Genomic DNA, 144,179 nt, shown 5'->3' on the forward strand with positions numbered 1-144,179 from the left:
GCATGATGCTGGAAACAGAAATCTCTCACTCTTCACCACCCACCCACGCCAGACAGACAACACAAAACAAAACCTATATTTCAATAGAAATCCTCATCTTTACATAGCTGGACATCTAAAATGTCCTCAGAACCATCCTCATCCAATATCCATTCACAATCTGTCCATTCTCCCTCTTTTATATAAATTACCACTGACCAATAACCAGAAGAACTATTGGAAAATACAACTTCAAAGAGTGAGGAACCTTCAAAGTACAACTCATCAACATCTGGACCTAATTCTCGGACTAGATACATGCCGGTAAAACTACACTCCAGCAAAATATATATGTATATCCCAGTAATCACCTTTGCCCTGTAGCCTTCTCTTCAGCAGCAAAGACTGCCACACCACCTCAAAAGCGGCAGCTCCTCTCTTTGGCGGCTTCCTTGTCCAGCTAGAACCAATCAGTCACACCATAGCAGCCTACCAAAACCAAGGCAACTCCTTCCTCTGAAGCTGCAGCGACAGTCTCCTTCACTACCAGCTCCTCTTCGCTGCAAACCCACCAGTTGTACCAGCCCCTGCCGCCGGCCGCCGGCTTCACAGCAACCTAATTCTCTATCACCAGCACAACAGCCAACCCGTAACACAACACCAAGGCGGCTCCTCTGCACGCCTTCGCCCGCTCAACACCAAGAAAAAAAAACGACCAGCTTGCCTACAGCTTACCAGCCCGTCCTCTCTTCACGCCAGTACCTGCAGCAGCAGCAGCTTCCATGTTGCTGCTCTTCACAAGGGAGGCCCCTGGCTCCACTCTGCCCAACGCCCAGCCAGCTCTACCTGCGCCGCCTGGTACTCACACGCCTTGCGACCTCAACTCCTCACGCCGGCCCACATGTCGACGTTGCCAAGGCCATCGCACTCACCAACTAGCTTCTACGCCTGCAGCAGCTGACAAAGGAAGTTCCCGGCTCTAGCTGACGGCCACACCACCTCTACAGCTCTCTCTTACCAACACGGCGTTGGCTCTGTCCGCTCACAAGAGCGCTTCCGGCTCTCTACAAGGTCACCTCAGCAGCTCTGCACCGGCTTAAGTTCCCTTCGTCTTCGCTGCTGTGATTGACCCCCAGGATGACCTCCATTGCACCAGAGCTGGCTCTGCGCGAGCCTTCCACCTGTGTTTCTGAGGTCGTTTTTTAACCAAAAAGGCGTCCTTCTCCTCTTCTACTCGGCGGCACCCACTTCCCCGTCTTCTCACATCTTCTGGAGCTCCTCGCTAGCGACTTCTTGGCAACCACACAAGCAGTCATGTGGCCTTTCACATTGGCCACATTAATATTATTTCATTTTTTTAAAAGATGGCCACCAATTATATTTCTTTTCACACCAATTCTCAAGGCTACCTGGTCCTCTTTCAACTTTAATTGCCCATGTCTCCACATACTTCTCAATTGCAACCTCGAGTGCCCATGGATACTTGGGACGCCCACACATTCAGAGCAGCCAAACAGCTAACATCATCCCCAGCTGACCACATTCCGGACAAGCCTGTACAAAGCCTACAGCCAAACCATTCTCCCTGTACAACTGCCAAGGCGTTCCTCGCGAGCGAAACTCTCACACATGCCATGCATCCTGTATGTACACAAGCCCAAAATATCTCTCAGAAAAACGCCTGACATACTTTGCCAACCACCTAGCCTGCAGGACATTCATGTCCTAGCAGTTAGTATCCATAAACTGTCAGCCTCCAAGGTCAAAAGGCCACTGTTGCATGTCTCTTCCAATTATACATGCCTGCCCATCTAGTTCATCCAGGTGATATACCAATTGAGAGTTCCTTTTATTCAAAACTAATGGCATCTCACCATTCTGACTATCCTCTTCATGCACACTGTTAGTATCACCAAAAACTGGGTCTGCATAACCCTCATCCACATCTTTTTCTCCTTGGGTCAATCCCAAACATACTTGGGCCTTACTTGCCCAGTGCATAGCCACAGTTAAAAGCATATGCATTAACATTTTATAACCCCAAATCCTTGGGCTTTTGATTACCTTGCTCATAAGCATTCACTGTTGTGGAAAAATTTTCATCTTTTTCCAGCATAGCATTCCTAGACCTCATAATCCCAAATTCACCCGACTCTGGCTCCCACATACCGGATTGGTCAAGCATTAGTTCTTCTTCAACCGGTTCAATAAGAAAATTCCCAGAATCCAGCAGATAAGCATTGCTCTCACTCACCAGATCATCCGTGACCAGCTTTCCACTTCCACTGTCCTCTTCGGAAGAGAGACTCATTTCCGAAGGTGCTTCAAGCATCATCTTGTCCTCTACTTCCTCATTGCCAACCACCTTTGGTTCTTCTTCAAGCTCTAGATTTTCCCTTGTCTCACCCCTCGTGTCAAATCCTGCTAGATCCTCCATTGCAGTCCATCCCCTTCAATCTCTTCGTCTACTTGCTCTTCCACTCCATCCTCTTCTTGTAGACCATCTTCTGTCTCTCCCCTGTCCACCTTAGGTTCCTGAACAGGCTCTTTAAGCCAAGAGAAGCATTTGTTGACATCTAAATCCCTGCCTATGATTGGCAAAACCTTATTCTCTGCAAGAATCTTTTCTGCTTGAACTTTAGAAGCATAAATAACATCACTTAACACACCCTGACTAGTGGAAACATTATCAGAAATCTGGTAATTCTCATAACCATAAGCTGGCATAACATCCACCGCTATAGACTTCACAGTGCTCTCATTAAACTGCCCAAAATCCTTGGCGACTACCTTAGGATTTACTTGGTACATTCCCCTGCCAATTTGTTGGTACATAGTAGGTGTTTGTTCCACAAAATCAACCTGGACCATATTCACATCAAGACAACCATTCTTGACCACTTCGTCTTCCTTGATCATCCCATAATCCGCCATTTTCTTCAGCTTCCATTCTTTCTCTTCCGCAATCCTCACTGCCTCTTCATAAGTAGAAGGTTGCTTCAAGTCCACTTTTACCAACAAACTTTGCTTCAAACCTGCTATGAATTGCTTCTTCTTCACAAACATGGGGGGAGCTTCTGTTTCAAGAGCTAAACACCATCTTGTCCATAGCTCACTGAAAATTGTAACATAACTTGCCACACTCTGGCTTTCACCTTGCTTCAGCTTCTGCTGGAGCTCCTGCCAAACGTCATTGGGATCTTCTCTTCTCTGAAACTCCTTTGTAAGGGCTTCTCTCAGGTTTTCCACCATCGTCATTCGAGATGGGCTACCAATCGTTCTTTTTGCTTCAAACCCTCGAAGCCATGTACCTGCTGTGCCCTTCAAAAAGATCTGGAAGAGCCTTAAAATTTGTTCCGGATTATCCACATGGTTGGTAATACATGCCACCTCCATTTGCTCCAAGAAATCCTCTACATCCTCATTCTTATCACCGTGAAATTTAGGATAAGCAAACGCCATGGTTGCAACCTGTAAACTGAAGGAACCTAAAGAAAGATCCTCAGTGGGGGCACCAAAAAACTATTGGGAGGCTGGGAAAAGGAGAAATGCCTCTATAGCTACCTACCCAGCAGCCTTGGAAGACACAACAAACACAAGGGGCACCACCAGCATGATGCTGGAAACAGAAATCTCTCACTCTTCACCACCCACCCACGCCAGATAGACAACACAAAACAAAACCTATATTTCAATAGAAATCCTCATCTTTACATAGCTGGACATCTAAAATTCCTCAGAACCGTCCTCACCCAATATCCATTCACAATCTGCCCATTCCCCCTCTTTTATATAAATTACCACTGACCAATAACCAGAAGAACTATTGGAAAATACAACTTCAAAGAGAGGAATCTTCAAAGTACAACTCATCAACATCTGGACCTAATTCTAGGACTAGATACATGACGGTAAAACTGCACTCCAGCAAAATATATACGTATAACCCAGTAATCACCTTTGCCCTGTAGCCTTCTCTTCAGCAGCATCCAGTTATCAAAGACTGCCACACCACCTCAAAAGCGGCAGCTCCTCTCTTTGGCGGCTTCCCTGTCCAGCTGGAACCAATCAGTCACACCATAGCAGCCTACCAAAACCAAGGCAACTCCTTCCTCTGAAGCTGCAGCGACGACAGTCTCCTTCGCTACCAGCTCCTCTTCGCTGCAAACCCACCAGTTGTACCAGCCCCTGCCGACTTCACAGCAACCTAATTCTCTGTCCTCACCGGCACAACAGCCAGCCCGTAACACAACACCAAGGTGGCTCCTCTGCACGCCTTCGCCCGCTCAACACCAAGGAAAAAAAAACGGCCGCCTTCCCTACAGCTTACTAGCCCGTCCTCTCTTCACGCCAGTACCTGCAGAGCAGCTTCCACGTTGCTGCTCTTCACAAGGGAGGCCCTCGGCTCCACTCTGCCCAGCGCCTAGCCAGCTCTACCTGCGCCTGGTACTCACACACCTTGCGACCTCAACTCCTCGCACCGGCCCACATGTCGGCGTTGCCAAGGCCACCGCACTCACCAGCTAGCTTCTACGCCTGCAGCAGCTGACAAAGGAAGTTCCCGGCTCTAGCTGACGGCCACACCACCTCTACAGCTCTCTCTTACCGACACGGCATTGGCTCTGTCCGCTCACAAGAGCACTTCCGGCTCTCTACAAGGTCACCTCAGCAGCTCTCCACCGGCTTAAGTTCCCTTCACCTTCGCTCCCCCAGGGTGACCTCCACTGCATATGTGCTTTCGGCTGCACCAGAGCTGGCTCTGCGCCAGCCTTCCACCTGTGTTTCTGAGGCCGTTTTTTAAACCAAAAAGGAGTCCTTCTCCTCTTCTACTCGGCGGCACCCACTTCCCCGTCTTCTCACATCTTCTGGAGCTCCTCACTGGCGACTTCTTGGCAACCATACAAGCAGCCATGTGGCCTTTCACATATTGGCCACGTTAATATCATTTCATTTTTTAAAAAGATGGCCACCAATTATATTTCTTTTCACACCAATTCTCAAGGCTACCTGGTCCTCTTTCAACTTTAATTGCCCATGTCTCCACATACTTCTCAATTGCAACCTCGAGTGCCCATGGATACTTGGGACGCCCACACATTCAGAGCAGCCAAACAGCTAACATCATCCCCAACCGACCACATTCCGGACAAGCCTGTACAAAGCCTATAGCCAAACCATTCTGTTGAAATTTGAGCAAAATGATGAGCTATGGTGGATCAAACACTAGAATCAACATAATTAACAAAGTGATTAGTAAGTGATTAAGATGTAATTAGTGAATAATTAGCACATAGATTAAAGTAGGCATGGATACTCAAAAACCAGCAAATTCTCATTAGGGCTATGCCTCAATTTATAGAGTTTACATCAAGCATCAAATCCCTTTGATTTCTCCATGATTCACTCCCTGAATATCTCCACCTCTTGCTTGATTCTCTCCACCTCTTCTCTTTTCCCTGAATATCTCCCATAATATCTCCACACTCCTAAATTCCCTCATGCTACCCATTATTCTCTCCCAGTAGATTCTTCTAACCTTTTCACAGGTTCTTTCACAATTACATCTCCTCTTTTACAGTCTTTATCCAAGAGCTAGTTCCCACACACACCCTATTCACTTGTATATTTCAACACCTCCCCTCAAGTGAATAATCCTAGCACACCTGGACCCTGTATCAAGTTTCCCTCTTACTTGATAGCCCGCGACCAGTGCCTCAAGTCCCTAAACTCCATAGTCCTTGACACTCTCTCTCTCTATGTGTCCAAGGCTACTATAAGTGCCCGCGACCTTGACTAAAGTGCTCACACATACATCTACCGCTTGGCCTACATCATCGGTGGCTCAGAGGTGGTTTTACTTTATTGGGGCAGGTTACATTGGGTTGTGGGGTCTCTCTCTCTCTCTCTCTCTCAGAAAAGATGATCCGACTCCACTTCCCTTGGAGCCTCCATGAAGTTTGCCGATGTCGTTCCTTCTTCACTGGGTTTGCTGTAGCAGTCTCTCGCCATGTGTCCTGGCTTTCCACATTTGTGGCAAGTGAAGGTCCTCCCTCCTACTCTGCCTCTTCCTCGTCCTCGTCCTCGAGAGAATCCTCCTCGGGTGAAGAATGCTTTTTCCTCTCCTGCTGTTGAGTCGAGCTCTTTCTTCTCTTTGCCTCTGCTCTCTTGCTCTAGTAGAGCTGCTTCTATCTCGTGTATCTTCAGTTCAGGTACATTCTTTAGTGTTGCTACAATGTTTTCATAATCTCCTTTGTCCACACTCTTCAAAAGTACAGCTAATGCTTCATCATCTTCTACCTTTTTGCCAATAGCTGCCAACTGTTGCTTAATGCTTTTATATTTGTTCAAGTGTGTGATTAAGGGTTCACTTTCCTTCATGTCCAATTTGTAGAATTGCATTAATAGACTTATCTTGGAATTTTTTGCTTGTGTACCAAATAATTTATTGAGTTCATCCCATGCATCTTTTGCCCACTGTATCCCTGTGATATGATGAATGATTTCATCATTTAAACTGAGTGCAATAAGTCCAAATAATTTATTGAGTTCATCCCATGCATCTTTTGCCCACTGTATCCCTGTGATATGATGAATGATTTCATCATTTAAACTGAGTGCAATAAGTCCCAATGCTTTTTCATTCCTACTCTTCCACTCATTTTCTCCTCTCTCTGGGCATTCATCTCTCCCTTCAACTAATCCCCACAGATTTTTCCTCATCAGCAAATACATGGTTTTTGTTTGCCATGTATAAAACTGTTCCCCATTATTAAATTTGGCTATTTCCTGTGCTGAATTCATGGTGATGTGAAGGGGGTCTTACCTCTTGATCCAAATTCAAGATTCAAGGGCAGTGTCTACCCTTTTACAACTCAATCTGGTGTTTAATAGATGATTACAACAATTTTATCAGCATAAAATCACCAAAAATTACATTAAATTGAGAGTAACCAATTTGTACGGGATGGTTGGAGTATCAAACCAACTCCGATTTGCAATCTGAAGCTTTAGGGATCTGTATCAGATACCTAATGGTTAATTTGAACCCTCAATTGTACCAAAGTACAGTGATTAGCACTGATTAATCACTGATTAGCAAATTAATGCTCTGGTTTGTGTGCAGAAAACAGAGTATGCGGGGAGCCCAGATCTGGTGCCTTCCACTTCAAATGAGCTCAAATGCTTTCAAAGGCATCAATAGCAATGAGTCTAGTAGAGGATTAAGCCAAGAAACACAAGATTTGACCAAATAATGAAAGCTTAATCTCTGTTTTACCAAAGTCACCTGCAGATTTGATGAAGAGCTTGGATCTCACTGTAGACTTGATGAAATTGATTTCTGTCTTCACCAGCTTGTAGAGCATGCTTGATTACCCCTTGGGCTAAGAGGAATTAGAAAGATTTGAACTGATGAGCTCAAGATCTGCAGTTTCCTTCAGAAAAACGGCGCCTGCTAATTAGCGAAAATTCGCTGCTTCCGCCGACGGTTTGCTGCGTGGAGTAGATGGGCTTGAAGCTAGGGATGTTAGCTAGCTTGTGTATAAAGCTTGTGCCCTAATTTTATGTGTGCAAGGTGCTAGAGACCCTCCACTGGCTGGGGGTGAAGGGGAGAAGTGAAAACTCACTAAAAAATTGATTTTTTGCTAATTACCTACTAATCCTGATTAATTCACTAATGGGCTCATAAATCTGGTTGATTCTAGGCATGGCTCTGATACCATGTTGAAATTTGAGCAAAATGATGAGCTATGGTGGATCAAACACTAGAATCAACATAATTAACAAAGTGATTAGCAAGTGATTAAGACGTAATTAGTGAATAATTAGCACATAGATTAAAGTAGGCATGGATACTCAAAAACCAGCAAATTCTCATTAGGGCTATGCCTCAATTTATAGAGTTTACATCAAGCATCAAATCCCTTTGATTTCTCCATGATTCACTCCCTGAATATCTCCACCTCTTGCCTGATTCTCTCCACCTCTTCTCTTTTCCTTGAATATCTCCCAGAATATCTCCACACTCCTAAATTCCCTCATGCTACCCATTATTCTCTCCCAGTAGATTCTTCTAACCTTTTCATAGGTTCTTTCACAATTACATCTCCTCTTTTACAGTCTCTATCCAAGAGCTTGTTCCCACACACATCCTATTCACTTGTATATTTCAACACATTCTCCCTGTACAACTGCCAAGGCGTTCCCGAGCGAAACTCTCACACATGCCATGCATCCTGTATGTACACAAGCCCAAAATATCTCTCAGAAAAACGCCTGACATCTGGCCTATAACCTGTAAGCCGCTTCTCTGGCGTGCTTCCATGAATGGCTGCTGTAGGTGTTTTGTTAAGTATATACACTGCAGTAGCACATGCTTCTGCCCAATAATAATCTGGCATGCTCTTTTCATTAAGCATTACCCTTGCCACTTCACATATGACTCTATTCTTTCTCTCAGCCACACCATTCTACTGAGGTGTATACCTGCAAGTCAATTGTCTTCTTATTCCATGCTTCCTCAAGAAATGCTCAAAAGCCTTTGAGGTGTATTCACCACCTCCATCTGTTCTCAAACATTTAATCCAACAGCCATATTGCTTTTCTTTGAAATCCATAAACTTTTCCAACACTTCACTCTTCTCTCTGAGAAAGTATATACATGTCATCCTGCTGAAATCATCTATGAATGGCACATAGTATAAACTGCCTTTGATAGATGGGTTTTGTGCACGACCCCATACATCACTGTGTACTATCTCAAGTGGTCTGCTACTCATATTTCCTTCTCTAGGAAACCGCAACCTTGCCTGCTTTCCAAACTGACAGGCTTCACAAACATGCATATTCCCATCATATTTGAATCTAGGCAATCCACTGACAATGCCTCTTGTTTGCATGTTCTTTAATCTCTGTATATTGACATGTCCAATCCTCTTATGCCACATATCAATGTCATGTACCACATTTCTGCTTTTAGAAAACATGGCTGATTTTAACTCAGGAATTCCAGCATCCAGCTTAAACAATTTGCCTTCTTTCTTGCCTTTGGCAATGACTCTACATCCATGTTTGAAGTCCTCAAAACGAAGCAACCATGCTCGTTGAAACGAACTTGTAATCCCTGTTCCACCATTTGACCAACTAAGGCCAAGCTCTTTGTGATAGAAGTCACATACAATACATCAGACAGATTTTGTTTGACCATTGTGCATGACCAATGGTACACTTCCAACATGTATAATGGCATGCTGAGTATCATCTCCTGTTTCCACATAGCCTTTCACATCCATAGGCTTCATATGCTCAAACCATTCACCATGACAAGTCATATGGTTTGATGCTCCAGAGTCCATATACCAAGTATCATCATTCTCAGCATTTGTCATCATTGATCCAACAACATGTTTCATGGCGAACAAATGATTTGCTGTGCCATCATTATTGCTTGATGCATAATTTCCACCACCATGTTGTGCATAATTTCCACCATAATGACCACCACGTTGTGCTCTACCCCCTCTCAAATCATTCTGTTTGCAGAAACAATCTCTCGCCATATGACCATATTTCCCACAATAATAGCATTCCACATCTTGCATAGATGTTTGTTGGCCTTGCCAACGTCCTCTACCACGAGGGTTACCTCTGCCTCTCTGAGGTGTATATCCACGACCACCTCTAGCACCATATGAAGGCTGAAAATTCTGTTGTGATGACCTGTCCTGCCATCCACGACCATTACCACCACGTCCATGTGATGTGAATCTCCCCCTGCCTTTAAAACCTCTTTGCAAGTAGAAAGCCTGATTTCTGCCATTGTCATCATGGCTAGTAGATGCATCCAAAAATGAATCACTGAGTTTGATTTCCTCAACAAGTAAGAGTGAAACCAACTCATCAAAGTCTGGTAAACCTGTACTCTGAACCGAGATAGATGTATCAAAACATTTATATTCCTTGCCAAGACCACGCAAGGTAATATCCACCAAATCATCATCAGGCATGGGGGCATTTATTGTTGCCAATGCATCTGCAAACTTCTTTATTTCTTGCACATAATCATGTATGCTCCTTCTATTCCGCTTCACATTATGTATTTATTATCGCACAACTGAGACTTACGAGCACTCGTGTCTGTATCAAACATCTTTACCAAAGTATCCCATGCATCTTTGGGATTCTCAGCATCCTGTACGTGTATGAGCATAGCATCACAAATACATATAGACAGATAATGCAGCACTTTGAATGCTCTTTCTGACCATTGTTTATGAGCAATAACCTGCTGCTATGTAGGTTGTCAAGGTAGTTCAGGCTCTGGCTCAGCACCTGTAATGAGATTCCAAAAACCTTTTCCTTTCAGGAAACTCTTGATCCTATACTTCCATGCCTGGAAGTTCTTCCTATCTAGCTTTTCACCAACAATCTGTACTGGATTATCCGACATGTTTGCTCAATGCAAAAACACCTTGCGTACACTTCCAAATCTGTAACCAAGCCTTCCTCAGCTCAACCACACTCCAATGAGTGTTTTAGATACTCCAAAGTAGCCAACAATCTTCAAATTTAATGTAGAAAAACAACCTATATGCATCCAAAATGAACTGGCTCATGTAGTCCGAGATACCCTGTTTTGATGCGCCTTCCAAGGCTCCAAGTCACAATGTAGTGGTGTAATCAAGTATGGGAAACTTTCATTGACACCTAAACAACCTCAATGTTGAATATCAACACCATCTGACATGTGTACAGATCAATTTTTGAAAATCCCTTTCTCTGTTTTGGGGAAAACCAGAAAAACCAGTAGTAATTTGGCTCTAATTTCTTCAATATTTGTCCAAATTGAGCAACCAAGCATTCATTAGCTTAGCAATAGTGTCCATCAACTCCATGTAAGAGGAATTTGTCCAATTGTATAAGACCAAAGATTAATTTTTAATTAAAATGACTCTGTTTCTCTGCAACCAGTGGACAGGCTTTTTAATCAGCTCATTCCCAGCTTAATTAAGCATAATTGATCAAACCAACCATGTAGCCCTCTTCTCCAATGTGTATAGCAACCAATTGCTAAAGCAATTGTGAAATATACCAAGCAACCAAGTAGAAATCGACCTCCTCGCTTCAATTATATCAAAAATCTGCTCTGTTTTCTCTGTGCAGTCTGCGCCGCCTGCATTTGAGGGACTTGGGAGTTGTTTAAGTGTTAATTGAAGATGGATATAGGTACCCAACACACTTGGGTATGTGTGCAACCAATCAATGGTTGGATTTTAGCCAAAACCACGCTCCAAATGCATCAAATCTTGACTCCTTTTTCTCTATTTTGTGAGAGCTCAAAAACCAGTAAATTCCACTCATTCAAATGCATTCAAATTGCTCCAAAATCAGTATAGGGCTTGCATAGGAGTTGCCAATATATCTCTCCTTGTTAGATAAATATTTCTTTTGCCAGATTCACATGTATTTCCACCATACATCAGTGTTTCCAAGCTTTAATGGAAAGCTTCCAAAAACCAAAAATTTGCTTTGCTTTGAGTTGCTCTAAATTGCTTTGTTTTTGCCTGTATGACCTGCAATCCACTCAAGGATGTTTAGAAGACCTTACCCGGTAGGCCAAGCTCTCATATCTGATAAGAATCGGTGTGCTCCAAGCTTCACAACTCCAATGGCAAGCTTCACAGCTTCTTCTCCCTCTTCTCTCACTCACTCATAAACCCTAATAAACAGCACAAGGCTCTGATACCATGTTGAAAGAGCGGTAGAGGGAGAGGAGACACACACAGGAGCAAACCCTAACCATAGAGGGAAGCCATCTCCACTCACACACAATGCACAATGCCATAATCCATAATACACACAACACTATGAGTTGTGTCCACACACATCTAACCCTAGCTAATGTCCACACACTATGACCAGCTGGACACGCGGTCATTTATGTCTCACACATGTTCCTACCTAACATGCCAGCACATAGCATAGCTGGCTCACACTGACATCGAGCTTGAATCTCAACAGCCCCTCTCAAGCTCATGATGTACTGTCGATGAAGATATAGATGAGCTTGGGATATCAAAGCTCTCAACACCCACAAGCTGTCTTGTATCTAAACGAAGGCTGTTTCTCCTCGACTTCACTTTAGACCTACATACTCCTCTTTCTGCTACCATGAATACTTTAATTTGGTGCCCTCCTTCACTTCTTTACAAAATGTGCTGGCCACTTCTGTTGCTATCTATAGCTTCCATGATGTCTTCTTGATCGCCTTAAACCCTTGTCACACACTTGTTGCTGCTGCTATCAACCTGATTTAGCAGTCTGTCTACTTTCTTCCACTTGCCTTTGCTCCTTGTTCCAATTGTTGAAAGCTTGCCATAGCTCCATAAATTATTCAATTCCTTCTATTGCACTTTGAAACTTGGCTATGCTAGGCCTTCACCTGCTTTGTGCCCAAGTTTCCCATTTGTTGTAGCCCTTCTCTTTGACTATAATACTTTACTAGTGAGCTCCATTTGCAGCTACTTCATTGTAGCTTCTTTGCCTCTGCAATGAACCTTCTTCCAAGGTTCCATAGCCATTAGTATGGCCATTCACAAGCTCACCATTGAGCTCCTCACAAGCATACATCCATTGTTGCATGCTCCAAAGGGTGCTTCTCCAAACATAGGTTTCCCCCCATTAAGAAACCACAAGGTGCCAAGCCAAAAAAATGAATGCTCCAATAGCATCCACTACCGGCTCATTTTTTATGAGAAAATCAACGAGCACAATCAGCTCCAATTGGGCTCCAACCAGCCTTACCAATGCTTTGATCTTGAGTCCCTTGAGGCCTCCAAGCTCGCTTTGTTAAGCTCTAAACTCCAAGCTCCACCTCCATGCTATCACCATGGAGTCGCTCACACCGTTGCATATGACAATCACTCACTCTCTCACTCTCTCACTCTCTCATACAAGCATAAGGGAGGAACAATGCTAGAATGCTCTCACTTTGAATAGCACAAAGGGGATTGTGTCTCTTCATTATGAGAAAATGGCAAATGCCTTCATGACACTCATTAATGTCCTCAATTGAGGATCATGTTTGTTAATCCAAAATGGGATTAACATCCCCCCCTTCCTGACGTAGGTTCTGTCCTCAGAACCTGTTACCTAGGTCGGAAGACTTGGTCACCAAACTCATGTCGGTAAAAATTACTTATAGATTGGAGTTTTTTAAGTGTTCGTCTCTGAAGGCTGAATGGGATCTCCAAAATCCAGTATCCACCATATCTTCAAATGTGATGTGCATGTAGCCTGGAAGACAACAAAGACGGTGGTAATAAAGCATGATCCCTTGATCTGATGGGCCTTGGTTCATGTCGAACCTTAAGTGGTCTGCTTCATGACCATCATAATGTTCCTTTGGTTGGTCTTTGAGGACCACCACCGGCTTCAAAAATCTTACACTGGCTACAATGGTGGGGTCGGGAATGCTACGCCATGCCCAGATTCCTAAACCCTTTCTCTTTTGCAAGCTGTTTCTATTATTTTAAGAGATGTTCTTGCAAGAGCATCTCTTGAATCAGTGGTCCAAAATATTTTTTTAGTTTACTTCCATTGACATAACCCTCCATTTGGATGCCATCAATTGTTTCAATTCGGACAGATACCTGAGGTGTGATTTTCGACACGCGGAACGGTCCCAGACCTCAGTATTTAAGTTTCTTTTTCCTAGTGCTACCGCGACACCATACATGAGGACAAGATCCCCCGTTTCCAGTTCTTTTTGCTTGAGTTTTTTGTCAAACTAACGTTTCCTGCGTAGTTTTTCAACCATGAGTCCATGTGTTGCCATCAACCTGGTCTCATCCAGCTTTTCCAGGTCAACTAGTCTTTCAGCTAAAGCATTCTCCGTTAGACGCTCTTGTACAACAATCCTTAAGCTTGGGACTATGTATTCCATGGGCATAACTTCTTCAACCCCAGACGAAAGGGAGTATATCCCATCGCCACCTTATATGATGTGCGATAGGCCTAGAGGGCTACTGTTAGTTTATGCTCCCAGACTGTTTGATTTGCTTCCAATGTTTTTGTCAAGATAGTACGCAAAATCTTATTTTTACTCTCTGCTTGACCATTGGCTTGTGGGTAATAAGGTGATGATTTTCGATGGATTACTAGGAACCCTGCAAGTAAATGATCAATCACCTTATTTGATAAAGTGTGAGCCGTGATCACTGACTAATTCTAATGGACATCCGAACCTCGAGATGATTTGCTCGTATATGGAACAAGAGCAAAAGGTATGGCATTGCCACCTATTAACAACACACATGTTACATGACAGGAACGCCACCCTTTGGAAGCAGCTGAAAGATGCAAATACACAAGTGCAAAGCATAAAAGCAAATCTTGAGGCAGCAGAGTCAACTCACAAGGAGGTTATCATGAAGAGCTTAAAGGCTGCAGAGGAACAGGAACAGAGGTACAATTCCTTGGAAAAAGCAATAACCTTGCCTTAAGACAGACAATTGTATAGAAGATTAACGAAAATTGTGACTTGAAACGCAAAGCTGGAGCAAGCAAAGAATCAACTTCAAAAAGAGATCGCCCACACACAGAACCTCACAACTCTGCATGCCCGACAAATTAAGGAGTGCCAAGACAGTGCAAAGGGTAATGAAGATGTGCTTCACCAAAAAATTGAGCTCCTACCAACCCAGAGCAAGAAAGAGTGCAAAGTCTGCAATAGGAAAGAGAACAAGTAAACAAAGCACATGCAAAAAAGATTAAGGCCCTCAACGAAACCATCAGTGCAAACTAAGCAGAAATGTAAAAGAATGAATTGGAGTATCAAGAAGCCATATCACAGCTTATAGTGCAACTACAAGACACTCAAAGATTGGTGGCACAAAGGATCAATCAGATTACTGAAGCACAATAAAGGGAAGCCACTGCTGCCCGGCGAGCACAAGAAGATGCAATAAGGAGATTTGAAGAGATGGATGCTAAAAGAATGATCCGAGAAATGACCATCCCAAATCACCTCAGCAATGCCGACTCTCGCCTGCAGGATCTGGCACATCAGCTAGTGGCACAAGAAAGAAGTCTACGCCCGAAGCCGACAGATGATCTGTGTATCCTCCTTAAGCACGCCTCGGAGTTGGACCAGCTGTGCCAGTAACTCCTCAGGCCCCTCCTCACACTCTTACTTTGTTTTTATCTACACTAACACTCTTATTACTTCAGTATGATATAAACTTAGCTGAAGATATAGGCCTAGGTGAATTAACCCTAATTAAATAAAATACTGATAGAGATGCTGACCCAACCATCATCATGGGCATTTTGAGGGGGGACCTTGTATTAACTAACCCTCAAGACATATTCTTCTACCCCTTGCATCCTATAGTGCTAAACCTCTGTAGTTGGTGTCGCGTGCTCCAAAATTTTGAAATCCTAGACAACAGTATCGACAAACTTGACCTGTTTGTTCCAGATGGCATACTAGAGACACCAACCAACTACGAGGTGGTTGCAAATACTTATCAATGGGTAATTAGTCATGGGTGGCTGGAAGTGTACAATACTCACTAACATTTGAATCTCTGTGAGTCCACATTATATCACCCTGTCAGCATCCTTAAACTCTATACTAATATCCATAAGCATTTAGAAGCTATGCTCACCAATGTAAAATATAATTTTGATGTCACTCACATCAACTACTCGGATATTGATAATGAAGAAATTCCTAAAATACAAAACTTTTTTAAAGCTCATAAGCCTAGCCACCCACCCCCTAGCACTGGTCAAGGTCAAGAAGAACGTCCCTCTTCAGTTTCAAAATCCACTTACCCTGTATATTCTAATATAGCCAGTAAGCTTCTCAATCCCTATCTTAGCACGCCACCTACTAACTCTTTCCCAGCTGACTGTATCTACTCTTCTTTCTCTCCTCCAGAGTTAGATTTTCCCACATACTCTCACCCCCCCCCCCCCGAGAGGAGGTATTGGCGCCTAACCCATCTCCACCACAGCAAGCTCAGGAGGTACACGATCTCACTCCACATGATAATATTGCACCGTACACTGCACAAAATGTCTTGGATTCTTTGACAGCTATAGAGTACGAGGAGTTTATTCGAGCAGGCAATCCACTTTTAAAGCCAAAACTCATGTTCAAAGTACTCATGCAGATTGCTCCATTCGACCCTACCCTCCAGATTATGCCAAAAGCATACTTTGCAGTCACACCAACAAGGCAACCTTATGTACCACACCCTCTCCATGCCCCACATCCCGACTTAGAAGAATTACTCCCTTTGGCTGGAGAGGGTACATTGTGGGCAAATGTCGCAAAATACACAAGGCTCGCCAACCCTCATTTAGCTACACATGTGGTCGCCACATCACACATGTTTGGCCAGGAGGGCGAAACGAGAAGAGCCCTCATCTAATGTGGCCCCTCTATACATGCACCCCGGTGTGGATAGACACCCTGAGCACATTCACGTACCCTCTTCTCTATCCACCATGGATCTATTGAGGCAGGGCAACAAGAAGAGCGGCCTCTAAGCACTCCTCAAGGCTCCCGTGTTGCTCAATGGGCTTGGGGCACAACGCAACACAAACATAAGAACCCCAAAACCACACACCCAACAAGAAAAGGGGCACCACCTAGTTATGTGTGTGAACTAGGACACCAAAGATCTTTCCTTGTAGCCAATCAATACAAGCTAACCATATACATCAATCAAAAGACACACACACTCTCAACAAACACTCATAACATATGGTATTATGTGTGGAGGAGACTAGCATAACACAAATAGATGCACACCAAACTTGGAGAAGAACTTAGAGAGACAATATAAGCTTGATTTTGTTGTCGCTATGCACTTGGTCTTAAGGTTACGGGAGCCCTCTCACCATACAACCCTCTTACCATGAATTGAAAAGCAACGATTCAAAAACAAGCCCTCAAGCCTCCAAGCATAAAACCACGCCACAAAATACAAGGATTGAATTTACCTTAAATCAAACATCGGACCGCTTTGCTAAATCAACTTTGGAGATGTAGGAGTCCAAGATTTGTACACAATTGCACACAAACTACTAATCTTATTGATGCACAAAGGCAAGATACAATTATGATAGGGAGTATGGCATCACTCAAGCCCTCACAATGACATAACTAGCTTCAAGCTTCACTATCACTAGAGTTAGGAGTGGTGTACAATGTGTGTAATCTCCCCTTTACAAGGAATGGAAGGGGCTCTATTTATAGGTTTGAGAAGCCCCAATTAGGATTAAGCCTAATCAATCTTATTATGAGAAATCATAAATTATGGATTTTTTATTTTGAAATGAGAGTGGGCCTCTTCTTATCCCTTGAGTCACAAGGATGTGGGCTCAAGGTGAGAGAATTATTGAAGATGAGAGGAGAGTGTGATGTAGAGGTTTGAGCAAATAACTTGTAATAATGCCTACTCCAAAAGTAGTAGAGTGGGTGCTTATTTACAAATGTTAGTGGTTAGTAGTTAGTAATCACTATAAAAGGTTAGTAATACAATGTACAAAATGAGTGTGAGGAGTAAAGATTTGGAAAGATCCTTTGTGTGGTTGAAAGCTCGAAGAAGCTTGGATTCTCCCATGTGTAGATCTTTAAGTTAACTGCCGGTCTTCTTCTTGCATTTGACGCCACAAAAGTTGATTGAGGTGAAGAACATGGGGATTTTTGTAGATGGAAACCCCATATTTGCAGAGGCTAATATGATACATTCATGCTGAATTTTTATGTATTTTTTGAGATTGGGAAAATAATTTAGTAATATGGGAGTAGTAGGGAGAGAAATAATCATGTATTTTCTGAATTTTTAAAATCTTTGTATGGGTCCCCATTGGTGGAATTTCTTGATAGCTCCAAGAGTGAGCCCCCTAATACATCATACCCTGACCTTAGAGACTCAAGTGTATGTGGACACTTGCATGGAGGAGATTTTTTCTATTTTATAAAGGATTTACATAATAAGAAAAAACAAGCTAGTATTTAACTAGTCAACATATATGACAATATGGTTATTATGATAGGAAAATAAAATAAACAAAGAGATCTAATTGTGAATAAAATACTAAAATAAAATATACAAAAATAATTGATATATGAAAAAGTATTTAATGAAAATATATAAAATATTTAATAGTAAAAAATATATACAAAAATACTAAACTATGGAAGTCAAAAGGGAGGGAGACCCTCATTATTTTAGGGTAGATGAGAGAATAAAAGATGAAATAGTCTAAGGGAAAAAGTGATTTGGGTAGTAGGCTTTCTACATGGTGTGGGTAGAAATGTGAGGGCATAGGATTTACTTATGCATGGTGAAGTTGAAGCATATGTATAATGATGGTCCAAAAGTATTATGAAGAATAATAATAATAGTAATAAAAATATATTTAGGTTTTGTAATACACACACCTAATGAAGTATTTACATAACTAGAGAAAATAGAGACCCCCATATTTAGACCCTTATATGAAATGAAATATTTACACAAAATGGGCCGTAATAATTTTATTTAATTTTGGTGAGCAGCTAGCAAAAACTTTTTTTTTAGTAATATAAAATATATAGAAGATATGGGTAAAATCCCTAACGCACACACGCCTATTTACAGTGAAAAGGTATTTATGACAAAGAGTTTATGTGATTTTCCTTGGCCGATGTAGCTCCTTGTGGTAATGTGGATAGCCGAAAAAATGGCTATCACTATTCCCACCCTTGCACCACCTCCCCTTGCTCCACAACTAGATATTCCAAGCTTAGCACAAGCTCTAAGAAGGGGAGTGTCACAACACTTGCACCCACAAACATCACATACAAAACCTATGTGGGCAAAAAATCTTTTAAACTTCTACCAAAATTCCACGGAGTTGGAGACCTCGTATTCCACATCGAGGTCTTTAACCAAATGTGTCAGGCATTTGAAATTTTCAATGATGCAACGAAAGTCCATCTCCTTGGACTCAGCCTTGTAGGCAAGGCCATGCAATGGTTCCAATCCTTGGACCCTTGGCACAAAAGCGCTTTCAAAGCGGTGAGAGAGGCCTTCATTCTCGGATTTGCACCCTACAGGCCCAAATGGAGCCATGTTATCCAACTGTTCTAATTGGGACAAAAAAACCCAAGGAAACGTTACGCGACTACATCGCTCACATCAAGTACCTTGATTCGCGTTGCAAAGAGAGGGAAAATTTGAGAGATAATTAATTAATGGACCGTTTCCTCTTAGGCTTGCATAATATAAGGCTTCACGACCACCTGTTGGTTAAGGACCCCTCCACCTTTGATCAGGCGTGTAAATGGGTGATCTTTCTCGATGACAATATGCAAGAAAGCTATTCCACGCAATTGGCCACCGTGCCAATAACAACCCAAAGCTCATTTGTAACGTTACCTTCCTCTCCTACTGGGCCCCAAGCCTTGCTGGTGGCACCACCCCAAACTTACTACTCACATAACGCACCACCATGCCCCTCTCCACTGCCAATCTTTCCATTCCAACCGTTGCCTCTCCAAGCACACCCTATTGCTCATGGAAAGATTCCAACCATGTCTATTGCTAAACCTGTGGAGCCCATGCACTCCACCATCCTCAAGGCACCCCTAACACCTCATCTCCCTTTTTTGGTGCCTCACATGGACCCCAAACCACTTGTGCACACTATAGGTGCACCCGCATGGAAACCACCTCTTTTGTGTTTCCTCTGCCATGGACCCCATAGAGCGGCAAAATGCCCTCAAAAGAAACATCTGCCAATGCAACCACAATGTCATGGCTGTGGAACTGACCATTACTAGAGGGATTTCCCTTTGCAATTAGTTTCTCATTCCACAGTCAAAGGCATGCCATCCCTCAACGTGTTGAGCGTTCAACATGGGAAGATATCCACTGTCCCATTGAATGTTGTCACATGGTTGTAGGCCAAGCTAAAGAAGGCCACATCCCAAAAGAAACAATGCTCTAAGCATGTTGGTCACAGAGACGATCGGGCTAGCATCCACACGGGCTCAACAAAGACCACATCATCCTCCTCCGGGAGCGATGATCCGACCAAACGGCCACTCCCTCATGTAGCCCACCAAAAACTCAGCAAATGGGAAAAATGGCTAGCCACATATCCCAATGCCATCCTTGAGAAGCAACGTCTTCAGGAGGCCCAAGCACTGGTAGAGTAATACCAGGCTCAACTTGAACCGCCACACCCATTTTTGTAACCTTTGATCCTGTACTTGAGTGCGCGTCATCCCCCACCATTGAACCTAAACTTCCACACTAGGTAAGGCAGGAGCCCCCATAAATGCTCAAGGTCGAGGATTATCTATTCGCCAACATGATGTTGACAAATGACAATTTTGCCGCTCCTGCACCTCCTCATCCTCCAATGCCTATTCCACAAACGGCCAGCCCAAATCCCACGTTCACATCGAACAGCTCGATGCGAACACTGACAGAGAGTATGACAGAGACTCACGAGGTCCGCATACCAAATTTATTGAGGTATTTTATCCTCCTACTACAATCACCTCTAGACCTCCACAGCTGTCTTTCATATCAATAGATTGAAAGGGACACTGGGAGGTGAGGATAACATAATTACTCCTCAAGAACTTGTTGAAGTCGAAGAATTATCCTATGTTTCACATGAACCTGATAAGGTACTTGAATTCAGGGAAAGGAAACTTTGTAGTTAACTAATCCCTGAGGTTAAAATTAGTTGGAAAGATAGGGAAATAGAGGATTCGACTTGGGAGTCAGTTGATATTGTTCAGTGCAGTTCTCTTTCTTTTTATTGCAAGAGTGCAATGTTTTGAGAGAGTGTTATATGCACATTATGTGTGCATATACTAGGAGGCTAACCCACATTAAGCTTGTGAGCATGGGAGCATGGGAACAAGCTCTAGTGGAGCATGGGTTAGGACTAACCTTTAGGGTTAAGGCTAGGGTCAGGCATCCAAGGGTTACACATGGGAAATGGAGAGTCAAGAGTCACTTGAGGGCCTTCCTATATAATAGGGGCATGGGGCACACTCAAGGGAGGCTTAAGGGCTTGGAGGCCAAGGCTATGTTAGCTTGAGGCTAGGTTATGTTATGCTCTCTTGTGTAGAGGATCATAACTACTCACCTACCATTTCACACTATAGCTACATGCTATTGGATTGGAGTTATACCTCTTGATGGTATGGGACATCAAGGTAGAGGTATGATGTATTTCATTATATTTCATGTGTGCATCCCTTGGGCTCGGGGGTGGTTGAGTGGATGAGTTTATGCCTGATTTATGCATGTTTATGCATAACAATTATCTAGAGAGATCTTAGGGTTTTAACAACATCCTTGGGAAACCCTACCCTTATGTGTCGTGGGAAGTTACCTATCCGCTGAGCTCGAGCATTGCTCAAGAGCTCCACCGTAGTAGCCGCTCGTCACACCGCCGTCCTCTCGCACTCATTGTCACGCCGAGGGCGGTTACTCTAATCCTACAGGTGATGTAAGCTCTCTTGCGAAGATCATGTGGGATCTCCGTGGTGGAAGAGGATCGCGTTGGTTAGTCTAATCATGAGAGAGAGAGAGAGAGAGAGAGAGAGAGAGGAAGCAAGAGGGAACAAGTGATTAGCACTCCCAAACACTAACCCTAAGCACACCACACATGTTAGATTAGAGTTGCAAGAGAGAGGAGAGAACACTCCACTCTATTGCACAAATGGGAGAATAAGTTACAAACAAGAGAAATTGGCTTTTATAGTTCCAAGCCTTTTCCCAGTAAGCCGCTCGGGATTAAGTGACCCGGGGCACCCAAAACATAGTTACAAGGCTTTTCTCTATGGTTTGGCCAACTGACCAAGATCCTCTTATCTGTCCTTTGAAGCTCATTACTTGGAAGTGTCTTTAGGGCGTTTCCCTCATCAAATGACGAGATTTATAATATAGCACGGGCGCCCATTACATAAGTGTCCGAACATAGGAATGTGTTAAACCAATATGTGGTTGAGAGAGAGAAAGAGAGAGAGAGAGCTTCTATGTGTGGGAGAGTGTGAGAAGAGAGAGTGAGTGTGTCCATGCATGCGTGCGTGCGTGCGTGCGTGTGTGTGAGAGAGAGAGAGAGAGAGAGAGAGAGAGAGAGAGAGAGAGGGTGTGTACATGTGTGTTGTCATAGGAATGTGTTAACCAATATGTGGTTAAGAGAGAGAGAGAGAGAGAGAGAGAGCTTCTATGTGTGGGAGAGTGTGAGAAGAGAGAGGGAGTGTGTCCATGCATGCGTGCGTGTGTGTGTGTGTGTGAGAGAGAGAGAGAGAGAGAGAGAGGGTGTGTACATGTGTGTGTGTGTGTGAGAGAGAGAGAGAGAGAGAGAGAGAGAGAGAGAGAGAGGGTGTATACATGTGTGTGTGTGCGTGAGAGAGAGAGAGAGAGGGAGAGGGTCATCTGCATGTGTGTGTGTGTGAGAGAGAGAGAGAGAGAGAGAGAGAGAGATGGAGGGAACGGTTCTTTTCTGGAACCTTGGTCGGCCGCAACAACAACGTGCGAGTCCAATACTACCACACTAACTCTCCACCCAAATGAAAGTTTAGTTATAAACATATACACATACATACATATACATACGTATACATACGTATACATACGTATACATACGTATACATACGTATGTATGTATGTATGCGAGGCGAAACTTGAAGTCTTAAAATTGTGAAGGTATTTTAGAGCTAAAATATAATCTTTTGCAAAATTGAGAAAATAAATTTACATGAAAATTTGGAAATATTGCCATCAAAGTGGATAACGTGCAAGAGGCTAGGTTGAGCAGCTGAGGCGCGGCTATGGCGATATCGTGTGTCCCCTGCCTCTCCATCTACTACGGTAACCCTAGCCCCAGAACTAGGCTTAATTATGCTGCACTACAGTTTCTCCCGGTTTGTTCTCATCAAGTCGCGTCGCCCACCCCTACCCCCAGGTAATTATCAGTTGATCCCAACCTTCCTCTCTCTCTCTCTCTCTCTCTCTCTCTCTCTCTCTCTGTGTGTGTGTGTGTGTGTGTGTGTGTGTGTGTGTGTGTGTGTGTGTGTCTGTCTGTCTTTCTGTGTTTTTGGTCTGCTGATTTCACCCGCACTTTCTTTGCTACCAAAATGACAGAACTTTTGCTGGATGAAGGCTTGTTGGCTTGGAAACCACACGAAGGCAACTTGCAGGGCACCTCCTCATGTCGCTGATTGCCATCCATGCACCCCCCTCCATCGCTTCTGATGAAAACCAAGGTTTCATATACGTCAATTCAACTTCTATTTTCTTCAACCAATTTATTTCTGTACTTTTTCCATACGGATTTCTTTAATCAATACATTTTTGTAGTTTTACCACACCTTTTTCTCATGTAATATAATTATTTATATTATATTCAATCCCCCCTCGATATGGGGTTTTTAAATCACTTAATTCTTGTATTTTCTCAATATGGCGTTTCTTCAATTAATCAATTCATTTTCCTTTAGTTCATTTCTGCAGTTTTACTTTAGGTTTTCTTCGTCAATCAATTTACTTCCTATATCTTTGAATTTGGGCTTTTTTCGATCAATTTGTTTTTCAAAATTTTGCAATATATTTGCTAATACTTTTTTTTTGAAAATGATTTTACAAAGTGTTTTTATTTTTTCCAGAAAAAGTGTAGTTTTCTCCATTTTTGGTTTTCATATAACTGCATATGATTTTTTTTGGCTGCAGAATACAAGCAATATGCCGATGATGACGACAAATATTCGCTTCTTGTTCCACCAGGTGAGAAAAAACCACATTTTGAGTTATTTGGTAGTAAATAACAGCGTGCACACACACACACACACACACACACACACACACAAAAACATGCAGACATGCATGTTTCTTTTTAAGTCTTTGTCCAAGTTGCGACCAGCTAGTTCGTGCTAAATCTTTTTATCCAAAGCGGTGCAACTGCGTGGCCATATGCATGCGCACAGTGGGTGTGTGTTCATCATGGCCGTCTGCCCTTCACCTCTAGCGAGATGATAGAAACTCTGTATGGTGGAGATATCTTTATGTATGAATTTGCCCCTACTCTTGGTTGCTGGTGACATGAGTGGGGATTTCATTGCAAGTAGTCTATGCATTGCATGATGGAGTTGATGATTGACGTGCTCCTGAGTTAAGCCCCTGTGGAGACGCCTCTCGTGCTCTCTGAACCTGGTGAGTGTGTTCTGAGTTGAGCTCTGTAAAAGGGTGTTGATCTTTTGCAGTTCTGAGTCCAGCACTGTTGCCACCTCTCCTGGCCCAAAAGTGAGGGTCTCCCAAATCTCCTTGATTCTTATGGCGATCTCTGGGTCCTGGATCAAGCAGTAAGGGATGCGGATACTGCTGATGCTCTGGTCTCCATGTGTTCTTCAAGAGAAGGACAATTGGCGAATGATCTGACAGCGTGGTGCGTGCAAGAGTACCAATCAAAACACCTTTGCTGCAAGCCCACTCATCCAAATTAAGTTTGTCAATGCGCGAGACATTTTGTAGCATGCAATAGGTTGACCGTCATAACACACAACAAATGTGAGTTTATGCAATCCACTTTACTTTGAGAGAGAAGAGGAGAGAGAGAAGATAGATATTTGACACCAGATTGGGTCCCAATTGACCCACTTAAGGGCCCCCTTCTACAAGCAGGAGTATTTGCTTTACTATGGAGAACCTTCGAACAATGCTGAATATGATGACTTTGGACAGCCAAACACAAGGACGAAGTAGACCTAACACGAGCTGAACCATATGCTGTTCTGTGAACACAGAAGAGCATCCAATGAAGCCACATATGCAACTCTGAACTTTCAAGTCGGTTAACTGACCTGACATCTAAGATTGGGAGACTAACCTACCTAGCTCGTGCTTGACATATCCCGGATTGGGGCTCACAATGGGGTCACGTTATCCGACAAATGTTCCTGAATGGGTACTAATGATGTACAATGTTACATTGAATGATGAGCCAATGTGTCGCATAGCACCTCAGTGCAAGGTGCATGTGCTGTTTCAATTTATCCTGCTTAGATATCCCCAATTGCTGTGCTGACGTGATAACTCTATTAGAGTATGTTAGTACTGGAGACCCATTTTGGGAGAGTTTATAGGGAAAAATGCAAACAAAAATGGAGCCCATTGCCATGTTATCATGCCACGTTAAAGAGGGGCTATTTGTCGAAACTAGTGACAAAAGCATTTGCTTTTGGAGTTTAATGGACACCTCTGTGTCAAGTTGTCCGGACTTCAAAAAAAAAAAACCATGTTATATGGTTATTTGGATTTTGTGGACGAGCTAATAGGCGTGGGCAAGATCAAGTTGATTGAACACGCAATGTTACAATGTAAAGAAGTGTAGGTATGAACGCTAAATTGACAACTAAGCTTATAGGTTTGTGGTGGACAAATATATGACAAAAAAAGAGTTGCATTTTCTGGCAAACACCACATGGAGTAGCTTTGTCAAGTCCCCAAAGGATCTCCTCGTAGAACGCTCTTGCAAACAAACGAACAATGTGAAGGGGGTGCAGGCCTGACTCACCTCCCAACCTTGACAGCCGTGGGCAAGCGACTTGGCTGTCCCCACTGAGCCACGAGCTGAGCTAACTAGATGGACGTACCGACCAATCTCTACCTCATGACGTCCCATACCGCCACGAAGCTACCCTCGCGGGCCTCGAGACTGCTGCCGGCCTCAGCTGCATGAAGCAGGTGCACGTCTGTACTAGATACAGGCTTCTGACCATAGAGCTCTCACAAAGACACGCGAGACTCTATATCACTAATGGCTAACCTTGGCCACCCTTTTATAGGCTCTTGGCTGGTCATTGGGCGTCCACACCATTCTTGGGCCCGTTAGTCTATCCCTAACTCAGCTCGCCAATCAGCCTGCTAGCTCCAAGCTTCCCCAAACCTCGAAGCTAGTCTTGTGTGCGTGTAGCACACGGTAGATACACACTGTGTACATGACATACTCCCCTTCTCCAAGAGTTCACTCTTGAGCTCACTAAAAAGCCAGGGTAATCTCTCTGAAGAGTAGTCAATGTCTCCCATGTAGCGTCCTTCTCAACACGATCCTTCCACTTGGTCTTGTATTCCGTGATAAGCGTATTACGTAATCTTCTTTCACAAAATCCAAGAATTTTTTTAGGTTCGTGTGGAACAAATGTCATGTCCTCGACATCTATGATTTCTTGAGGAGTAACTAATTGGTCAGTTCCACCCAGTATTTTCTTAAGTCTACTGACATGAAATACAGGATGAACTTTCACATGAGAAGGCAAATCCAATTCATATGCAATTGAACCAATTCGTCGTGTAATACGAAATGGTCCACAGTATCTAGGAGATAATTTCGGAGATCGACCTGTCCATAAAGTCTCGGAATCTTTCGGAACTCGCAAATACAACATAGTTCCTTCAGAGAACTCTCTGGGTGAACGATGTCTATTAGAATAAAATCTGTCTCGGTCTTGAGCACTTCTAATAGATTCCTTCGCAACTTGTAACATTTCTTGCATATCTTGCAAAAAATTACGTGCTGCATCATGCTGAAGTCCTGAGAATCCCATTGTAACAGGTGATCTAGGTTGAAAACCATGCATAAGCATGAAAGGACTAAAACCTGTACTCGTATGCTTAGTACTGTTATATGCAAATTCTAACATAGGAAGATAATCCTCCCATGAACTCTGTCTTTTGGATACATATGCTTGAAGCATATCCTCCAAAATCTGATTCACTCTTTCAGTCTGGCCATCAGATTGAGGATGATTTGAGGAACTCAAATTCAAAGTTGTTTCCAACTTCTCAAAATCAAGTTTTTAAAAATCACTCGTAAACTTAGAGTCCCTATCACTGACTATGTCCTGTGTGGTAACCCGTACAGTCTAAACAATTGCTCGATAAACCGGCTTGCTAATTGCGTAGCTGTAATGGTCTTTCGGGTTGGTAAAAATACAGCCATTTTTTTCAAGCGATCTATCACAACCCAAATAGAATCGTGGCCTTGATGTGTTCTTGGCAATCGGGTAATAAAATCCATGGAAATACTTTCCCATTTATTACCTGGGATTTGCAAAGGATGCAACAACCCAGCCTGTCTAAAGTGTTCAGCTTTATTTGCTTGACAAACTTGACACTTGAGGACATAATCTTCTACATACCCTTTCATTTTTGGCAATCCGGTAATAAAATCCATGGAAATACTTTCCCATTTATTACCTGGGATTTGCAAAGGATGCAACAACCCAGCCTGTCTAAAGCGTTTAGCTTTATTTGCTTGACAAACTTGACACTTGAGAACATAATCTTCTACATACTCTTTCATTTTTGGCCAATAAAAAGTGTGTTTCACTAACGATAATGTCCTGTGTACCCCAAGGTGTCCAGCAGAAGGTGCGTCGTGACACTCCTTAAGAATCTTGGACCTAATGTCCGGAATCTGTGGTACACAAATTTTGTCATTACGGAATATCATAGTCATCCTCTTTCTTGAGGAATTCTTTCTTGAAGACGTCTTCGAACTATGCCCAAGTCGTTGGTTTAGGGTTGAGTTCCTTCCACCAAAGCAAAGCTTTGCCTCAGAGGAAACCTGCTGCTAATTGGATCTTTTTCCCATCGTCTTATGGATGGAATTGAAAATGGACTTGCCACTTATGTAGCCAAGTCTCCACTATCTTCTTGGTACGCTGCTTTTGCTTGCCCCCAAATTGTTCTGGAGTAATATTGGGACCTAAAGCAGATGCCAAGGTATCCACACCCGAAAGAGTAGATAGGGTAGTGGTCAACAAAGAGACGGAGTTCTGTAAAGCCTGCATCTGCGCGGCGATTTGTGCTTGACGTTCCGAGAAAGAAGCTTCGAGAGCAACTTTAAATTCTTGGAAATTTGATTTTGACACATAATCGTCGAAAAGATCGGCATCGGTGTCTTCCGTAGCCGGTAGGTCTTCACGTTTGATAAGGGGCTCCAACTCGGATTCTTGGGTCGACATCTTGAAGAGGGCAAGGTGAGAGAAAAGATATTTATCTTGCACAAGGAGAGTGCTAGAGGACTTGAGAGCTTGAGGACTTGAGAGATGTGTGACTAGAAGCCCGCTTAAGGAGAATTTATAGGCTTCCCCAAAAGCTTACTTAGCTTTTGCTTTTTTTTTTTTTTTTTTTTGGACAAAGTTTATATATATATATATATTCTGTTTTCGTTAAAAAAGAAAAAAAACACTTATAAAGCAATAAGTGGGTTTTTAAAACCCTTTCTAAGGTTCAGCAAAAAAAACAAAAAGCAAGGTAGCGTAGGTTTTTTTTACATATATAACCCACCATTGTGTCCTTGCTGCCTTGTAGACTCTGACAAATGGATCCTCTTGATCTTTGAATGATGATCGTAATGAATGCCTAATTATCCTATTTATAGGGAAAAGGATGAATTCGTAATCAAGTCGGTTTTGCCTATTTTTACAACAAAACATTGTCCAAAAAGTCATATTTTGTGTCTAAACTATGCCCAAAAGGTGTCCTATGTCTTGGATGCTTCCGAGAGCTTGTAGGGCTGCCGCTCTAAATCTGCCCCTTAGTCTGCCCATATATTTGCTAATGAGAATATATATGTCTGAGCATCAGGATTAACGGATGCACATGACACGTCAGCCTTCTTTTCCCCTTCGTTCTTCTTCAACCTTTTTGGCTGCTTCTTTTTGCTTTTGTTGCTCCGTGATGAGGAACAATCTTTCAAGTTCTGAGAGTTCTCTTGGCTTTTCAATTGCTTCCTTGACTTTCTTAGCCTCCTTTTATTTCTTTGGCTTTTTCTGCTTCTTCTTCTTTAGCCTCAAATTTATTCCCTAAGCAATCTGTTTTGTTTTAAGATTGCTTTGACAAAATCTTCACTAAATTGCAGAAGCGTTTCTGTGGTGATGTCTTCTTTGTTAATCTCTCCTTCCATGTCTTCTTTGTAGCTTTTTGAAGAAGTCTCTCCTGACATTGTGGAGGCCTGGGTGGTTTTTCCTGACTGTAGTTTTACCATCCACGGAATGCTCTTACTTTTGGGTAGCTAAGTTGGGTCACAACTTGTAGCTCTGATACCAATGTAGCATGAAATAGGTTGACCGTCGTAACGCACAACAAAGCCTTCTTTAAACCTGTGAGTTTATGCAATCCACTTTAGAGTAGAGAGAGAGAAAAGATAGATAGTTGACACTAGATTGGGTCCCAATCAACCCGTTGAAGGATCCCCTCCTGCAAGCAGGAGTATTTGCTTTATTACTTTGGAGAACCTTCGAACAATGCTGAATATGATGACTTCGGACAATCAAACGCAAGGACGAAGTAGACCTAACACAAGCTGAACCATATGCTGTCCTAAGAACACAGGAGCACCTAATGAAGCCACGTATGCAACTCCGAATTTGCTGAGGAGAAGCACATATGCTGGCTGAAAATGAGGATGAACTTCTATGCCTTATGATTGTAGCAAAAGACTCAATGCTTGATGCTTGATGACTCTTGGTGAATGAGTTGATTCTAGCGATGGATGGTGGAATCCCTTATATATGTGCTGGTCGGTTTGCTAATGCCTTGTACACCTGGTATTTTGCTGTCCACAACCTGAAAATGCTGCATTTAATGCTTGCGCATGTCAAATCCCAAGATCTCTCCGAGAAGGAAACCTGCAATACAAACCATGAAAAGCAAGACAAAGCAACAAACCCTAGAAGGCAAACCAAAAGAAACATATCTCGGTGTAGGCATACTCGCCACCCAACCATGACAGCCATGAGCGAGGCTCACAATCTTGGCCGTCTCCACCGAGCCATGAGCTAGAGCGTCATGCTCTCATGAGTGCCCTGCCATCATCCTCATCCGGTGTACTCTACCACCCAGGGTTGTCCCCCAAGGACGATAGCCTCCTGCGCGATAGTGCTCCTGCTCCACGCGCTCTGCACTCCTGTGCTCCATCCGTCGGTGTGTGCCCAATTGGTACCCCTCCCCCCCCAATAAATAGGGAAGGAACCCCCAAAAAGCACATGCTATCAATAGAGGACCAAAAAGCACATGTCCGCCCACAACATATTACACTCTAGCTCGCCAATCTGCCTGCCCCTAGCATGCACATGACATACTCCCCTTCCTCAAAAGAGCTCACTCTTGAGCTCAAGAAAAAGAACTCAAGGAGAAGCTGTCACACTCGCAACACTAAAGAAACACCCTCTATTGGTCGAAACCAATAGTCTCAAGGACAATCCGACTAAGAGGTCGACCTGCTCAAGTAATATGACATGAGCGTCAATTCCTAGTCACAAAAGCCGAATCCAGAGAAAATGGATCATCTAGGTAACTCGAAGCTGACAATGCTACCAGTACCAGAGGTAAGCAACCATTGTCCTAAAGAGTTATCCCAAAACCAAAAGTATCTTCCATTGGACTACCATGCTTTCATCTTGATGTCCTCTATAAATTTGGTCTAGAAAGAACCACAAAACTGGGAAAACCTAGAACCTACTACTAAAGCGTGAACCAAGTGGAACACAACAGTAGTCTCTTCCCAAACAAGAGAAGAACCGATCTTCTAGAAAAGATTATCAATCTGCCTCGGAAAGTCTTGGACATGAAAGGAACAACTGCTCCAATAGACCTGGTTATGACGTAACCTAGCATTTATCATAACTATCTGTATCAAAAGTAAAGTATCTATCCCTCAAAAATGTTGAGATAGCCTTGTGTTTGTAGGCGCAGAGTCCGAATGAAGTCTTGACAATCTGGTGTAGCCCCGTAACATGCGATGGATCATGGCATCCCATACCACCATGATACACCCCATACCCGTGCTACGATTACTACAAAACATCAGTATGTGGATCTGTCGTGATCTATGAAACAATAAATGCCAATGGCTGACCATGTGCCACAAACTGAAACAAGTTCTCGAAAGGTAGAACTCCAAACGAGACTAGTGATCATAATTCGGTCCACGGATTAGACAACATCAATGTACACAAAGAAGAACAAGCGTCCCATTCAAAGCATCTGTCTAAACCCAGAAAATCTTGGAAACCAAAACCTGCTTCCTAAAACTTATGCGCATAGCGAAAATTCTTGAATAACCATGATTCAATAGTCTTGGTATAAGAATAGGCGGGTATACTTGGAATAGCGTGAATATCTGTACACACTCCTACTAGAAGACCATCAAAACCTTAAAGGACTGTAAGGTTGAAAAGGTACATATTGGGTATTGTTGCATAACCATCTTGTCATGCAATCTGACAATGAATCCCAACAGGTAAACTTAATCTAGATGCCCTCTATCAAATATCCGTGTAGAGGACCATAAAAACCTTAAAGGACTAGAGGACCATCAAAACCTTAAAGGACTGTAAAACTAGAGGACCATAAAACTAGAGGACCATCAAAACCTTAAAGGACTGTAAGGCTGAAAAGGTACAATATGGACATAAAACTAGAGGACCATCAAAACCTTAAAGGACTAAGGCTGAAAAGGTACATATTGGGTATTGTCGCATAACCATCTTGTCATGCAATTTGACAATGAATCCCAACAGGTAAACTTAATCTAGATGCCCTCTATCAAATATCTGTGTAGCCACAATGGCAATGTGTGCCCAACATATGTAGATAAGTCTTGCCTATCAAAGTCCAACAACGAAAACAATGGTCATTCCAATATCTGTAGGGCATTACGTTTATGTCTTGCATGGTACAAGCCCATGACTAACTCTTGTGTGTATGTGTAACATGCGGAAGCTTCGGGGGAGATTGGTAACTTCAATGCTCAGAAATCAACACACTTTTCGCGACGGAATTAACGCACAAAACTGAATGAAGATGTGCAGAAAATAGAGAGAGAGAGAGGGAGAGAGGAGAGGACACAGTATTGGGTCCCAAATACCCTCTGTAGGGCCCCCACCACGAATGCTGTATTTGCTTTATTAGAATGATGTAAATACAGAAATCTTGACCTTTCTTGGCTAAGAAATCTCTGCCCTTGACTTACAGTCCTTCACCCCTTTGTGTTAGCACTCCTTGGTTGTCCTGGCCCTTGATTGCTTGTGCACTTGGTGAATTATGAGATAACACATGAATTGTGGCTCTCCTATTTATACTACTCATAAACAGCAGTCGGCCAGCTCTTATCCAGCAGGCGGCCAGTTCACTTTTTTGCCTACGACTGTAAATCAGCATTAAATGCTGGAAAAATCACATAAAAAGCTGCGCATCATTTCATGGCTGGCTGGGCATCATGCGCATGATTCTAGATGGGCTGGGCATTGAATCTAGAGTGCCTTGGGGATTGGGCCTGTATGGGCTGCCCCAAACTTGCCCTACAGCCCTATAAAAGCTTCATGTACTGTCGGCTGCCCTTGGCATGCCCCTGGGGCTGTTTTCACACTATCCAAATGCCCACACTAAGTCTTGGGGTAGCCCTATGGGCTGGCCCCTAATCCTAAAAGCAAACCCTAACTATCTACACAATGATCTGGCATCCGGTACCATACCAAATACACAGAATCACTGTCATCATTCCAAAGGGAGAATCACAGCGCGGACTGGCACTGTTTCATGTGTAGGACAGTGCACACCTGACCTTGGACTCATGTGCAGGACAATGCACACTTGACCTCGGACGACTAGGATGGATCCCTGGCTGACTCGTCCCGGAGTGGGCTCACACCCAGGTCCTGCACCTTTTGTACAGATATGTCGACGTGGCATCCAAGCGCGGGATACACGTGACATCCCCTTCTGTTTAACTTGACGGAAGCTGCATAGCCTCCAAATAATCCGTTAATAACGCCGGATAGTCTTCGAAAAACTCTTTGTCAAGCCATACCGCTTCATGGGTCCCTCGGTCTTGAAACTTCGTGAGGAACTGTCTTTGTCTTCGGCCTGAGCATGCTTGAAACGGTGCAGAAGGATCTGTTCTGGAACCATAACTTTTGCTTCATCAACAATATCTGGTTCCGCCTCGTCTTTGACTTCTGAAGGGATTGGACTTGCCTATGGCTTTAACCAACTGACGTGAAACACATCGTGCATAGTCCAACTCGGAGGTAGCTTTAACTACATAGACACCTCATTAATCTTCTTCTGGATGGGAAAAGGTCCGAAGCTCCTAAAAGATAACTTTGGGCATCGGTGGCCCACCTACTTCAACCTTTACTTCATAATCCGAAGATAAACCCAATCCTCTTCCGAAAACTTGATATCCCTTCTGTCTTTATTGGCGTGTCGAGTGTAGGCCTGTTGCGCTTTAGCCAATCTGTCTTTTATTGACTCTAAAATCTCCTGCGTTACTCTGTTCGCTTCAGGTACTGAAGACGAGGTCTTGGTCAACAATGACTGGAAAGGTCTTCCAAATGCTGTTGGAAGGTTGGCGATTTCGAGCTTGTGATCTATGGCTAGAAGGTGCCTTGGATTATCCCATAAGTGGAAGCATGGGAAGTTGAAGAGCCATATATGGGCTAGAGTGGCACCTTGTCATAATAATCTCCTCCGGCCGGTGTTTTGGGAGGCAGCTCACCGGAGCCCAGTGGAGGGATGCCGCAGTGCCCGTTGGGGGTGTTCGTGGAGCCTGATGGTGATGCGTCTCCTACGTGCGTTAGTCTTTTGCTGCGCATTCTGACATGGTATCAGAGCCCGGGTGTGTGTGGTCCTGGCGGCTCAGGTGTGTGTGGTCCTCGGCGGCTCAGGCGTGTGTGGTCTTGGGCGACCCCCCTCGCTCCTCGGTGGCTTGCAGAGCTCGAATCGAGGGAGGGTGTTGGAAGGTTGGCGATTTCGAGCTTGTGATCTATGGCTAGAAGGTGCCTTGGATTATCCCATAAGTGGAAGCATGGGAAGTTGAAGAGCCATATATAGGCTAGAGTGGCACCTTGTCATAATCATCTCCTCCGGCCGGTGTTTTGGGATGCAACTCACCGGGAGATGGGAGCCCGGTGGAGGGATGTTGCAGTGCCCGTTGGGGGTGTTCGTGGAGCTCGATAGTGATGCATCTCCTACGTGTGTTAGTCTTCCGTTGCGCATTCTGACATGGTATCAGAGCCCGGGCATGTGTGGTCCTGGGCGGCTCGGGCGTGTGTGGTCTTGGGCGACCACCCTCGCGCCTCGGTGGCTTGCAGAGCTCGAATCGAGGGAGGGTGTTGGAAGGTTGGCGATTTCGAGCTTGTGATCTATGGCTAGAAGGTGCCTTGGATTATCCCACAAGTGGAAGCATGGGAAGTTGAAGAGCCATATATAGGCTAGAGTGGCACCTTGTCATAATCATCTCCTCCGGCCGGTGTTTTGGGCGGCAGCTCACCGGGAGATGGGAGCCCGGTGGAGGGATGCTGCAGTGCCCGTTGGGGGTGTTCGTGGAGCTCGATGGTGATGCGTCTCCTACGTGTGTTAGTCTTCCGCTGCGCATTCTGACAAATGTTGCCTCATATGGAGTCCTGCCAATAGCTGAAGAAAAAAAATCATTCAAAACAGCTTGAACTAAAGACAAATAAGATTCCCACTTACCTTGCTAATCGTGGACATAACACTTCAGCACATCAAAGGCCAACTGGTTGTATATCTCTGTCTGGTCGTCCGTCTGTGGGTGGAATGCACTGGAAAAATTCAATTTAGTACCAAAGTTATCAAACAATGCCCTCCAAAAATGACTGGTAAACTTGGCATCTCGGTCAGACACTATGGTCCTAGGGATCCCGCCAATCGGGTACTAATGCCGAATGAACAACTGGGCAACATCCTCGGCGGTCACATTGGCCCTGCAAAGGAATAAGCATAACAAATTTGCTAAATCTATCAACAATAGTTAAGCACTGCGTATTACGCTTACTCGGATTGGGAGACAGATTCGTGACAAAGTCCATTGAAATATCTTGGAAAGGACCCTCAAGAATTGGCAAGGGCTGTAACAACCCTATCTTCTTTCCACGAGGAGCTTTCACCTTTTGACAAATATCACAGCGTTGTACATATGTAAACACATCTCGTCTCATTTGGCCAATAATATTGCCGTTCCAATTTCTCTAGAGTTGAATTCATGTCCCTATGACCACCAGAAATGGCATCATGGGCATCATGGAGAAGAGCTGCCCTGAACGACTTCATGACACACACTCGGCCTTTGTAGAAAAGCCAACCATCGCGTATCAGAAAGTGGCATGGTCGTGTGGCATCCAATGCCTATTCCCATTGTGTATCGAATTCCTCGGAATCCGCGTACGTGTGCTTCATGTCATCTAGTCCTGTACCAACAAGATCGAGTCTAGTGGTTTGAATCGAAGTCACTTGTCCCTTCCTGCTCAAAGCATCGGCCACTGGATTGGCCTTTCCTGGAAGGTACTCAATCATACCACCGAATTGCTGGAATATCTGACTCTAGCGGTGTTGTCGATCACTTCACTGTGCACTTGGCATTGTCTGAATCCAGCGTAATGCCTGATGGTCACTGCGAACCTCAAAGTCACGGCCATAAAGAAAATGTTTCCAATGTTTCAAGGCCTGTATAACTGCTAGGAGTTCACGATCATAGACTGAGTAATTTTTTTTTGCGGGCAGTAACTTACGAGACATGTAAGGTACTGGATGACCATTCTATTGTAACACACCGCCAATTGCGATGTTACTCGCATCGGTGATCACCTGAAATGGCTCGTCCCACGAGGCAAGTGCTAAACAAGGTGCTTCTGACAAAGCCACCTTGAGGTTTGTGAATGCCTCCAACGCTCGTGGAGTCATTCGAATCTTTTGCCTTCTTGTCTTCACACCCTTAGCAGATCGGTGAGATCCGCCGAGAGATCAGAAAACTTGTCTATGTGGGTGGAGTATGCCTGGCATATACCCACAAAGGATCGGATGTCATAGGCTGTTTGAGGTATTTCCCGATTGACAATCTTGGCTACTTTAGCCGGATCAAGTCGAATGCCTTCTGCACTAATTATGTATCCCAAGTAATGCACCTGGAACAAATAAAATTCCGACTTCTTTTCATTGACATAGAGCTCGTTGCTTTCCAGCAACTTAAGAACTTTCACCACATCAATGTCATGCTGCTCAACCGTAGCTGAAAATACCAGTATGTCGTCCAGAAGTATGAACACACTTTCCAATCAAATCCCGGAAAACACGCATCATCATGCGGTTAAATGTAGCTAGGACATTCGTCAAGCCAAATGGCATGACCACAAATTCATAGTGGGCCCGTTCCGTACGGAAGGCTATCTTAGGGATGTCCCCCTCCACAATCCTCACCTGGTGGTACCCACTCTTTAAATCAAGTTTCGAGAACACCTTTGCTCCATTCAGCGTCTCGAGAATATAGTCTATTCGAGGCATCGGGAATCTACTCTTGATAGTCAGCTTGTTGAGTGCACGATAATCGACACACAAACGGGAAGACCCATCTTTCTTCTTGACAAATAAGATCGATGTTGCAAATGGCGACACGCTGGGGCAGATAAAGCTAGATTGCAACAATTCTTGGAGTTGGCGGTCCAACTCCGATTCCATTGCCTTGGATAGGCGATACGGAAACTTGCTCGGGGGTTTTGAGCCTGGGAGGAGGTCAATCTTGTGGTCCTCCGGTCTGGACGGGAGGAGCTGGGGAGGGAGACTGTCCCGAAGAAAAATCTTTTGGAACTTTTCATGGAGAGCCGAGTACTTCTCGGAAGCACTGGCCACCGTATGGGCTATCTGGATGTATATCATCGCACACTGTGCGCCTTTCCTGACTGCTCGCTTAGCCTGCAAGTGGCTTATGAGTGGAAAGTTTGGAATTCTTGGCTCACACTTAATGGTCACTGGGGCATTTGACACATTCCGATTGATCTGGAACGTGTGCTTGTCCCACTTGATGTCATGACCCTGTGAAAATGGAACAGCACAAGTGTGGGCATGGTGGTTGCTGAGCAAAAATATTAAATGATTCACATTTGGGGTGCCCGGACAAAGAGAATGATGTGTGGACATCTTCAGGTGTGAAGGGGGACGAGAACATTAATGAATTTTAATGTTTGAAACATGGGTGGCCCCTAGGGAACTTTAATAATTATTAAAGTTGGGGGCCTAGGATAATTTTGGAGAGAGGCCACTCCACTTTTGGAGTTACACGCCTCTCTCATCTCTCTCTCTCTTTCTCTTGCTTTTTGGGAGTCGTGCAAGTTTGCAAGCGTGGAGAAGAGGAGAAGGCTGGTCGACTGCATATGGTTGCTGCTGCTGGTTTTTGACTGCTGTTTTCTGTACAGAAGTGCCCGTACAGCTGCAGCAGGTACGGTCCACGTGGGTGCCCGTACAGGGTATGGCTGTTGCAGGTACAGGCGGCGCTGACAGAGGCTGAAGGCGGGTATAGTACGTGTTGCAGGTTGTGCTGCAGGTACAGTCGTACGGACAGTAGGTACAGGCGGCTGTACGACTGCTGACACAGGCGTCTGGTTGTAGGTGCAGAACTGTACCAGCTGGTACAGTCGGGTACAGCAGGCGAACAAGCAGACTCAGGCGACGGCAGCACAGTCCGTACTGTTCTGTACGGACAGATTCAATAAGGTGTCGTATACCTGTACGGACAGGTCCAGCCTGTCAAGGACTGTTTTGTCCAGCAGGTATAGGTGGCAGCAACTGCAGGCGTAGAGACTGTACAGACAGTTGCAGGCAGTGCTTTACCAGAGCTTAGTTGGTGCATCAGTCAAGTGGTTGCAGGAAGGCAAGTACAGACTGGTACGATTGGCCTCACGAGTGCAGAACCACGTGCTGATTTGGTAAGCTCTGAACTTGTCCATCATTCTTTCTTTCCATTGGCTTATGTCTGCAGAGTTGTGCTATCTGGCCCCTTGTGAGAGGAGGGTTATGGCAGATTGAAAGGGTGGAAACAGAGATTGGACAGTGGATGTATGTTTGTGCTGAGTTGTGGAACCATGTACTTGAGATATGCTAGATGTGTGCTCAAGGCTGCCCTGCTGAATGGTCTTGGCTGATCAGAGGGAAACACAGAGTGTTTCATCGCTGAAAAATTCAGCAACATGTCTGATACAGAAGACGAATATTTTTATCAAGAAGAGGAAGAGCAAGAGACCTCTCCTGAGAGAAATGAATCTGAGGATATTCTTGCAAGAGAACATGCTGCAGATGATGAGCATTATGAGGATGTAACACAGCCAGAAGATGTATGGGAGAATGAGAATTAGGGTTAGGTCATGTGGGAGACATACACAGAGAAGAACAAGAGAGAGAGAGAGAGAGAGTTGTGGGGATAAGTCAACTCATAAGGCATGAGTGTGCGACTCCCCTATCACACATGTATATTGCACTAGTACACATAGTGCACTTAGTACATTAAAAGTACTAAGTGTACTATGTACTATAACTTATGGGCTTGTACACACTATAAGGGTGGGCATAACGCCTTTACCCCAACAACCTCCCACTTAAAGGCAAAGTGCCCTTAAGTAAAGGAAAAAAAAAATCAGCATGTACATGATAATATACAAGGCCATATCAAGGCTGAAACTGGCCTCATCCAATGCCCATCAAGTGTCTGCAATGAGCAAACCGCTCCGGAGGCAAACTCTTCGTCAACAGATCAGCCGGGTTGTCATCCGTATGAATCTTAACAAGCTGAATTTGCTTGTTCTCTATCACCTCTCTGATGAAGTGATACTTCACATCCACATGCTTCGTCTTTGCATGAAAGACAGGGTTCTTTGCCAACTGGATGGCACTCTGACTGTCACAATGCAACAATGGAATATTCCCTGTATAGCCCAAATTAACCACTAACCGAGATAGCCATAATGCCTCCTTGCAAGCCTCTGTGGTTGCAATATACTCGGCCTCTGTAGTAGATAAGGCTGTGCACTTCTGCATCCTGGATATCCATGACACAGCACCTCCTGTGAATGTAAACACATAACCGGTAGTAGACTTCCGGTTATCTGGATCACCGGCATAATCCGAATCCGTGTAACCATGCACTAATGCATCCTGTTTGCCAAAACATATGCACATATCCTGTGTGCCCTTCAGGTATCTCACGACACCTTTCACTGCTTCCCAATGCTTCTTGCCAGGGTTGGCCATGTATCTAGAAACCACTCCCACTGCAAATGCAATGTCCGGTCTAGTAGCAACCATGGCATACATGAGACTGCCACATGCTGAAGCATACGGAATCTTGGCCATATCAGCCCTGTCTCTATCTGACTGTGGGCTGTCCATAGCACTGAGTTTCACATATGGAGGCAGAGGAGTACTAGTCTTCTTCCCCCCGTCCATATTGAACCTCTGCAAAACTTTGCCAATGTATTCCTTCTGAGACAAATACAACACATGCTGATTTCTGTCCCGAAGTATCCGCATACCCAAGATGTGATTTGCATCACCCAAATCCTTCATATCAAAGGTTTGATGCAGCCTCTGCTTCAAGGTATCCATCTCCTTACGAGATTTCCCGGCAATCAACATATCATCAACATACAAGATGAGGATCAATAGACTGCCATCCAAAGCTTTCTTGGTGTACAAGCAGTGATCTATGTCACTTCTCCTGAATTTCTGAGATTTCATGAATGTATCAAATTTATGATACCATTCCCTTGGTGCCTGTTTGAGCCCATAAAGACTCTTTTTCAGCTTGCATACAAGCTTCTCTTTTCCACTCACTGCATAACCCTCTGGCTGCTGCATATATATCTCCTCATGGAGATCACCGTGAAGAAAAGCAGTCTTCACATCCATCTGAATCAAGTCCAGATCATCATGAGCAACCAAAGCCAATACAGCTCTAAGTGTGGTCATTTTGACCACTGGAGAGAAGATCTCATCAAAGTCCACACCATATTCCTGCTTGAAGCCCTTAGCCACTAACCTGGCTTTGTATCTTGGCTTTGCATCTGGTGCAACTTTGAGCCTGTATACCCATTTGCATGGCAAAACCTTCTTGCCTGCAGGCAAATGCACCAACTTCCAAGTTCCATTTTTATGCAGAGAATCCATCTCTGACTTCATGGCACGCTCCCATAGAGCCTTGTCTGCCCTCTGTAAAGCCTCTTTATAACATGAGGGCTCCCCACAGTCAGTGAGCATCAAGTAGTCAACCCCTGGAACAAACCTGTCAGGGGCTCTGGAGGGTCTAGTGGACCTCCGTACCCAATGACCATCATTTGCAGGTTGCTGTCCAGCCTGCATATCACCCATTGGTGGCTCCTGTTCCATGCCATAAGGCTGAAAAATCATGCCCGGTATCTCCTCTAACTGTGGTATATCCATAGGGATATCTTCTGCCATCTCTGGCTGTCCATTTGGACCATTTTCAGCACCATTTAAGGGCTGGTTTTCCTGCTGTAATGGCTGATTTACAGCCCTTTGTTGTTGTCCATGATGTCCATCATCATCAGAGATGACTCTGCCAGGCTCCTGTTGCCTTGCAGGCTCCTTATACATGCATGTTTCATCAAAAATGACATCAGTGCTGGATATGATCTTTCTATTCATGGGATCCCAAAGTCTATACCCCATTTCACCTCTGTCACCATATCCTAGGAATATGCATTTGTGAGACTTAGGATCAAGTTTGGTGCGCATTTCCCTGCGTATGTGCACGTACGCAACGCAACCAAACACTCTCAAGTGCTTGTATGACGGAGGCTTCCCTGTCCATACTTCTTTTGGCACTTTCCCACCAAGCCTCGTGTTAGGTGACCTGTTTATAAGGTGAACGGCTGTCATAACAGCTTCAGCCCAAAAACCATGAGGTAATGCAGCATGTGACAACATAGAACGGACCTTCTCCTGAATGGTCCTGTTCATCCTCTCTGCTGTCCCGTTTTGTGGAGGATCATAAGGAGTAGAGAGCTCCCTCTTGATGCCTTTAGCATCACAAAAGTCCTGAAACTGTTTGGACATGTACTCTCCACCATTGTCGGAACGCAAAGCTTTCAGTGTTTTGCTAGTTTGATTCTCAATAAGAGCAACAAACTTCTCAAACACTGAGAATGTATCACTCTTCAAACGAAGAGGATAAACCCACACCTTGCGTGTGGCATCATCAATAAAAGACACAAAATATTTTGCCCCTCCCAAAGAAAGCTGAGGCATCTCACATACATCTGTATGCACAAGCTCTAACTGAGCATCTTTCTGTCCAAGAGCTTTCTTGTGGGGGCACTGGAGTTGCCTGCCATAAATACAAAGCTCACAAAACTGAAAACTTGAAAACTTTAGAGAAGGCAAGTAACCCAAACGAGACAATTGCTCCATTCCCTTGACACTCATGTGTCCCAACCGGCTATGCCACATAGAGATTTCCGGCAGCTCGGTTGCATTTACATTAGCATGGTGACAAACACCTGCATGCATAAAGTAAAGAGTGTCCACCTTAGAGCCTCTGGCAACAACCAGTGAGCCCTTACTAATTTTCCACTTTCCACTACCAAATGTGGTAACATAATCAGCATCATCAAGCTGTCCAGTAGAAAGCAAATTCTTCTTGATCTCAGGCACATGCCTGACATCATGTAGCATAAGCTGTGAGCCATCTGAAAACACAAGCCTCACATCACCTCTGCCAAGAATCTTGCATGCATGGTTATCACCCAAATAAACCACTCCTTCATTGCCAGAAGTATATCCTCACTGCCACCTGCATGTGACACATTGATTTCTTCAATCTTGACTCCACTTTTGCCCTTTGGCTTTACATCTTTGGCTTCATCTTTCTCTTTGTCTTTGCCTTTTCCCTTTTCCTTTTGATCATTTTTCCATTTGTAGCATTGCTTTTTAATGTGTCCCTTTTTGCCACAATAATGGCATTCCAAATCCTTTTTGGAGCGAGACTTGCTCCTTCCCCTTTCTTGGCTTTTACCCCTTTGTTGGGATCTCCCACGTGCATTCATTGCATTGGACTTTCCAACAGAGTTGTTTTTCCTGTTCATCTCTTCTTGAAGAAGAGCACCCTCAACATCTGCATATGACAGCATAGCATGCGAATTGCTAGTGGCTGTCCTGAATGTGTCCCAACTCTCTGGCAAAGTGCATAACAGAAAAGTGGCTTTGAACTCATCGTCCATTGCCAACTTTTGATTTATAACTTGGCTGACAATACCATTAAACTCATTGAGATGGGCTGTCATAGATGCCCCTTCCTTCATCTGAAGACCTATGAGTTTCTTCAACCAATACACTTTGCTTGAGGCACTTTGTTGGGCATACAAGTCCTGCAATCTCTGCCACATTCCCCAAGCTGTCTTCTCTTCACGAATGCTGAAAAGTAATGAGTCTGACACAGACAACATGATAGTAGATCTTGCCAGCTCATCCATATCTTCCCACTCTTCAGCAGTAAGAGAAGCGGGCATCACACCCCTTTCTTTGATAGGCTTGTGCTGCTTTTTCTGGAGCAACACATTGTAGCACTGGGTTTGCCAAATATCATAGTTATGCGAGCCTTCAAGCTTCTTGATGTGAAGCAATGAAGAGCTCTCACCTGTGGTTGCCATAGCAAAATGCAACCTGTCAATGCCTGACTCCCTGCAAAAATGTGCAAACACTGCACCAAAAGCACACAAAGTGCTCACAGTTGTTCTCCCAAGCTTTATCTCCCACTGCGGAAGCAAGAATGCAACTTTTCTCCCACTGTATGTGATGAAAACACCAAAATCTGGTTGCTGCAGATTTTGGACAGCACCTTAAATGTGCTCTTTTGCCCTTCCAAAATACTGTACAGCAGTACCAAGTGCTCACCTGTGATGTACCAAACCTGTACCGGCAAGTACAGCAGCTGAAATTGAACCTTTTGGTCACTCAAAACAGTGTACAGCCATGCCAAAACTTGCACAAAGCTGTGCCAAATCTGTACCAGCAGGTACAATAGCAATAAATGCTCTCCTGGCTGTCCAAATGAGTGAAAATCAGACTTTTACAGTCCTGTACAGTGCATACAACAGTTCCGAACAGAAATTGGGCAAAAGCCCCTTGACTGCAAGCTGATTTTTGAGGATTCAAGGCATAAATGTCTTGCCTGCTGCTTTGCCAAGCTCAACAAGCATAAAAACTTGAAAAGCCCCTTGATTTAAGATCAATTTCTGATCATACATGGTACATTGACGCACATGAAGGCATCCAAAGTGTTCACGATGCTTCCCCCTGGCCACATATACATCAAATACATGAAACCCCCTTGATTTATAGGCACATTGAGTGCTTGTAAGGCATCAACACATTATCCACAGCATCAAATGCGATTGCCTGCATGCAAATCAACCAAATCGGCACAAAAGCCCCTTGATTTGCACTGCAATTTGCTGCAATTTTGCCCAAATGTGCGATTTTTCACATCATACAGCATGTATGAGTGCTTAATTGCACAATTACATCAAAAGCCCCAAATTTCGACATTCAATTTCCTGCAAATTGATCCTGATTGTGACCAATTTCCCACAAATTGATCCTGATTGTGACCAATGTCACCCAATTTTGCCAATTTCGCTCAAAATTGAGCAATTCGGCACCTGTACCTGCTCAATTGCAAATAATGGACATAAAAATTCCCGAAATTGAAGCAAAATACCTCTAATTTGGGCTGAATTTGAGGGGCAATTCTGATGTTGACTGTTGATTCGTGTGGATAATTAGCTGCTGCTGCTGTAGAGGACACGTGGAGGCACCAGGGGACACGTGGCTGTTGAGTCGCCTCTTTGTTGGGCAGACCAGCGTGGCTGTTGGGCAGCCCACGCTCACACTGACTCAGCGTGGCTAGTTGTGCAGAGTAGGAGGTTGGGCAGACCAGCGTGGCTGTTGGAGAGGCGGACTGTTGACCAGTCGTACAGAGAGAGTCGCTCGCTGCTGAGCGCCTGGCGCCAAGTCGAGTTTTCCTTCGTCGTCTCCGCCTAGCTCACTTACGCGCTACACTTTTGCCACGTATTCGCCTAGCGCCAGCCTTTGCTCACGCGTCTAACGCCGTGTAGTGCTACACGCTTTGTGGCTTTACGCCTAGCGCCTGCGTATCTTACTCGCTCAAGCTGTGTTAGCCTTGGTTGCTGTACGCGAGTAGGCGCCTGGCTACGCCTGAGTATGGACAAAGGCCTACGACTGCCTAGTCTCCCGCTTCACCAGCTCCACGCCCACCATCGTGTTGGAAGAATACTGCACATGCAGAGAGCTGCAGATTGGCTCTGATACCAGTTGTATGGGAGAATGAGAATTAGGGTTAGGTCATGTGGGAGACATACACAGAGAAGAACAAGAGAGAGAGAGAGAAAGAGTTGTGGGGATAAGTCAACTCATAAGCCATGAGTGTGTGACTCCCCTATCACACATGTATATTGCACTAGTACACATAGTGCACTTAGTACATTAAAAGTACTAAGTGTACTATGTACTATAACTTATGGGCTTGTACACACTATAAGGGTGGGCATAACGCCTTTACCCCAACAGAAGATGTGCCTAGTAAAGAGGAAGATGATGCTCAGTTTAAAAATCGTTTGGCTGGTGTTATGGATGTGTTTATGCAACTCACACAAAGTGAGAAGTTTGCTGAATTTATGAGATCCCGTACAGAGCCTGAAAAGAAGAAGAAGAAGGTGCGTTCTAAGAACCTTGCTCAGGGTCATAGTGTTGCCTTCCCACAGGATCTATCTTTTGGACAGTTTCCGAACATGCAGCATGCTTTTGGTGCTAACTGTCAGAGTTCCTTCTTTGGACAGCCATCTATTCCTTAGCAGACTAAGCATCGAGGTTATTTTGGTGGTGGCTCGGTGTTCCAATCCATGACTGGGGTTTATCCTCAGGGAGGCATGGGTATGCCAGGGACTTTTGGAGCTAATTTTCAGCCTGGAATGCAGGGGAATAGGTATGGTGGTATGCAGTCCGGAATGCAAGGAAACATGTTTGGGGGCATGCAACCTGGAATGCAAGCAAATATGTATGGTGGCATGCAGCCCGGTATGCATAATGGTATGTTTGGAAACATGGCTGGAATGTATGGCATGCCAGGTGGGGGAATGGGTAATGTTGACCCTATGATGGGCATGAATGCTAGGGGTAGCAATCTTGTGAAGCCACTTCCTTACGATAATCTTACGCCTATGGGTAAGGCGAAGGATTTTAAGGAAGGGGGAGCTGCTGTGAAATTTGATACATTCAGTGGAGCCAAAGATAAGTTAAAAGCACTTACCTTTTTACAGCAGTTTGATGCTGCTTTTTCTGGTGGTAATTACACTTAGTCCTTTAAAGTGAGAAAAGCTGCGACTTTTCTCAAAGTCAATGCATTACAGTGGTGGTCTACTCTTCTTCTACAGGGCATAGCACCATCTACTTGGGTACAATTTAAACAGGTGTTCTCTTCCGTATGGCTCACATCTACTTTTGAGGTGGATGTAATGACAGCATGGCACAAGTTGGATGCATCAAAGTGTGACAATCTTGAAGATTATAACAAGAAGTTTTGGGAAGATTTACTCCCAGTTACTTCTTATCGTGCAGTGCCTTTGTCTGAGCAGGTAGAGAAATATTGTTGTGGGCTGCCCAAGGAAGTGCATGACTTGTGTATCAAGACTCCAGTAACAAATATGTCACAGATGATAGAGAATGCTGTGACAGCTAATGCGTTACTCACGGGAGTCTCATCTGGATTTAAAGGAAGTAAGAACTCGAGCAAGAAATCTGAAAAGTCTGGGCATGCTTCGCGTGATGCAAAAGGGTCTACAGAGACGCGGTATAAGAAGTTGCCAATGCCCAAGAGAACTTTTGAGGAGAGACAGGCTTTGAGGGATGCTTGGAAATGTTTTTACTATACAGATGTCACGGTGAAGAGAGTCTTGCAATGAATAGCCCTCTCATTCTCTCAATGTGCCACCCATTAGTGAATGAAGAGATGCAAAATAGGAATTTCTTTTCTACCTCTACTCACAAAGACCTTTGCCAAAGAGAACTTATTCTCCTTATCTTGTGCCACTCAAGATGAAGAAACTAATGGTTTCCCTCACTCACTCTAGTGTGTGCCACTCACACCAATGCAAGGAGAAGAAGGTACAAGGGGTGTTGCACAAATTAAGGTTCACATAGAAGCTCACAAAGAGATTTGGATGTTGGCTTTCTTAATGCTCCAAAAAATGCCACTCAATTGAAGTAAAAAATAGCCCTCAAATGTAACAAATGCAAAAAAATGAGTCACTCACAAAGAATACCACTCAACGTTAATACACAATGCTACCCACAATCACAAAGATGTATCTATCAACTCATGAAAGATTACACTACCATGGAAAGGAGCTGCATCCCGCACTTGGATGCCACGTAGACATTTCTGTACAGAAGGTGCAGGACCTGGGATGGTGAACTGGCCCCATGTGAGCCCAGTCCGGGACGAGTCAGCCAGGGATCCATCTCAATCGTCCGAGGTCAGGTGTGCATTGTCCTGCACATGAGTCCAAGGTCAGGTGTGCACTGTCCTGCACATGAAACAGTGCCAGTCCTCGCTGTGAGTCTCCCTCTAGAATGATGTCAGTGGTTCTGTGTATCTGGTTTGGTACCGGATGCCAGATCACTGAGTAGATTAGGTTTAGGACAAGGGGCCAGCCCATAGGGCTACCCCGGATCTGAGAGTGGGCACGGGAATGGTGTAGAACCACCCCCATGAGGGCCAGGAAGGCCAGGCTGAACCCACCAGCCATGGAGGGGCTGTAGGACAGCCCTAGGGCACAGATCAGGCAATCTCCAGGAGATTACAGCCTTTATATGGCTGTAGGGCATGTATGGGGCAGCCCATACAGGCTGCCCAGCCCTGGGATTGTGGACAAAAGATGTGTCCAGCCCTTCAGAAGCAGGCGCCTGATGTCCAGCCAGCCAGGAAGAGATGCGCAGACATTATGGGATTTTTCCAACATTTTTGGGGATTTAATTCAGCATTTATTGCTGAATTGACTCAGTCGTGGGAATATGATGCTGGCTGCCTGTTTATCAGCTGGCCGACTGCTCATGATGGGAAGTATAAATAGAGGAAGCCACAATCCCATAATGCATCTCAGTATTCACCAAGTGCTCAAGCCAATCAAGGGCCAGTCAAGCCAAGGAGATTGCCAAGCAAAGGGGTGGACTTCTGAAGGTCAAGGGCAGGATTTTCCAGCCAAGAAAAGGTCAAGTTTTCTGTATTTGTTTTCAGATTTACATCATTCTAATAAAGCAAATACACCATCCGTGGTGGGGGCCCTACAGAGGGTAATTGGGACCCAATACTGTGTCCTCTCCATCTCCCCCTTCTCTCTCTATTTTTTGCACATCTCCTTTCAGTTTGTGCGTTAATTCCGTCGCGAAAAGAGTGTTGATTTCTAAGTTTTGAAGTACCGATCCTTCTCCGAAGCTTCCGCATATTACAGTGGTATCAGAGCCTACTTCAAGGACAAAGATTCAGCAGAGAAAACCAGAAAATTTTTTCGCTCGTGTGGTTGGTTTTTAGACGCCGGTGGACTACCCCTTTCGGAGTGACTCCTGTCCCTCGAGGGACGGTTGGTTTTTAGCCTCCGGAAGCCTCCGGAAGTCTCCCACACAGATAGTGGATGGTCAGATTGCGTTCCGAAAAGGAATTGCATTTTCCCGCTATGGCGAGTTTCGGCGACGAGAGAGAACCAGAACCATGGGACCAGAGTGCACCAGGCAGCCCAGCTAGGGCACCCGGCTTGAGTGTCACAGACATGTTCCAGCAGATGATGCGCGCAATCGCAGACCAGACAACCAAGTTGGATGAGCAGAAGGCGCGGATTTTGGCTCTGGAGGAGCGTTCTCGCTCTCCAGCGTCGTGTTTTCCATCTCCTCCTCCCTCTCCTTCCGTATCCCAGATACCAGATCCTCGTCACAGGGACCCTCTCGCGGGGTCACAGCCGCAGCCAAGCTCCTTGCTTGAGATGTAGATGCGTGCATTGGAGATTCGACAATGAGAAGACGATGCCATGCGACGAGTGGAACACGAGCGTTACCTTAGAGCTTTGGACGCCAGATTGACACCGGCGGCGCCCTCGAATCATTTTCCCGAGAAAATGATATTCAGTAAGTATAATGGTAAACTCGATCCCACTACTCTTTATTCATGGTTACATCAATTTGAAGCTTACTTTGCTGCAGTTAGGAAAACAGATACTGACAAAGTGATCTTAGCTAGTTGGTACTTGGAAGGTGAGGCCATTCCTTGGTGGACTCAGTGGGCTCATGCCCACACCAGAGCAGGTATGGCAGCTTATGTGTGGGACGAGTTCGTCCGCGACCTTAAGCAGCGGTTTCTACCACCCCACTACCTTGAGCGACTCGAAGACGAGTTCAGGGGAGCGTGTCAGAACGCGCAACCAGTCCTTCAGTTTGCCAATAAAATTTCAACCTTGTGTCTGCAATTAGGCTTATCTGATTCAGACAAGAAAGGGCAGTTTTTGTATGGCCTGGACACGCAAATCCAATGGGAGGTGCGTATGTTTAGGCCAGCCACCTTTGAGGACGCACTCTCGCTTGCGCAGAGTGCAGAAATGAAACACAATGGTGGCAAGCCCTCGACTTCCCAGCCGGCTTCTCCCAAGGCTAACGCCTCGGGGGGCAAAAGCCAGAACCAGACGGGGTCTTCCCCAGGACAGAGCCCGGGAGCCTCTGGCTCCAAGAACTCGAACAATGAGTCTAAGCTTACTCTAGACCAGAAAGCGGAGGCAAGCAAGACAAGTGGCAAGTTGAGTGCTGAGGAGCTTTCTCAGCACAAGAAGGAGGGTAGATGTTTCTTTTGTCACACAAAAGGACATACTTCTCGGGATTGTCCGAAGAAGCCTCCAAAGGCCGCCGCCGCCTCCACAGCTTCCGTGGTGAGCACAGCTCCCACACAGACCCCAGCGGCTACCCTTAGTTCTTCAACCCCCGGTGCTTCAGTTGGAGCAATTATTAGCCGGGAGCTCGAAGATAAGCAGAAGGGCGCCCATGACCAGGAGTATGAGCGCAATGAATTGATCAAGTCCTTTGGCTACATAGGTGGCCAGAGAGTCGTCGTCTTGTTTGACAGCGGCAGCACAGAGGATGTGATCACGGAACAGGCCGCTAGGCGTGCCCGTTTCGAGCTGACTCCGGTGGACAAACAAGTTGAGGGTTTTAGCACAGGTATGACAACGAGCGTCAAGTATGAAGCTCTAGGTGCTAAGTTAGTGATTCAGGGCATAGAGTTTGTGCGTGACTTTATGGTTGCCCCTCTTGTAGGAGCAGACATAATTTTGGGTATCCAGTGGTTTCACAAGTTTCTTCCTGATGTCAAGTGGGACAAGCACACGTTCCAGATCGATCGGAATGTGTCAAACACCCCCGTGACCATTAAGTGTGAGCCAGGTATTCCAAACTTTCCGCTCATAAGCCACTTGCAGGCTAAGCGATCAGTTAGGAAAGGCGCACAGTGTGCGATGATTTACATCCAGACAGCCCAGACGGTGGCCAGTGCTTCCGAGAAGTACTCGGTTCTCCATGAAAAGTTCCAGAAGATTTTTCTTCGAGACAGTCTCCCTCCCCAGCTCCCCCTGTCCAGACCGGAGGATCACAAGATTGACCTCCTCCCAGGCTCGGAACCCCCCAGCAAGTTTCCATATCGCCTTTCTAAGGCAATGGAATCGGAGTTGGACCGCCAACTCCAAGAATTGTTGCAAGCTGGCTTCATCTGCCCTAGCGTGTCGCCATTTGCAGCACCGATCTTGTTTGTCAAGAAGAAGGATGGGTCTTCTCGGTTGTGTGTCGATTATCGTGCACTCAACAAGCTGACTATCAAGAGCAGATTCCCGATGCCTCGAATTGACTATATTCTCGAGAGGCTGAATGGAGCTAAGGTGTTCTCTAAATTGGATTTAAAGAGTGGGTACTACCAGGTACGGATTGTAGAGGGGGACATCCCCAAAACAGCCTTCCGTACAGAACGGGCCCACTATGAATTTGTGGTCATGCCGTTTGGTTTGACGAACGCCCCAGCTACATTTAACCGCATGATGATGCGTGTTCTTCGGGAGTTGATTGGAGAGTGTGTGTTCATATTTTTGGACGACATACTCATATTTTCAGCTACAGTTGAGCAGCATGACATTGATGTGGAGAAAGTCCTTAAGTTGCTAGAAAGCAACGAGCTCTATGTCAATGAAAAGAAGTCGGAATTTTATCTGTTCCAGGTACATTACTTGGGATATATAATTAGTGCCGAAGGCATTCGACTTGATCCGGCTAAAGTGGCTAAGATTGTTAACTGGAAAGTACCTCAGACAGCTTATGACGTTAGATCATTTGTGGGTATATGCCAGGCATATTCCACCCACATTGACAAGTTTTCTGATCTCTCGGCAGATCTCACCGATCTCCTAAAGGGAGTGAAAACAAGAAGGCAAAAGATTCGAATGACTCCACGAGCGTTGGAGGCATTCCAGAACCTCAAGGTGGCTTTGTCAGAAGCGCCTTGTTTAGCCCTTGCCTCGTGGGACGAACCATTTCAAGTGATCACCGATGCGAGTAACATCGCAATTGGAGGTGTATTACAACAGAATGATCATCCGGTAGCCTACATGTCTCGTAAGTTACTGCCCGCCGAAAAGAACTACTCAGTCTATGATCGTGAACTCCTAGCAGTTATACAGGCCTTGAAACATTGGAAACATTTCCTGTATGGCCGTGACTTCGAGGTTCGCACTGACCATCAGGCATTGCGCTGGATTCAGACGATGCCAAGTGCACAGTGGAGTGATCGACAACACCGCTGGAGTCAGATATTCCAGCAATTCGGTGGTATGATTGAGTACCTTCCAGGAAAGGCCAATCCAGTGGCCGATGCTTTGAGCAGGAAGGGACAAGTATCTGCAATTCAGATCACTAGACTTGACCTTGTTGGTACAAGACTAGAAGACATGAAGCACACGTAGGCGGATGCCGAGGAATTCGGTACTCAGTGGGAACAGGCATTGGATGCCACAGGACCATGCCATTTTCTGATACGCGATGGTTGGCTTTTCTACAAAGGCCGACTATGTGTCATGAAATCATTTCGGGCAGCTCTTCTCCATGATGTCCATGACGCCATTACAGGTGGTCATAGGGGCATGAATTCGACTCTGGAGAAATTAGAACGGCAATACTATTGGCCAAAGATGAGGCGTGATGTGTTTACATATGTACAACGCTGTGACATTTGTCAAAAGGTGAAAGCTCCTCGTGGAAAGAAGATAGGGTTGTTACAGCCTTTGCCAATTCCTAAGGGTCCTTTCTAGGACATTTCGATGGACTTTGTCACAAATCTACCTCCCAGTCCGAGTAAGCGTAATACGCAGTGTTTAACTATTGTTGATAGGTTCAGCAAATTTGTTATGCTTATTCCTTGCAGGGCCAATGTGACCGCCGAGGATGTTGCCCAGCTATTCATTCGGCATTGATACCCGATTGGCGGGATTCCTAGGACCATAGTGTCAGACCAAGATTCCAAGTTTACCAGTCATTTTTGGAGGGCATTGTTTGATAATTCTGGTACTAAGTTGAATTTTTCTAGTGCATTCCACCCACAGACAGATGGCCAGACGGAGATATACAACCAGTTGGCCTTTGATGTGCTGACGTATTATGTCCACGATCAGCAAGGTAAGTGGGAATCGTTTTTGCCTTTAGTTTTTGCCTTTAGTTCAAGCTGTTTTGAATGACTCTTTTTCTTCAGCTATTGGCAGGACTCCATATGAGGCAGCGTTTGGAAGGCCTTTCCAGTCGTTGTTAACGAGGACTTTGTCTTCAGTACCGGAGGCGAACAGAGTGACGGAGTCTTACGAGGAGATCCTAGAGTCCGTTAAAGACAGATTGGCTAAAGCGCAAGAGGCCTATACTCGACAGGCCAATAAAGACCAAAGGGACATGAAGTTTTCAGAAGGGGATTGGGTGTATCTTCGGATTATCAAGCAAAGATTGAAGCAGGTGGGCAAGCGATGCCCAAAGTTGTCTTTCAGGAGCTTCGGACCATTTCCCATCCGGAAAAAGATTATTGAGGTGTCTATGCAGTTAAAGCTACCTCCGAGTTGGACTATGCACGATGTATTTCATGTCAGTTGGTTAAAGCCATATGGAGGTCCATCCCCTTCAGAGGTCAAAGACGAAGCGGAACCAGACATTATTGATGAAGCAGAAGTAATGGTTCTAGAACAGATCCTTCTGCACCGTTTCAAGCATGGCTCAGGCCGAAGACTACGACAGTTTCTCACGAAGTTTCAGGACCGAGGAACTCACGAAGCGGTATGGCTCGACAAAGAATTTTTCGAAGACTATCCGGCATTATTGACGGATTATTTGGAGGCTATGCAGCTTCCGTCAAGTTAAGCAGAAGGGGATGTCACGTGCATCCCGCACTTGGATGCCACGTAGACATTTCTGTATAGAAGGTGCAGGACCTGGGATGGTGAACTGGTCCCATGTGAGCCCAGTCCGGGACGAGTCAGCCAGGGATCCATCTCAGTCGTCCGAGGTCAGGTGTGCATTGTCCTGCACATGAGTCCAAGGTCAGGTGTGCACTGTCCTGCACATGAAACAGTGCCAGTCCGCGTTGTGAGTCTCCCTCTAGAATGATGTCAGTGGTTCTGTGTATCTGGTTTGGTACGGATGCCAGATCACTGAGTAGATTAGGTTTAGGACAAGGGGCCAGCCCATAGGGCTGTCAGATTGGTGCATGCGGAAGCCACACTCATACACACGTAGAGAGAGAAGTTGGCGTAGAGAGAGAGAGAGAGAAAAGTTGACGAACAGCTAACTTTAGCAATGAATAGTTGAATAATACAATGGGTGGGCATGGGTATATATACCCTCACAAGTGAAATGGCCGACTACCACCCCACTTTGAGATACTATATTTAACACCCTCTCTGTAGCTCATAGTGGGCATAGATGAAGAAACCAAGTCGATGCAGATGCAACCATGGACACCTCAGTACTGGCCGGATACTGAATACACCTCGGAAAATGCACCAAACAACCTGTCTCCTCAAGGAATGCCATCTTGAGCTTCAGCTGCCACATAGAATAATGAATTGCAGACAACTCCACATCCATGATCCCCCATTCGTTGAACTGAGAACACACACGTCCAAAAGATCTCCTGAACATTGAACTATCGACACATGACGCCCAAAATTCTCTGACAATGAACTAGGAACTCATCCCATCCATAGTCTACTACCAATGAACTACGAACACATCACGTCCATAGATTTGTCAAGCTGTTCCATGCCAGATGCATGTGCCTTGAACTACGACACACGGGTCCAAATCACCAAGACGGGAGCACAGACTGCCCCTCTCTGCCACTCACATGCCTCTCTCTGGCTGAAGCACGTGGTAGCATCCATCCACCAAGCTAGAATGCTGGAGTATGTGCCAGTGAAGTCCTCGCCACACCGGCAGACGCCGTAGCATCCCTCTTAGAATCACTGTCACTGTCATCCTCGTCAGCTTTACCTTTGCCTTTGTCATTTGTCGAGCCTTGAGCTTTAGCTTTGGATTTGCAATCCTGAGCCAAATGCCCTCGCTTTCCGCACTTATAACAATGGCTCCTAGACTTCTTATTGGATTCCGATGCAGCATGTGCCGATTCTACATCCTTCGGAACCCGAATCTTGCCTTGGGAAATGAGCACTGCTTCCTCCTCAATGAGAAAAGAGCTGAGATCATCAAATTCCAGCTTTTCCTTCGTGACTTGTAAGCGTAATGCCCTCGAGACCATCTCGTACTCCTCAGGCAACTTCGTAGAAACCAAGGCAGCTAACTGGGTACTAGTTAATGCACTATTCATAGCCGATAACTGATCATGGATAACCTTTGCCTTCATTAGAAGTGACTGCATAGAGGTCCCGGTTTCAAACTTGATGGAAAACAACTGGCCGAGAAGGGTTACTGCTCGCATTGTTGAGTCTCGATCAAACATTCCTGCAAGCTTTGACCACATTTCCTTGGCAGTCTTTAAAGTCTGAATGGCAGGGGAAATTTCCTTGGTGAGAGATTCTGCAATTGCCGACATCGCCTTCGCATTGTGAGCATCCCAATCCACAAGAGATTTGAGAAACTCCTCCTCCTGAAGACGTGTGAACCGATTGCTATCCCTTCGGGGACGTTCCTCCGAGCCATCAACAATGTCCCATAAGCCTTTTCTGCTAAACCATAGCCTCATGATCAAATTCCAATGCGCATAGTTGTCGCCATTCAGTTTGTCGTCCTTGCTTGAACACGGGAGACCCATCTCATAAACTCCGTCCAAGATCTCAGTCGAACCAAACCTCCTCTCCGTAGCCGACACACTTCTCGTTCCTCCTCTTGTAACAGTCAAAATTTTAACGTTGCACTTGATCGCTTGCTCCTACAAATTCCCTTTGTGCCTTGTTAAATAGAAGTGTGCCAGGCTGCAAGGCCGCATTGGACCAGCAGAGGCATGACAATGATCAACTGCACTTGTAGTGGGGGATTAGTGAGACACGTAGTGCTCCTCGCCCCTCGCCACATATGCTCGCACGGCCGCTTTGCTCCTCACACTCATCCGGACCAGCGAGTGCCCACCATAAGCACAGCACACACGAGCGGCTGTCTCGCCTCGTTGCTCCACTTGGTGCAGTCGGGGTCCGCGCCAAGGCTGGTGGCGTTAGTCCAGCTGGTGGGCGTCAAAAAAGTAAAGCCGCAGGCGCTCGGGGGTCGGCAACAACCGGACTGGATGGAGGACAGATCGGCACCATAGAAATCTTTCAACTACGGCCACGCGACGCCAGTCGTGCTTCACGTTCTGCAGCACCCCGGCCTTGCAGGAGTCGCAATCGTAGCAGACAAGCCAACGCAGCTCTTGTTCTCAACTGCTCCTACCTGCGCTTGAGGATCATTGAGCCAGAAGCTCTGATACCATGTCAGATTGGTGCATGCGGAAGCCACACTCATACACACGTAGAGAGAGAAGTTGGCGCAGAGAGAGAGAGAGAAAAGTTGACGAACAGCTAACTTTAGCAATGAATAGTTGAATAATACAATGGGTGGGCATGGGTATATATACCCTCACAAGTGAAATGGCCGACTACCACCCCACTTTGAGATACTATATTTAACAAGGGCTACCCCGGATTTGAGTGTGGGCACGGGAATGGTGTAGAATCACCCCCATGAGGGCCAGGAAGGCCAGGCTGAACCCACCAGCCATGGAGGGGCTGTAGGACAGCCCTAGGGCACAGATCAGGCAATCTCCCGGAGATTACAGCCTTTATATGGCTGTAGGGCATGTATGGGGCAGGCCATACAGGCTGCCCAGCCCTGGGATTGTGGACAAAAGATGTGTGCAGCCCTTCAGAAGCAGGCGCCTGATGTCCAGCCAGCCACGAAGAGATGCGCAGACATTATGGGATTTTTCCAACATTTTTGGGGATTTAATTCAGCATTTATTGCTGAATTGACTCAGTCGTGGGAATATGATGCTGGCTGCCTGTTTATCAGCTGGCCGACTGCTCATGATGGGAAGTATAAATAGAGGAAGCCACAATCCCATAATGCATCTCAGTATTCACCAAGTGCTCAAGCCAATCAAGGGCCAGTCAAGCCAAGGAGATTGCCAAGCAAAGGGGTGGACTTCTGAAGGTCAAGGGCAGGATTTTCCAGCCAAGAAAAGGTTAAGTTTTTTGTATTTGTTTTCAGATTTACATCATTCTAATAAAGCAAATACACCATCCGTGGTGGGGGCCCTACAGAGGGTAATTGGGACCCAATACTGTGTCCTCTCCATCTCCCCCTTCTCTCTCTATTTTCTGCACATCTCCTTTCAGGTTGTGCGTTAATTCCGTCGCGAAAAGAGTGCTGATTTCTGAGTTTTGAAGTACCGATCCTTCTCCGAAGCTTCCGCATATTACAACAGAAGAGGGACATATGTCTTTTAATTGTCCCAAGAGAAAGTCCTAAAAGGACTCTGACAATAAAGGAGAGCCCAAGTCAAAGAAACCAAAACCTTCTGCAGAGTTAGTTCCTGATCTTGTTGGGGAACAGCCCGGTGGTGAAGAGACAGAGTTGTGCAGGGCATGGGGCAAAGCGAGAGATCAAAATGCCTTGATATTCTTTGACACAGGTGCTAGAGCCAACTTTATTTCACCGGATTTGGCTGGCCGATTGGGGATTCGTGCAGAGGAGATGGGGCCGTTATATGAGGCTAACATGGCTTGTCCTGGGTATGCAGAACCCGTCACTCCTATTATTGGGAAGCTCTGGCATCAGATACGTATTAGACCCGAGGATGTGCATAAGACAGCATTTCGAACCACGTTTGGGTTGTATGAGTTCTTGGTTATGCCCTTTGGTTTGACAAATGCACGTGCCACATTTAACAGAATGATGGACAAGATTTTCCAGCCTCATAGAGCGATTGTGGACACATTCTTTGATGATATGATTGTGCATTCACAAACTGAGGAAGAGCATAGAAGGCATTTGGCCATTGTGTTTGCAGAACTCCGGAACCATAGGCTGGTTATTAATGGCAAGAAGAGTGAGTTTTTCTTGCAAGAGATACACTTCTTGGGGCATATTGTGTCTAAGCATGGAGTCCGTATGGATCCAGCGAAAGTGGAAGCAATTCTTAATTGGGCAGATTTGAAGACCGTGCATGATGTACGCAGCTTTTTGGGATTGTGTTCCTATTACAGGCGGTACATACGGTATTTTGCTGAAATTGCTTCGCCTCTTCATGCCTTAACAAAGAAGGCAACTCCGTTTAGATGGGCTGATTGGGAAATTACAGCCTTCAAAAAGCTCAAAGAAAAGCTTACTTCGGATCCAGTATTAGTATTACCGGACCTCCGAAAGGCTTTTGTTGTCTAGTGTGATGCATGTGGAAGTAGCATTGGGGCAGTTCTCATGCAAGAGGGACATGTGATAGCCTATGAGAGTAGAATATTGCAAGATGCCGAGAAGCATTTACAGGTTTATAAGAAAGAGATGTTGGCTGTAATTCATGCTCTTTCTACATGGAAACACTATTTGCTTGGGGCTGATTTCACTGTGCAGACAGATCATCAGACCTTACGTTATTTCCTCACGCAAACTAAGCTTTCAGAGAAGCATATGCGATGGGCAAACTTTTTGTCTATGTTTCACTTCCAGATTGTGCATGTGGAAGGCAAAAAGAATGTTGTGGCAGATGCTTTGTCACGCAAGCCACAGGTCTCAGTAGTTTCACTTGCTTATCATCATGAGCTTGATGAAATGAAAGAGCAGTATGCCCATGATAAGGACTTTGAAAGGTTGTATGATCAGATATCTGAGGGTCAACGGCATGAGCACTATACTCTCAGAGATGGGTTTTTGTTGATGCATGGTAGACTGTGTGTTACCAGGCAATTGAGACTCAAGGTTATGATTGAAAGTCATGCTCCACCGTATGCAGGTCATAGAGGTATAGACGCCACGGTAAAAGTAGTGGAGACTTTCTTTTATTGGCCAACCTTGAGAAGAGATGTTGATGCCTTTGTTAGGCAATGCATCGTATGTCAGAAGGTAAAGTTTGACCGTCAAAAGACACCAGGGTTATTACAGCCTTTACCTATTCCAGATAGACCTTGGGAGAGCATTGCCATGGATTTCATATTTGATCTTCCACAGACACAAACGGGCAATGATGGCATTTGGACTATCATATGCAGGTTCAGTAAGCAGGCTCATTTCATTCCCGTGCGTAAGACAATCAAAGTGGATCATATGGTGAAGTTGTTCATGGCGAACATCTTCAAGTATCATGGCTTGCCTACGTCTATCATTAGTGACCGTGATCCACGAATGACGAGTTTGTTCTGGAGAGGGTTGTTTGACAACATGGGTACAACTCTCAAGTTTTCATCATCATTTCATCCACAAACAGATGGTCAATCGGAAGAGGCTAACTCTACAGTGTTAGATCTTCTCAAATGTTATGTGTCAGAGCACAAGCTTCAATGGGAAAAGTATCTTCCTTTGGTGGAGTTTGCATATAACAATACTGTCCATACCTCGACGGGCAAGGCGCCTTTTGAGATTGTGGAAGGAGGGACGAAGTTACCACCCATTTTGCATACAAATATGGATGAAGCTTATCGAAGAGTTAAGTTGGCACTCCAGAAAACTCGGCAGAAGCAAAAGAAAGCTGCAGACCGTCACAGACGTGCATTAGAGTTTGCATTGGGTGATTGGGTTCTTTTGCGCTTTGAAAAGGCAAGACTCAAGAAGATGAAGGGTAAAGAGCGCTTATTCCCTAAGTTGAGCATGCGTTATTATGGGCCTTTTCAGGTATTGGAAAAGATCGGTGAGGTGGCCTATCGCTTGAAGCTACCAGATCACTGGAGGTTTCACAATGCTTTTCACGTGAGTCTTCTTAGACCTTTCCGTGGGGATGTGCCTGAGGATGTATCAGATGAGGCTCAGCCGGAAGTCAAGGAACTTGATGAGGTTCTTATTCCAGAGCAGATACTGGCACATAAGAAAAGAAAGGTACGAGGTAAAGTTTCCCGTTGCTATCTTGTGAAGTTCAAGAACTCTTCACCGATGGATGCGAAGTGGATGGAGGAAGGTGACTTAACAGATTCACCTCAGGTTTTGCAGCTTTATCTCGATGCCTTTGAGTTGGAGCTGACTCTTGTTATGGCTCATTCAGGTTCAGCAGAGCATGGGTCTGGAGCATTGCCTGATGCTCAAGAGGGGGTAGCATCTCCACTCCCTTGATACAGACAGGCTCAGATGACATCTAGAGGTCGCTTGGTGCAGTTTTTTGTCTCACCCGAAGGTATTGATGGGGCTGACAGTACATCTGTTTATGGGACTTCTATGATATATGTGTACTAGTCACATTGGATGTTGTGGTTGTGTATGGTTCACAGTGGTATACAACTTGGACTACTACTACACCATTGGTTTGCAGTGAATGATGTTACATGTGCATGGCTTAGAGAGATTGGGACGCTGATCTTGCCATATTGTATATTTCACTTTGGATATTTTGCTGTATCACCAAAATGCAATCGAGGACGCTTGCCATTTTTCAAGAGGGGGGTATGTCATGACCCTGTGAAAATGGAACATCACAAGTGTGGGCATGGTGGTTGCTGAGCAAAAATATTAAATGATTCACATTTGGGGTGCCCGGACAAAGAGAATGATGTGTGGACATCTTCAGGTGTGAAGGGGGACGAGAACATTAATGAATTTTAATGTTTGAAACATGGGTGGCCCCTAGGGAACTTTAATAATTATTAAAGTTGGGGGCCTAGGATAATTTTGGAGAGAGGCCACTCCACTTTTGGAGTTACACGCCTCTCTGATATCTCTCTCTCTCTCTTGCTTTTTGGGAGTCGTGCAAGTTCGCAAGCGTGGAGAAGGCTGATTGACTGCATATGGTTGCTGCTACTGGTTTTTGACTACTGTTTTCCGTACAGAACTGCCCGTATAGCTGCAGGTACAGTCCACGTGGATGCCCGTACAGGGTACGACTGCTGCAGGTATAGGCGACGCTGACAGAGGTTGAAGGCGGGTATAGTACGTGTTGCAGGCTGTGCTGCAGGTACAGTCGTACGGACAGCAGGCACAGGCGGCTGTACGACTGCTGACACAGGCGGCTGGTTGCACGTGCAGAACTGTACCAGCTGGTACAGTCGGGTACAGATGGCGAACAGGCAGACTCAGGCGACGGCAGCACAGCCGTACTGTTCTCTACGGACAGATTCAATAAGGTGTCGTATACCTGTACGGACAGGTCCAGCCTGTCAAGGATTGTTCTGTCCAGCAGGTACAGGTGGCAGCAACTGCAGGCGTAGAGACTGTACAGACAGTTGCAGGCAGTGCTTTACCAGAGCTTAGTTGGTGCATCAATCAAGTGGTTGCAGGAAGGCAAGTACAGACTGGTACGATTGGCCTCACGAGTGCAGAACCACGTGCTGATTTGGTAAGCTCTGAACTTGTCCATCATTCTTTCTTTCCATTGGCTTATGTCTGCTGCAGAGTTGTGCTATCTGGCCCCTTGTGAGAGGAGGGGTATGGCAGATTGAAAGGGTGGAAACAGGGATTGGACAGTGGATGTATGTTTGTGCTGAATTGTGGAACCATGTACTTGGGATATGCCAGATGTGTGCTCAAGGCTGCCCTACTGAATGGTCTTGGCTGATCAGAGGGAAACGCAGAGTGTTGCTTTTGTGGGACATAGATTTGTGTGTGAATCCTCTGTGCTAAGAGGTCTTGTGGGCTGCCAGATTGGACATACAGGTGTATTCTCCTGGCTGGTTTTGTTGTACTCAGCTTTACATCTTTTTGAATTTGAATAAAGAAATACCGAAAGGGGCGCCAAGCTTTGGGGCCAACAGGTGTCGTTCTCATTTCAGATTTGGGACACTCTAGCTCCAATTAAGTTTGTTTTTATATCTGGACTACAAGTGGAAGGGTGACTGCTAGTCTACCGCACTTTGGTTTCTACCAGAGGCCGGTTTCATAATTTGGCCAAGTAATGACCAATCATGATCGTTCTGTAGTTGCCTGATACCATGGGGTCCCCACTCTTAAAGAGTGGTACAATGATATGCTCTGTCCAGCTTGTCGGGAAACCCTCACAAATGGCATGATTAAACACATGTACGATGAGCGGAGCCAAAGTGTCTCGTGCATATGAGAAGTGCTCTCCTACTAGCCCATCATGATCCTGTGCCTTTCCATTCTGTAACCTGTCTATCGCATCTAGCACCATCCGCATAGTTAAAAAGGTGCTGCTAGCTGGTCTAGCTTGTTGGGTTTTATGCTGTGTATGCACCCAGGGGAGTGCTCAGTAGGTTACTGGGGCACTTTTTACTTCAGTTAGTCGAGGTTTTTTCCCCCAGTTTTAGCTTAGTTTCACTTATAAAGGTTTATAAGTGATTTGGTCCACCTGGCACTATTTATGGCCGGACCATGTGAACACACTATTAGGTCACATCCTTTTATGTGGCTATTGTACTTCATTTTATCACAATCAATACATGAGCAGTCGTGTTCCTCTCTCTGTCTCTCACGCCTCCTGTTGAAGTGCCTTCCAAACCCTAACCCTAACAGCTCAAACCCTACATTTGGTATCAGAGCAGGTTAGCCTAGCTGTCCGTACAGGCCATAGCCATCAGTTCAGCTACAGCCACTCAGTCACTCGCCATCAGTGCCCGTATAGTTCCACGCTATCAGTTGCCTTCGCCTGTCCTGCCTGTACAGCTGCAACTACCCGTACTGGTTCGCCATCAGCTGCCCTGTACGTACAGGCTCTTCGCCTGTCCTATTCCATACCCTGCAGCTGCACGTACAGTCCCACGCCATCAGACTGTTCTGCTCCGTATACAGTCGCCCAGTACCTGCAGCTCCGTACACAGTTGCCCAGTACCTGCAGCTCCGTACACAGTCGCCCAGTACCTGCAGCTCCGTACTGTACCTGCAGGCGACCGGCAGCACCTGCTGCGTATACCTGCAGCAAACCAGCACCTGTCTATCCATACGGGCGAAAGCTGTTTTCGTACAGTACTTGCCGACTGTTTCCGTACAGCAGTCGATCAGTACCTGCAGCCTCGTACAGTGGCTTCTCCTCCGACAGCTGTTCCGTACTACTGTTCCGTACAGCCTACAGCCGAGTGTACCTGCAAAATCACATTTTGGTAAGCCTTACATGTTTTGAAATTTGGGCATTTTCTCTGTGAAAGTTTTCTGGCAGATATAGGGAGGTTTTCTTGTAAAGAAACCTCTACAGGCTTTTGCTAGGCTTTGGGTGCAGTAATTTTGGGCATTTTTTGGGCATTTTGGCACTGTGTGAGCCACTTTTGTTGCTCTACTCAGTCAGTGGTGCAGTGTATTGCACATTCAGAGGATTGAGAGTGCAGGTAAATTTGGATCAGCTGTATTCAGTGGAGTACAGTTGCTTTCAGGGTTGTTGCTTTTGGGTTTTTTTTTTGATACACAGGTACAGCATTGTGCACTGGCATAATGGCAAATCAACAGCAGAGTGATGTGTTCACGTACTTTTCTAAGGAAGACAAGTTGGATGGCATGAATTACTCCTTGTGGAGTTTTATGCTGAGAAATGTGCTCGTGGCAAAAGGTCTTTGGGATTTTGTTAGTGGTGATGAACCACGTCCAGGTCCATTGGCTCCAGAGACTCCTCCCCAAGGGGGTGCTCGTGGAAGAGGACAACAGGCACACGCACCAGGTCAGCCACTGCCTGTTCAAAGAACAAATGCTGAGAAGACATGGGATGCCAAAGATGCACAAGCCTTATCACTTATTGCATTGTCAGTACAGAGGTCTATTATACCTTATATTCGTTCAGCTGGCTCTTCACGGAATGCATGGGTGACTTTGGAGCAAATGTATGCTGCTCGTAATGAGGCACGGATCTCATTTTTGAAAAGAGAGCTGGAAAATCAGAAGATGCATGAAGGAGATGATATGTCTAGCCACTTGAACAAGCTGCAGGATTTGAGAGAGCAACTCATCAATGTGGATGAGATTATTCCTGAAACACAGCTTGTATCCACCATCTTAAACTCTTTGCCAAGATCCTACTTGGCTTTTCATACCTCTTTGAACCTCAGCATGAGGAATGCTGTTGAGCCCCTAAAGTATCAGGAACTTGTTGCTCTCTTGTTACAGGAAGAGCAAATCAAGAAGAACATGAACATGAACACAAGTGCTGAACCAGCATTTATGACAGGTCAAAAAGGGAAAGGCAAGGTTCAGCCAAAGAGTTCAAATCAGAATTCAGGTGATGATAGTTCATCTCAGGATACCAAGAAAGGTGATGGACAGCCTAGGAAGAAGGAAAAATGCCATTACTGTAAGAAGCCAGGTCACTACATCACAGAGTGTAGGAAGAGGATTGCCAAAGAGAAGGCAAAGGAATTTGGGATGTCTGTAAATGATGCCTCTAAAGCTCCTTCGGAGACTGCTTCTTTTGTTGAAGACAGGGATTACTGTTTCTACACATGCCTTTATGATGCCTCTTGGTCTTCACAGGCACTCAGTGTGACTGAGAATGCATGTACTTGGTATTTTGATAGTGGTGCTTCAAAGCATATCACATCTCGCAGGGATTTGTTTTGTAATGTATGCCCTGCCCTGGTTGGCAGAACTGTTCAGTGTGCCAATAATGCTTCATATCCAGTTCGTGGCATTGGGGAGATTCAGCTCACAGCCATTGATGGCTCTATTCTTCGCCTTACAGATGCCTTGTATGTACCAGGGATAAAGAAGAATCTATTGTCCATTTCTTCTTTAGCACAGTGTGGTATGCAAGTCAACTTTGATGATGACAAATGCATGGTCAGAGACAAAGCTAATGCTTTGACCTTGATGCTTACTGGTACATTATGTCATGGACTTTATCAGTTGGATGCATTTCAGCCAGTGGATCAGTCTGCTTATAATGCATTCACTCTTACTCCAGCTATGGTTGATGCGGAGTTGTGGCATGCTCGCATGGGGCATGTAAATTTTGGTAGTCTTATGCTTATGCAGCGACATAACATGTTGACAGACCTACCTCTTATGGAGAAGCCTCCAGATCACATATGTGAAGGATGTATTTTGGGAAAAATACATCGGTTTTCCTTTCCACATGATCAGGCTCTACGAGCAACTGCAAAGTTGCAGCTTATACACAATGATCTTTGTGGTCCCATGCAGACGAAGTCATTAGGAGGTTGCTTCTATTTTGCTACATTTATTGATGACTTCTCTCGTATATGCTGGGTCTATCCGTTGACACAGAAATCACAGGTATATGATGCATCTTTGGCCTTTGTAGCACTTGCTGAAAAAGAGTCAGGATGTAAGGTTAAGACTCTCTGTTCTGACCGAGGGGGGGAATATGTGTCACACATGTTAAATTCCTTTCTTGAGAGTAGAGGTATCAAGCATCAGTATACTACTCCTTATACTCCACAGCAAAATGGGGTTGCAGAAAGGAAGAATCGGTCACTCCTGGAGATGGCCAGATGTATGTTAAAGGCAAAGAAGCTACCACATGTCTTTTGGGTGGAAGCTGTTATGTGTGCTTGTCATATTTTGAATCGATGTCCTACAAAGGCATTGGTTTCCATTACTCCTTTTGAGGCTTGGCATGGCCGCAAGCCTTCGGTATCACACTTTCGTACTTTAAGGGTGTCTTGCATATGCACACATACCCAAAGAGTTGAGGAGGAAGTTGGATGATAAAGCCACAAAATGTATTTTTGTTGGGTATAGCCGTGAGAGCAAGGGCTACCGGTTATATGACCCACTGTCCAAGAAGATATTTACTAGTCGGGATGTGATTTTTGATGAAAAATCAGAAATATCCATGGCTGGTTATGATGCAAATCAGGCTGAAAATGATGTGTTTGAAGGTCTACTACCTATGGAGTTTCATTCCATAGTTGGTGATCCAACCCATGAGGGTGCAGGACAGCCAGCTAATCATGAAGGTGGTGCAGAAATTCAGCAGGAAATTGAGCCAGAAGTTGAGCCAAATATGGAGCAACAGGCTCCACAGGTCAGACATATAGCTAGATGGTATTTGAGGACATTACAAGACAGCCATCTAGAGACTCCTCTTGCTGGCTGTACTCGTAGGGAGACATGGACCAATGAGCATGCACACATCATGGATTTAAATATGGTTATGGCAGCCAGTTTAAAGGATGATGATGAGCCTGATTCATTTGTGGATGCATGAGACAATGTGCATTGGAACAAAGCTATGCAGGATGAACTTGATTCTATTAAAAAGAATTAAACATGGGATTTGGTTGATCTGCCCAAAGGCAAGAAAGCTATTGGTACTAAGTGGGTCTATAAGTTGAAAAGACATGCAGATGGATCCATTGACAAGTACAAAGCCCGTCTAGTTGCAAAGGGCTATGCACAGAAGAAGGGCATTGATTATGAGGAGACATTTGCTCCTACATCCCGTATGTCAACACTTAGGAGTGTCATTGCATTGGCTGCACAGCGTGGTTGGGTTGTTCATCAGTTGGACATCAAGACTGCTTTCCTACATGGGGACCTCGAGGAGAAAGTTTATGTACATCAGCCCGTAGGTTTTGCAGAACATGGTCATGAAGGGAAAGTATGTAGGCTGAAAAAGGCCTTGTATGGTTTGAAACAAGCTCCATGAGCTTGGTATGTATTTCTTGGCTAAGCAAGAAACAGACCACAGTGGCCACTTCGTCTTGTGAGGCAGAGTACAGAGCAGCCTACACTACTACCGTTGAGTGCGTATGGCTGCGTCGTCTTATGACTAATATGGATATTTCAGTGGAGGAGCCTACACCTATCTATACTGATAGTCAGAGTGCCATTGCCGTGGCCAGGAATCCTATGTTTCATGCTCGCTCGAAACACATTGAGATTCACTATCACTTTGTTCGGGAGAGACTCCAGGCAAGTGATATCAGTCTGATTTACTGCCCTACAGATCAGAATGTGGCAGACATCTTCACCAAGGCACTACCACGTCCGAAATTCGAAGCATTCCGCACTGCTTTGAATTTGTTTCCTTTTGGTGGATGATGTACAGTGATCACATATCACTCCAGGGGGGTTTGTTGGGTTTTATGTTGTGTATGCACCCAGGGGAGTGCTAGTGATCATCAGTAGGTTACTGGGGCACTTTTTACTTCAGTTAGTGGAGGTTTTTCCCCCCAATTTTAGCTTAGTTTCACTTAGAAAGGTTTATAAGTGATTTGGTCCACCTGGCACTATTTATGGCCAGACCATGTGAACACACTATTAGGTCACATCCTTTTATGTGGCTATTGTACTTCATTTTATCACAATCAATACATGAGCAGTTGTGTTCCTCTCTCTCTCTCTCACACCTCTCCTGTTGAAGTGCCTTCCAAACCCTAACCCTAACAGCTCAAACCCTACATAGCTCCCAGTGGAGGGGGGGTGGGGGACTGTCCTGGTGCATCATATAGCTCTCTAGCATAAGTATGCCATGCCTCAGGTGCAGTAATCGGAGTACTAGGTTGTCTCTCCTGAAACATCTTCCATGCCCTCTTGTTGTCCTTCCCCAGGAAGAGTTGGTAGATCTCCTCCTCTAGCTTAGCCAGATAGGCTCGTTTCTTCCTCCGCACAAGGCGCCGAAAGATCATCCCAGCTTGTCTATGTGTGTGAGACCCAATGGCAATCTCACGCTGTAGCTATGCTCGTGTCTCACGACACTTATCATCATACCAACTGTTGGGGCAGTGTTGCGGGGGTGGGTGGAAGGGATCATAGTGCAGGGAAACGCATATGAGGCGGATGCATGTAGTACACCTGCCAATCCTCTTGTGATCTCGTCCAGAGGACTATGCGGGTCTAAAGCGAACAAGCCATCAGATACTGCATCTCGATAAACCCCAACTGTTTCACGTGTAAACTGATATCTTGGGTACCTAGATGAATAGATGGCCCATCTCTCAGGGATCTACCTACTAGTGTGAAACTCAGGTATGCATGATCGGCTGCTATGCCAATGGGCCTATTGGAAATCGTGAAACCCCGCACATCAGGTATCAATGAAGGAGATCCCATCAAGTAGTCCACTGTGCTCGCTCCCCCTTTAGAGTTCCAATGTGTGAGAGCATCTGATCCTTGCCATCTCGATAAGCCATTGTATATAATGCTGGCAAACCTCATGATATCATCATATAGTGGTATATAGGGTGACTTCCCTGATGGTGCAAACTTGGAGTGGGCTGGGGGAAAGTAGCATACCGCCACATATAGCTCGCGGAGCCCCTCTCTGCATATTCGGACCCACATGTACCTCACATCTGCATCTCTATGTACCACATGTATTTTGTCACGAAGCTCCTCCCTGTAAAGTATTGCCACTCCTCGAGATCCTCTGGTACCTCCCACTATGCGTGACTGAGGGCGGAAAACTGATTCCCATCTATAACCCCGGACGTCAGGAAGCCTCTTGTTTGTGCACTGATGGGTCTCCGTATACATAGCAATATCACTGTGTCTGAAAGTATCCTGCATCTGTTCTAAGGGCTGCGTTGCAATGCCACACCGTGAATCGCAAGGTCTCATAGGCCGCGCACCGTCAAGCGGGCCTCCTCTCCGTAATGATGACTCGGCCATCTCTGTATACTGCCCATTTCCCCTCTTTCGAGCGGTAGACTAGCAGTCACCCTTCCACTTGTAGTCCAGATATCAAAACAAACTTAATTGGAGCTAGAGTGCCCCAAATCTGAAATGAGAACGACACCTGTTGGTCCCATAGCTTGGCGCCCCTTTCGGTATTTCTTTATTCAAATTCAAAAATATGTAAAGCTGAGTACAACAAAACCAGCCAGGAGAATTCACCTGTATGTCCGATCTGGCAGCCCACAAAACCTCTTAGCACAGAGGATTCACACACAAATGTGTGTCCCACAAAAGCAACACTCTGTGTTTCCCTCTGATCAGCCAAGACCATTCAGTAGGGCAGCCTTGAGCACACATCTGGCATATCTCAAGTACATGGTTCCACAACTCAGCACAAACATACATCCACTGTCCAATCTCTGTTTCCACCCTTTCAATCTGCCTGAACCCTCCTCTCACAAAGGGCCAGATAGCACAACTCTGCAGCAGACATAAGCCAATGGAAAGAAAGAATGATGGACAAGTTCAGAGCTTACCAAATCAGCACGTGGTTCTGCACTCGTGAGGCCAATCGTACCAGTCTGTACTTGCCTTCGTGCAACCACTTGATTGATGCACCAACTAAGCTTTGGTAAAGCACTGCATGCAACTGTCCGTACAGTCTCTACGCCTGCAGCTGCTGCCACCTGTACCTGCTGGACAGAACAGCCTTTGACAACCTGCACCTGTCCGTACAGGTCTACACCACCTGACTGAATCTGTCCGTACAGAGCTGTACAGACTGTGCTGATGGCGCCTGAGTCTGCCTGTTCGCCTGCTGCACCCGACTGTACCAGCTGGTGCAGTTCTGCACCTGCAACCAGCCGCCTGTGTCAGCAGTCGTACAGCCGCCTGTACCTGCTATCCGTACGACTGTACTTGAGCATAGCCTGCAACACATACTGTACCTGCCTTTAGCTTTTGTCAGCGCCGCTTGTACATGCAGCAGCCGTACCCTATACGGGCAGCCACGTGGACTGTACCTGCAGCTGTACGGGCACTTCTGTATGGAAAAACAGCAGTCAAAAACCAGCAGCAGCAACCATATGCAGTCGACCAGCCTTCTCCTCTTCTCCACGCTTGCAAACTTGCATGACTCCCAAAAAGCAAGAGAGAGAGAGAGAGGAGAGAGGCGTGTAACTCCAAAAGTGGAGTGGCCTCTCTCCAAAATTATCCTAGGCCCCCAACTTTAATAATTATTAAAGTTCCCTAGGGGCCACCCATGTTTCAAACATTAAAATTCATTAATGTTCTCGTCCCCCTTCACACCTGAAGATGTCCACACATCATTCTCTTTGTCCGGGCACCCCAAATGTGAATCATTTAATATTTTTGCTCAGCAACCACCATGCCCACACTTGTGATGTTCCATTTTCACAGGGTCATGACATACCCCCCTCTTGAAAAATGGCAAGCGTCCTCGATTGCATTTTGGTGATACAGCAAAATATCCAAAGTGAAATATACAATATGGCAAGATCAGCGTCCCAATCTCTCTAAGCCATGCACATGTAACATCATTCACTGCAAACCAATGGTGTAGTAGTAGTCCAAGTTGTATACCACTGTGAACCATACACAACCACAACATCCAATGTGACTAGTACACATATATCATAGAAGTCCCATAAACAGATGTACTGTCATCCCCATCAGTACCTTCGGGTGAGACAAAAAACTGCACCAAGCGACCTCTAGATGTCATCTGAGCCTGTCTGTATCAAGGGAGTGGAGGTGCTACCTGAGTTTTACATCCAAAACATGTTCTTTCCCTCTATGAGTCAAAGCAATCTTCCTATTATATGTATCCACCACCGCATGTACTCTGTGGCACCATGGCATTCCCAACAAAACATCACATCCATCAAGTGGCATGATGAAAAACTCTTCGCTGTCCACATAACCGTGCAAATGAAGCCTGAGCTTCCCAATAATAGGAGTGACGGGTTCTGCATACCCAGGACAAGCCATGCTAGCCTCATATAACGGTCCCATCTCCTCTGCACGAATCCCCAATCGGCCAGCCAAATCCGGTGAAATAAAGTTGGCTCTAGCACCTATGTCAAAGAATATCAAGGCATTTTGATCTCTCACTTTGTCCCATGCCCTGCACAACTCTGACTCTTCACCACCTGGCTGTTCCCCAACAAGATCAGGAACTAACCCTACAGAAGGTTTTGGTTTCTTTGACTTGGGCTCTCCTTTATTATCAGAGTCCTTTTGGGACTTTCTCTTGGGACAATTAAAAGACATATGTCCCTCTTCTGTACAGTAAAAACATTTCCGAGCATCCCTCAAAGCCTGTCTCTCCTCAGAAGTTCTCTTGGGCATTGGCAACTTCTTATACCGCGTCTCTGTAGACCCTTTTGCATCACGCGAAGCATGCCCAGACTTTTCAGATTTCTTGCTCGAGTTCTTACTTCCTTTAAATCCTGATGAGACTCCAGTGAGTAATGCATTAGCTGTCATAGCATTCTCTATCATCTGTGACATATTTGTTACTCGAGTCGTGATACAATAGTCACGCACTTCCTTGGGCAGCCCACAACAATATTTCCCTACCTGCTCAGACAAAGGCACTGCATGGTAAGAAGTAACTGGGAGTAAAGCTTCCCAAAACTTCTTGTTATAATCTTCAAGATTGTCACACTTTGATGCATCCAACTTGTGCCATGCTGTCATTACATCCATCTCAAAAGTAGATGTGAGCCATACGGAAGAGAACACCTGTTTAAATTGTACCCAAGTAGTTGGTGCTATGCCCTGCAGAAGAAGAGTAGACCACCACTGCAATGCATTGCCTTTGAGAAAAGTCGCAGCTTTTCTCACCTTAGAGGACTCCGTGTAGTTACCACCAGAAAAAGCAGCATCAAATTGCTGTAAAAAGATCAGTGCTTTTAATTTATCTTTGGCTCCACTGAATGTATCAAATTTCACAGCAGCTCCCCCTTCCTTATAATCCTTCGCCTTACCCATAGGCGTTAGATTATCGTAAGGAAGTGGCTTCACAAGATGCTACCCCCAGCATTCATGCCCATCATAGGGTCAACATTACCCATTCCCACACCTGGCATACCATACATTCCAGGCATGTTTCCAAACATACCATTATGCATACCGGGCTGCATGCCACCATACATATTTGCTTGCATTCCAGGTTGCATGCCCCCAAACATGTTTCCTTGCATTCCGGACTGCGTACCACCATACATATTCCCCTGCATTCCAGGCTGAATATTTGCTCCAAAAGTCCCTGGCATACCCATGCCTACCTGAGGATAACCCCCAGTCGTGGATTGGAACACAGAGCCACCACCAAAATAACCTCGATGCATAGTCTGCTGAGGAATAGATGGCTGTCCAAAGAAGGAACTCTGAGACTTAGCACCAAAAGCATGCTGCATGTTCGGAAATTGTCCAAAAGATGGATCCTGTGGGAAGGCAGCACTATGACCTTGAGGAAGGTTCTTAGAACGGACCTTCTTCTTCTTCTTTTCAGGCTCTGTACGGGATCTCATAAATTCAGCAAACTTCTCACTTTGTGTGAGCTGCATAAACACATCCATAACACCGGCCAAACGATTTTTAAACTGAGCATCATCTTCCTCTTTACTAGGCACATCTTCTGGTTGTGTTACATCCTCATATTGCTCATCATCTGCAGCCTGTTCTCCTGCAAGAATATCCTCAGATTCATTTCTCTCAGGAGAGGTCTCTTCCTCTTCCTCTTCTTGATAAAAATATTCGTCTTCTGTATCAGACATGTTGCTGAATTTTTCAGCGATGACTTTCCTCGAGTCTACCACGAGCTCACCCCCTTAAGAAAGTTGATGATGGGTCCCAGCCAACGGAACCTTGAAACCGGCCTCTGGTACAAACCAAAGTGCGGTAGACTAGCAGTCACCCTTCCACTTGTAGTCCAAATATAAAAACAAACTTAATTGGAGCTAGAGTGCCCCAAATCTGAAATGAGAACAACACCTGTTGGCCCCAAAGCTTGGCGCCCCTTTCGGTATTTCTTTATTCAAATTCAAAAAGATGTAAAGCTGAGTACAACAAAACCAGCCAGGACAATACACCTGTATGTCCAATCTGGCAGCCCACAAGACCTCTTAGCACAGAGGATTCACACACAAATCTATGTCCCACAAAAGCAACACTCTGTGTTTCCCTCTGATCAGCCAAGACCATTCAGCAGGGCAGCCTTGAGCACACATCTGGCATATCCCAAGTACATGGTTCCACAATTCAGCACAAACATACATCCACTGTCCAATCCCTGTTTCCACCCTTTCAATCTGCCATACCCCTCCTCTCACAAGGGGCCAGATAGCACAACTCTGCAGAGCAGACATAAGCCAATGGAAAGAAAGAATGATGGACAAGTTCAAAGCTTACCAAATCAGCACGTGGTTCTGCACTCGTGAGGCCAATCGTACCAGTCTGTACTTGCCTTCCTGCAAGCACTTGACTGATGCACCAACTAAGCTCTGGTAAAGCACTGCGTGCAACTGTCTGTCCAGTCTCTACGCCTGTAGTTGCTGCCACCTGTACCTGCTGGACAGAACAGTCCTGACAGGCTGTACCTGTCCGTACAGGTATACGACACCTTACTGAATATGTCCGTACAGAACAGTACGGACTGTGCTGCCGTCGCCTGAGTCTGCTTGTTCGCCTGCTGTACCCGACTGTACCAGTTGGTACAGTTCTGCACCTGCAACCAGCCGCCTGTGTTAGGAGTCGTACAACGGCTTGTACCTACTGTCCGTACGACTGTACCTGCAGCACAGCTTGCAACACGTATTGTACCCGCCTTTAGCTTCTGTCAGCGCTGCTTGTACCTGCAGCAGCCGTACCCTGTACGGGCAGCCACGTGGACTGTACCTGCAGCTGTACGGCACTTGTGTACAGAAAATAGCAGTCAAAAACCAGCAGCAGCAACCATATGCAGTCAACCAGCCTTCTCCTCTTCTCCACGCTTGCAAACTTGCACGACTCCCAAAAAGCAAGAGAGAGAGAGAGATGAGGGAGGCATGTAACTCCAAAAGTGGAGTGGCCTCTCTCCAAAATTATCCTAGGCCCCCAACTTTAATAATTATTAAAGTTCCCTAGGGGCCACTAAGGCCTAGGGGCCACCCATGTTTCAAACATTAAAATTCATTAATGTTCTGGTCCCCCTTCACACCTGAAGATGTTCACACATCATTCTCTTTGTCCGGGCACCCCAAATGTGAATCATTTAATATTTTTGCTGAGCAACCACCATGCCCACACTTGTGCTGTTCCATTTTGATGATCTATGAACTGCTGAACTGAGATATGATGGACTGAATGGATGCGCTTCTATATATATGTGAACATGGCTGCTGGTCGGCCAGTGTGCTGCAATCGGCCAGCCCCCCAGATGCTCACGACTTGCCATAAATGCCTAACTGCTGTCGGCTGCCCATACCATGCTGTTGGCTGGTCGTAAAGTGCTGTCGGCTGTTGCTAACAGCCCCGACCTGATGCAACTAAATGCCTTACATGCTCATGAAGGCTAAGGTACTGATGTTGGTGCTGAAACACCCCCATATACATGCTTATGCTGATATATGCCTGAATATTACTTAGATGTCCTGTTTAATGCTTGATGATGCCATGCCACTTGTACACCTGATGGGTGTGCACGTGACAATGAGGCATAGTAAAGAAAGAACCTCAAACCATCTCATTAGTGGCCATGATAATGCATAGATGTGTTCTACATGATACATAGTTCACTTACATTTCTTACATGTTCTGTGGTGCCATTTTGGAACTGGAATGGGAACGGGAACGGCTATCTCTATGGAACACGTTCCCCCGTTCCAAGAGCTTGGAACGGCGTTCCCTTGTGACTATGCTTGCCCCGCCACCCTATTAGGGACATAAATGTTGAGGAGACCCAAATGGTCCTTCCCAACCTTGACTATAATCCATTGCATTCTCCCGTGAACATTGATGCATGAATCTAGCGTCGATGGAAGTAGCTACTCACTTACCGAAATGCACACCCCTCTCTGGTTCCCCTTAGGGTCGAAAGCTAGGGACCAAAAGGTATGGCTGTGCTCGGGCAAAATCTTCCCACATCTATTGGTGTGCCGTGCCGAAAGGTGAGGTTCCTATGGGAAAAAGAAATCTACTGGGCCTCCTACTATGCAAGCGAAACTAATGCGAAACTATTTTTCTTTTAATGGCCATTTTTTTGTGGCTTTTTTTATGCCCGTTTTTTTTCATCTTGTTTTGTTTTACTGTTTTTTATGGCCATTTGGGCAATGGGGGCTTTCTACCTTGCCACCTTCTCTCGACTTTTCATCTCTAAATGTGTACAAATATCTATTTTTCAAGTGTTTTTTAAAGTTGATCATATCTCTATCGAACTTATTTTTCCAAAATAAAAAGTCCCGTACCGGTACTGTTTTTTCGTACCTTCGTCTTGTTTTGTACCTTCGTACCTGACAACTATGACGTAGTAGGCTCTCTAAAGCTCGTGAAGAAGTACCCCTCTTTTGTTGTGAAAGTATCCCCTCCCATCCCGTGAACATTCCAAGAGATGATTTGCATAACTAGGGATGGGAGGAGTGAGACCTGCTCAAGACACCCTCCTCACGGAGGGTCTCAAGGGTCGGTTTGGAGTGGGGATATTCACAATCTGTTTGGGGTTGGGTGCAAGCCAAGTGATCCCTTGATCCTGTCCTCCATAAAGCTCCACTTTGCTTTGGCCCTACGGTTCGCCTGTTGCTCTGTGCTCCATCCGTCCCAACAACAAGGGAATCAAAAGCAAGGTCTCAAAGGGACAATGACTATTGTTTTCTAGAGGCTGCCCAGGCCCCCACACATGCCAAATCACACTTCAAGGGCGCCCAACGTATACATTGTCTATCCATTTCAAGACAACACACATACAAAACAACATAGATATGGTGTTGGAAATGAATGCTCCACCCATTCGAGATTACCTCGAAGGGGTCTGGAGGCTGTGCCTAGACCATAAGTCTTTTGTTTTCTCTTTTACTACCCTAGTTGAATAATGTGGTTGGTTGGGTCCAAGGTCACCGCGAAACGTTTCACTATCGAAACGAAACGATGAGAAAAGGGTTTATTTTGGAACAAAACGTTTCAACACTAGGTAGGTGGACAGTGAAACGTTGGACCGAAATGATCATATACATAAAATGTGAAGGTACTACCAATATTTATAAGATGATATTAGCATATTTATCATCGGTAAACAAACAAAACATACAAAAGAGAAGAGAGAAGAACAAATAGGATGAAAGAAGGAAAGAGAAAGAACTATAAAAGCTAAAAAGCAAACAAAATCACAACCTTTTTCCCCACATGAAACGATATGGTTTCAATGTGCACATGAAACGTTTCAACACTGAAACGTGAAACGAGTTTCAAAGCCATTGAAACGAGTTTCATGGGGTGACCATGGTTGGGTCGAGTTGAACTCAATGAAAGGGTGGCCGACCTCTTAGGCTATTTTAGGCATTTTTATTTGTCATGAACATTTGTCCTCCAGTGCTATTGGCCGATTGATCTACATGAGATGTATATAAGCATGACCATTGTGCCTTCATTTATGAATTCAATACATTCAATATTTCAGTCTCTAGCTCAAGTGTTGAATCTCTCTTTGTTGTCTACTCTCTCTTGTGTGATCTCTATTTGCTTTCGCTTCACATTCACATTCTCACATGGTATCAGAGATCTTGTGCTTCCACAGGAGTTTTCAGCCTACGTTTTTTTCTCCTGTGCTCCCTTGGCGGCTACGTTTTGGAGGTCTACTTCATCACACAAATCAATGTTTTTTTGTTGTGTTTCTCCTACAGCAGCTCCTTGCTGTGTTTTTTTCCTAGCCCTCCCTCTTCTCTCTCAATTTGTATTCTATCCCTACCCCAGACTAGTGGTAGCACCGTGCACAATCAAAGCGAGGCAAGTGGCCTCACACTTGTCAGAAAGTGGATTAAAGTGAGACGAGTGGCCTCACACTTGTCACTTCTGCTATTGTGTGGCTCTCGACTTGTCATTATAGCCTTCTCTTGCCATTTTAGCTCTTGGGAGGCCCAAACCTATAAATTGGAGCCCTCTCTCTTCATTAAGGGAGGCTCTCTTGCTACACACTAGCCTCTACCATTGGCTGCCCTAATGAAGGCTGTTGGTGACTGTTTTGAAGGCTTCCATCACAAAGAAATTCTGAAGTCAAGGGTATTTAATCATTTTATTATGATTTCCAGCCACTGTACTTGTTGTACCAACCCTTATACTGACTGTACCAGCTCTTATACCTGCTGTACCAGCCACTGTACCGGCTGTATCAGCCACTATACCAGCTGTACCAGCCCTTGTAAGTTGTACGTGCTGTACCAGCCATTGTACCTGCTGTACCAGTGCATGTTATTGCTATACCAGCTGAATGGAGAGCTGTACGGGCTGAACCATTCTGGCCTCTATGTGGCGTCAGTTGTGCACATCTCTCTTTTACAGTTTTGTGGATTAAGTGGCATATGTTTAAGGCTGTGGCCAATTTCAGTGTTTAAATTGCATTAATGGTCAATTGTTTTGTGAAACCCTCGGGCTCCCCTAAGTGATGCATCTTTCTTCTTATGGTGTTTTATTTGTTATTTATGCAAGTGTATGATCGATGAAGAGTTCATGATCTTGGGGATATCTAAGCTCATAACCGCCAACTTTATTTGGTTATTTCAGATTGGGTCAAAGGGACAGGCAAAGCAACAGGTCAGAGAAATGTGACAGCATTCTTTCCGGCTGATGATATCTCTGCCAATGGTACTCTCTTCTAGATATAGGATTGATACTGCATGCAATTACATGCACTCGTCATCATACTTTCATGTAACATGAAGGGTGGCACCCTTTACCAACGATAACAACCTGCACCACTTAGGCTGCATACATGTCATGTGCCTGCTGAGGTAAAAGGTTTCATCGGGTGTTGCTCTTTTAGATATGATGCATACTGCATGCAATTACATGCACTCGTTATTATACTTTCATGTAACATGAAGCTGCACCGTTTACCAAATGATAACAATCTGCACCACTTAGGCTGCATACATGTCATGTGCCTGCCCACCTCAGCCTGCGAAGCTGTGAGGAGGTTTCAGTGGGAGTTGCGGCGTACAGAGCTGGCAAGCGTTTTACACAACCTATCGCCCACAAAAATTGGTCCTGGCTGGCAGAAATGTTCGATCTTGCTTTTACCTGATTGGCCTGAAGGAACTTGCCAGCCATTGGATATTTGCACAGAGTTGTCCAATTCCAACTGCATCTTCATCTGGCAGAGATGGCCATCAGCTTTAAACTTTTCTTCTGCCTGGTATGTAAAAAGTAACTACTGGTCGGTCATCACCCTTCTCATGCCTGAGTAGGTTTAGCTCAACACAATCCACCCTACCCAAAAGGCTAGGAGTTCAAACCCTCATGCAAAGGAAAAGTACCACCTCTTCCTTTTTTTGGACGACTAAGATTGCATCTCCACAAAAAGGGCGATGAGTGGGCATCAAGTCTTGTGGGTTGACTACCATGGGTATATAACATGCACATCCGAAAAGGTGAATTTGGGCATTTTCCTGGATTCATCTAGGTATATAATTCAGCCGTATTAGCGGACATGCAGATTTCACATTATGAAGTTTTCGTCCAAGTTGCGGCCAGTTGATATTGTGCTTATTCTTTCTATCTTTAGCGGTGCATTTTCCCTTTCAACTATTTATTTGTTGTACTAATTCTTTCTATTTGCTACTTCCCTTAGTGCTAGGCTTCATTATGGCTGAGTTTGCCCTGCATCTCCAGAGGTTTGATAGAAACTCAGTACGAAGGGCTGTGTGAATATATGCTCTTATGTGTGTGGAGTGCGTGTGTGAGAGCATATCTTGATACAGAGTTCTACACCCACTATTGGGCACTGATGACGTTAGTGGGGATGTCGAAGTATCTAGTCCATACTATGCATAATGGAGTTGATAGTTATATAGTCTTGTGGGTTGACTAACATGAGTATATAACATGCACGTTCCTAAAAGGTGGATGTCGAAGTATCTAGTCCATACTATGCATAATGGAGTTGATAGTTATATAGTCTTGTGGGTTGACTAACATGAGTATATAACATGCACGTTCCTAAAAGGTGAATTTGGGCACGTTCCTGGATTCATCTAGGTATATATATATCAAGTGTGTATTGAGCCTTAGTATCATGCACTTTGACATAGGGTTCTGAATTCCATCTTTAGAGAGGAACTAGAATGCTTGGGTGTGTGAGTATCTAGTCCATACTATCTTGATACAGAGTTCTACACCCACTATTGGGCACTGTTGACGTTAGTGTGGAGTGCGTGTGTGAGAGCATAACTTGATACAGATTTCTACACCCACCACTATTGTGTGGAGTGCATGTGTGGGAGCATATCTTGATACAGAGTTCTACGCCCACTATTGGGCACTGATGACGTTAGTGGGGATGTCGTAGTATCTAGTCCATACTATGCATAATGGAGTTGATAGTTATATAGTCTTGTGGGTTGACTACCATGAGTATATAACATGCACGCTCCTAAAAGGTGAATTTAGGCATCTCATCTAGGTATATATATATCAAGTGTGTATTGAGCCTTAGTATCATGCACTTTGACATAGGGTTCCGAATTCCATCTTTAGAGAGGAACTAGAATGCTTGGGTACCCTTATTCTCTTTTTTTTTTTTCCGGAAAAACGATCCTTCTATTAGTTAATGAGAAAACGCCATAAGGCTACAAAGCTCACCTCGCAAGGAGGGATAAAAAAACACAGTGAACACCTAAGCTCCACCCCCGTGGCTGGCCGCTCTCTGGGGGGGGCTACCTAGTAGTACATGTGGGAGGTGAGAAAAGCCAAACTGGAGGCCTATAGTGCCAAGTGACATCCTCGCCCCTCGCGGTGAGGAAAGGGCCAGGCTGCCAAGTGCGGAGGAAAGCCTTGCGGCGACCTCTCATGCGATCCGAGCCGCCCTAGAGTTTCCCCCTCAAGGTGTGAATGATGTCCACCCAGAGGGCCTGTATGACCTCCGCCGGTGGAGTCGCCTGGCGGTCAATGGCCTCCTTGCATCGGGCTCTCCATATGTGCCAAGCCGTCATGCTGCTGATCATCTCCCATCTGTGCCCGACCCCCTCGTGAGGGGCTGCCGAAGAGAAGTCTGGCGTCGGAACCACCGCCATCGCCCTGTCAGAGACCTGGATGGTCGCACTGCCAGGGACGTCCTCATATCCAAGGGCCGGGCCGCTGTACGTGGCCCAAGCCACCGCACCCCACGTCACCAGCATCTCACCTGGTGAGCCTGCAAAAACCATCCTGAGAGCTCGCTGCCAGACCTGCTGTGCCTGTGGGCAATCCCATAAGCAGTGCCGCTGCGACTCCTGTGCATGGTCGCACCGAGGGCAGGACGCTGGGTGTCTGCCAAAAGCTAGCCAGGCCCCCACAGCCAGTCCTCTATGCGCTGTGAGCCAGAGAAAAAGCGTCACCTTCCTGGGCCGGAAGCTGGCCCAAGGGCGCTGCCAGAAGTCCCTAAGAAAGGCAGGGGAGAGCCCCTGTCGCCGCCAATGCTCGGCCGCCGCCGGGGTGCTCGCTATCCTGTGCCTCTGAATCCGCCGCCCCAGCCTCGTTGTGTACTGAAAAAAGGGGATGCCTGGGCTGGTAGGGGCCGAGTAGGGATCTCGCCAAAACCACTCACCTGGATCCCACTAAAGGCGAATAAGAGGCCTGCTGTCCCAAGCCCATAATCTCCAAGAACAGTCCTCCCCTATCGAAGCCGGTGAGGGGTCTACATGCCACTGTCTCTGATGAAAGCCGACCACCCGCACCCTCTGAAAAATACAACCCTGTAGCTCATCCAAGTCTAGTCGTGTCCTCTGAAGCTGGCCACCCTCTCCCACCTCGAAAGTGAGTGGGGCGACTCTCTCCGCTGTGCCGCATACCGCTAGAAGGATCTCATGCCGAGTAAAGACACCCATCCACTGTGGAGGTGGAGGGTCCTGTACTGGGGTCCGCCACTCCCGGGGGATGGCCGCCTCAATGTCCTGTCTCATCAACTCTCTGCCCCTCATCCCACTGAGTCTCCTCTCCTGAGCCTCTAGAGGCAGCTGCTGAAAACATATCCAGTCGTCTAGGGACTGGGCTGGGCCGGAGCTCAACGGGCCCCACAACACGTGAGACTGCGATCCAACCATATGGCCACTGGGAAGTCGAATCAAGGGGTTCTAGATCAATGGCTGCCTCAGGCGCTCCTCATCGGTGCCCGGGGGAGTCTGGAAGAGTGACGGCCTCAGATGCGCCCAGGCCCTCAGGAGGCTAGCTGCAAAACGCTCCTCGAAGCCAAGGCCCACTCCTCTGGATCGCTGCTTTGTAAAGATCCACCTGATGCTGGGGGTCCAGGGGCCGCTAAGAGAAGGAGTGCGGCTGAGCATCCTGGAAACAAGAAACTCCTTCCACGGCTCAGCGCCTGGTAGGAGGCCACGAACTACCAACTTGCCAAGCAAAGCTCGGCTTTGGCAAATAGGATCAACAATGCCCAGGCCGCCTCTCTCCCTCGGCTGAGTGATCACAGCCCATGCCACCTTGGCCTTGGCGGGCCGCTCGTCACCACCGGACCAAAGAAAGTTCCTGATGAGCCTCTGCACCTGGCCAATGCACGCCCGAGAGAAGGCCCAGCAAGAAGTGATGTACCACATGGTAGCAAGCAGAACCTGGTTGGCCACAACTACTCGGCCAGCCAGAGATAAACGAGCGGTACTCCAATACAGAAGCTTCTTCCGAATGCTCAGAAGAAGGGGGGCTATCTGCTACTCCGGAGATATGTCAATGCCCACATAGCATCCCAAATAACGCACTGTAGTGCCGGGGGGCAGCCACTGAAAACCATCAACTGGCCTCCAAGTCGGGGGGGGCATAGAACTGACCCACAACCCACACGACTTGTGCCAGTTGATCAAAGCGCCCGAAGCTCTGCAAAACCTGTCCATGGCTGAGGCGAAGCGGCGGAGGTTCTCCTCTCCTCCCTGAAGATAGACAGCAGTGTCATCCGCAAACTCCGAGTCTAGGAGCTCCTCCGAGGTGCGGATGGGAAGCTGGAGGACCCGCAAACCTGTATCCTGTGCCGTCAAAAAAGTGCTCATGGCCTTCGCCACAAAAAGAAAAAGAAAGGGCGCCAAGGGGCACCCCTGCCGCACCGAGCGCGAGAGCTGGAACCTCTCTCCGCGCACGCCCTGTATCAGCACCTGGCTATGAGCCGATGTGTAGAGTGCAGAGACCCCATGGATCCACTGAGGGGGGAAGCCCATCCTCTCCATAGTGCCTTCCAAGAAGGCCCAGTCCACCCGATCATATGCCTTCTCGAAGTCGAGAAGGAGCACTGCCAGATCCTCCTGCCGAAATCTAGCCAAAGCCGTAGCCTCCCAGAAAGAGAAAATGTTATCCAGGATGCTCCTATCCTGGATGAAGCCTGTCTGCGTGGAGTGGATGATGTCCGGAAGGTGAGGCTGAAGCCGCCTGCTGATCGCCTTAGCTAGGACCTTGTAGGCCGTGCCTAGCAAGGTGATCGGTCTCCACTGTCTAATCTCCAGTCTGTCTCCTCCCTCTTTGGGGATCAAGTGAATCAACCCCTCTGCCATGCTGTCCGGCATGACTCCCGACTCCATAATCTCGTGGAATGCCAATCTGAAGCCCCTATGTAAGAGGCCCCAGTACCTCTGGAAGAAAGCCACTGAGAGACCGTCCTCTCCTGGGCATTTGCCCCGAGGTAGTGCCTGAAGAGCCTCCTCCAGTTCCGTATCCGAGAAGGGGGAGAGAAGGGAGTGCTGCAAATGGGCCGGCACAACCGGTCTCGTGAAGCTCCAGACTGCCTCCCGAGCCTCTCTCACCCTGTCATCTGCTGGCTCAGCAGAGAGAAGATCCCTGTAAAAATCTGTGGCTATCGCCCGAACCCTGGGGGGATCCACCACAACCTGGCCATCAGCCTGCCGAAGACGCCTGAGACCCTCTCGTCTGAAGCGAGGCCCTGTCGCCTCAAAGAAATCTCTGTCTCCAGCCTGTGTCCAAAAAGAAGCCCGAGCATGGAATCGGAACTCCACCCTCCTCTCCTCGATGGATCTGATCTCAGTGCGAGCTGACTCCATCTGCTCTGAGATCCAAGGGCTCGTAGGATCCCTCTCTTGGAGTCTTTGAAGGGACGCTAGACTCCTCCGCAGGCTCCTCTCTTGCTCTCTGAAGGCCTCCAGACGGTCCAGGGCAGCCTATCTGAGCATCCGACTGATCTCCTGCAAGCCCCTGGCAAGATCGCTGGCTGCCGATCCTCTCCTGAACTGCAGCTCCTGCCAGACCTACTCAACTCTGATCGCAATCTCGGGCTCCTCTATGAGACAATCTGGAATCCGGACGCTCTGGCCCCGCTCTCCTCTCGTAGGGTCCTCGATTTGGAGAAGCACTGGAAAGTGGTCTGAAAACGAGGAGCCTACCAGTATGCCCACAGTGCCACCTCTATCACAAGCCCACTCATCAATGTAAAACCTGTCGATGCGGGAAAGGTTAACTCCTGTGGCCCGTCTATCCGAGCGCGAGAAAGATAAACTCCCCTGCAACCTGCCAAACTCCGGGAGAGTCCACGGATCCTGGCCTCTCACCTGCAGCACTAGTTCCTCCCAGGCAGCGAGCTCTGGCCCATGAATGGTCTCCTGGCTGCCCCCCATCCTGTCCTCTGCATCCTCCAGCATGTTGCAATCCCCCCCTAGGCACCAGTGGTCTGCCAAGGGGAGGGACTGCCTAATGGTGCTCCAGAACTCGGCTCTCCCGGTCGCCCCATTAGGGGCGTAGAAGTTGAGGAAGCCAATGCGGTCTTCCCCAACCCGAAGGATGATCCACTGCGCTCGACCCTGGACCAGAGTGCCAGAGTCCACAACCTCGGATAGAAGCTGCTCGCTGACTGAGATGCATACTCCACCCTGGTTCCCCTGGGAGCCATATGCCGGTGACCAAAAAGTGTGACTCCTGCCTGGCAAGATCTTCCCGCAGGTGCGGGTACGCCCGGCAGAAAGGTGGTGCTCCTGGATGAAAAGGATATCTATGGGTCCTCCAACGAGAGCCCTTTGGATCTCCTGGCGAAGTCTGCCCCGACCAATGTAGCAGCGATGTCCACCGAGACCCTGGATGTTCCATGAGAGGATCCTCATGGATGAGCTATGGCAAGTGAAGCAGCCGCCACTGGCTCACCCCTCTCAGCTGGCCCGGATGATCTGCCCTCCACTCTGTGAGTCTTGGGCGCCGGCTTGGAGGGAGAGAAGTCACTGTCTGTCCGGGTGCGGAGTCTCTCCAAAAAGAGGGTGAGCTGTCTCTGTGTCCAGCCCCACTCCGCCTTCGCCCTGTCCAGGGCATAGGCGTGAGACCAGTCCTCTGCATATATGTATCTAAAGGTAGGCTGCACCCTCGGGGCGGCATGGAGGAGAATCAGTAGCACCGCCTCAACTGAGGTGTGGACCGGATCCGCCCGCCAATCTCCTATACCAAACAAACTCATGCGGGCTGAGTGTAATCGGGTCTGCAATAGGTCCGTGAGCCCCAAGTCACTGAAGTGGTGAGAAAACTCCAGTATCTGATCACGCAAAAGTTCCTCTACAGAGTTGCAATCCCATGCTGTGTCTGGGGCAACACTGAGAGGAAAGGAGAAGGCCACCATGCTGCTCACCACTGAAGGAGAACGAGAGGGATGGCACACCACGCAAACTCGCAAGGGCGCGACCAGTGTCTCGAACGGGCCAACATCCAGCTGGAGGCACCTGAAAAAACCGTAATCCACTGGTAGCCCCATCACTCGCGGGGGCCCCCCAGGGGAGGCTGGAGAGAACTCTGTGGCGGGCGAAGCTAGGATCGCCATCTCCACCGGCCCGGAGTGGCGGTGGAACAGCCGCTGGACTGAACTCTGGCCTACCCAGCTGCGCTGCCCCGGGGCAGTGGGTGGTCTGGCGAAGTATCCGGGAGAGGCCGAGGGAGGGATGGGGGCTCGCGGAGAGGAGGGGGGAGAGCGAGGAGAGGATGGAGAGGCATCTGCCAGAGGATAGGTGTCAGGGGGGGCCGCCGGGGGAGGCGGGAGGGGGGGGGGCTGGGGGGGGAGAGGGGGGGGGTGGAAGGAGTGCTCTCCGGGTGAGGGGAAGAGGAGCCGGGGGTCGCAGAGTGCGGCCCGGGATCCTCAGGAATCTGCTCCAAGGAGGGGGCGGGGCCCCCCGCGGGGGGAGGCGGGAGCGGGGTCTCCACGTGGGAGGCTCCACCAGCGGCCTCAACGGGCACTGAGTCTGAATCCTCGTCCATCGGGGTGGGACCTGGTAGCCGCCTATCCCTGACTGGAGCATAAGTGCGGGTAGGTGCCTGTACGCCAGGCGGAGTCGCCTGTCCGCCAGCCTGTGCTGCCTGCTGGGGTCTGCGACGGTCCCTGCGGGCCGGGCATTTCCGCCGGCGAACCTCCTGCCATCCGCCAGCCTCCTGGGTCTCGCGGCATCCTCCGCCGGGGCCTGCTCATCAGATGATGGCGCCTGCTGTGGCGAGCCAGGGATGTCCGGTCTCTGAGGTGGATGGCCACCCCTCGGGTCTCCTGCAGGGGGTCCAGAGGCGGCATAGCGTGAAGGATGAACCCCCTTGCGGGGACAGGCGCGTGCGAGATGACCCATCTCCCGACATGTGAAACACTGGCCGGGGAGGCCCGAATACTCCACGCGCTGTATCAGATGTCCTCCAGAAAGACAAGGGAGGAGGATCGTCTTCGGGAGGGACTCCGGTGACGGAACCACAACACGAATGGCCGGGAGTCCTGCTGCCCGAGCTATCACTGAAGCCGCTGTCTGAGGCGTTTCTACCACCTGCCCGAACGCCTTGCCAATGGATGACAAGAGGGGCAAGTACTCCCTACGGAGTCCAGGAAAGCAGATAGTGACGGGAAAACCTGTCGCGCCTGCTAGCGGGTCAGAAGCGGGGTCGAAACCATGAGTCCATCGCGCCAGGAACGCTCGGGATGAGCGGAGGGCAATGGGGCTCCGAGCCAGCACCATCTGAGCTGCCTGGGGGGGGACTCGAAATCCACCTGGTAGTAGCCACGTCCCAAAAAATCTACGCTGACGATCTTGGCGGGCACGCCAACAAGGCTGCCTTGCAGAAGGTCGCGAAGCTCTCTCCGCATCGGACGGCTACCCACTATCTTGCAGACCAAGGAGGAGGCCTCAAGAGCGGATATTGTGGAAACAAACAACTGAAGATCTTCAGCTGTGAACTCCAGACGGAGACCGGAATCGGCAGGGGTAGTCGGAGCGGCTTCCATGGAGTCCTCTAGAGGGAAAAGGCCAGAAACCGGGGTCACCAACGGGAGGGACACAGCCCTGCGAGGAAAAGGAGAGGCAGAGGGCTACAGGATAGCGGGGGCGGGGCGGGGGGGGGGGGGGGGAGGGGGGAGCTGAGGCGGGGGGGAGCTAGCGGTGGGGGGAGGGGCGAGACGGAAGGGGAGGAGAGGGAGAAGGCGGAGGGGAAAAGTCGCGCAGCGGAGGAGAAGGCGGAGGGGGGAGAGGTGGCGGGGAAGAGAAGAGAGGCGGAGGAGAAGGAGGCGTGGGGGGTAGAAATGCTTGGGAAGAGATGGCGGGGGAAGGAAGCGAGGAAGAAAGCGCGGGGGGGGGGGGGGGGGGGGGGGATGGCGGGGAAGGAAACGTGGAAGGAGGCGGAGGAGGAGAAGGCGGGGGGGGGGGGGGGGGGGGGGGGGGAGAAGGCGGGGGAGGAAACGAGGAAGGAGGCGGGGGAGCGATGGCGGGGGAGGATGCGAGGCAGAAGGCGGGGGGGGAGATGGCGAGGAAGGGTGCAATGAAGGAGGCGGGGGAGAGGACGGAGGAGAAGGTGGGGGACAGGCGGGGGGGAGAGGGGGGCGCGACGGCGAGAAGTAGCGGGAGGGGGAGAGGCGGAGCTCGCAGGCGAAGTTCAGTCGATCCGCACCAAGTTCCGTTCCGGGTACCCTTATTCTCTTGATTGCTTGCACCTGTGCTTTGTCAACGTACTTTGAAAGAACGTGTGTCCTTCCATTCACGTATAAACATCTTGAAGCGCTTCAATGAAGATGGACACTGCAGCCCATACCATTTATGCAGCATGTCCTCTTCGTATGCATGTCTTTCTTAAGTTTATATGAGCAGCTTAGAGAGCTCGAACGAGCATGAACATCAAGGCTATGATTATATTCGACGTGAGGAATTGATGGACATCGATAGAGATCTTAGGGTACATCGCAAGGTTGATAATTCCAAATTCATTACCACATTTGAATCTGAGTTACACATCATTCATCAAGTCATGGGATTTTCGTGCACGTTTGTGTGAGTGAAGTTTAAAAAAAAAACCATACATAAAATATAGTGGGGAGTTGGCACAGTCCTCCCCGAAATTTTATAAACATAGGAGAACGTGCCCTTCCCCCGTTTCCCAAATAACACTTTCGATATCGAAAGTGGACCAAAACACCTTCAGTGTTGAAGGAGGCCATTAGTTCGACGTATTGATTCATGATATAAAACTCATTTTCAAATGTGGTAATGAATTTGTAATTTTCTAATTTGCGAGGTACTTTTGAATCCCCATCGAACGGTTTCAAGATCATCGATTGCGGATGTCAGTCTAGCATTGCTTCCAAGTATGCTTTCAAATTCATGTTTTTTTTTTCTGAGAAAAGATCCTTTCATTAGTTATATAAAAACGCCCGTAGGGCTACAAAAGATCCTCTCCTGCTCACAAGAAAACAGAGCAGAGAACAAAACAAGGCAGCCAGGGAGACGCTCCCTAGGTGCTGAAAAGTACAAGTATCAGTACAAAGAAGCCGAGGGGCTATATCATACAATAGGAGGGGTTGAAAGCCAAACAGGTGGCCTGTAGTGCCAATGGGGGGACCCCGCGTGTAGGGTATAGAAGAGGCCGCTGCACCAAGTGGTGTGAAAAGCCTGGCGCCGCAAGATCGCCTCATCCGAGTCGCCCTGGATGCGGTCATACTGTCCTCGCAGGGTGTGGATCAACTCCTGCCAAATCCCCCGAACAATCTCTGCTGGTGGCTCCAGTCTCCCCTCAAAGGCCCTGAAACACCGAGCCCTCCAGGTGAACCAGATGGTGAGGCTGCTGAGGAGCTCCCATCGTAGATCCCTCTCCTGTGTCCAGCTGGCGGACGAGAAATCCGGTGAAGGAACAAGGCGAGGCTGGCCCCTAATGAATCTGATGGCCTGGCTGTCCTGCTCCGTCTCATAGCCCATAGCAGGCCCTGACAAAGTCGACCAAGCAGCGGCACCCCACGTATACATACCCTTTGGAGAGAGGGGGGCCAGAATACGTAGCATCCGCAGCCAAATCTGCTGCGCCTGAGGGCAGTCCCATAGGCAATGTCTCTGTGTCTCCATAGGGTGGCCGCATCGGACGCAGGCCGCCGGAAGACTGCTGTAGACAAGCCAGGTGCCAACTGCTGAGCCCTTGTGGGCGACCAGCCACTGGAAAGTCGAGATCTTGCGGGCCTGTCGACTAGCCCAGAGCCGGGTCCAAAAATCCTCCAGGAACTCATGTGAGAGTCCCTGTAGCCGCCAGTCCCCCGATGCAGCTGGAGAGACCATCCTCCTCGCCGTCAAAATATGTCGCCCCAACCGAACAGTATACTAGAAAAAGGTGATCTCTGTGGCCTCAAGGGATGCATAAGGATCATGCCACTCGTACTCACTAGGGTCCCACTGGAGCCGGGCCAAGGGGTGCGCTGCATATGCCCATATGCGCCAATCAGGAAGCACATCTGCAGGGTCTGGGTCAATATGCCACTTCCGAGAAGCGGCGGCCACTACCCGTATCCTCTGAAAGATGCACTCTGCAACCAAAGACGACTCCACCTCCACTCTCTCAAGTCTGCCCTCATCCTGAATCTCATAGTAGAGGCATCTGCCATCCTCAGTGCAAGCTCTGACAGCAATCAGGATCTCCAACTGTGTAAAGGCTCCCATCCACCGTGGGGCCACTAGCTCGAGAGGCGTGAACCACTCCTCTGAGTGCCTCCTGAATGTCATCATCCCTCATAATCAACCCCCCTCTGAAGTGACTCAGCCTCTCCACCTGGATCTCCTCTGGGAGACTGCAGAAGGCCTGCCAGTCTCCAAAACTACGTGCTGGGCCTGCCGCCGCCAATGGTCCCCAGGCTAGACGAGGCCGAGAACCCAGCATATAACCCTGCTCTGTGCAAACCGCTGGAATGCCCAAGCCTCCCTGGGCCAGCGGAAGTGTAATAACTGCCCAAGCAACCTTTGCCCGGGCTGGTTGACCATCCCGCCCAGACCAAAGATAGTTCCTAATCAGCCTCTGTACCTGGCTGATGCAAGAGCTCGAGAAGATCCAGCAAGACGTAATGTACCACATGGTCGCTAAAAGCACCTGATTTGCCACCACCACCCTCCCAGCCAAGGATAGCCGAGCTGTACTCCAATACAAAAGCTTCTTCCGAATGCTCAGAAGAAGCGGGGCAATCTGCTGCTCAGGTGACAAATCTAGTCCAATCTGGCATCCCAAATATCGCACTACTGTGCCAGGAGGAATCCATCTAAAATCCGGGTCTGGGCTCGATGCCGGAGTGGGAGCGCTACTGATCCAAAAGGCCATTGTCTTGCGCCAATTGATCAATGCTCCCGAAGCTGCACTAAAAACCTGGAGCGACTGCTCTGCCCGATGAAGATTGGCCTCCTGGCCATGCAAAAATAAGCCCGTGTCATCAGCAAACTCAGCATCGAGCAGGTCCTCTCCCCGGACTGGGAGCTGGAGTCCTCTCAAACCAACCTCCTCTGCCGTCAAATACATGCTCATAGCCTCAGCAAAGAAGAGAAAAAGAAACGGGGCGAGAGGACACCCCTGACGGACTGATCTGGTCAGCTCAAAACTCGGCCCCCGTCCTCCTGCAATCAACACCTGGCTACGAGCTGTGGAATACAGAGCCGCCACCCCTCTAATCCAACCTGGCACAAAGCCCAGGCGAAGCATAGTGCCCTCTAAGAAACCCCAATCGACTCTATCGTATGTCTTCTCAAAATCGAGAAGCATCACGACCAAGTCCTCACCAAGAAATCTAGCTCGGGCCGTCGCCTCCCAGAAGGTGAAAATGTTGTCAAGGATACTACGCTCCTTGACGAATCCTGTCTGGGTAGCATGAATCAACTCCCCCAGGAAGGGCTGGATCCTCAAACTCAAGGCCTTTGCTAAGACCTTGTCGACAGTATTGAGGATCGTAATAGGTCTCCAATGCCGAATATCATCTGATACTCCCTCCCCTTTGGGGATAAGAAAGATCAAGCCCTCTGAAAAGCTCTGTGGTATCACCCCAGTGTCCAAAACATACTGAAAGCCCCTGCAGAGGCCTGGCCCCAAAAGGTCCCAATAGTGCATAAAAAAGGCAGGCGTCAATCCGTCCTCCCCTGGGCAACTATGGCGCGGAAGAACCCTCAAGGCCTCAGCAAGCTCAACCTCTGAAAGAGGCTCACCCAGAACTGTACGCATACGATCTGTGACCCTCCTCTGCACATGGGCCCACACAGCCTGTCTGCAAGCATCCCGAGCCTCAGTGGCTGGCTCCGCTGAAAGCAGGTCTCTATAGAACCCAGTGGCAATGGCTCTGATCTCCACGGGCTCAGTAGCTACTGATCCGTCCGGCCTCCCAAGGTGACAGACTCCTGCTCGAGCATGGCGGGGTCCAGTAATCTCAAAAAACTCCCCAGTCACTCTATCACCAAGCTGCGTCCACTGAGAGGCCTGGCGACGATAGTAAAACTCATGTCTTTGCTCCTCTGCCTCTCTAACCTCTTGGCGTGCCTGGCTCAGTTGGGACGCCACCCACTCACATGCAGGCTGCTGCTCCTGAAGGCGCTGAAGCGAAGCAAGGCTGCGTCTCAGCCGATGCTCCCACTCGCAAGTCTCTCCCAGCCGTGTCAAGGTTGCAACGTGCAGAAAAGAGCTAAGCTCGATGAGTCCCTGGGCACACTGGCCTGCTGCATCCTGGTCAGAGCTCTGACTATCATGCCAGATCCTCTCAATGTCCTCAGTGAGACTAGGATCTTTAAGTACCCTCTCTGGGATCCTCAACTGCAAGCTGGTCTCCCGTGTCCTCTCCTCAAGTGTCAAAATAACTGGCGCATGGTCTGAAAAAGAGGTGCCAGCGAGAATGCCAATGGAGCCCCCTTGCTCCCCTAACCTGTCGCCCACATAGAAGTGATCAATCCGTGATAGATTAGTCCCTCCCTGCCGGCGATCCGACCGAGAGAAACTAAGACTGTCCTGAGAGCGGGAGAAGGCCCCATGCTGCCATGCATCAGTGATCCTCAGTGACATGCAAAATCGCTCCCAAGCTGCAAGCTCCGTGCCGTGCACTGTAACATGACTAGTCGCCTCCCACCCTATCGGCCGGGTCCTCAAGCATGTTGAAGTCTCCCCCGACACACCAATGTGCGGCCTCTGGCAATGCATCCGTAACCTGGGTCCAGAACTCTGCTCTGGCACTAGCATGGTTGGGCGCATAGACGTTGAGCACGCCCAAGAGCTCATCATGCGTCCTCAGAATGACATACTGTGCTCTACCAGGCACAATGATCCCGCGATCCACAATGGCCTGCCGCCATACATCTGCAATGACCATACATACTCCTCCCTGCCCACCCAAAGGGCCAAACCCTGCAGACCAAAAAGTGTCCCATCTACCAGGCATCACTGAACCATATCTCCGGATCCTGCTCTCACCCAAGTGGTGCTCCTGCATCATCAAAATATCAATACTGCCCCCAACGAGGCATCTCTGAAGCTCCTGCCTCAAGCAACCACGATAACATATATAATGTGCTCTGCCAAGGCCCTGTACATTCCATGAGATGATCCTCATGGATGACCTGCTGAGGTGGATGCTGTCTCAGCCGTACGGCGGGCTTTCGCAAGCGGCTTGGATGGAGAATAGTCCCCATCCGAGCGGCTACGAATCTGCCCACTCAGTGTGCTGCAAGAATCACGGATATAGTTTGATCTTCGAAGTTTGTTTGCCATATGACAGCTTATCAGTGTTCAACTATAGACCTTTCTTTTTCGTCATGCATTGCTTACTGTGATTGATCCTACATAGGCTTTTCTGAGTGCTTACCATATGTGGCAGTGAATATCATAATAACTGGTGTTGGTGCTGACTACACAAGCTTGGGCTCCTTTGGAAATATTGACTCATTTGCCGAGAATCTGGTGATCTTTTCACCTCGTAAACTTAATGTTATCAGGAAGACCTTGTATTTGCTTGAGGAAAGCCAATATTCTTTTGCTTGCAGATTAATGGTCTTGACAGGAGCTGGAAGAAACCACCAGGGCAAGCGGCAAGGCTTGTTAGCTCCAGGTCCAGCAATGGTAATGCTCTATTTTTTAGGGGTTCATGTTATTCAGCAACACTCACCTTGGATTACCTTCAATAGTCCTACGGATCAAAGGAGTTAACCTCCTTCAGTAATCGTATGAGCTAAGAGTTCAACAGCATGATACAAGGAAATGATACAAAGAAAACTGAAAATGACCTGTGCAGGGTTTTACTATGTGGAATACACAGTTCAGCAGCCTGGGGAGAGGAAAAGACACTTACTTTCTGTTGTCGGCATGAGTTTCAATGGATGGTACAATCGCTTGTACACCGTGACAGGACAGGTAGTATGGCTTGATAGAAACTGTTGATAGCTTTGTTTTTCTCAGGATTTCAGGCTTCCCTCTCTTAACAAAGAATTGTGGGTTGAAAGTTGACCACTTGAGGAGTAAGTCAACGTAGTTGGTCACCAAATCTAGGGGGATTTGAGAGGAGGAATAGATGTGAAAAGGGCTGCAGAGAGATGGAAGATCATAGTAAAGAAAATTGAGGGGAGGAGGGGGGGGGGAGGATAGCCAACCTTGGCAATAGATTTTTGGGAATTCCCCCTCTCCGCACCCCCCCCCACCTCTCTCTCTCTCTCTCTCTCTCTCTCTCTCTCTCACACACACACACACACACACACAAAATCGTGAAAACCCCTCCCAAACAAAGGATGTTGGTTGACTTCAGTTTATGGCATGACATTTTTATTTTACATATGAACCTGTTGCATAACATGGATGTAATCATGGTAGTATGTCCACTCGTCTCATTACCATGTCTAAATGTCACAGTGTTGGGAAGATGACAAAGCCAAATACGGCCCACTTTTAGAAAAGGCAAGCTTTTCACTCCTTTGATATGCATATTTTGCAGTTTTCTGTTTTGCTTGCTTTGGATAGATGTGGAGTTACATTTTTGGTGTGTTTGGATGCAGGTGGTTGGTTCCTTCAAGTTTGCATGAGGCGTGAGGAGAGTTTCTCCAATGGAAATACTTTTCAAGCGTTTGAAGGCCCCCATCGGAACAAGTAATGGGCTTGCATTTTCTGCTATTTTCAAATACATAATTAATTTCTGTGGCCAAAAATGTTATTGTGCATGATGCATCATTGTTGTGTGATTGTGATTCTTTTTCTCCATTTTTGGCCTGTAAGCTGGCAGTATGCCATATTTTGCTTAGCAAGAAAACCTATAAAAACTAGATCGGCATTTTTTTCTCCTCCCCTTTTTTTCTCCTTGGCTTCTCCTCCCCCCCTTCTCTCTCTCTCTCTACTAAGCGCATCCCATCGCCCAGTGGAGGGGCACCCAGCCAGTCCACATCTCAGAGGGGTGCGCCTCTGCTTGAGTTGCCTAGTACTCCAAGCTCCAGCAATAGAGACATCCACAGTTTCTAGCCCCCGCCCTCGTAGCCCCACAAAATGCTCTCAACAACACGGCTGTTTCAGCTACGAACGACTGCTCCAAGTCAAGAACGTGTTGAGAATTGTGGTAATGCTATGGTATATATAATTGAGGGGGAGCATGGCTCATGTTGGTGATTTGTAAAAAGGAAAGAAGGTGAAGAAGACTCTAGAAGGTTCATAAAGTTGTGGATGGAGATGATGTGATGTGGTCACATTTTCGGTCACTTGTGAAGTAAGATCTGGCCGTAATTTGGAGCTGTCTTGAGCTATAAAGATGTGCCTTGTACTTTGATTAAGTATTGAGATTTTTAGTATTTGTGTGGTGACTTGGAGCTCTCTTGAGCTATAAAGATGTACCTTGTACTTCGATGAAGTATTGAGATTTGTAATATTTTGATTGAGAGTGTTCTGCTTTTCTTATGGCTCACTTCTGATTAAGCTTAATCTATAGTGTTTGAACCTCCTTAGATTCAATTTTCAACCTGGTATCAGAGCATAGGTTAGGGAGTGCCTAGGGTAGCGGCTCTTAGGACATGATCAGAGAATAATTAGGAGGATTATCGCTCTAATTAGTTTAGATTAATGAAAGTGACTAGGTTGAATTAGGGTAGGGCTCGAATTGAATCCGATTGGGTTCTTCTTTGGGAACCACAGAGAGAGAGAGAGAGAGAGAGAGAGAGAGAGAGAGAGAGAGAGAGAGAAGCATTTCATTCGATTTCAGTAATCAGCGTGTTAATCTGCTGGTAATCACCAGGTTGCAGCATAGCAGCATTTCAGTGCTGCTCAAACGCAGGCAACAGAGCTCTCCTCAGCAGCAGTGTGTGCGCACTATTCAGCATACGAAGAGAATAGACACAATAGAGCAGTTATAGCTCACCTCCCTCACTCTAGCTCTGATTGCAAAATTGTTTTAGGCTTTTTACATAAAGTTATGAAATCATGAATATTATAATTTGGGAAAATTGGGCATTGACGAACATCAACTCGTGGATCTACAGCACCACGTGTTTCGTTATCACCGAATTATAAGATTCATTGGGATGTTTCCTTTGGAAAATTTTTGAAACCTTCATTGTAAGTGGCCATTCTGTGTGATGTGAAGGAGTATGGCGTAGTCACAAAAAAGGTTTCTTCTGTTTTTTTTTTTCATCGTTTCGACCAGTATTGTTTCAACTCTTTGGACGAAACGAAGAGGTTTCGAAGCGGGGGAAAGTGAGAATTTCTGGAAAACATAGGAAATTCCAATTGGGTGTGTCAAAGTAGATGCATTGAGGTTGAAAGCAAGAAATTGGGATTCATTAAATTGGGGATAGGTGCAATTGAGGCTAAAGCATAAAAATGGGAGTTACAAATTGGAAGAAAGTGATGAATTGAAGAGCTAGTGGAACACTTCTAGGAAATTTCAACAAATCGATTTGAAATTAGGTGGAATTGACCAAAAAGTCGAATTTGGACAAAACAACGTTTCGACCATGGAGATCGAAAGTATGAAATTGGGGGAAAGTAGAAGAGCTAGTGGAGTAGTTGTAAGAAATTTTAACAATTGGGTGTAAAATTAGGTGACATTGATTGAGAACTTAATTTTGAAGAATGTTACACATAGTCACAAGAAATTTTTGTCTATTTTAATGTTTCGTCTTTATGGATTTTAAAGATAATTGAGACCGAGACAAGCAGAAAGTGAAGGGGAAGAGAAAAAAGAAGAGGGAAGAGTAAGGTTTCTCTTTTTAATCACGTTTGGGTGAAATGGCGTTTTGGTCGGGAGTGTTTTATTTCGTTTCGGATTGTTTCACCTGTTTTGTGTTTGAGAGCTCAAGGAAGTTAGTGCAAATAGACATGGCTCCATCTCAAAAGGTTTTTCTCATGTCAGAACGTCTTGTTGTTCTTGTGTGGCCGAGATCTGGGGAAGGTTTGGTCTCATTAGCACTATACCCAAGCTAGTCAACCAAAGAGTTGGAGTATAGGGATGTGCACTCATGGAGTGCCAGGGAGTTCCATAATTGAGGGGGAGTGGAGAATCATGCCATTGTATTCCCACCAAGCGCGTAAAGTTTTCCCATTGTTGTGAGGGGGTGTCAAAGTCTCCGATGAAGCCAAGAGATTGGAGGCAACCTACCCAATCTACTCAAGCAAAATTGACTTGGAGTATAGAGGTAGGCACACGTGAGTTTCAGGGAGGCTCATCACCAAGGGGGGGTGTTAAGAAGTGTGGTGATACCACGGTATATTTGATTGTAAGGGGCATGGCTTATTAGTTGATCCATTATTACGTCGCATGCACAATAGGTGGACATGCTTAATCCCTAGTTTTAGGATATGATTAGGAACCCTTTGGGGTAGTAAACGAAGAGAAGCTCAAGGGCTTTTTCAGGCAGTTTTGCATGTTATTGCATTTTATGTCTGTCCTCTACTAGTCGGCACCATATATAGGGATATTTAGGGAGCCTATAAAAAGGCTAGTTCATTCTCTCTTGTATTCATATGTTCCCTAGGCTTTTGGGGTAGATCATAGGCATAGGACATTCCTTTTGGGAGGCCACAAGACCAGGATCTATGTGTATATCGATGAGTATATAGAAATTGCGTGTGAGCGACATCTCTTATATGTCTATTCATCTCTGTGTTTTGCACAGTTCTTAATACAGGCAATTCTTGGGCATGTGATATTGGTATCAAAGCTTGGATGATCATAGGTATTGCCACTGTCCATGTCCCACCCACCGTTACTTCATCACGTAGGGATGAAACCAGCACTAGTGTTTTGACTTTGCAATGGTGTGGACCAAGTGGTGGCATGATCCCAGAGGTGCTGAATTGGTGCATGATTGGAAAATACACAAAACAAAGGTGGCTATTTTTGGTCTAGACAGGAAAACATAGCCAAGTGGTTCATCAACATCGATTATCCCGATGGAGCCAAAATGAGGGAAGCCATGGGTATAGAGACCCCAGGTGGGGATCATGGGGTATGAAGCCCCCAGCTTGGCTGCTGTGATACAAGGATGAGTGAAAACAAGGGGTTGCAAGTTTTCAAGAAGGGATCAAGCTCTCATTAGGGATTGGAGCAATCCAAGGTTGCGGCTCAAGGTTTTCAAGACAAGATCCAAGTGGTCAAGAGCATCTCAAGTTTCGGAAGTAGGATGCCAAGGAGGGAGTCACCATGCACTTAAGGGGATGATGTAGCATGCAACTAGTATGATTGTGTAACACACAACAAGGTCTTCTTTAGACCTTTATGTTGCAGTGACTTCAAGAATTCCCCTTTAATTCTTGAACAAGGAGATATTGTTGCCAGATGCAGGGGTAGTGATGGTTGAACACTAGTAGGAGCTTTCTCCAATACATTGCTTTGTGCCTTTTCTTGTACTCTCTCACAATTGTCCTTGTGTGTGTGTTCGTGTGGGTTCTTGTGCTTGGCTGCACTTTCTTTCCAACAATTGGTATTAGAGCATTGGCTATTGTGCATTCCGGGGGTTCCTTTATCTGCAAGCAAGATAAGTAAAACATCATGTTTTGGGCCATCTTGGCTTCTTTGGAGTTCTCCTTTGTGGCCCTCTTTGTAGAAGTAAGCAACTGAACCTCTTGTGAAGCCTACGGACCAAAGGTGCTCAGCATTGCCAGCTCCACCAAGCCACAAATACATAGAACAACTCGCCTAACATCCAATTAGAAAACCCCCTAGTCATTTTTTTTATTTCCGCCGCAACCCACTTTTGCCCGTCGTCGTTGAGCTCAGCTGGTAGCAGAACTAGATTTTTGAATTGATAAATTTTCAACCATTGCGTTCCTCATCATCTCCCAAGTCTCCCCAGCCAAAGACCACCAAAATCGGAGTTTGTTTGGGCCTCATAACCTCTTTGCAAATTTTTGTCTTCACCAAAACAGAGCTGAACCTAGCATAGGGGTGTATTTGGCATTCTTTGAGCTCTCTTTCGGTGGTATCGGCATCGACTTTCGGCATCCAAACAACTCTTAAAACCGACCTTTTTTGTCAGCAAGCCTCTATTCAAATAACTTTATCCCTACATTTTGTCATTTCAGCACATTTGGAGGTATTTTCCACCATCAGTGGGTCACTTGGCATCTCTCAAAGTTACCATTCAGTGGACATTGGGTGTATGCAGTGCATTTTGTTTGGCTCAGTTAGTTTATTTGTTTTCAGTAATGGTTGGCAGTGATGTATTTGATTGTTTGGGAGCAGAGGACAAGTTGGATGGTTCCAACTACCCTCTTTGGTCATACATTATGCGTCATGTTTTGATTACCAAAGGCTTATGGGATGTAGTCAGTGGCTTACTGTGCATGATAGGAGTGATGAGTGATATTATTGTTACTTTGGACACACTTGGTCATGGTTTGTACACGCTTGATTCTTATGACAGAGTTATGCATAACGCATATTCAGTGGTTGCTACTAAAACCATGAGTGACGCGGAGCTTTGGCATGGCCACTTTGGTCACTTAAATTTCAGCAGTTTGTCATGCCTTCAAAGGCATGATATGGTGTTAGAGTTGCCACAGCTTGAGGCCCCAATCAAGAAAGTATGTGAGGGGTGTATTCTCGGAAAGATGCAATGGGCATTATTCCCCGAAGATGGATGTGTAAAAACTAGCCAAAAGTTACAGCTTGTGTATGTATGCAATCCGATGAGGACACCGTCTTTTGGTGGTTACCTTTACTTTGTCGACTACTCCAAGCATATCTAGGTGTATTCTTTGAAGGGTAAATATGAGGTATTTATGTGCTTCAGACACTTCTTGTCAATGGCTGAAAATGTTTTTGGTAAAAAGCTTGGTACATTAGGTACAGACAGAGGTGGAGAGTATATATCAAAGGATTTTGCAGCATTATGGTTGAAAGAGGCATGATACATCAGTACACACCTCAACAAAACAGTGTGACTAAGAGGAAGAACATGACTCTCATAGAGATGGCATGATGCATGGTCAAGGGCTAGGATTTGCCTCATGGTTTTGGGTTTGAGGATGTTATGTGTGCTACATATGCACTCAATAGATGCCCAACAAAAGCCTTGCAATCTATCATGTCTTATAAGGCCTGGAATGGCAGGAAGCCCTCCCTGGCTCGCATGCGAGTTTTTGGTTGTCTAGCTTATGCTCTTGTGCCTGAGCAAAGATGACATATGCTCAGATAAGGTAGTGAAATGTATTTTTATAGGATACAGCTTAGAGAGAAAGGGTTAATAGACTCTACCAATCGGCTAGCAAGTAGGTTTTGGTGAGTAGAGATGTGGTTTTTGTGAAAAACTCAGTTCAACCCATGCTCGCATGTAAAAAACAGCAAGATGTAGGCTCACACGATCTGTTTGATACACTCTTGCCTTTGTTCAATTCAAGAAAACCTTTTGTGGAGCAATCAAATGCTCATGAGAGAGCTGAAAATCAACCCCAAATAGCTGAAAATCAGCAAATGGATCAGCCCACAGATCAACCCATAGATGAGGGCATAGTGGATGAGGAACGAACATCCATAAAGGAGTCCAAACAGGTGCCTAGATGGTTGTCGGATACATTATGTGAGAGAAAATTGGATGTTCCATTGTCTAGTCGGGCACATGCAAGTTCTCATCATGCATCTAGTTCATTTGTGGATCATTCTCTTATTGCCATTACATGTAATGAAGAGGAACCTATTTCTTTTGAGGAAGAACAAGATTGGTTAAAGGCCATGTAGGATGAGTGTGATTCCATACTCAAGAATGACACTTGGGATTTGGCATATTTGCCATATGGCAAGAAGGCCATAGGTACGAAGTGGGTTTACAAGCTTAAAAGGAAAGCTGATGGTAGCATTGATCACTACAAAACCAGGGTTTTTTGCAAAGGGTTATGCCCAACAGAAGGGGATTGATTTTGATGAGACCTTGCACCCACTTCTCGTATGACTACCATTAGGTGCATTATTACTTTAGCTGCAAGTCATGGATGGAATGTACATCAGTTGGACATCAAAAGTACCTTTTTACATGGTGATTTACATGAGGAGGTATATGTATCCCAGCCTCATGGTTTGTGATGAAGGGGAAGGAAAGCAAAGTATGCAAGCTTAAGAAAGCCTTGTATGGCCTTAAGCAAGCTTCCAAGGCATGGTACAAGAAGATACATACATACTTGGTTGTGTGGGACTTAGGGTTAGCATACCAATAGCTATGGAGGACGATGGACCTCCATGATGTATGTGCAGAAGAGAGAGGGAGTGTACGATAATTGAAAGCTGATGATTACACAGTATAATGTAATGCTTGTATTGATTGATATAAAGTTCACAAGGTACAATGCTTTTATAGGCAGAATGCCTTAATCTTTCTCAACACTACTCACTAGGCAGTGACACTTGGCTATACCAATGGCATCATTGCTTACACACACAAACACTCAAGTGGCTCTATAAGCCCTTGTTCCTATGCACATACATAAACAAAATGGTGGCTATAAGCTCTTGTTCACACACACTTGCTCACATTCACCTTTAAGAGGTGTTCGCACACAAACACTGATAGGGAGTGTTCACACTGAAGCTCCAAATATCAAATCCCCCTTCGGAGCAAAGGTGGACATGCTAGGATGGCCTTCAATAGTCGCTGTCCTCCAATACTAGCAAAGAAACATGACATGTTCCCCAAAACTAGCTCAGATGCTCATGAACATGTCTCAGAGGCTAATAAGCATGGCTCAATAAGAAAGACTCAGATGATGTCATATCTTGTTTAGAGAGAAAAAAGACAACTTACATCAGCACATCAAAGCTAAAACCCCACTATTTCTTGAGTAGAGATGAGAGAACGCCAAGCCTTTTATAAAAATAAGGCTTTTAAAAATATCTCACCAGATTATTTATTATATTTTGGGGAACACCCTAGTAGGTAGACAACCCTTTGACTCATACAAAGTAGAGAAACTAAAAAACCCAAGCATAATCTTCCTCTTTAAAAGAAAGATTATCCATCATGGTAGTTGCATGTTCCACTGTTGTGGATGCTTATGCTTCCTCTTCTTCTTCTGCCCCACTGAGTTTGCATGTACCTTTCCTTGGCTTAGTCTTCAAGAACTTGGCGATTCATTTGATGCCACATTGTATTGGATTCTTGATTTATTAATGCAATACGAGACTAGACACTCAGTTTGGGGTCTCATAGTTGAGCAGGTTTCTAGGCATTAGCAAGCTATTAAGCAGGTTTTCTGCTACTACTTATAGGGCACCCCACCCGAGGGGGGGGATTCACAACTGTATGCCTTTTGTGATTCGGATTGGGTTGGTTATGTGACAATAGAGTGTCCACTAGTGGCTTTTGCTTTCGTCTTGGTGGATCATGCATATCATGGCTCAACAAGAAGTAACCAATAGTGGCCACTTCCCTGTGAAGCCAAGTACAGGGTATCTTTTGCTGCAAAACGAGAGTTGAGTGTGTTTGGCTCAGACACATTATGCCTGATTTGGGTGTAAGATAACAATCCTCCACTATTATCTTTATTGACAGTCAAAGTGCATTGGTAGTTGCGAAAAACCATGTGTTTCATGCTCGCACTAAGCATTGGTATATGTGCCTACACATGATATCTTCACGGATTTGTTCATGAAGGCAATTCCTCATGAAAAGTTTGAAGATTTTTGCAAAGCTTTGTGCTTGTTTCCCTTCAGGGTTTGATCAACCATCCTTGTACTTTAGGGGGAAATTATTTCCAAATGGAGAGATAGTGATGGGTTGCGGCTAGTAGGACTAGTCGAGGCACTCTTTACTCTCTCCATAAGAGGATTTTTTCCCCCGAGCCCTTTTGCATGTGAACCTGCCCTTATTTTACTTATAAGGTTCACTTATATTGTACTTTGGCACTTTATCTAGTACATTGTAGTTTGTGCCTTTCCTTGTACTCTCTCACGACAACTGTAACGCAAGTTTTATGGTGTTACCAGAAAACGCAAAAACCCTAAAAATGTAGAAACCCTTTAAAAAATAGATGTGATTCAACCTAGCTCTAGTACCATGTTGGAATCAAGGTATCCTAGAAGGAGCTATGGAGGGTGCAATATGGGAACTGGGCCCCAAATTCCAACATGGTATTAGAGATAGGGAGGCCATGTTGGGATGTTGTAAGGAGAGCTAGTCGACTTGCCAATTCCTCTCGAACGAAGTCCGAATACATGTATGAGCGGATGGACAAGCTTGCTGACATGCCGGGTGTAATCACGGGCTAAAAAGAAGGTTGTGAGGGTAAATCCTAAGGGTACCAACCATGACATCACTGACAGTGCAAGAAGCCTATGAGCTCCATATCATCAAAGCCTCTGGGCATCCTACGTTGTCCTAGCTGTCGAGCGAGGGTGTTATAAGGTCGTGGCCTAACCGCCTACATCCCACATGCATAGAGTTCCACACAATGGGATCACCTATAAGTAATAGAAGATTGCTATTCTCATCCCTCCTCCACCAAGTTTTGTCGCTTGAAGGGATTAGAGTGGTGGAGGTTAAACATGCAGTTGCATGAACACTACTAGGATGGGTGACCTCCCAGGAACCAATGTAATACCTCATTGAGGCACGTGCTAAAGTGTAGATTTGACCATGCATACAAGGATTGTCCCAACAAAGTGACAATCACCCTCGTGGTAAGAAACGTCTGCTGATGGTAACACTTTGATGAGCCTTGTTAATGACATCATAAGGCTCCAAGACAAGATGACAAGCCAAGACGAGGGAAACAGCTAAAGGAACATCGAAGGCTGCTAATAAGCAACAAGCCTAGGCTTCAACTTTGAAGAAAGCAATCAAAGAGCAAGAGGTGCAAGCCCTACAGGATGTTATAGCCCCTAAAGGCTTAACGAATGAGAACAACCAAAGGTAAAAAAGAAGAACACTTGAAATAACAAGAAAACATCGAAGAGCACACAAAAATGTATTGCGTGATTAGTTGGCAAGGGCAATGGCATCATATACGAGCTCTAAAGCTTGTCCCTTATGGAGATAGCCAACAATCTTCCACCCAAACTTGCTCTTCCTAAAAGAAAATCAACCTATAGAGGTTATGAAAACCTTCCAAAGAAACTCACCATGGATATTATGAAAACCTTCCAAAGAAACTCAAGGAGTACCCTAACCCCGTATAAAAGAGAGAATGAAACAAGCCCAAGAGCTTATGAGGAAGGTATAGGCCAAACTATAGCAAGTGGTCGAGTATGAACCACTAAACCCACATGAGCATATCCTAGACTCTACCCCAAAGCCAATGATAGACCCAATAAGGGAACCTCCAAGTTTTTCCAAGGCCTTAGACAAACCCATAACCATTCTCTAGAGGTTACAAATAGAACCAATTCCAGAGCCTCTACCTCTCGAACGAATCCAACCAAGAGCCATATTTCTAGATGTGCTAAGAGGTGAAAGTTGGCCTTTCATAAATCACCATTGATGAAAAGATGCAGGGGAGAAGAGAGCTTGAGCTCTTGCAAGCACACACACACTCACAAAACCCTAATGGAGAACACACAAGGTGAGAGGTTGAAAATCTTCTTCTTCTTCTTCACTCAACACTCAACACACCATATACAAAGATAAGAGTACACACATATGAAAAGTTCTCAACAAACCATATACAAAGATAAGAGTACACACATATGAAAAGTACTCAACCAAATACATACTAGGGTTCTCTATAGTGTACATGAAAGCCAATAGTGACAAGATATTCAGAAATCTTGTCAGACCATGCTCTTGGTGCTTGTTTTAAGCCATACAAGGCTTTCTTCAACCTCCTGCAAACATGCTCGGGGTGACTCACATCCTCATAACCAGGTGGCTGCAACATATACACCTCTTCCTGCAAATCTCCATGCAAGAATGCATTCTTTACATCCATCCTGATGTAAAGACCATTGCTTTGATGCAACCACTGCTATCGCAACTCTCACTATTGCCATCTTGGCAACTGGGCTGAAAGTTTCCTCATAATCAATGCCATATGTCTGCGCATATCCTTTGGCTACCAATCTAGCCTTGTACCTGCTTATGCTTCCATACTGTTATGTTTTACTTTGTACACCCACTTGCATCCAATGGCTTTCTTGCCTTCAGGCAATTGCACTAAATCTCCCAAGTCTCATTTCCATATAGTGCATCCATCTCCTCATCCATAGCTTTCTCCCAACAACCTTTGCCATGTATGCATAGTGATGTGCCACATAACCATCATAGGTAAACCTCTGCAGAGGGTTCTTCACTCTCCCAGATCTTTGCAGCTTTGCATTCATGGCTTCCATAGCCTTCTTTACACCAGGTGTTGTCATAGTAGCTAGTATCCCAAGCTCCTCATCAAGGCTCATCTCTGAGCCACTAGACTCTCCATCAACATGAGAATGTCCTCTGCAAAAATGTCAGGCATACTAAGGGGCTCAACCACTTTCTCTTTTCCTTTACGTGATGTACTAATCACATTTGAAGGACTGATATTATGATGCAGCCTGCCACTCCATGGTCTATCAACTGAACCACTAGATGAGGACTCTCCTGGTCCACTAAAAGACTGTGATTGCTGACTTGTATTTTGTGCAACCACATTTTCACTCACATCAGTCCCAACAGTTTCTTTTTCATTCAGCAGTATATACCAATTGCTCATCTCATCAAAGACAACATCCCTGCTTACCCTCAACTCACGTGTAGCAGGGTTATAACACCTGTATCCCTTTTGCTCAAGGGAGTATCCAATAAACACACATTTTTCTGCTTTTGGATCCAGCTTAGTTCCTCAGCTCATCTTGCACATGCACATATGCAATGCATCCACCAAAGACTTTCAGATGAGACAAATCAGGTTTTCTGCCCATTAAACCTCTCCTCTGGAGTTACATCATGTATGGCTGCAGTTGGAGTCTTGTTCATGATATAAACTGCTATAGAAACAGCCTCAGCCCAATAGCTATGCGGCATATTCTTCTCTTCCATCAATGCTCGCGCAATCTCAGCAATGTGCCTGTTTTTTCACTCCTCCATTTTGCTAGGGAGTGTACCTGCATGTAAACTGTCTCCGAATACCATTCTTCTTCAAAAATTCAGAGAACTCATTGGAGAAGTACTCTCCCCCTCCATCTGACCTTAGGCACTTTACATATTTCCCTGTTTGCTTTTCAACCACATAACTCTGAAATTCTAAAAATGAGTGAACATCTCACTCTTCTCCTTCATGAAGTATACCCACACTTTCCTTGTATGGTCATCAATAAATGTCACATAATACCTACAGCAGCAACCTCCCATAGACATGGTCTTCCTAGGACCCCATACATCTGAATGCACAACATCTAGTGCATTTCTGCTCACATTTCTGTTATGTGGAAATACATGCTTTGTTTGCTTTCCAAATTGGCATGCTTCACATATTCTCTACATACCTTCAACTTTAAATTTTGGCAGCCCTGTCACAATTCCTTTAGTCTACATAGACTTCATTCTCTATACATTCACTTGTCCAATTCTTTTATGCCAAATGTCTGTGTCTGCAACAATTCCTTCACCATTTGCAAACATTGCAGCACTCACTTCAGGCATGTTTACATTCAACGTAAACATTATGCCCACTCTGTTGCCTTTTGCAACCAACCTGCACTTGTCTTTAAAGTCTTCAACATAACAACCCTCGGGGTTAAACCGAACCTGCAAACCTTGCTCAATCATCTGGCCGACTAAAACCAGATTTTTGTTATGTTCGGAACATGAAGTACATCTGCAAGGTACTTCACTTTGCTATCCTGCATAGACAATGGCACATCTCTAACATGGGCAATCGGATGAGCAGTGTCATCCCCTGTTTCCACAAAACCGGTCTTTCAAGGTTCTTCATCTCCTTGAACCACTCCCCATGACTTGTCATGTGGTTCGAAGCACCTGAATCAACGTACCATACATCATCTTTATGTGCTGCTTCAACATTTTCAGACATGGCATTCACGACATGCTGCATAACAACCTTTCATTATCCTCATTATTTCTGCTCGAGGATGCATAGTTATTTTGCTGCAATTTGTCATTTTGCATGTCAGCCTACTTCTTATAACAATCTACCTGCACATGTCCAGGCTTACCACAATAAAAGCATCCACGTTTATCATTATACTGCCTTTGCCAATTTTCACGACCTCTTTGACTCCCCCTACCTCTGAATTGGGCTCTTCCACCTGCGTGTTGTTGTTGTTGTTGTTGTTGTGAATTCTGGGACTGTTGTTGCTGCTGCTGGCCATAATTCTGATTACCTGTTCGGCCACCTCCTTGACCGTGTCCACGGCCTCCTCTACCTCGTCCTCTTCCTGAACTTGTGTTGAAGGCCTGTTGCTCTGAACTGTTTTTGTTTTGTGAAGACTGTTGGTCTTCACCCAAGCTCTTCTCTTCTATAATCAGCATAGATACCAAATTTGTAAAATTGGGAATGTTTTTTCGAGTCTGAATAGACGTCTTGAACGCCTTGTATTGTGGCCCGAGACCACGTAGACATACTTCCACCTTATCATCATCATCTACTCAAACACCAATAGATGCAAGGGATTCCACAATACCCTTTATCTTCAATGCATAGTCATTCACAGATATACTCTTTTTCTCCACATTATGAAGTTCATTCTTCAATTGTATCTTTCATGCCTTGGTATTTGTTTCATAGAGTTTTACCAAGGTGTCCCACACCTCCTTGGGGGACTTAGCATCCTGTATGTGCCCAATCATGGTGTCCTGTATACTAATAGAGAGTCAATACATAACTTTTCTGGCTCCTTGGTTCCAGTCCTTGAACTCTTTCACATCTGTAGCAGCCGGATTGATCTCTGGTGCATCTTCATGCTCACCTTCTATGTAGTCCCAATAACCCTTTCCCATCAGGAAATTCGTCAACTTGAACCTCCAAGCATGGAAGTTGTTCTTATCAAGCTTCTCAGCAACAATCTAGTTTATGCCATCATTTGACATCTTGCCAAACACACAAATTTACCAGAAACAGCACTCTGGTTTGTCCTGCACAAACTGCTGTATTTTCTGTAGCGATACTGTACTACACTCAAATGTCACAACTTAATGTGCATACATACACCCAATGGCAACTGTTGACCTCCTTGCAGCACACACAGTGTCTGCACAGCCAATCTGTCTTCTTGCAGTTCTTAAAACAGAGTTTTGCAAAGAATCGATGACTTACCTGTAGTACTCGAAATTGCCTGCTTTTTGAAAAACGGAGGTCCAGACGTGCCCGAAACTCGTTTTTGCCCCAAAAAATTGAGTCCAATAGGACAGAATAGTTGCCCTATAGCTTTACTCTCGAGAAGAAAGCTCCTCAATCAGAGATCATTTGCTGGTGCCTCCCGTAGAGCTCCCGACAAGGGTGTATTCGCCAACACAAATAGGAAAGAGTAGTTGAAGCTCTTATCCTAGTACCGCTTCCTATGCTTCTCTTGCTTGCAGCTCAGCCCTTAGCATGAACCAGGCTCTGATACCATGAAAAGATGCAAGGGAGAAGAGAGCTTGAGCTCTTGCAAAAGCTTGCTCAATCTCTACGACTTGTGCTATGAGTGATGTAGAATTATGGCATGCATGATTTGGCCATTTGAATTATGGCAATTTGTTACGCCTTCAAAGGCATGATATGGTGTCTGAGTTGCTAACTCTTGAGACCCCTGCTAGACATTTATGTAAGGGGTGTATTCTTGGTAAAATTCATCGGGCATCATTTCCAAAGGGTGGATCTGTGAGAGCTGTTAAGAAATTATCGCTTATATATAGTGATGTATGTGGTCCTATAAGGGCACCATCTATTGGGGGATATCTCTACTTTGTCACTTTTATTGATGATTACTCTAGATATAGCTGGGTGTATCCATTAAAGCAGAAGTCAAAGGGTTTTTATGCACTTTAGGCACTTTGTATCCATGGCTGAAAATGCATGTGAATGTAAAGTTAGCACCCTTCATTCAGATCGAGGGAGGAGTATATGTCCAAGGAATTTCATGCATATATAGCTGAAAAAGGCATAAGGCATCAATGTATAAAGCCATACACACCTTAGCAAAATGGTGTGATTGAGAGGAAGAACATGTCCCTTATGGAGATGGCACAATGTATGGTGAAAGCCCAAGATTTACCTCATGGTTTTTGGTTAGAGGCAACTATGTGCACAAACTGTGTTGAACAAATGCCCTACCAGTCTAAAACTCCTTATGAATCTTGGCATGGCAGGGAGCCTCTGTGGCTCATTTATATGTTTTTGGTTATATTGCTTATGCTCTTGTGCCTGAGCAACAACATAGTAAGCTTAATGATAAGGCAGTTAAATGCATATTTGTGGAATACAGTTCAGAAAGCAAGGGATATAGACTCTACCATCTGGCCTCAAAGTGGATTTTGGTAAGTAACGATGTTATATTTGTTAAAAACTCAATTCAGCCCATGCTTTCATGCAAAAACAACAGAATGTATGCTCACATGACATGTTTGATTCACTCCTACCTTTGTTTAATGGAGGGAAGCCATATGTAGAGCAATTGAATACTCAACCAAGTGCTGAAATTTAGCCTTTGCAGGTGCAAAATTAGCGTGCAAATCACCCTTTTGATGAGGCAATTATTGAGGATGTAGTGGATGAGGAGAGAGCAGCCATAGAAGAATCTAGGCGTATGCCAAAATGGCTTGTGCAGACATTGTGAGGGATCGCAACTTGGCAGCTCCTTTACCTAGCAGAACTCGTGCAGGTTCTCATTATGCAGATTATTCTCATGTGGATCATGTTCTCATTTCTACTTTATGTAATGAGGAGGAACCTATTTCCTTTGAGAAAGCATAGGATGATGATCATTAGATGCATGCGATGTAGGATGAGTATAACTCTATACTCAAGAATGACACCTGGTATTTGACAGATCTACCTCATGTCAAGAAGGCCATTGGTACTAAGTGGGTTTACAAGAATGACACCTGGTATTTGACAGATCTACCTCATGTCAAGAAGGCCATTGGTACTAAGTGGGTTTACAAGATAAAACACAAAGCAGATGCCCAACAAAAGGGCATTGATTATGATGATACCTTTGCACTCACATCTCGTATGACTACTAGTAGGTGTCTCATTGTTTTTTTGGCAGCACATCATGGGTGGAATATCATGGGTGGAATGTACATCAGTTGGACATTAAGACTGCATTCTTGAATGGTGATTTACATGAAGAGGTGTATGTATTGCAGCCTCCTAGTTTTGCTGTGAAAGGAGAAGAGTCTAATGTATGTAGTTTAAAAAAGGCTCTTTATGGCCTTAAGCAGGCTCCTAGAGCATGGTATGAGAAGATTCATGCATACTTGGTTGCAAATGATTTTTACAATAGCCCAACAGAGAGTACCCTCTATGTGAAGAGGAGTAAGGACACATTTTTGGTCATCGTTCTATACATTGATGGCATGCTGCTCATCGGGACCCGATATAGATTAGATTTCAACCTTTAAGGCTAATTTGTAATCATTGTTTGAGATGTCAAATTTGGGGCCCTTGCATTACTATTTGGGGACTCAGTTTATGCAGCGCAATGATGGCATTGCTGTAGTCTAAATATATACATGAGCTATTGAAGAGGTTTAATCTTGAAGACTATAAACATGTAGCTACACCTATGGAGACAAGTACTCGTCTTAGTCTTTAAGATGTAGGAGACTCTTTTGATGCTAGTTTGTATCAGTAGGCTGTTGGATCCCTTCTTTATGTGTGCAACACGAGGCCGAATATACAATATGCAGTCTCACAGTTGAGCAGATTTATGCACAGCCTAGGTACAAAGCATTGGCAAGTTGTTAAGTGGGTTTTTCGCTATTTATAGGGCACTCAATATTTTGGATTATTTTATCCAAAGAGGGGTGAGTCACAGCTGCTGCATGCTTTCAGTAATTCAAATTGGGCTGGATGTTATGACACACGAGTGTCCACTAGTGAGTTTTGCTTTCACCTTGGTGGTTATGGTTCAGCAAGAAGCAGCCTACCATGGCCACTTCCAGCTGTGAAACTGAGCATACAAGGTAGCTTTTACAGCTATAGTTGAGTGTGTGTGGCTCCTTAGACGTCTTATGGCTGATTTGGGTGTTGGACAATCACCTAACACTACGATTTTTCACTAATAGCCAGAGTGCATTAGTAGTTGCGCGAGGAACCCAATGTTTCATGCTCGCACTAAACACATTGAGGTGCATTACCACTATGTCAAGGAAAGACTCTCTGCAGTAGAGATTAGTTTGGTCTATGCGCCTACACAAGACAACATGGTAGATTTATTCAGGAAGTCTCTTCCCCGTGAAAGTTCGAAGCTTTTATTAAAGCTTTGGCCTTATTTCCTTTTCAATATTGATCAGCCATACCCTGTACATGTTCACATCATCACTGCATAGGGAATTTGTAGTATTATATGGTAGATATGTGTGTGAACACACATAGAACCGTCGGGACACTTTTTCCCTCACTACTAGGAGGTTTTTTCCCCGTGCCTATGTACACCCTCTGGTGTGTAGTTATCTTTTGTATCTGGCACACATTTGTTTATTCTAATCTAGTGAGTTTGTGTGCTCTAAATCTTCTCTATCTTGTGTGTTTGCATTGTTGCAGCCCTAACCCTAATTCCAACAAAGAGAGTGAGAGGAGAGAAGCATTCTATGTGAGAGAGGGCCAAGCATTAAAGCATTAAGAGTGAAGGAGAAAGAGGCAATCTTGGAGCTAAATTTGGAGATCTTATTCAAAGATATCATCATCAAAGCATGGTGGAAAACATTGAGCAATCATTAATCTCAAATGGTGGCCAACATTGATGATTAAAAGCATCAACGTAAAGGAGGTATCACTTTTTGTTTTTTTTAGTCTACAAAACAGAGTGAACTAAGCACAAATTCCAGGCTTCAATTGCCTTCTTGTGGGCATTACTTGCAAGAATTGTGTTAGGGCTTCTATAGCATACCTTAGGGCGGCGCGATGCATGGACCTGCAAAAAACACACACAATTTGTCGCCTATAGCCATATAACCAGGTGGGGGTATGAGAGGTTCTGAGAAGCTATAGATAGAGGTTGATTGGAGGCTGTCATTCACCAAAACAAGCCAACCTTGAGTAGAAACTTTGTAGGGATTGGTGAAGGCAAATTCTGATTGGTGTAGTTTCTTCCATCACTTTGTGTAAGTGGGATCTAGGAAAAGTGTTTTTCATGTAGCCCTCCAATTATAAAGATCACCTTTTTATGTGAGGGGTCACTTAGCTAAGCTTGGCTACCATACCATTTCTACCAGTTGTATAAGATCATGTGATAAAGGATCTCTCTCATCATTGTGTGTGAGTTGGCAGCATAGTGTGTGCATCATGTCTCACTCTTCTAGTCATCATTTAGGTCATTTCTTGGAGAAATCTAAGAAGTTTGAAGGCTCAAAATTTCACACATGGAGCATCAAGATGCACATGAGATTAGTGGATTATTGCGATCTTTGGGCCATTGTTAATGACACAAAGAAAAAGCCAACCAGGGATCCTAAAAACATTGCTAAGTGGACAAGCAATGACTCCAAGGCACTTCCATTTACCATTTGTGGATTAGTTTATAATTATACTCAATCAAGTGGGCTCTGCTATAAGAGTTCTCATAAAACTTGGAACCATCTTAGATCAGTCTTTAATAAAGTTAATGTACCAAGTGGACAAGCAATGACTCCAAGGCACTTCCATTTACCATTTGTGGATTAGTTTATAATTATACTCAATCAAGTGGGCTCTGCTATAAGAGTTCTCATAAAACTTGGAACCATCTTAGATCAGTCTTTAATAAAGTTAATGTACCAATTAGGATGTCCCTTAGAAAGAAATTGTATAGGCTTGAAATGGAAAGAAAAAGGTAAAGTGGCTAATCATGTTAACAATCTAAGAAGTCTCATAGATCAGCTTAGTGGATCTAGGGTTAATATGATAAGCAGGAGGTTGTCTTCATTTTTACTTGTTAGTATGATAATGCTGAACAGTGTGTGTCTGCTCTTGTGCAAATCAATCCAACATGACACTTGCATCATCAATTTCTTCCTCTATGATTCTTGAAGAAACCATGATGGAAGCTTAGAAGATTTCCAAAGAACCTACTTCACTCACTACATTTGAAACAGCTCTCATCTCATGGATGAGAAAAAGAAGAAGTTTCTCCGAACTTGCTCTACTATTGCAAGAAAAAGGGACATGAAGCCAAGTTCTATTACAAAAAGAAGTGGGATGAGGAGGATAAGAAGACTAAAGACAAGAAGACTAGGAGGTTCTATCTCATGAGGCCAAATGAGGCCAATGTGGCACTGATTCACTTTTTTAAGCTTTGTGCTAATTATGTTTAGGGGTCTATGTGACATAGTTCGTAACCTTCTTTACTACACATCATGTATGGTATGGATGTAGATCAAGAGAGGGTGTTGAGATTTTAGTGATCTAGCATCTATTAACATTAAACCTTAGTGGAAAATGCTATGTGCACCTTAGGGATAGAGATCCTAAGCTTATAAACTCTCCAATTACTATGGTTACCCTGGGTAGGCATGGTGGGTATTAAGAGACTAAGGTTAAGTAGAAGGGGAAGAGAAGGGTGTGAGTGTGAATGGACTTAAGGTCCACTAGCTCATCTATTTAAAGGTGGAGCTAGGAGGCATTTTGTATTGTTGAGCAAGGCCAAGTTGTATTCATAAACAACTTAATAAGCAAGATATTTTTTCTTGTATTCTTTGAGTCAATCTCCTCCACATATCTCATCCACCACGTTTTTCTCAACATGGTATCTTGAGCTAGGTTGTGTGGTGGAAAATCTCCATTTTTTGAACTTTATCTTCTCAACCTCCATAGCCATTCTGCACTAGCCGTCGTCAGTGGAGGATGTGGGGAGAGCTGTAGAAGACATTTCAGCACCTAATATCTTCAGGAGATATCTTCTCTATCCCAAGGCGCATCAGCCCTTGTACTCACAGTCACATTATTCGCGCTGCTACACCCAGCATTGCGCTATTAGCAAACTGGCGCGTTTTTCAACTGCGCTGAATGCCGTACACGTTTTTGCCTTGTGTGGAGCCTTTCAAGCTACATTAGCTTAGGGATTTTGAAGCCCATTATCTCCCCTATCCATAGCTCAAATCTCAGCTGAAATGGAGGCGTAGAGCTCTCGGTGTGGAAGGAAAAAGCCAGGCACCTACTGGTTTTTCCATGGAAGCTTGCTCAAGCTTTTGTCAAAAGTGTTTATAAACACTAATAAGTGTTAATTAACACTAATCATTCTATTAATCCATCAAAAAAGAGCCTCTTAAGAGTGTTTTTAAACACTAAGCGTGTTCGTGAATGCTAATGGTGAATCTAATCACCAACACAAGTATCATTAGATATTAATCATGTGCTTTTAAGCACTAATAGTGTTGCTAAACACTAATGGTGATTTTAATCACCAAAGAAAGTGTTCCTTAACACTAATTAAGCTCTCTAAATCAGTATTCATGGTTGGGTACAAACCCTAAATGCTAAACCATATATTTACCATCTTAATCTCCTATTTATACAACATCCTTGACTTGATTAGGGTTGTTGCACTCTCATAAGCCTCTCTCTTTCTTATTAAGCCTAAATATTATAAATTTCTAGTTTTTTTCTTCTTCATAAATCAACCCATTACTTTCTAATAACCTCCTTCAATACCCAATGTCAAAGGAAAATACCCAAATCAAGAAGTTCTCGGGAGAGGGCTTCCACACTTTTGGCAAGTCCTTGTCAAGTACAAGATGATGTCCAAAGGTTTTTGGCCATTCATCTCCGGCACTAAGGTTATTGATCGAGCAAAGGCTGAAGATATTGAAGATGATGAGAGGGCACAAGCCATCATTATGCTTCATCTTGATGAGGCTCTCATTCACCATGTGGACCAACTTTTGACTGCTGCAAAGGAGAAATGGGATGAGCTTGATAAGCTCTATGGAGCTCGTGTGGTAAGAATTCCAAGATCTCACTTAAAATTAAATTTTTTCGCTTGGAACTCAAAGAGGGAGATGGCATTGGAGCCTTCATCTCTCACTTGAAGGGCCTTATGACTCAACTTGCATCAGTGAATGCGAGAATGGATGAAGATGATGCAGTGGCTGTTTTGCTAAAAGTAATCAAGAAGGTGTACCCCACCTTGGTCACCACCTTGAAGAACATACCTAATCCCACCCTCTCGAAGGAGTCATTCAATCTTGTCTTGATGAAGAAAAGAGGCCAAAGGGAGGAGCTGAATCTTCAAATGCAACCACTTCATCGACTATCGAACAAGCTTTGTCACATCAAGTGGTCAAAGTAAGATGTGCCTATTGCAAAAAGGTGGGTCATTTGGCAAATAATTGTTAGATCAAATATCCCAATAAAATGAAATGTAACAAGTGTAAACAAACGTGACATGTCACTTCAAAATGTCCTAACAAAGAGTCAGAGGCAAACTTTGTATCAGCCTCTACCTCTGTTGAGAAATTGTTTTAAATCTCAATGTAATCACACCTATATTCCAAACCTTGTACGCCTAATGTTATAAAGGCATCCTATGTCCAATACCACCTATTCCATTCTTTCATAGTTGGTATTGAGGGGGCGTATTAAGAGACTAAGGTTAAGTAGAAGGGGAAGAGAAGGGTGTGAGTGTGAATGGACTTAAGGTCCACTAGCTCATCTATTTAAAGGTGGAGCTAGGAGGCATTTTGTATTGTTGAGCAAGGCCAAGTTGTATTCATAAACAACTTAATAAGCAAGATATTTTTTCTTGTATTCTTTGAGTCAATCTCCTCCACATATCTCATCCACCACGTTTTTCTCAACATGGTATCTTGAGCTAGGTTGTGTGGTGGAAAATCTCCATTTTTTGAACTTTATCTTCTCAACCTCCATAGCCATTCTGCACTAGCCGTCGTCAGTGGAGGATGTGGGGAGAGCTGTAGAAGACATTTCAGCACCTAATATCTTCAGGAGATATCTTCTCTAGCCCAAGGCGCATCAGCCCTTGTACTCACAGTCACATTATTCGCGCTGCTACATCCAGCATTGCGCTATTAGCAAACTGGCGCGTTTTTCAACTGCGCTGAATGCCGTACACGTTTTTGCCTTGTGTGGAGCCTTTCAAGCTACATTAGCTTAGGGATTTTGAAGCCCATTATCTCCCCTATCCATAGCTCAAATCTCAGCTGAAATGGAGGCGTAGAGCTCTCTGGGTGGAAGGAAAAAGCCAGGCACCTACTGGTTTTTCCATGGAAGCTTGCTCAAGCTTTTGTCAAAAGTGTTTATAAACACTAATAAGTGTTAATTAACACTAATCATTCTATTAATCCATCAAAGAAGAGCCTCTTAAGAGTGTTTTTAAACACTAAGCGTGTTCGTGAATGCTAATGGTGAATCTAATCACCAACACAAGTATCATTAGATATTAATCATGTGCTTTTAAGCACTAATAGTGTTGCTAAACACTAATGGTGATTTTAATCACCAAAGAAAGTGTTCCTTAACACTAATTAAGCTCTCTAAATCAGTATTCATGGTTGGGCACAAACCCTAAATGCTAAACCATATATTTACCATCTTAATCTCCTATTTATACAACATCCTTGACTTGATTAGGGTTGTTGCACTCTCATAAGCCTCTCTCTTTCTTATTAAGCCTAAATATTATAAATTTCTAGTTTTTTTCTTCTTCATAAATCAACCCATTACTTTCTAATAACCTCCTTCAATACCCAATGTCAAAGGAAAATACCCAAATCAAGAAGTTCTCGGGAGAGGGCTTCCACACTTGGCAAGTCCTTGTCAAGTACAAGATGATGTCCAAAGGTTTTTGGCCATTCATCTCCGGCACTAAGGTTATTGATCCAGCAAAGGCTGAAGATATTGAAGATGATGAGAGGGCACAAGCCATCATTATGCTTCATCTTGATGAGGCTCTCATTCACCATGTGGACCAACTTTCGACTGCTGCAAAGGAGAAATGGGATGAGCTTGATAAGCTCTATGGAGCTCGTGTGGTAAGAATTCCAAGATCTCACTTAAAATTAAATTTTTTCGCTTGGAACTCAAAGAGGGAGATGGCATTGGAGCCTTCATCTCTCACTTGAAGGGCCTTATGACTCAACTTGCATCAGTGAATGCGAGAATGGATGAAGATGATGCAGTGGCTGTTTTGCTAAAAGCAGTCAAGAAGGTGTACCCCACCTTGGTCACCACCTTGAAGAACATACCTAATCCCACCCTCTCGAAGGAGTCATTCAATCTTGTCTTGATGAAGAAAAGAGGCCAAAGGGAGGAGCTGAATCTTCAAATGCAACCACTTCATCGACTATCGAACAAGCTTTGTCACATCAAGTGGTCAAAGTAAGATGTGCCTATTGCAAAAAGGTGGGTCATTTGGCAAATAATTGTTAGATCAAATATCCCAATAAAATGAAATGTAACAAGTGTAAACAAACGTGACATGTCACTTCAAAATGTCCTAACAAAGAGTCAGAGGCAAACTTTGTATCAGCCTCTACCTCTGTTGAGAAATTGTTTTAAATCTCAATGTAATCACACCTATATTCCAAACCTTGTACGCCTAATGTTATAAAGGCATCCTATGTCCAATACCACCTATTCCATTCTTTCATAGTTGGTATTGAGGGGGCGTATTAAGAGACTAAGGTTAAGTAGAAGGGGAAGAGAAGGGTGTGAGTGTGAATGGACTTAAGGTCCACTAGCTCATCTATTTAAAGGTGGAGCTAGGAGGCATTTTGTATTGTTGAGCAAGGCCAAGTTGTATTCATAAACAACTTAATAAGCAAGATATTTTTTCTTGTATTCTTTTAGTCAATCTCCTCCACATATCTCATCCACCACGTTTTTCTCAACATGGTATCTTGAGCTAGGTTGTGTGGTGGAAAATCTCCATTTTTTGAACTTTATCTTCTCAACCTCCATAGCCATTCTGCACTAGCCATCGTCAGTGGAGGATGTGGGGAGAGCTGTAGAAGACATTTCAGCACCTAATATCTTCAGGAGATATCTTCTCTAGCCCAAGGCGCATCAGCCCTTGTACTCACAGTCACATTATTCGCGCTACTACACCCAGCATTGCGCTATTAGCAAACTGGCGCGTTTTTCAACTGCGCTGAATTTTCGCCTTGTGTGGAGCCTTTCAAGCTACATTAGCTTAGGGATTTTGAAGCCCATTATCTCCCCTATCCATAGCTCAAATCTCAGCTGAAATGGAGACGTAGAGCTCTCGGTGTGGAAGGAAAAAACCAGGCACCTACTGGTTTTTCCATGGAAGCTTGCTCAAACTTTTGTCAAAAGTGTTTATAAACACTAATAAGTGTTAATTAACACTAATCATTCTATTAATCCATCAAAAAAGAGCCTCTTAAGAGTGTTTTTAAACACTAAGCGTGTTCGTGAATGCTAATGGTGAATCTAATCACCAACACAAGTATCATTAGATATTAATCATGTGCTTTTAAGCACTAATAGTGTTGCTAAACACTAATGGTGATTTTAATCACCAAAGAAAGTGTTCCTTAACACTAATTAAGCTCTCTAAATCAGTATTCATGGTTGGGCACAAACCCTAAATGCTAAACCATATATTTACCATCTTAATCTCCTATTTATACAACATCCTTGACTTGATTAGGGTTGTTGCACTCTCATAAGCCTCTCTCTTTCTTATTAAGCCTAAATATTATAAATTTCTAGTTTTTTTCTTCTTCATAAATCAACCCATTACTTTCTAATAACCTCCTTCAATACCCAATGTCAAAGGAAAATACCCAAATCAAGAAGTTCTCGGGAGAGGGCTTCCACACTTTTGGCAAGTCCTTGTCAAGTACAAGATGATGTCCAAAGGTTTTTGGCCATTCATCTCCGGCACTAAGGTTATTGATCGAGCAAAGGCTGAAGATATTGAAGATGATGAGAGGGCACAAGCCATCATTATGCTTCATCTTGATGAGGCTCTCATTCACCATGTGGACCAACTTTTGACTGCTGCAAAGGAGAAATGGGATGAGCTTGATAAGCTCTATGGAGCTCGTGTGGTAAGAATTCCAAGATCTCACTTAAAATTAAATTTTTTCGCTTGGAACTCAAAGAGGGAGATGGCATTGGAGCCTTCATCTCTCACTTGAAGGGCCTTATGACTCAACTTGCATCAGTGAATGCGAGAATGGATGAAGATGATGCAGTGGCTGTTTTGCTAAAAGTAATCAAGAAGGTGTACCCCACCTTGGTCACCACCTTGAAGAACATACCTAATCCCACCCTCTCGAAGGAGTCATTCAATCTTGTCTTGATGAAGAAAAGAGGCCAAAGGGAGGAGCTGAATCTTCAAATGCAACCACTTCATCGACTATCGAACAAGCTTTGTCACATCAAGTGGTCAAAGTAAGATGTGCCTATTGCAAAAAGGTGGGTCATTTGGCAAATAATTGTTAGATCAAATATCCCAATAAAATGAAATGTAACAAGTGTAAACAAACGTGACATGTCACTTCAAAATGTCCTAACAAAGAGTCAGAGGCAAACTTTGTATCAGCCTCTACCTCTGTTGAGAAATTGTTTTAAATCTCAATGTAATCACACCTATATTCCAAACCTTGTACGCCTAATGTTATAAAGGCATCCTATGTCCAATACCACCTATTCCATTCTTTCATAGTTGGTATTGAGGGGGCGTATTAAGAGACTAAGGTTAAGTAGAAGGGGAAGAGAAGGGTGTGAGTGTGAATGGACTTAAGGTCCACTAGCTCATCTATTTAAAGGTGGAGCTAGGAGGCATTTTGTATTGTTGAGCAAGGCCAAGTTGTATTCATAAACAACTTAATAAGCAAGATATTTTTTCTTGTATTCTTTGAGTCAATCTCCTCCACATATCTCATCCACCACGTTTTTCTCAACATGGTATCTTGAGCTAGGTTGTGTGGTGGAAAATCTCCATTTTTTGAACTTTATCTTCTCAACCTCCATAGCCATTCTGCACTAGCCGTCGTCAGTGGAGGATGTGGGGAGAGCTGTAGAAGACATTTCAGCACCTAATATCTTCAGGAGATATCTTCTCTAGCCCAAGGCGCATCAGCCCTTGTACTCACAGTCACATTATTCGCGCTGCTACATCCAGCATTGCGCTATTAGCAAACTGGCGCGTTTTTCAACTGCGCTGAATGCCGTACACGTTTTCGCCTTGTGTGGAGCCTTTCAAGCTACATTAGGTTAGGGATTTTGAAGCCCATTATCTCCCCTATCCATAGCTCAAATCTCAGCTGAAATGGAGGCGTAGAGCTCTCTGGGTGGAAGGAAAAAGCCAGGCACCTACTGGTTTTTCCATGGAAGCTTGCTCAAGCTTTTGTCAAAAGTGTTTATAAACACTAATAAGTGTTAATTAACACTAATCATTCTATTAATCCATCAAAGAAGAGCCTCTTAAGAGTGTTTTTAAACACTAAGCGTGTTCGTGAATGCTAATGGTGAATCTAATCACCAACACAAGTATCATTAGATATTAATCATGTGCTTTTAAGCACTAATAGTGTTGCTAAACACTAATGGTGATTTTAATCACCAAAGAAAGTGTTCCTTAACACTAATTAAGCTCTCTAAATCAGTATTCATGGTTGGGCACAAACCCTAAATGCTAAACCATATATTTACCATCTTAATCTCCTATTTATACAACATCCTTGACTTGATTAGGGTTGTTGCACTCTCATAAGCCTCTCTCTTTCTTATTAAGCCTAAATATTATAAATTTCTAGTTTTTTTCTTCTTCATAAATCAACCCATTACTTTCTAATAACCTCCTTCAATACCCAATGTCAAAGGAAAATACCCAAATCAAGAAGTTCTCGGGAGAGGGCTTCCACACTTGGCAAGTCCTTGTCAAGTACAAGATGATGTCCAAAGGTTTTTGGCCATTCATCTCCGGCACTAAGGTTATTGATCCAGCAAAGGCTGAAGATATTGAAGATGATGAGAGGGCACAAGCCATCATTATGCTTCATCTTGATGAGGCTCTCATTCACCATGTGGACCAACTTTCGACTGCTGCAAAGGAGAAATGGGATGAGCTTGATAAGCTCTATGGAGCTCGTGTGGTAAGAATTCCAAGATCTCACTTAAAATTAAATTTTTTCGCTTGGAACTCAAAGAGGGAGATGGCATTGGAGCCTTCATCTCTCACTTGAAGGGCCTTATGACTCAACTTGCATCAGTGAATGCGAGAATGGATGAAGATGATGCAGTGGCTGTTTTGCTAAAAGCAGTCAAGAAGGTGTACCCCACCTTGGTCACCACCTTGAAGAACATACCTAATCCCACCCTCTCGAAGGAGTCATTCAATCTTGTCTTGATGAAGAAAAGAGGCCAAAGAGAGGAGCTGAATCTTCAAATGCAACCACTTCATCGACTATCGAACAAGCTTTGTCACATCAAGTGGTCAAAGTAAGATGTGCCTATTGCAAAAAGGTGGGTCATTTGGCAAATAATTGTTAGATCAAATATCCCAATAAAATGAAATGTAACAAGTGTAAACAAACGTGACATGTCACTTCAAAATGTCCTAACAAAGAGTCAGAGGCAAACTTTGTATCAGCCTCTACCTCTGCTGAGAAATTGTTTTAAATCTCAATGTAATCACACCTATATTCCAAACCTTGTACGCCTAATGTTATAAAGGCATCCTATGTCCAATACCACCTATTCCATTCTTTCATAGTTGGTATTGAGGGGGCGTATTAAGAGACTAAGGTTAAGTAGAAGGGGAAGAGAAGGGTGTGAGTGTGAATGGACTTAAGGTCCACTAGCTCATCTATTTAAAGGTGGAGCTAGGAGGCATTTTGTATTGAGCAAGGCCAAGTTGTATTCATAAACAACTTAATAAGCAAGATATTTTTTCTTGTATTCTTTGAGTCAATCTCCTCCACATATCTCATCCACCATGTTTTTCTCAACAGTGGGTACTTCCCCTGATCTAGTAGTCACTTTTAGGTGAGTTAGGTGAGATATTCTAGGGGAGATAGAGGTGATTTAGGGATTCTAGGCACATTCCTTTTGGAGATCTATATAAATGTGTTCTCTACACTCATTTGTGAGTGAGAGAGGAGACTATGATATGGCTTTGTGCTACACACCATTTGTTGGTAGTATACTTGGTGGTTTCTTTTTGGGCAAAAGGCTTCTCTCTATTACATTGAGGTAATCATGTTGTTTATCATTTATCATTTACATTTATGATGTTTATTGCTTAATCATTTATATGCTTAGTGCATATGTTTCACTCTAGGTCATTAGCATTGTGTATGCTCAAGTATGGGATTGTTTATGCTTAAGCTATTACTCAATCTAAGGGATTAACATCATTCGTATTGCAATCCCATCTATTTTCTAACAAAACTATAGATAGAAGGATCATATTATTAGTCATTTATGTGGATGGCTTAATTATCACTAGTGATAGTGATATTGACATACATGATGTCAGAAGACTTTTGAAGTGAAAGTTTGACATAAAGGATTTGGGTGAGCTATGATATTTATTGGGCATAGCGATGGTGAGATCACCTTATGCATTTTGCTATTTTACAAAGGTAGTATGGCTTGAACATGTTTGTCCAAGTATAGTATGACAAGTTGTAAGCCTATTTCAGGGCCATTGGAGTGGAATACAAAGATTTTCACAAATATAGGTGAGCTTTGGCGGATCCCACTATGTACATACACCTAGACTGGGGTAGCTTGGTTTGCATGACCATTACTAGGCCAAACTTGAGGTATGCTATTGGACTTGTAAGTGAGTTGCAGGCCCGTACCATACTTTGATGTGACTAGATGAATTCTCATGTACATAAAGTCCACGTTGATTATGAACTTTTCTATGAGGTTGGCACAAAGATACATCTACATGGGTTTGTAGATTCTGATTAGGTTGGTAGTGTCGCAGAGATCTACTAGTAACTTTATGTTTTCTTTTAGGAGTGTTACTACTGTGAGTTGGAGTAGCAAGAAACAACCAACATTTGAGTATAAAGGCAGAGTATAGGAATGCTGCTATGGCATTTTGTGAGGTAGCTTAGTTTAAGAAGCTAAGTTGAGTACATAGGTAGAGTATATGGATGTTGCTATGGCATCTTGTGAGGTAGCTTAGTTTCAGAAGCTAAGTTGAGTACAGAGGCAGAGTACATGGATGCTAGTATGACATCTTGTGAGGTAGCTTAATTTTAGAAGGTACTTTGGTGATATGGGTGTACTCATGGATAGGGCCATTATCATTTATTGTGATAACATGAGTAGCATACAGTTGGCCCGATTAACCTAGTATAATATGCTAGAACGAAGCACATTAAGGTGCCTAATCACTTTGTGAGGGAGAAGGTTCTAGCAAGTGATGTAGATCTGGTATCTATTAGTAGGAGAGGGTTATGTGGGTGATGTCTTTACGAAGACGTTCACCACAAAGAAGCTCCATAGGTTTAGGTGCAAGGTGTGGAGTTGAGCTTGAGGGGGAGTGTTGAGACATCAAGATTAACTAGTGTTGCAAGATTAACTAGTGTTGAGACATCAAGATTAACTAGTGTTGCAAACATTTCCTCTTGGTGGGTGATAGCTTCCGCACTTATGCCACTAGCATGGTTGGTGAGATTAGGTTGATATGCCTCTAGTAGGTATGATAGGCTATTTGACAGCCACTTTGGAGTACTAGAGTTATGGCATAATTATAGTACCAGCTCATGTAGTCAGGTTCACACTATGGACCGCGACCATTGTATTCTATAGTAGAAGAGTAATTTCTCTTATCGTATGTACTATTATATTTTTATGTTAATGGTTTTAGAGAAGAGAAGAAGATAGAAGAAAATTCAGCCATCCATCTCTCTTGTGTCTTTCTCTCTGTTGTGTGTGTGTGTGTGTGTGTGTGTGTTTGCTTGCAAGGAACTCAAGCTCTCCCTCTCCCCGCATTCTCTTTACTATATACACAATAAATGAAGGGGAAGATAACTACCTCACAAAATTATTTGTGCAAGCTAGATATGATGTGAGAACCATGACATATCATACACTATATGGCCTCTTTGTTTCCTAAGAGTTTATGCCCATAGAAAGGCTTTTGGTGGCTATGGTTATTGCTAAGTATTTGCTTAGGCATCATACATTGAACCTTGGCTAGCAATGGTACCCTTGGGTATCCACTTTGTGCTCGGTGACCTCTTAAAAAGTATTGTTGAGGTTGTAGCTTGGTGGTCTTTGTCTCTATTGGGGTGGTATTTTGGATAGAGACAAAGGTTGTCTCCATCTCTACGAGAGAGGTTTTAGATCTCGATAATGGTTTAAGGGGACGGTAGACACGATAAGGCAAGAGGAGTGTTGGGTTTTGGGGATTAACTAAGGTGATGCAATGTAAAGACGATGATTGGGATGTTGTAAGGTTTAGGGTTTCCTCATCCCCACCAAGGGCAACAATTTCATAGGGAAGCTTAAGTGTAGTGGTTATTCTTTGTCATCCAATTCATATCCTCCTGAGGATGATGCTCTCTTTCACTGTATCTAATATGGGGATTACGTAAAACTTGTAAGTTACAGGTTTAGTTCCAATGTAGAGCTATACATATAAGTAGAACTACTTGAAAAATAATTAATGATTATGGATTGAGAGACTTGTAAGGTTTAGGGTTTTCTCATCACCACCAAGGGCAACCATTTCATGGGGAAGCTTGAGTGTAGTGGTTATTCTTTGTTATCCAATTCATCTCCTTCTGAGGATGATGCTCTCTTTCATTGTACCTAATATGGGGATTACATAAAACTTATAAATTATAGGTTTAGTTCCAATGTAGAACTATACCTACAAGTAGAACTCTACTTGAAAATAATTAATGATGATTATGGATTGAGAGAATTTTATGTAGAACTCTACTTGAAAATAATTAATGATTATGCATTAAAAGCATTTTAAGTAGAACTCTACTTGTAGGCTTTATTTTCAAGTATAACTCTACTTGAAAACAATTAATGATTATGGATTGAGTGCCATTTATAATAAAGAGGGTATTGTGGACATAATATGAGGGTGGGTGACCTAATGATGTTTACATATCCCAATGAATTATGTTATAATTGGCCCCAATATCAACCAAGGCAAGCCACATAGCTGCATGGCCTTTCAAGGAGACTCTAACTCAAGACAAGGGGGTTCCACCATTGGTTTTATTTTAACCACACCATGAAGGGTTCATCTGGTACCCTTTAAGCTAGATGGGAACTACATCTTCTTTGAGATTAATCTTATGATGATAAAACTAGGGTCAAAATCTTATCTGTATAACTCTAGGCAAACACATATTTGTATCTTGAAAGTAGTTCATGTAATTGTTGTCTCCATTCCTCTATAAGTTTGACACTTACTCGAATCATTCGAGGGTTTCTGATCATCTCCCAAGTTCATGTCGAACATTTCATCTTCTTGCACACCTGACTACTCTTCTGCATGTTCCTCTCATAGGCAAATATAAATTCCTTGATGCCATCAAGAACCTCATAATTTTATACTTCTAGATAGACTTCTTGGATTTTCAACTCTAGAATTTTCTATTTTTGTGAATTGACTAGGATTCCACTTTCCATGAGCTAGTTGCTCTACCATGACTTTTGGCTCGTACAGTGACACTATCCAATCAATATCCACCTCAAATAAAGGGACTAAGTCTAGATTTTCTTTTAAAATTTTCTCTTCCTCATCATCTTCCAATCCTTCTAAGAAGTTTAGTCCTTCTAAACAGAGTGGTTGATCCAATGGGTTGACTTTTTCTTTTGAGAACATGGGCACCCCGATCTTCTTCTTTCCTTTTTGGATGGCCAGCCAATCTGTTAATCCTATCAAATTTTTCCATGATGGAGCCATGGTTGGCCAAGCAACATTGGGTATGCTCAAGAGTTCTTCGGCATCCGTAGTATAACAAAGGATGCCTAAAACTTGCAGGCACACTAACTTCTTGATTTAGAACAATGCCCACATAAGTATCACTCCGTTGATCGAGCCTTTTTTGGTTACTCATGGTGCTTTCGGCACTTTTAGGATCTTTTCTACACCCTCTCCTCTTGATTCCAGTGCTTCTGGCACTTTCTAGCTCTTCTCTACACCTTGTCTTCTTTGGATGCCCTCCGGAAATTTTGCTACCACCGTGATTGGCCATGGAGCTATATGCACATTCCGAACCTTACCTTGTGCTTCTTGCACACTAATTTGGTGACTTGGTTTCGAACATGCCGCTACTCCTCCCAATTCTGGGATTTATCCTTTATCCTTGGTCGATTCTGATTCTCCATTTCAATTACTGTGTATTGCACCCCCTCGTGATTGCCATGATGGCCTATGGGGGCTCCACTTCCTCTAGAATTAACTAAATCTGCACTTAATCCAACTCCTCCTACACCTCCATGATTGACTCTGCCATTGTATTGTGGCAAGCCTTCGTAGCATGAGTGGTGGTCTTGCATATAGCACAATAGAGAACAAGCAAAAATTCTTCCTTGGTATGACCTTTCTTGGAACACTTGGTACATCAGACATTGGATCGTAGCCCAGATCTAGCCCCTCCTACACCTCCACCCTAAATCTTGATCCAAGCAGAAATTCTTCCTTGGTATGACCTTTCTTGGAACACTTGGTACATCAGACATTGGATCGTAGCCCAGATCTAGCCCCTCCTACACCTCCACCCTAAATCTTGATCCATGCTACCTCAAGTCTTTCTTTGTGCAGAAAGGCATCGAATGGGGCCGCATAATTCATAAATGCATTGGGGCCATGCTACACATGCCAATTTGTCACTCACCCATCAAATATGCTACAAAATGCGTTGTGCTTCTACACTGCAATGATGTTGAGTGGCATGTCATTAGCCAACCAAATGTTTTCAAAATTTTCCACATGTGTATTCAGATCCTCCTTCTTTCCATGGAACTTTGGATACTTAAGAGACACATGTTGAGCCAATGACTGAAAGTTGTGGAGGCAAGTTTGTACCGGCAAGGCTAAGTGAACTTGAAAAGGTTCCCGAATCTGCTAGAATTGGAGCGATGGGTAGGACATGTTGAAGGTAATTCCGCACCCACTCCGGCAACAAGTAGCAATCCGGTAATCAGTAAATTCTAAGCCACACGGGAGGTTACCACTAGTGGAACATTGAAGTCGTCCATGTGCCGACTATCCTCCAAGTGAACACTGGTACTATCTTCTTCGCACTTGACACCAGCATCATCATCTTCCTCCACAACAAAGACATCATCATCATCATCATCAGTGTCCTCCCTTTGATAATCTAGTGCAACTTATTGACGATGCTCTAGACGAGCATCATAACATTGATCCCGATCTATCACATCAGCATAATCCAAAAATTTATGATTGGCTAATAACAGTCATTGCCACGCCCATGTTCTAGCAAAATATGATTTTCCACATCAAATTGAGCATGGACTAGAAACACGGTCGAATAACTCTTGAGAGCTAAAACAGGTTTGAATTTGAAAAATGGAAAACATTCTAAAAGACCTAAGGACGAAGACCCATGAAATGTGGTCACTTCACACGATTAACCAGACGCCAAAATAGGTGAGCAAAATAGCAGTGTACGGACTAGAGGAAACCTCTTCACAGAGAGAAAACACATTAACATGTAGAACAGAATGATGAATGCCATCGTGATCTAAATGAAAACAAAGGTGAAAAGAAGGAGGACTTAACAAACAACAAACGATCCGCCACTTAATCAGTAAGGGCAGAGAATCCACCCATGCTCACTCCATGCAACACAGACATAATGATTAGATGATAAAACCAAAGCATGGGTAGTGTTGGTGGATAAACCAATATAATAATAAAAGATTTAACAATAAACATTATTAGCATAATTAAACAATGAACAGTAGTTTAATACATATTGTAGGCGAATATGACATTGCACACATAATGCAAAAAACAAAAAGTACCCTCAACCCTCTTCTTCTTCTTGATTATCCATTCATACACAATTACAATGAGCACTTGTAAGAAGGTATATATTCATCGACTTTAAGAAATAGAATGATGCCTATGACTATTGGAATCCTATTCCTAAACTACCCCTAAGCTAAGGTTATAAAGTTATTATGGCGGGCTATTTCCTAAGCTAGTAGACAATTTTTGTTGTAGCTCCCAAAGAGTATAGACCACCAAAGGTGATCCTGAAAAAACCTTGCGTGATGTCATGTCCAAGGCAAAGTGTCCTATGCCAAAATCTTACTCTATGACAGTAAAGTTATCGTCATCATGAACACATTTCCTCATGATACCATCTTGTCCCTTCTTATAAATCATTCCTGCTATCAATTAATAGGGGTAACCTTCCTAATATGAGGTGTCTGGCTCTATCCCTCTTCATGGGATAGTCTATATTGGGAATCCATTAGTAGGTGATAAAGGCATATTCATGAACATATTTCCTCATGATACCATCTTGTTCCTTCTTATAAATCATTCCTGATATTAATTAATGGGTAGCCTTTTTTAATACGCGATGGCTGGCTCTATTCTTCTTTATAAGTCCATCAACAGTGGGCTGTGTCCTTCTTTATATGGGATAGTCTATATTGGAAGTCCATCAACAATGGGCTGTGTCCTTCTTATAAATCATTCCTACTAACAATTGATGGGGTAACCCTTCTTAATATGAGATGCATGTCTCTATCCTTCTTTATGGGATAGTCTATATTGGGAGTTCATCAGTGGGCTATGTCCTTCTTCATGTGATAGTCTATATTGAGAGTCCATCAGTGGGTGATATCTTCACTCCATTTTCATACGTGGTCAATGTGGAACAATGGAGCATTGGGAAGATCATCTTCCACTCCTAGAGGGGGTCTTCCATCAAAATTTTTGAAAGGTGATCACAACATGGATATGCATGGATCCCTTTCTCACTATGGTGGTCAAATTCCAAAAGGATTAGCAACCATCTAGTGATATGCCCTAGAGTGCAAGGCTTATTCACCAAATAAAGCACGGCTTCATGGTTTCCCAAGCCTCCTGGTAATCTTTGTCGATTATATTGAGAGTAACACTACCACCCAAAATCACAAAGACCATCTTTCCCTTAGACATGATAACAAAAAACACGACATTTATTTCATTACTTTTAAGAAATGTCCCAACGCGTTCATGGGCATCTTTGGCTATTTTTTGGTCTAGGGTATGAAAAGATAGAGTGCTCAATATGGCATGGCTCATCCTCATCCTCATCAAAATCTCTGCTATGTGAGCTCTTAGATTCCAACTCATCCAGTCGGTGTCTCTCCTACATTGAGATTTACCTTATAAAAGAGAACTTATCATACTTAGACCTTTAAGGACAATGAGCACAAAACTATTGTTATATTAGCATTAGCAATGGGCACTCCATGTTTTAAGGCAAACTGCACACCAAACTCTATATCTCTATGGGAATAAGCATTAGCAATGGACACTCCATGCTTGTATGGTTTTTGTGGGGAAAATCTGCCCTCTTTCCCTCCAACAAACGGAAGGATCTTCACTCATGTGGAAGGATGCAAGAAATCATCAAAGAAAAAGGCACCACAGTCCTGGTCCACTACATGCGGAAGGATCTTCATGAGGCATGGATTTATATGGGATTGTCCTGGTCCACTACATGTGGAAGGATGCAAGAAATCATCAAAGAAAAAGGCACCACAGTCCCTCGGAGGCCAAGGAAGGCATGGCAGTCATTGGCAGATCCTAGAGATTTGGGCGACTTGCGACAAGTAATTTTTCATTCAAAATATCTTACTTTGCTATCTTGCCCCACACTGAGACAACCTTTCTTGGTAGCTCACCTTCACCCTCACCTTCCATGTCATTCACCCCATCCCCAATCATGGTGGAATTTGAAATCCTTTCTGATTTCACAACACATAAGCAGGAGCACATCAGCCAACCAACACCAGTGGCTTAGGCAGGCTCACTTGGAGAACTTTGTGGTGTTACCTTAGACTAGCCTTGACAATTAGGCATATTAAAACCTAATCATCCATGCTCATGTCCTTATTCATAAAGGACTCTTTTTAGTGATGTGGTTAGGCTCCCTTAGCTGCAGAGAGGCTTTGGATGATGTATCATGGTTTTGACTTCTACATCCCTATCTTACAAGTTCTCCTACCATTATCTCATGGGAAATTAAAACATATTGTCTAGACCTGTAAAGATGGTCATGAAGTCTCTTGCTCTTGAGTTTCATCATCAATTAATCAATAAGAAAAAAATTCATCCAACCTTTCTATGGGATTGCATCTCATATCAAGATATGTGGCTTTAGCAATGTAGTCCCACATGGTCTCACTTTCCTCTTACTTTGAGGTTATAGATTTGAGCAATAGGGCTCCATTTGGTGGAAATAACATAATGAAAGTGTGTCTCAAGACCTCATAGTTGCCTTTCAAGTGGGTTTAATGGCTTAAAAACACTAGCATATGCTTTGTCTTCAAGACAAAGTTCGAATAAACAGATCTTGGTGGGATCATCTTCCCATGGGTTTGTAAACTTGATCAAAATTCTCTCCATATCCATCAAATTTTCTTATCATCTTCAGTTGATGGAAATTCTCTCCAGTTCTATCAAATTTTCTCATCATCTTTGAGATGTAGATTGGCTTAGTCATTTTGCCTAAATTTGGGCCTCTAAGTGCTACGATCCCCTTTTCTATTTAAATGCCATCCTTGGCATGTCTTCCATATCACGTGGTGGTGTAACATAAGGGGATGTTTGAACAAAACCCTCTATCTCTATGTTTGGAGTTTCATGCCCCATGGGGTTGGGTTATGTGCTTTCCAATGACACTAGTCATATGCCCGCTTGGCCTTGAGGCTACAGGCTTCTAATGATTGAGGATACACATTAGGTAATTTCCTTTGTGGACTACATGGATTGGAAGTAGCTATCCCTGTAAGCTGATTCTTTACCTCTATGTATTTCTTGTTCCCTTGTTTGAGTGAAGAATCCAGGCATATTGGAAACTTGGTCATGTGGTGAAGAAGCTTCTAAAAAATGGGCTCCTTTAGGAGGAGGTGATACTCTTGCCTACATTATGTGTGCATGTCCCTAATGATGCTAAAAAAGAGATATGTCTCGATTGCCATTAACATTGGTTGTTGTAAGGTTTCTTGCATGGCTAGCTTGGGGCAAAAACCCAACTCAAGGTTGACACCAAAATTTGAAAAAAGTGTGGCATGGGTAGGGAGATGGTCGTAGTCCTATTATCGTTTCTTTACTAGAGCTTGGTCCAAAGATTAGGGGATTCAATACTATTTCTACAAATTTATGGTGTACACTGAGCTTGTTGGTGAGTTTAGAGCTTAGAGGACCATGGCGCCTCCGATTTCCATGGGTTCCGTTTCTCCTCCACCCATATCTACATCTATTTGGCTCATTTCTTCTCAAGGCTCCTCACTTGAGGTAGATTTGAAGGAGCCTTGCCTTATCAATATTGGGAATCAACCTTGAGTCTTGTCTTCCTCAAACTTGTTTGATGGACCATAGGTTTGAGGAAGTATGGTTTGATGACTAGAGTCGATTGGATTTTCATTTCTAATAATGAGTCCAAACTGAGTTCACATCAAAGGGTCGCTCACTGAATAGCTACTGTGCTAGTGTAACTGGGTAGATGAGCAAGTTTGGTAACAAGGTTATTTGAAAATAATGCGTTAAGGAGATGATGCATCCCTGAGATTGGTCACTCAAGAAGTTCTCAACAGAATAAGACATTGGGTATACTACACAAATTATAAAAAAAGTTTGTTCTTATTATTAGCTCATGATGTCACATCTGGTCGACTCATATCATGTCTAGCTAGGCTCACGTGTGGTGGCCCATGGCAAATGGATTGCAACAACAACTTGGCTTATGTAAATTTGGAGGACGCCTTTGCTAGGCTCACATAGGTCTTGTGGTGAGTTGACCTCATGTGGATTTGACTTGCTAGGATCATGCACATTTGGTGATATAGGCACATGGGGTTGGTGAGCTTAGCTCACGTAACCATACCTTATGGGATCACATCACGTTTAACTTGGCTCATAGATTTGGATGAGATAGTCTCACACAATTTTGTATGGAATAGTCTCACATGGGTTTGATGAGCTAGACTCACATCATGCCTAGGTAGGCTCAAACTTAATGGCCACGTCTAGTGGCTCACGCTCCATGGCTAGTTGGTTTCACATCACGACTAACTGGACTCATGAATGTTTAATGAAATAGACTTAGCTTACCAAAATTTTTAAATGAAATAGACACACTTGGTGGGCACAGATTATACCAAGTGTGTAGGGCCCCATGCTTGTGTTAGGGTTAGTGATAGAGCAATAATTAGCCTTAATGCTCTAGTAATTGAAAATGATATGAATTTTAGGCATGACTTTCATGTCACATCTCTGTAGGCTCACGTTTCACTTCCCTAAAAGCTCACATCACATCCCTAGAGACTCATATCTATTGGACTCACGTCGTTTGATATTCATGGGATTATGGGCTCACATTCCTCAACCCAAGAGGTATTTTTGGCCCAGTTTTTCTTGTTTTTCAAGATTTCTTAGACTTGTATGGGGTGTTTTAAGGTTCCTAATAGTGGTATACATGTGTTTAGTTATTATTGGGTTGATTTTTATTGATTTTAGATGCTCTATGCTACCAATTTTAACAGTGTATGAATAAAATCAAAGGAAAAAATATCAACACCCTAATCCACTGGATTGGAGCTCAAAGCTCATGTTTTTGGAGTGATAACCGCTTCTAATCACAAAAGCTAAGACACTTCTTGGATCTATATACTCAAATCTAATGCAAAAGACCAATGAACTTAGGGTTTTTCAATTTTGCAAATAGAATGTCAAAACTAAAACCAAACAAGGCTCAAAAAAACAAAAATAAAAGCAATCAAGACTCCAAAAATGATTATCTTTTGGGGTGGAGCTAAGCCCTAAGATTTTCCCATCCCAGTTCAAGGTAAGAGCTTATCTTAGCCTATGCTGAAACAAGTGTTGTTTGGTATGAGCCTTAAAATTATCTTCCCATGTGGGTGTATGGCCCGTCTTTTGCATGCCAAGGAGATTTCATGGCTATGAGAGTGAAGCTAGAGCTATCTTTTCCTATAACAGGAATAGCCTTTGTGGTGGTTCTCATTCACAAGAGGTGGGTAGAGGAGAAGTTCCTGAGAGGGAGAGACCTACACTAAATCCTATTCATGTAAGCAACCATCAAACTATGTAAGAATCTAACAAAACACAAGCAAGCAAGAGATCAAGGAAGAGGGAGAGGTCACAACAAGTACAAGGGATTAAATGTGTTAAATTGCTTAATATAAAAAATAACTAACTTTTATACTAGGCCAGACAAAACCTATAAAATGCACATAGCCATCAGTTCTAGTCTTAAGCAAGTATGTACATGGAGTTTGTGATATTTCTACTATGCATTAAACTCAAGTTAAGGCTGCTTCATAGGTTCCAATTCCATCTTACAAGAAACGGCTCTATTAGATGCACGTTTGATGGCACCTTACAATAGAATAGGTAGGCAAAACCATGTTTACCAAAATGAAGTGGTTTACACACCTTGAACTTTGGTTATTTTTTAAGACTAATAATACAACATAATATGGATTGTATGGCTTGATTGGGTGACCCACCTTGACACCTTGAACTTTGGTTATTTTTTAAGACTAATAATACAACATATGGATGGTATGGTTTGATTGGGTGAACTTGGACCCAACCACATGGCCAACCTGTATCACCCTTCTAGGGTATATAAAAACATAAGGCCTAGCCCTTCCTTCATCATTCACTTGGCTATGTTCACTTTGCTTGTTTGAGCTTCATTTTTTGCATATTGAAGCTCTTGCTTCTATGAGTGTGATTGTGTCTACACCATAAGTTATATTTGTCTTTACACAAACATGATGGAACACGACGTGACATTGTTTAGAGATTCTTTATGTTGACCACCATAGAGTTGCATGGTTCTCAACCTTGGAGCTCATTAACCGACCCATAAATGATGATAAAAAGTATCCTTAATATTAATGAGGGCTCTTTTGAAACAAAGATAAAAGCTATCTTCATACCACACATTATTTTCTTAGTTTTTGCTAAAGCTTTGCCCCATGCTAGTTTATAGGTTTAATAAGCTTCTTGATCTCTAGATTGAGAAGCTTTGGTTGGCATGGTAAGTAGCTAAAACTCATTGTCTTACATAATTAATAGTATCCATTCTTTATCGTTGAGAGTATATTAATTATTCAATCAATTTGTATGTAGCTCCATCTTATGATAATCATAGTTAAAACAAATGTAATTAATCATGAATTAATAATCACAAGATTTAGATAGCTACTAGGGTTGAATATGCACCTAGTCCTAGATCTTTAATTAAAATTTACAACTTTTATTTTTTTGTTAAATGAAGGTGGACATCTTAACATGCCTTAAAAGCACCCTTGTTCTATCATATTTTTTAAAGCCGAAAATGATAGAATACCATTTAATACCTTAACGTGTTAAAATTAAGTGTATACAAATTCTTTGTGCTCCTCATTTTGTCAAAAGAATTTTTATTTCAAGAGAGGTACAAATTCTTTGTGCTCCTCATTTTGTCAAAAGAATTTTTATTTCAAGAGAGGTACAAAATGCTCAAAGAGTCCAAAGTATGGCCACACTAGATGGTTTTGTGTGTAAGGGAAAAATAGGGGCTAATATAAAGTGTTTTTCAAAATCATTGGGCTAATTTGCATATTCCTTTTGGAAAAAGATTTGCCAAAAATATGCAGATCTTCCACAAGGGAGGGGGTCTGACTTTAGCCCAGATAAATACTTAAAATTACAATTCACTTCCACACATAGGGTTCTACCCTTAGCCCAATTAAGTACTTAAATAAAAAAGAAAGAGCCATATAGAAGGAGTTCATTATTAAATAACAAAGAAGGAGCCATATAGAAGGAGTTCATTATTAAAGATTTGGTAAATATAATGCCTATGTGGAGAGGCTTTTGGGATAATTTTATGTATCTATCATGTGCGATAGTACATATCCTTATGTTATATCAGATTTATTTGCTCATATATTATATACTCTTATGTATTTATGTATTTATGTATTTATATATTTATATCAGATTTATTTGCTCATATATTATATACTCTTATGTATTTATATGAGATTTATTTGCTCATATATTACTTACTCTTATGTATTTATATGAGATTTATTTGCTCATATATTGTTGACACTAAGTATCCCTATAAAAGATTAGCCCAATCTTCTACATTTTCATATAGGATAACCCCTTCTTAATTTTTTATGATGTTCATGTGTGTAATAAGAAGTTGTTTCCTCTCCTTGATTTCGATGGTGACGAAACCATGTTATGGTTTTGCAAATGAATAGACTATTTGTGACAAAAAATGAGACCAATTTTAGATTTATTAGGGACATGTACACATGAGATGTTGAGATGATCGGTACTGCTAGTTTAAACGATGCGCGTGAGAATAGCCTCATTCATGGAATAATGTGAAAGTAAAGTGGCAAGTGCCCACATTTTTGGACATGGGGACAAAACTAGAGCATGGAGTCAATTTACCCCAGGTGCTCCTTATTAAGGAAGGTGATATATGATGTATGTTTGACTTTGAATAGTTAATATAAATACTTTAGTGATCCCAAAAAAAAAAAAAACTAGAGCAGGGAGGAAACATGTACAACATTGTTAAACGACACTATTCGAAATTGATGTGTTTGCTTGAGGAAACCATTTTGTGAATGGAGGTATGGTGTACATGACACCTACATACTAGGACCGACTCTCGAGTTAAGAAGGCAAGGAAAATGATATGGAGACTAATGAGCGTGGAGTATCTACTAAGCTTTGAACTGAGCGTCGGTTGAAAGTAACGGCTAACTACCAGCAACGACGCCCCTTTCAGCTGAAGCTAGCTTTTGAACGGAACCAATGTCTCCCTTGTTGGTGATGATGGTCGCACAACCTCCCACGACAAATCGCAAAAAGCCCACGGCTTTGAAAACCACCACAATATATTCAAACGATTTCAAACCCATTGATTTGGTCTCCCAAAGCTCACGTACACCGTACACGTGCAATCTCCCTTGAGCCTTCTTCCACACAATTCAAACTTCAAACCCTTTCATAAGCTCTCCCTTATCCTCCCCAAATCCAACTTTAATACCTACCATGTCTTTCATGACAAGATTTACACTCTTCCCAAGGTTTGAAATCTGAAAATATATGCCCACCTTTCAAATGCAAAGATCAACATGCTTGAAGACCAAAGATATGCCCAAACTCCTAAAAAATATGTTTCATAGCTTAGAAACACAAAGTTTAAACAACAAAAAGATCCATAAAGAGAACTTTGTCAGCCTATTCACGCATGCCCCACCAGTGTCCTTGGGTCATGGCCAGGCGTCAGCCCTTCTCTTAAGGTTTTTACACATTTCCCTACACTTAGGCCACCGGTGCCCGCCCAACAATGGCCCCTATGTGAATAGCTCCCATGTGACAAGCTTTGTGTCAATGATAACAATTTAACATGACAACATCTCTTGAAGTGTCAATGCCATGATATGCCTGCATTCTTTCTAGATAAACGTACTCCATTCTTCCCTTCCTTGATGAAGCAAGCTTGTCTAGAACAAATGGGCAAATCTCATTGAAAGTTAACGTCATTGCATAAGTAACATTCACTATTGACTGTCTTCCCAAGAATATGTAACACGAGCTTCAAATGCATTCCAGCACGTCACATAACATTAATGATTTAGGGTTGATTGACCAAAAAACCATGCTTTTCTCACTAAATTCTACAATGGTAGGACCAACAAAGAAACGTTAAATTATTTTGATATGCTATACTAATCTAGGACACCCTTTGTCTTAATTATAAATGGTGATTGATAGAGTGTCAAATCCCTTGAAAATTGGTGCAAAATGGTTACTGACTAGGGTGCAAAGTTAAGCCAAACTCTCCAAAATCGAGCAAAAGTTTTAAAGTATTGAAATGAAATTAAAAGGCATAGCTTACTATAACATGTACAATGTCTTTTAAATGGAAGCACATGGAAAACATCACCTAGACAGAATAGGTAGAAAATTTTAACTCTTTTATGAGTTTAAAAAATCCATATTTCTTTAATATAAAATATAGCCATGTGAAAACTAATGAATATGCCATTATCAAAATTATGAAGCTTATGCTACATGTTACTACTAGAGTTCCCCAAAAAAAAATCTTCACATTAAAATACTCAAATAATTATGTACAATAACTTCTTCTTCAACTAAGAAAAGTTATATTATAAGAAAATATGACTTATGCTTTCATAACAACAATAGAATATTTCACAAGACAATGAACTTGAAACAAGAGAGATAGATAAAAATATTGAATTATTGTTTGTAAACCACATTACAAATTTATGGTGTATACCCACTCGAGCACTCCAACAAACAAGGAGCTTTGATGGTGATTTAGGTAGACTCTATGTGACTGAGGATGTCATGTCCTAGCAAGGGTGAGAGATTGTTAAATGTATCTATGTATAGTGCCTAGGATTAGTCATATCATAGGTCGGCCTAGTTTGGCCACCCTATGATTGGTTTAGATGGACCAAACTACCACATCACCTGATTAGAACCATCTTAGACTAAACATAAGACCAAAGATCTTGGTATAGATTCCAAGCCCCTTTTGACAACTTGTGATCATAAAGAGAAGCCAATACAGTTGGTCATTGTTTGTGCCACATCCTGCTCTATGTGACCCATAAACACCTACCCTTAGACATTTGTCCTAATGGACCTACCTACTCATTAGTATAGGAAAAACCCTAAAAATCGTCACCCCTACCTCTGCAACCCATTTTTCACATCTTCACCTTGACATAATTGATACCATAAGTAATTGTTTTCACGTTACTTAGACTTTTTAAGCACATGTGACCAAGCAAGATTAAAAATTAAAGCTGATAGTAATCCTCTCGAGTTTCCACCCTTGTTATCTTACTTTGTTTTTCAAGACAGTGTGTTTTTTAATAGGAATTCTATCAATAAAATTATTTTATTAGATTATGAAACTTCTCACATGTGTAGCATACATACGTACGTGTGTGTGTGTGTGTGTGTGTGTGTGTGTGTGTGTGTTTTGAATGTAACAACCCTTTGTACTCGACATACCTTTGAAAAGATATGAAATAAGACAAGATTACAATTATACTTTGTTGTATATAACGAATGAATTGCTGATAAGTGTTACAATAATCTTAAGTATGATAGCATCATATAGTTCACAAAAGTTCAATGAACGAGTTATTGTTACTAAGCCAAGAAGCTACCTTGGGACCATAAGTTGAGGGAGAGACTATACCTAGCACTATCCTAAAAATAACAAAGATAGAACTTAAAATTTTCCAAGGCGAAGGCAGGTGTTACCACCTCTACTCCCCATGCTATAGATGCCACAACTTCACAAACTCTTGAGCTCATATTATATGTGGAGAGGGAACCATCATAATGTTAAAAAGATGCAAAAATTCATAAAAAATGTCAAAAGGACCATAACAAAAACAACACATTGCAAATTCCCATTTGATCTACACATTATGTTTGCCCAATCAACTTATGCAAAGGGTTTATATGGGACTACAAGATTATAAATTGATCGTGTATACCCACTCGTGCACTCCAACAAGGAGCTTTGATGGTGATCTAGCATTAGGACATTTTGGAGGTCATTCGTAGGGCCTTGTAAGAAAATGGTCGATTTTCTCTCTATATTAAAATAAAGAGAATGTAAAAGTCATAAAAGTGTAGTCTCTGAGCTAGAGAGGTAAATTTTCTCCCAGGTGGCCGTCTGAAACTTCATTGGAATCTTCTTTGAAATGATACATTTTAAATTGCAAGAATAAGGTTAGTTCAGGAGGATATTATTGCACGGAAGACAGTTTGGAGGGAATTAGAACCTTCATCTCCAATTTCAAAAGACAAATACAAGCCTTCTCTCACCATAGGCAGACCTATTCTTTCACTCTGTATCATATAGTATACTTACTCATTCCTAGAACACTCCAATAGAGAACAACCATGCACACACTCATTCTATTGAAGAGTCCAATCATGAAAGCATTAAGAGAAAGTACCATCTGCGCATTGATTTAGATAGTGCGTATGTGCCCATTCAAAAACGCAGAAGTGGACAACTATTGCTCTCATCAGATGTTAAAGATCATATGAGGTTGTTGGGGAAGCACACATAGACCTTTGGTGTAATGGCTCCATCTATCCTATTGACCCCTGCACTGCTTCACATCCTCCCTTTTCAAATCCCATAAATCTCTTACATTTTGCAGGTGATGGCGCCACAAGCTTACTAGGATATTGCAAGTCAATTTCTTACATACAAGAAAGAGAAAGGCATTATTCACAACACTTAGCAAATGACCTTCTTGGCTTGTCTAGTGAATGCAAGACATAGAAAGTTAGATTAGAAGAACAAGAATGTCAAATCAATAAACTAAGAAGTGACCTCCGCAAATATAGAGAAAAAGACACAATCATTGGATGACACATACAGAAAAGAAAGCTCAAAAACGTCGAGAACTTGAGGCTCGATTCTAGAGGCCTGAAGAAGAGAATCCAAGCCATAAGGTAAGATTGCACTAAATGCATTCCCATTCACATGTCTTCGGTGTCAGCCAGCAGTTAATATTATTTCATTTGTTGGGCTTCTTTAGGATTTACATGTTCTCACGTTAGTAATGAATAGTGTTATATTTGTAGGGTTGTCATACACACTGACAAAGAGAATATTAATCACAATCTCAATCCAGCAAAGCAACTAAAACCATTCGTGACATCAAGAATGGCAAGAGAAATGATAAAAGAGAAGAAGTTCAAGGTGGTTCAACGAGATGTAGTGGATGAATTTGTAACCAACAATATAGTTTCAACTACGGATATTCAATACGCCATGGATTCAAGTGGAGTCAGCCGTAAGGGTTATAGTGCCATCCAAAAGTCAGTGTCATCCATCCTTGAGGCCAAAGGCATTAAAGCAAGGCTACTTCCAACACCTACAAAAGTTTGGAGCATAGGGAGGAATTAAACACAAAACAACTTCACTATGTTGGTCACTCATACCACATTGTAGGAGAATTTAAGGGAGAAGGTGGCAGCATATTCTACAATGAACACAATAATATATTCATGGACTTGGAGCTCTTGCAAAAGATAATGGTGGAGTTCTATGATATTACATTTGAGGAGCTAGGAGGTGTACTTCAGTTTGTCATCAAGCTTGATGAGTGCGAGATTATCAAGGAGTAAAAGATGGAAAGGATCACAATAACACTTATGAATAGGGCTCTTTATAATTGCAGTAGGGATGATCCAAAGTATTTTAGTGTACAGTTCGACGAACATCTGGTGGGCTAGGTTCATTTGAGGTCAAGAAAGAGGACCATGAATCCTTGTTTTGGGTATTTCATCAGACACATATCCCCAATCTCATCAAAGAACAGATGCTCCATGTAGAGAAAAGGGAGGAATTTCAAGTCCCATGGCATTGCGGGTGATTTTTGAAGACTCTCAAGTGCTTATTTAATTGCAGCAAAGGGGCCAATGCAAAGTCTCCATGCCTTTACTGCATGGACTCCGCAAGGGTGATGGACTCTAAGTGATGGAGATGACCACCACCGAACAGACAAATTTTGGATGAGAACTTTAAACCAGTGTTTGAGATTCATCTTTCCAATGTGCATATATGCACGCTTCATACTTTGTGTCGTATCATAGAGAAACTGGTATATCTCCACATTGGTTTTGCTTGGAAGATCAAGAATGTAGCAGAGAGGAAAGAAGCCATAAGTGCATTGGAGAAGGTGCTATCAAAAATTGCACTACATGGAGGTAATGTCCAGATTCTGAAGGACACTAAAAAGTCATCAAATAAAAAGGAAATTCTAATGAAGCCCTCCATTGGAGGTGTTAAGGCAAGAAGATTTCTTTCCAAGCCAATAAATAATCAGCAACACAAACCTACAAAGTTAGGAAAGCAATATACAACAACCTACACAAGTCGAATCGAATACCGACAGTGGTGGAAAAAGCTTCATAATGCAATGAAAGACCATAAAAGTGCTCCAAGGAATGTCAAAGCAGATGTTTGGCATTCAATTGATACTCTGTTCCAAATGTGTGAGAAAGTCAAGTACTCCCAGCAAGACAAAAAGAGCTTTCAAGACAACTTACAAGCGTTCAAAAAAGCATTCAAAGTTGCTTGGATTGACACCAACATTACACACTACATGGTATGTTTCTAGCTTACTCTTTTTCCTAGCCCTCGATACTAACTTGCATTGTATATTTTCTTATGCAGCATATTCTCTACAACCACATGCCTTACTCTATCAACAAGTACGGAGATCCTAGAATTTGGAACACACAAGGACTCGAGAAATCACACTATATGGCTCGAAATCCTTTATTCTCCATCTCATCACATCTTTCCTCCTTTATTCTCCATCACATCTCATCCACTCGCATCAACCCATATTCACATCTCATTCATTCACTCACATCGACATCACATCCTTTCACATACACATCCACATCCATTCTTCCACATACACTCCACATGCATTCTTCCACATACACATTCACATCCATTACATACACATCCACATCCATTCTTCCACATACACATCCACATCCATTCTCATTACATCACATCTTATCACATCCTATCACATCCACATCCATTCTCATTACATCACATCTTATCACATCCTATTTTCATCTTATCACATCCCCTACACATCTTATCACATCCATTCAGATTCTATCACATCTCATACACATCTTATCACATCCATTTTCATTCTACCACATCCCGATTACATCTTATCACATCCTATCACATCCCATACACATCTTATCGCATCCTATTTTCACCTTATCTCATCCATTCACATGCTATTCCTATTTAATAGCTTTTTATAGGTTGATCCTGATAATGGGACTTTTTCTAAATTTTTGCCAATTCTTTGGCCTAATTAAAGGTTCTTTTTCTCGACGACTATTTCCATATTCATTCTCAATTTCTTAAATGAATTATATTCAATATTCCTCTTTTGAATAAAAGGATTCATGGGATTTACAGAAATCAATTCTACCCATATTTTCACTTTTGATAAATAATCATAAATTGAATTATACTAAAAATTTCTCTTCTTCTCATTTTATTTCTTGGATCTCAAATACCATGGGAATTCCTCTTTTTACATTTAATTAATTGCATTCCAATGTCATGGGTATTCCTCTTTTATCATCAAATATTTCTCATAAAGTAATTTCATCTAAAATAAAATACCCATTAATTCAATATGCTAGGAATTTCTCTTTTCCCATCTAAATGATGGAATTCCAAATATCATAGGAATTCCTCTTTTAACATAAAAATATTTCTCATAGATAAAATAAATTTATCTAAATTTCATCTTTGAATTTAATTAAAATACTCATTAATTCCAATATACTAGGAATTTCTCTTTTCCCATCTCAATGATGGAATTCCAAATGTCATAGAATTTCTCTTTTAACATAAATATATTTCTCATAGATAAAATATATTTATCTAAATTTTATCTTTAAATTTAATTAAAATACTCATTAATTCCAATATACTAGGAATTTCTCTTTTCCCATCTCAATGATGGAATTCCAAATGTCATAGGAATTCCTCTTTTAACATAAATATATTTCTCATAGATAAAATAAATTTATCTAAATTTTATCTTTGAATTTAATTAAAATACTCATTAATTCCAATATACTAGGAATTTCTCTTTTCCCATCTCAATGATGGAATTCCAAATGTCATAGGAATTCCTCTTTTAACAAAAAAATGAATTACTAGAAATTCCTCTTTTGCTAATTACTATTTATGCATAAACATAAAAATCAAATTTTCCATGATTATAATGAGAATCATTCAACTAATCTAGGATGATTAATCCTAGAATATGGTAGGAAGTCCTCTTTTCATATTATGAATGAAAATGATTTATGTGTTTTTTTTTCAAAAATTTTACCATAGCTCCGCTGCTATTACTGATAATTCTCAAATAATTGGAAAGCATAAAGTTCAGTATTATCATGTGACTAGAATAACCACTAATTGGATCATTATCCAATTATGGATTGATTCTTAATTTTACCATAAATTAAATAGCATAAAAGTATTAAAAGCCATTATTTTGACCTCCAATTAGACAAGCATAGAAATTAATTTTAGATTAGAGAAATGCTTCATGAGAAGCTTCATTTGAATTGAGAATAGGTCATAGGAATGATCATTCTTTGGGGGAGAGAGAGAAATGCTTAAAAACTATTATAAATTAAGCATAAATAAAAATTTATGTATTTCTTCATTACAATACATTAAAGAACTTTAATAGTATTCAAAAGCCATTCAAATTAATGCTTCTCAAGCTTGAGAGGGGTTGAGAAGAGAAACATTTGGAGATTTAAGAAAAAGAAGACAATAATCCACACTTTACCTCCTAAATTACTTGATTCTTTGATCACAGTAGTAGAGGCCCCCAACCAATCAATTGGTTTGGTATGTTGTTGGAGTCACCAAGGAAGATTGAAGAGAGAGAGAAGCTCCAATCTCTTCAATTTGTAGAGGATTTTTAGAGGATAATAGAAAATATCATTATTTCAGTATAATACTGGAATGGTATATTTCTCAATTTTTTTTACAAAGGGCTAAGGATCTATTTATAGGTGAGGGAGGCCTCTAACCAAGTCCAACTAGTTTCTAGTTTTTTCCAGGTTGAGTTTGGCTGAATTTGGACAAGATTTGGACCTAGTTTGGCTCCCTTTTGATTTCGTTTGGCTCCCTTTTGATTTCGTTTGGCTCCCTTTTGATTTCGTTTGATCTAGGAGAGAGGAGAGATAAAAATATCACAATATTTTTGAGTTTAAAACTCCACCACACATGTGAAATAGGCGCCTCCTTGAAGAGCCCCCTTCTCCTTACCAAGGTGTCAAAATTGGATCATTACACCCAAAATATCTCATTTTTTTAGTAATACTCATAGTTTTTTACTAATAAACCTTGTCCTTAGTCAACTCTTTATCTTATGTGAGCATTTACTCATTTTTGGGGGTTTTTCTTTTATAAATGGGATTTATCTCCTTCCCACACTTGGATTGATCCTATTGGTCCATAGGAACCTTAATTGGACCATAATCCAAAAATTTCTGAAAATCTAGACCCTTAGGCTAAGGTCCTTTATACTTCTTTTCAATTAATTCCAATTGCACATTGGAAAGTTCTTTTTGAATTTCTGTTTCAAGGGAAACCATTTTAGACACTAGGAGGATTTTTATATCTAAAAATATCTCAATTTTGGATTACTTCTCTCTAGACATTTTCTCTCTCTAGGTCAAAACAGGGTAAAACAGAATCTTCCTTTTATTTCAAAGAGGGGAATAATTACAAGATCAAAAGGGGAGGTTCTTACACCTGTACACCTCAAAAGCTGGAGGAAGGAATCTTACAAACTAAGTACAGGTCAAGTCCAGAGTTTAGGCAACTAGTCAATTTTGTTGGCTATCTGTATGATGCAAATTAAGTTTAAGAATTTTTGTGTGCTTACAAAGCTTTCTATTTTAGCCTCTGCATACATATTGACACGTATATACTTTAAATAGGATTAGGATGACAAGATCTTTTACGTTTATCACCGACTCTAATGCTTAAGTTGAAAGTACACAAATGTGCTTTACCTAAGAAAATATACAGATCCATTTCGAAGAAGAGCTCATGTCTATGCTCAGTTGTTGGTTGACCTCCTCAAGATGGCAAGTCTTTGTTCTAATCTTTTGTTGCTACTTATTCTTCGTGAAGAAGAGAGTGTTGTTTGGTTTATGCATAAGTGAGTATAAGGAATCTTCTTTTTGTAGCAGGTTCATTCATGGATGTGGCTATGTTTATATTAAAACTCTCTATACGTGATTAGTTCTACGATGGAGAATACATTTCACTTGGGTTTTACAAGGTAGATCTTCATAGGGTTGCAGGCTCTTGCAATTCAAATTGTATCATTGTGTCTTACTTAGGCTATCGAGAGCCTACTAGCTGGCAGACTATTGGGCATGGTCATAATAATGACTATATGTATAGCATTTTAAGGCCTACCCGTACGTCTGTCCATGAAAGTACATTGTCTATTGACCATGGTATGTTAAATATTATGTTATATAATTGTAAAGCTCTTTTATCTCAAAAATCCAAAATTTTAAATGGGTTTTTATGTATTACCTAGGTACAAGTCAATTTGAGAATAGAGCTGGCAGCTTGGAGTATAGGCATTGTCACAACATGTGCAAGACAACACGTAGATGTGGCCTTTTTGATGAAGGAGGCTCTACGTTTGTAGTACACCAAGATTCTGTGGCACCATCTAATTCTACTTAGATATATTTTATCTTCCACTTTAGGGTCATTGTATATGAGTTTTTTTGGTGGTTCTTATATAGGTTATGATGACCTTTGTATGTGAAACATTCTGGTTACCAAATTTCAGTATAGTCTATTATATTGAGATTTTTTGGTTGATACTATATAAGCTTATGGAGACTTTTGAATGTAAACCATTTCAGGCACCACATTTTCGTATAATTTTCAAATGTATTATTTTCTATGTATAATATTCATTCATGATTCTAATTATCGTTTTGGTCATTACAAATTTTCAAGTTTTGAGAGAGAGAGAGAGAGAGAGAGAGAGAGTTTAGAAGATGATGAAATCTACGTGAGAGAGATTGGATTACCTATTAAATTGGAGTGGATTTGTGCCTATGCTCCAACCCATCATCTTGCTACACTAGAGTGAACACACTGCATAATTTGTTTGCAACTTGGTCAAGTGACGATCATTGATGTTATGATATCCATCATTCGTGTCCCAAAGTGTAAGCTTTGGCCAGACATTGGCATTGAATGGTAAGGTGGTTGTGAGATTGATGAGAAGATGGTAGGTACCAGGGAGATGCATTGGCCAATATAAAAAGGGCCATGAAGATGTGGTGGGAAAAATATTCACATTCTAGGAGGTCTGTTTGTGCATTTGAGCCCTATCCGTCAAAAGACGACTTGTCGTTTCTTAAGAGGAGTGTGTTCACACGTCGAGTTGGTGTGTGAGTGGTGGCCTACAAGCGGAAGAAGTTGAAAAACGGAGAAAAAAATGGTAGGGGAGTGGGTAGCATCTACGACACATTTACTGTAAGAACGTGCGAGAACGTGGCAATGGCCCTTGCAAGCCACGGGTTGCCACGTTCAAGCAGCAGCTGCGTTCGACCAATTTCTGACCATCGGTGGCGTGCGCGGGAACATCCGCAATGGCTTTCCCCCACACTGTCCTGATTGTTTAGCCCGCTGGTGCCCAAAATGAGACGAGTGTGAATAGGGACAGAGATAGGGAGCTAGAAAAGTTTCCAAATTTTTGCGTTCCCGCCTTTTGCACAGACAGATGGACGCGTTCCCAACTTACAAGTATTTTCTAGATGGGCTGAACATGGGACGGGGTCACAGGAGCCGGCAACCACACGTGTGTGCAGTCTCGGGAGACCCAACGCTTTTTCAAAGCTTTTGGGTGACCCCCCCCGCCCCCCCCCCCCCCCCCCCCCCCCCCCAAAAAAATGACCGTCTCTCCCGGTACATACGTACACCTTCCCCTTGAGCCTTGATACGCTCTCGGCCATCTCAACGCCTTCTTTTCAAAGTCTCCAGCTCACTAGCCTACCTACCTCTTGATTTCCGTGTTTTTTTTTCCCTTCATACAAAGGCTAACTCTTTCCTCTTTTTTTTAAAAAAAATAATAATAAAACAAATCACAACTCTTGATTTGCTCCACCACATCACTAGAAGGTAATGTAGACACCCACCCACCTTTTAATTTTTTTTATAA

At 44.0% G+C, this 144,179-nt stretch overlaps 1 protein-coding gene across 2 annotated transcripts; it reads left to right on the plus strand.

The window, feature by feature from the left end:
- The first annotated feature begins 22,780 nt into the window (after window positions 1-22,780).
- LOC147641289 (Photosystem II reaction center PsbP family protein) lies at window positions 22,781-93,119 on the plus strand. Of its 2 annotated transcripts, none has more exons than XM_086820202.1 (10): window positions 22,781-22,974; window positions 23,172-23,275; window positions 23,739-23,792; window positions 75,918-75,998; window positions 90,418-90,500; window positions 90,584-90,659; window positions 90,832-90,950; window positions 91,443-91,487; window positions 91,586-91,676; window positions 92,806-93,119. In XM_086820202.1, exons 1-9 carry the CDS (start codon window positions 22,841-22,843, stop codon window positions 91,610-91,612), a joined length of 723 nt encoding a protein of 240 aa, XP_086676328.1. In that variant the 5' UTR covers window positions 22,781-22,840; the 3' UTR covers window positions 91,613-91,676; window positions 92,806-93,119. The 2 variants fall into 2 exon arrangements, with proteins under 2 accessions (XP_086676328.1, XP_086676337.1); XM_086820211.1 differs by having other exon boundaries at window positions 22,836-22,974; window positions 23,154-23,275.
- The last annotated feature ends 51,060 nt before the right edge of the window (window positions 93,120-144,179 follow it).

The sequence above is a fragment of the Cibotium barometz genome, chromosome 2 (assembly GCF_041138505.1).
Source record: "Cibotium barometz isolate CiBa-2024 chromosome 2, ASM4113850v1, whole genome shotgun sequence".
Lineage (NCBI taxonomy): Eukaryota > Viridiplantae > Streptophyta > Polypodiopsida > Cyatheales > Cibotiaceae > Cibotium > Cibotium barometz.

Bases quoted from the DNA above. Each gene is read 5' to 3' on its own strand.
- LOC147641289 (XM_086820202.1), top strand. From the start codon at position 22,841: ATGGCGATATCGTGTGTCCCCTGCCTCTCCATCTACTACGGTAACCCT. The intron at 23,793-75,917 runs GTGAGAAAAAAC...TGGTTATTTCAG, and splicing joins TTCGCTTCTTGTTCCACCAG to ATTGGGTCAAAGGGACAGGC. The intron at 75,999-90,417 runs GTACTCTCTTCT...CATATGTGGCAG, and splicing joins TGATGATATCTCTGCCAATG to TGAATATCATAATAACTGGT.